The 121,896-nt window shown below is 37.6% G+C and overlaps 1 protein-coding gene across 8 annotated transcripts; it reads left to right on the forward strand.

The window, feature by feature from the left end:
- Positions 1 to 32,628: 32,628 nt before the first annotated feature.
- Positions 32,629 to 120,706, forward strand: LOC113044166 (protocadherin Fat 1-like). Of its 8 annotated transcripts, none has more exons than XM_026203847.1 (29): positions 32,629 to 32,877; positions 36,033 to 39,316; positions 59,388 to 59,702; positions 71,705 to 71,766; positions 79,103 to 79,432; positions 79,957 to 80,167; positions 80,561 to 80,629; positions 81,924 to 82,063; positions 92,266 to 92,541; positions 92,805 to 93,015; positions 93,720 to 97,790; positions 98,456 to 98,652; positions 99,110 to 99,263; positions 102,326 to 102,559; positions 103,672 to 104,061; positions 104,357 to 104,571; positions 104,951 to 105,088; positions 105,179 to 105,322; positions 106,215 to 106,412; positions 108,628 to 109,450; positions 109,543 to 109,674; positions 109,962 to 110,119; positions 110,704 to 111,160; positions 111,254 to 111,407; positions 112,285 to 112,395; positions 112,964 to 113,610; positions 113,728 to 113,865; positions 118,048 to 118,083; positions 119,023 to 119,696. In XM_026203847.1, exons 2-29 carry the CDS (start codon positions 36,058 to 36,060, stop codon positions 119,694 to 119,696), a joined length of 13,944 nt encoding a protein of 4,647 aa, XP_026059632.1. In that variant the 5' UTR covers positions 32,629 to 32,877; positions 36,033 to 36,057. The 8 variants fall into 8 exon arrangements, with proteins under 8 accessions (XP_026059632.1, XP_026059631.1, XP_026059635.1 ...); XM_026203846.1 differs by lacking the exon at positions 32,629 to 32,877 and adding an exon at positions 34,266 to 34,420; XM_026203850.1 differs by lacking the exons at positions 32,629 to 32,877; positions 80,561 to 80,629 and adding an exon at positions 34,266 to 34,420 and having other exon boundaries at positions 119,023 to 120,706.
- The last annotated feature ends 1,190 nt before the right edge of the window (positions 120,707 to 121,896 follow it).

Here is a 121,896-nt window from a genome sequence, read left to right on the forward strand (position 1 = left end):
TTTTGATAATTGAGAAACACTTTCCTTTGCTGTATTTATTATTCATTATCTCATATAATATTTTATGTTCGCGTGACAAAAACATTTTTAAAGCTTTTTCAAAATCGTGGATAGAGGACTTGTATTTTAGCCAGACACAATGGTTTAAAGTTAAAAATTACGGATTATTTATTTTTATTATTTTTATTTTAATTTTTTACAAATATGCAGCTTTGTGAGTTACTTACATTACTTGTGGGTTATTGTGATGTTTTATCAGCTATTTGGACTCTAATTCTGATGGCACCCATTCACTGCAGAGGATCCATTAGTGAGCAAGTGATGTAAAATTTCCCAAATCTGTTCTGATGAAAAATAACCTCATCTACATCTTGAATGGCTTCAGGGTGAGCACATTTTCACTATTTATTAACTATTCCTTTAAACAAAAGTCACACACAACAAAACATACAACTGTGACAAATCGCAAAAGTCATACAAATCAACAAATGTTTGATTAAAGAAAGCCGTGACAACACTATTATTGCTATTTACATTTAATTTGCAAATACATTACTATAATGCAAATACAGATAATCGTTTTTGACTCCACAACACATGTTACAGTATACAGTCATTTAATCAGGTAAAAAAATGTCACCATAAATGTTGAAACTCTTCAATGTTTGTATTAAAGAAAAGTTTTTCAAATACACTTATTTGGTTAGACAAACTTTAGAAATAAATGTCATAGTACACAAAACAGGCAGTAGCCAGGAAACTACTTGATACAACATAGGTAAAGAGCAGATGAGAATCAAGTCAAAAATGAAGAGAATGGAAGTTGAAGAAAACATCATATGAGGCAACATGCGGTAAAGGCTAGACAATTTATACTTGGGCACAGGTTTATCTTTCATGTCCGCACATGTACACAATTGTTCGCTCACACACCCATGCAAAACTGTGTGGGAAATGTATAATTTAATAATGAAATTCAAATCACTGACACAAAACACCTCTCTTTATATAGTTTTTTTTTAAGAGACACATACACACACCATAGACATTATAAATGAAGATTTCTCTGCTGCACAAAATAGTACGGATATAAAAGATAAAAAGACTGTGGAATGTCTATGGGTTTAGTGAAGCATATGGTTTATGGAAAGAATCTGTTTTAAGGGAAAAAGTGTGCTGGGAAAAGATAAAGCTTTGCACAATGATTTGTAGTTTTCAGATTTTCAGGCCTCTAAAGGTTTTCGGAAACATATTTTCACAACCCTACATAGATATTTTGTTCTACTGTATTCCATTCGGCTCGGGTTGAATCTGTTTTTATTTCAATCCACTGTCTGAGATAAAACCGTGCCGCCTGAGACATTTTGGAGAATTTTTAATCCGTCAGAGCGTGTTCTCTCTTCAGCTTGTTGAATTATCCAGGTACAAAAATACAAAAACAGCTTCAAAATGCATACCATGAAAACAGCACTTTAAGATTAAAGCATATACAAAAAAGCATTAAAGCATTATAGAAAGTTATAGAAAATAATATTTTCTAAGGGCTTTCTTATTGCCTGCCCCTTACTAAAACTTGTTGTCAGGCAATTTCAGTCCACTGAGAGGTCTTTCATGTCATTTGTTTGATGTAATGTTTAGGAGGGCAAAAGGCATTTGAATGTGACAGCTGTGTGTGTAAGAGAGACAGCACAAGAGAGAAAACCCTCATTAGAGCTGTCCACAGCCGTTTGAAGGGGATGGATTGAAGTTCATTCAGAAGGACAGAAGTAAATCCTCAATTAACAGAGGTGGTCTTTAACTTTAACTCGGGGGATCCCCTTCATACTGCAGGACATCACAGAAAGATGCTCACCTCCTCTTCTGTCAGATGCATTCACAGTCTCATGCACTGCACTTCTGGTTTACTCATTATGAGCCGGCTTGCTGGGTGGCTGGATAATTACTGTGCAAATATAAAAGTGATTTGTGCAATTTTTCTTCCCCACAGTTTTACCTAGCCGAGTCTTCATATGCTATGTGACATTTCGGGGCTGGTAAGATGCTCACCAAGTCTATTTAATTGTACAAAATATTGGTACAATTTAAAATAATGTTTCAACTATTCATTTATCACTGTTTGGTGAACATGAATTTTCAGCATTACTTCAGTCTTCAGTGTCACATGATTCTTCAGAATTAATATAATATGCTGACATGGTACTCAAGAAATATATCTTATTATTACCAATGTTGAAAACAGTTGTGCTGCTTCATATTTTTGTGGAAACAAAAATTACATTATGAATAGAACCTTCAAAAGAACAAAACTGATTTTAAATAAAAATCTTTTTTTAACATTATAGACGTCTTTGCTATCATTTGTATTAAAGTTTATTCGTTTTATACAAACACATGCATACACACACTTTTTCTTACTTCTTAAGACTTCAATTTCCTTTGAAACCCTTTGAAATTAATTACTACACCATGATATCATATTGTCAAAAAAAAGAAAATTGTGTTATGTGTGACACTATTTTAATGCATCTCATTGATTAAGCAGAACATAACAAACCCGATTAATCAATATGCTGTTAAGCTTAATTAATCTGTTAATCATTTGTAAGGAGTTCATATTGTATATAAAATGCTTACATTTTCTGAGCTGTCATTACATTTATAATGAAAGTTGCTTTTCTCTGTGCAAACATTCAAAAAGCATGTACTAAAACGACACTGTATTTGCACTTACCTGCTATTGCTAATGAGATTACATTGAATCATATAAGAAGCAGAATATCATAGAGTGGGCTTTTTTTTACTTAAATTGTTAAGCAAATATCCAGAACACCCTAGCAACTGCATTGCAACACACCAACAGCCAATCAGAGCACATCTGTGCTGCAATGCAACCAAAAACAAAATACCATCTCACCATAGCAAACACTCACACTTTTAAAATGTTACACAAGATTCAGCAAAATATATGTGTATGATGTAAGAAATCATGTAGAGCTCACTATGCCTTACAACAGTATAAGGAGAGAATTGGTCTCATGTCTTTCTTGTGACAGATTGAAGCTGGAGGAGGAATGAAATGAAGGAGAGATGAAACACCATAAGCAGCAGATACAGTGATAAATGGAAAAATGAACTCTAAATGATGTGTGGGGGAGTGACAGGTCATTGATAGATGGATTGATTGGGAGAGTGACTGATGGATGCACCGATTGGTGGCAAGGGTTGAAGGCGGGTTGTGCGTCACACTGGAGCACTTAGCAGTGTCATATTACAGATCTATATTGCCAGAGATGAATTTGCTCTCTTTGAGATGAACACAACTGAAGTAGGATATTTTATTGCAATCTCTAAGAGTTTCCAAATTTGTCATTTCTAGTAATAAAAATGTTTAGAAATCAGGATAAAGCATTGCATCGATGTAGAATAGATACAAACAACTATTCAAAAGGGTCAGTCAGAAGAATATTAATATTAAGCAGCATAACCATTTTCAACTGTGACAATAATAAGAAATGTAACCTGAGCACCAAATCAGAATATTAGATGATTTCTAAAGGATTATAAACAATTACATTTTTTAAATATGTATACTTTGCACAAGCTGATTGGTTCATGCTGCATATGCAGCCAATGAGCTCACTGCCTTGCATTCATATGGCTGGCTAGCATTCACTTGACATTCCTACAGGACGCTTTCATAATTTCTCTGAAACCCTCCACCTTCCCCAGCTCCACCTGTATAGATCTGCTATGGGTTATTTTATATGCTATTTGTGCAGCAGTGTGTTTTAAATACTCATGGCACAGTATCGCCATGTGCATTGGCAGTAGCAAGTTCCTGTACTTGCTTGCAGCAACAGCAATAATCTACAACTATAATCCGCAGCAGCAAATCAGCAGCAGCAAATCCACCAAGACTAAATAAATTAACATTGTCATATCCTTCACCAAGCTAAAATCTTCAGAGAGTTGTCATGATTGAACTGTTATCATAAAAATATTGAAATTATACATAAAAAATTTTATTCTGTAAAATTATTTAAATTAAAACAACAAAAATCCTAAAAATAAATTCCTAGTTAGCAGAATATTTTTTCCACATAATTCTCAACAAAAATTCAAATGATACTAAAAAGAAGACATTTAATTGTATTGTGCACATTTAGAATGAGCATAAGGAAGACAAAGGAGTCAGCAAGGAAACTGTTCAAAAAATTAGTTTCCATCTCCCAACAATTCCATCACAGAACACTATAAAACAAAATGACATCGGAAATAACATTGTGATGGTAATTTTCCTGGCTTTCAGTAAAGACAAACAACAATGAAGAATTAATACAGAAAAGAAGAAGAAAAACAAACTAAACGTGCGGAAAGTGCTTTAGGAGAGCTTATTTTTTAAAAGTCCAGACGGGCAAAAGTGCCATACCGTAGTTGCACAATGTTCACTAAAGGCTTTTAGTAACAGCATTCTGTGTAATATGTCTAAAAGAGAGAGAGTGAGTATATGAGTGTCTAATAGTCAAAGAAAAAGAAACAGACATCAAAACAGAGCAGTCACAGGCGTATTGTTTTTAGCTGAAGTTCTAGGTATGTGGTTCAGTCTTGCACAGTATTAATCCTGGCATTGTTATATGAGTTTGTGTGTGTCTTCATAGGTCTGTTGGGGCTGAAAGGCTCTGCGATTGCTTTGGGGGATTATAACAGGCTTTATCAGCAAGATAAAGAGTTCAAAAGAGCAGTCTGCCCTTAGTGCTGCTTGCTCTAATCTCTTATGCATATCAGCTACAGCATTAACACAACTCCTCAGCATTCTAATAGCGTCTTTGAATAAGACAGTAATCCACTCTGTTCCATAATGGTGCAGTATTTCATGACAGATGACCAGGCAGGAGATTGTGATGCCTCCAAGACTGTAAAATGCCTTGCCTTGTGACAAAAAGACAGGCGGTTCTTTGAAATTAGTAATCACTCCGCATTGAACTAATAGGCTTCTCAGGACTGTTTACGAAAAAGTGAAATAAAGGAGATTTTTTAGTTTTTTTAGTTGCCTTTCTAAACTAAATCTCCATTCAATAGAAAATGTTGACTATAGTTATGTGTTTAATAACTAAAGTATGGTATTCCATATTTCTCTTTATGGCTACAATGAATGCTTCATTGTCCAGTTTAAAGACTAGCGGAAACATTGAATGGCCCATCCAATGCTTCTTTGAGATCTTTGTTTAACTCTGACCACTAGCTGAGCGGCCCGTGATCATACTTGCATTAAGACCAATCACCATCCAATCAGCTGCGCATTCAGCTGGCCTCACTCACTCTATGCTCTATTATCTCAGTTAAAGAAGGATTTCTTCCCTGCTAACCCTGGAGGAACAGAAAAAAAAAAGACTTAAATTGCTTTAAAATTACAGTTCTATGAAGTTTTGCAAAAATTTGACCCAAACATTTGCTGTTCGTAGTCACATAATGGTGTGAGTTTAAGAAGAAAACACACATTTATTCTTATAGTCGCAATGAAAGGAAGTATCATCAGATCTTTTCTTCCATAATGTGATCTACATACAAGTGAAAAAGAGTGAAATGACCGGATACGTTCAGCTTGTTGCTTCACTGGATGATTGAGTTCTGAGACATTTTGATGAAAAATTACAAGGTCAAAAATTATAGAAAGACATGCATGGATGAATCATTCCAAATAAGACTGATAACATTCATTTAGAAAATAGATTGAGTGGAATTTCATTTCATGCCAACTTAAAGTAACATAAAGCTTCCTCAATGGCTTATACAGTTTTGCATGGAGTATAGACTTCTGGACTTTACTACATGATTCTTTGGAGATGAAATGAGTTCTTTGATGTTGCATTGCAGGCTCTATTTCGACGAAGTACTCTCAGCGGCCATCTTTGAAATACCCCAGCTATTTTCTTTGTAGGTAATAGGCATACATGTAAAGGACATATCTATGGTGGAAAGATCTTTTGATTCTCTGACAACTATCAAAAAGCAAATTGCCCCTTTTGCTTAAAGGCGGGACTTCCATTCATATATCTGTCATGCTGAGCAATGCAATTTCTCCTGTTCATTTTTCTATGAGTGGTCTGTCTCCACCTCCTTATAATGTGTCTGGCATTGGATTCTAGATGGTTTTCTAAAGAACGAGAGAACAAAAAGTTCCTTGTGGAAGTGAAAAGTGGGAAGTTTTAGTTGCCCTAAAAGTGTTTCTAATCTAAGGAACATTGTGCATTGGAGCCAGGAACTAAGTAGTGCACTTTGTATGGATTTCTGGAGAGGACTGACAAATCTTAAAGCGTGTCTGTAAGCTGTAGATACTGTAGGCAATGGAATATGATCCTAAACACAAATGGAACAGACCAACAGTGAGTTGAAATGTGCATATATTACCTAAAGTGAGCATTTTAACCTCTTTAAACATATGTGTAAACTCATCTGGTTAAAGATTAATGCAAACACGTGTTTTATTGGAACATATAAAATCTGAATGCAAATATGACACATGTCCTATAATGACTGTTAAAAAAAATAAAATATACATATATACAGTAGGTTGTTGTGTCAGGGCTGAAATCTCGGGTCGAAAATATTCTGTGGCAGCAAATCAATCCATTAACATAAAAGTGACAATGAGCTACAGTCAGTCAAAAATACACTGCCACAATAAACTGTTCTTATATCAGCAGTCAGTCAAGCACAGGCATATCTACTCATTGCCAGCACAAGATAAGCCAAAGGAAATGTTATTATACTGGCTAAAAGTGTCCTTAACTTTCCAGTCTTTTTTTCACACATTTGTGTTACTGTTTACACAGCTGAAATGCCAGCAACACCATTAGAAAAGTGCAAGGCACAAACTAACACATTTCGGTTTTCTCAAGTTTGTGTAAATGCACTTGGGGTAAAAAGTAATTTTCTTCTTTCACATGCCTGTTAAAAATATGAGGTCTTGTCTTTTTGCTATTTCCCCATAAATTAGGGCAGTAATGTATGGGGTTTGTTGTAACATGAAAAGCCATTTATTGACTTAAAAATATTTTATCTTCAGTGTGAAATGTACTTTTACTCTTGCTAAATGAACTTGGCACATCTTGGCACATTTTTTCCCTTCGGAACACTGTGTTGATATAGCAACGAGTAAATAAATAAAGTTTTGTCATATGTGTGGGTGGAAATCACGTGTGCTGTCTTCATCTGTGCTCCACTCGCCCCTGTATTTATTTGGGAATTTAAGTATAGACATAAATTAGCATTACATCTGTTGCATTATATCTCTTCAACTATTTGATGGTTCTGTAAAGTACATGTGATTGACTACCACAAATATATTTCAACAAAGATTTTCTAGTTGTCAGATGTTAGTAGATCATGAAAATGCTTAATGTTACGAACTACACCTGTGATTACTCGTTTAGGACACCTGTGTGAACTTGAAATGAACTGACTACATATACTACATACATCATGTCTATGGTACAATGTGAGCCAATGTGATCACCGGTGCCTCCTAAAAAAGAAAAAAAAAATACATGAGTGCATGAGTCTCAAGTAGTGCAAAAGATCAGATCAATCATGCTCTCATGAAGAATAAGGAGCTGTCTGTGAAACTGTGAGACGTTGTAAGATGGAAGAAGTCTTATTTGGATCTCAAAAAGGAATAAATAAGTGCCAGAATCAAGAGACCGTCTGGCCTTTCTAACAACAAGCAATGAGACAAGAAGGGGAATTGTCTGAAAAGTGACCAGGAGACCAGCTTTAACACAAATAGAGTTTGAACTATTTGCCTGAAATGGCAGAAACAGTCTAGACATCAACAATCTTTATAACACTTCACAGATTTGCCTCTGGGAAAGTGGCTAGGGGAAAAAACGCCAGCATTGAGTCACATCAGGATTTGCTGGAAGACATGTGACCAAGCTAAAAAAATTTGGATGAAGAGATTGTGTTCTAAAGAGACAGAAGTTAAGGTCTTTGGCCTGAAAGCAAAGCACTATGTTTAGTGCAAGCCAAATACAGCCCAACACCCAGGTAACACCATCTCTTCTATCAAGCGTGGTGAATGGCAGCATTATGTCCGGGCATTTCTTTTCAGCAGGAGGAAATGGAAAGCTTGTTGGCATGGACAGAGAGCCTTGCAAGAAAAGCCTTGAAGAGAGCATGTTTCAATCAGTCAGAAATCTGCAACCTGGATAAAAATGTATTGTGAAGAGATCATTGAAAGGTACATTATATTGCAAATCATAACTCAAAATAAAATACTATCTATCTATCTATCTATCTATCTATATCTATCTATATATATATATATATATATATATATATATATATATATATATATATATATATATATATATTAGAAGTGATGTTCAATGTCAAATAAAATGTGTATCATCATTGCAATTAGTCACAGACAGTGATTTTATATAATATTTATATAAGTACATTGTATATACACATCCAAATAACATATATACTATATGTAATATTAAAAATAATATTATGATCTTAAACTCAAAATCAAAAGTGAAAGCAGTAGTACTAGTAATAATAATAGTAATAACATTTAAGTTCTTATTAAAAATAAAAGTATTGATTTATTTAAAAAAAAAAAAAAACTTTTGAACAGTAGTGTATATTGTTACACAATATTTGTATTTTGAATAAACACTGTTAATGTTTTATTCGAAGACTGGAGTAATGGCTGATGAAAATTCACCTTCACCATCATATCAGACATACTTTTCTGTAAGCTTTTTAACGATTTGTATTGTAAAAAGCGTTATACAAATAAACTTGAATTGAATTGAATTGAATAATTCAATTTGATTTTAGAGTAAACAGTGTTATTAGTTATATAGCTGTTATATAGATAATAATTCACAATATTGCTGTTGTTACTATATTTGTTCAAATACATACACAGTCACGATGAGCATAACAGCTTTTGAATAAAAAATTTATGAGAATAAATAAAAAAACATGGAATGGTAGTGAATATGTACATTCTAATAGGTTTGTTTTTGATGCAAAATGCATTTTAGTCTATTTAGACCAAAGATTATGATACTAAGAAGCATTGATTTTCAGAGTATGAAAACACATTACCCACATACACACACACCTCATTGTTTAGTAAGAAATGGTCATTGTTCTGCCACAGATACATGGCTTTGTCACCTAAATGGAGCTTTTCTTTTGGAGCTCTAAAGGGACTGACAGGATAATTGTTTTACAAAACAGCTTAAATACCAGATGATCCAATGGTCTTATGTTGGCAGTCTAGAGAACATGAACACTGCTCTGGTGAAGAGCTGGCAGAAGGCCTCTAGCCTCTAAAAAGCTCCACTATATTTACCAGAATGTTCAAATCATAACATGACTGTACCAATATTTCATTGAAGTCTGATGGTAATTATATAATAGCAATAATTATATTTGTGAACATGTCAGTGCTGACAAATATTTGGCAGCATAATAGCTTTGCTCATCAAATGCAGTTAGGCAATCTTTTCCCCCTTATGGAAAGGCTAAACCATAACATTTTAATCATAATATACTTGAACACAATTATATGAAGAGCTAAAGTACCTATGGACTACTTCCATACTCATAAGAAATAAAATCCTCCTATATTTTATAGTGGTGGTCCCTTAGATCATTGTTTTATTGGAAAAATAATTTGTTAATGTCGTTAGCTATCCTACCCCTTTAGTTCAACCATCTGTTTGTTGATAGGGCTGACAGAAATTTGTATTTTTAAAGTGATGTAACCTAATATTAAAAAAGACTTACAAATTAATCTTGGTGAAAGTGAGTGTACAGAAACTAGCTTCATTTCCTAATATTTTTCACCATTGTCACATTTAAATAGAACTAATCAGGTTTTAACTGCATTAAAGATGCTTATTTAATGTCTCTAGTAATTCTGTGACTGATGCATCGTTAGATCAGGCAGCAACTTTTTCATTAGTGGCTGATTAATTTAAAGGACAAGTTCTGGAGCTTGCTATTAGAGACAATTAGAATAGACTATAGAGATGTGTCATTACAGACAATTCATCAGCAGGAAGAGCAAACACAACTGTGCTCTTGCAGTTTAGTTTAGTTTTTCACCAAAACAGAAAATACAGTTTATTTAACAATCAGTTATTTAAACCAATTATTTAACAATCAACCCTCAAAAATTGCACATACGACCTAAGTTTTAAGTTATAATGATAGTTACATTTATAATTTGTAATACTCCGATTTGTTGTTAATATATTTTTGCATTAAATAATGAACACAACAGGTTAATGAATATGCAATTTATTTTATTTATTGACATATAGTACATTTACTAAGGAAATATGGACAGTGAACACTGAGGGCCCTATTTGAACAATCTAATGCAAAATTTAAAGCACACGGCGCAGGTGCACTCAGGGCGTGTCCAAATCTGCTTTTGCTATTTTAACGAAGGAAAAACAATTGTCGCGCCTGGGCGCATGGTCTAAACGGGTTGTCCCTATTCTCTTAATGAGTAATGGGTGTTTTTTGGGCGTAACGTGCAATAAACCAATCAGAGTCTCATATTCCATTCCCTTTAAGGGCCATTTGCTTGTGTGCGAGCAAAAGATAGCCTAATTCTTATACATGCGATGACTATTCATAATGACATGTAGGCATTTTTATATTTAATTAACCTACAAAAAAAATCTTATGCATTGCAATTGCTTTTTTTTGTTTGTTTGTATAATAAGCAGTGTGTATGCACGTTGCGGACCTGCCTATACTAACACACTCTTCAAATAACAAAGAAAAAACATTGTGCCAGACTTTAGACCAGGTTTGAGTTGGTCTATGGCACAGTCTATTTTCAGCTCCTTAAAATATGCACCTGAATACACCTCTTTTTTAGACCAGCACACCCATGGGTGCACAAATAGGCGCAAATGCATTTGCTAATTAAACGACGTGACGCTGGATGGGAAAATGCAAACTGCGCCGGACTGAAACTAGCAAACACACTTGCGCTGCGCCTTGTGACGTAATTACGCCGGATGTATGATAGGGCTCTAAATGTCTGAATTTGTGCAATCTGCCAATTGTGAACGAAATCTAAAAGCCCCAATATCCAATACCTTTTTTTAAGCTCAATTGAATAAAATACTAATAAAAAAAGTCTCTTTTTCATGATGCTATCACAAACCAGACATGTTACAGATAATTTGTTTGTTTGTGAACTCCAATTTTATCTTTTCACACAGAGGCATAAATACAATACCCACATCTGTCAGTTCATCTCAATGTTTCTTTACAGTAGCTAAGTGAGAATAAACAGATATGCCCTAGTTTTGTTTGTTCATCATCACAAATGACATATCATTGCTAACAAGGTCAGTGAACTGAAGCCCAGTGACCCCATCAGCACATGCTGTGAACCACAACAGGCTGCAGAGATTTCCAAGGAAGTGAATGCAAAATTACTAAAGGATTAGTTGATGGAATCCTTAAGGAATGTTTCTGTGGAATCAGAACCAGAATGATTATGTTCGGATTCCCATTGTTATCGACAGAGCCCTTACTGAGGTGCATTTGGGGTGGTCTGCCATCCTAATTAAGGTTTAAACACCCCCCAAAGAGCTGAAACAAACGATTTTTAAAATTTGCATATTAAAAGTTTAAATTAACATTCCAAAAGTGTTTACAGTAACCAGAAAAATTGTGGGCTAACCTGTAATCCATGAATTTGGAAACAGGGACCATGTTGTAGAAAAACAGAATATCACCCAAATGTATTCAAGGGTCTCTTTATGAACTCTTGACCTTCTCACCTCTGTGTTCTGTTTGTCGTCCTGTGGTCAGCTGTGTGAGAGTAAGGTCAGTCCAGTGGACACTGACTGTTTGTAAAAGGGCAGGAAGTGAGGTCAAATTTCCACTGTTCGCATTAACTCAATGTCAATATATGCTAAAGAGTTCAAGTCTGGTGTGCAGAGCTACAGAGAATATTTTGTAGCTGAATTACATTATTGACTGAAATATGCATTCAGGTTTTGAGTACAAACACTGAATAATTCTCACATTTTATTTCTTTGCGTTGCTTAAAAATGTTTCCTGTGCATTTATTAAATACTGCATGTCCAAATCTTTGCATTACATAAACTTGATAATGTGCACCTTGGAGCAAACATGATCATGAAAGAAAAAATGTAAATAATAATACTTTTTTTTTTTTTTTTTTTTAGCATTTTCATCAGCTTCCTATATTGACATTCAGTTATTTAACTTTAATGGCATAGAAATGGACCTATACATTACCATTAAATTGAAATGCATGAACCTAAACATAGGAGCCATATAAAAATTATAATTTTAGAAGTAATTTTCAGATGCCACTTAGAGGCTTATGTTTCATACATTTTGAAATTATTTTATATTTTCATCTTTTTTCTGTTAAGTTGGCTACAGATCTATTGTATTAGCTATTCAATATTCACAGTTCAGTTCCTGACCCAATTTCTCAATGTTGATTCAATTCAAAAGCATTTGCTCATTGGCCTGTTATCTTAGCAACACCGACTAACACTCTGTTATTGGATGCTTAGCCCACTCTTTCTCGTCTACATGTTTGCAGTAAAGAAACCTTCTCCCTCTTTTCTGTTCTGTAGTTCAACCTCTGTATTGGTAACACAAAGGTTCTGTATGATAAACATACAGCCCACAAAGACAATAGTGCAATTTATTTTTCAGTCCACTGTCATGTTTTTCATGTTTATCTTATCAGCCGAGGGAGGATATGTGAGCACTCAGGCAGGTTGTAGCTATGTGTGATGAGGAGGAGTCTATTCCCTGGGCATTTGATGTTGAATTGTCTTCACCCAGCATGCAGTGCCAAAGTCAATCACTTTACATCTTGACAAAACCACCCCCTACCTACTGACTGACCCCTACCTTTCTTCTCGTTGAGGCACTGGCTGATGACCTCCTGACCCAGCACTCAGTACAATGATGCTTTAGCCAATCAGAGATCAGACAGTTGAAACTATCATTGGTATAATGTGTTCCTAAACCTGAAATTCAAGATACACAAATGGCCTACATATTTCACACATATACACGTGCACACACACACACACACACAGAGAGAGAGAGAGAGAGAGAGAGAGAGAGAGAGAGAAAGAGCATTAATATTAGTGCCGTTTTTAAAGGACATTTTAAAATGGACATGAACATCTTGTTCTTTCATTATTTTTTGGAATATCATATCCAATTTTCTGAGAGATTATCTTGTGAGTGATATTTTTATGAAGATTTTAAAATAGAAATTGAAATAGCACTTTTTTCGAGTTGTAGCCTAATTCATTGTACCTGCACCACCCGTTTAATATTAAAATACTCATAAATGATAACTGCTAACCAAATGCAGTCGAATGATGTGCTCACACTAATCAGTTATATCTAATTTGAGCTGTTGCTGTAAACAAACGTTTGTAAGCATATAACGCAACAGAATATTTCATGATATTCCAGTGATGTTCGCACTGTGGAGCCATAAAAGTTCAGGCAGGACATAGAATTCATCATTTACTCACACTCATGTCGTTTCACACTGTGACTTTCTTCTGAGAAAAAAAGACGATAGAATGTCAGAGCTGCTCTGTTGTAAATGTTGAATTTGAATGGTATATATACAGTGTTGGGGAGTGACTACTGTATTTATGTAATGGAATTATGTAACTGACTTACAAAATAAATGTAACTGTAGCCTACATAATTTGTTTTATTGCTGTTACTTAACAGAATAAAATTTAAAAAGGGGGGGGGGGTAGTTACATCTGAATATTTTCACACACATACAGATTGATTGATTTGTTGAGTGCTGAGTACTACTGTAAGGTTTAAAGGAAAGTTCACCCAAGTATGAAAATTAATCCATGTTCTACTCACCCTCGAAGCATCCTCGGTGTATGTGACTTTCTTCTTTCAGAATAATCCAGTCAGAGACTTAAAAAAATGTTCTTGCTCTTCCAAGCCTTTCAATAGGGGTAAACGAGTGTTTGTTGTCAACAGTTCAGAGGACGTGAAATAAAGTGCTCACATCTGTAATAAAACGTCACTCACAAAGCTACGGGGGGTGAATAAAGTCCCCCTGTAGCAAATCTATGTATTTTTGTAATAAATATCCAGATTTCAAACGTAAAAAACACTTTTTTTCTCACTTCTGCTGACTGTGAGGAAACGGAAGACGTGCAGGCAGATTTCGTAGTTCGTCAGCGCTGCGTGGTTAGTGACGAGCGCGGAGAGAGAACAAAACAAAACACTGGTCATGAATTAGAAGCACAAAATGAGGATTTGTAAAGTAAAACGTTGGAGGATTTCGAAGTAAGCCATGCGGAGACTGGTTTTCCTTTGCTAAAGTATGGAGGCTTAGTTTCCTTTGCTCCTACATTTCACAGAGGTGTGACGCATATGTCTTCGCCATCTGGCCGGCGCCTCAGAGCCGCAAACACCAGAACAGCAAGGCACAAGAACAGTTTCTTCCCCCAGGCAATCTACCTCATGAATAGTTAAATGTTCCCTACTTATGCTTATAAACATGCAATATCCTTATATTTATTTGTTAACCCGCCATCCTAGAACATTCCTGCATCTCACTCAATCCTATTCCATTATCATTTATAGCACAATTGTTTATACACTTATTTATTTGCCAATTTGTAAATCTGTTTTTTTTTTTTTTCTGTGTGTTGTTGTCTCTGTGTACTGGAAGCTTATGTCACTAAAAAAATTCCTTGTATGCGTAAGCATACTTGGCAATAAAGCTCTTTCTGATTCTGATTCTGATTCCATCGTCCGCGTCCCACAGTCAGCAGATGTCAGGAAAAAAAAGTGTTTATTACGTTTGACCATGTGAGGGACTATTTATTACAGATGCGATAACTTTATTTCACATCCTCTGAACTGTTAAAACAAACAACCACTTACTTCATTGAAAGGCTTGGAAGAGCAGGAACAATTTTTTATATAACTCTGAGTGTATTATTCTGAAAGAAGAAAATCACATACACCTAGGATGCTTCGAGGGTGAGCAGAACATGGACACATTTTCATTTTTGGGTGAACTAACCCTTTAACCCTGCCTACTTTAATGTTTCAAAATGATTAACAGTTGAAAACATTCATTAGAAATGTAGAAAAGTAATCAAATGTAATCGGTTACATTAATAAAGTAACTGAAACAGTTACACTACTTACAATTTAAATAGGGTACCTTGTAATCTGTAACCTATTACATTTCCAAAGTTACCTTCCCAACACTTCATATTTATTTTAAGGCTGTGCGATTAATTTAACCTTAGTTGATTCTTTACTATTTGATTCTCAGTAAAACCACTGACTTTTTGCATTGAAAAATTGCATTTGGAGCGGAGTGAATGAGACTAAATGATGAATATGTGTGTTTATGTGTGATCAAGCTATGCGTGTTCCAGATGTCTGCCCATTAAATACATCCTATTTATGTAAATGAATTAATATGGGAGTGTATGGATTAAAGGGCTCTTTATTGGTAAATTGCCACTCCATTTTCTTTAAGTATCATTGATTCATCAGAGAAGCAGTGGATTGTGAGTTTTATTGGACACTAAATTGCTGGTTTTTTAAAAAAAGCTGGTGGCAGGACTGTTCCTCAGAGAGCAGCTATGGGATTACTGCCCTGGAGCTGTGGGACTATCAAAACACACACACACACAGAGACAGAATTTATGACAGTTACTTCTGACCTCTGCTCTGTCTTCTCTCAGCCTGAGGTGGCGGAAGTGCCATGCTTATTTACCCTAAGACAGATCACTCCCGCTCATTGATAATGCATCACCTGTGTGTGTGTGTGTGTGTGTTTTTGTATGTGCACCAGGAGACATTAAAAGAAGAGCAAGAGGAAGGCCATCTGGGTGGTCTACCACATCAATCTGACAACAGTGCATTTAACTTCTTCTATATTTAAACACAGACTAACAAATGAAGACCATGACAGTCACATCTTTCTTTCTTTCTCTCTGTCCTCTCTATGTTATTGAACGGTTTGGTTTCTTTTGACTTTCCATGCTGATACAGATGGGGTAGGGGACAAAGTGACTAAAGCCCCTTTCACTTTGAGATCTGTGTGTGCGTTCACACACAACCCATAAAGGTCTCGTAATGAAACGTGACATTAGGATATGACATATAATGTACGAGTCAAAAATCAATTCCCTGAACATGTTTGCGTTCACACAAAAAAGGCAGTCCAACAATTTTCTGGGACCAACGTGCAGTGTGAAAGAGGCTTAAGACTAAAAAAAAGAATACAAAATATTCAGGTCAAGTGTGGATTGTTGACACTTAGGTATTTCTTTAGACTGAGAGAGCACAGCAGGACTGAGAGTACTCAGTGTGTATTTGGAAATAACATGACTTGATAACAATGATTCAGTGAAACAGCATAAGCTAAAAGATGATAGCATTTCAATTCCATGTGATCAGCTACACCCATTACTAACAGGTACATCAAATCAAGCATAAAGCCATTCAATCTCTCACTAGAATGGGGCGTGCTAAAGAGCTCGGTGATTTTTAGTTTGTCATTGTCAAAATGATTTACGGAGTCTGGGGTGGAAGAACTTCCTGATCTCATTGGTATATTTACATGTATATGTTTCTCTATAAGCTGAAATGTACAAAATAGGCATATTAACAGCATCTAAAACATAAAAGCATTTAAATATGCATACAAATTAAAAAATCTTGAAAGATTATTTATGCAAGTTATTTACAATTCAGCTTCCCCGTGCAGTGTCTCCATATATCATATTCCATTTAATTAAAATATCACAAAATTAATATTATTAGGAACAGTGGTCTGAATCTTGTTAACATAATCTGAAAATATTAAAACTTTTAATCCGAGTTTAAAAATCTAAATTCATTTTGATGGCTTTAATACAATCTGCTTGATTTTCATAGAAACTGTGATTTCTTTTTTCTTTTTCTTTTTTTTTCTGAATTAAAGTTCAAAAGATTTTCTTCTTCTTTTTTTTTTTTTTTACTGACACTGCTGAATAAAAGCATGAACAAATATTAATAAAAATGTTACTGACCGCAAACTATTCAGTGGAAGTGTACAAACTAAACCTTAAACTACTCACTAAGAAATACTTGTTTATTGAACTGAACTGCTGTATAAAAGACACCAAAATGATACTGTGATTTCTCAGTTATTGTTTTATAGAAGGCAAAGTGCATATCACTTTCTGATAAAATATAATTGTTTGGAGGTGCTAGCGGACAATTTTTAAATGGGTACAAACTAGAGTAATCTCTGGGAGTGGACTGAGGAGAAAAGACCAGTTCTGAGAAGGCGGCAGTTTTAATTTCAGATTGTTATCAGTTCTGTTGGATGGTGATCATAATAGCCTGCTTTCTCTCTCACACAGAAGACAAAGTGGCCTGAACATGTAAGGGAAGTAATCTAGATTGACCTTGCCCTGTAAATGGATGACCAACAACAGCAGCAAATGAAGCTGTTTGTAGACGATGGGTCTGGAATGACTGGTCCATTTACTATAGTAGTACAAAGCTTCATATTGGTTTGATTTATTTGCTTCTTCATTTGTCTTCATAAGGTCAGTGGCAATTATTGAAGACAAGCTAACAGTAACCTTTATCATTTCCTGCCCCAGATATGCTGCACACACTGTATGTCAATGATAGAATAGTCTGATCCTCAGACGGCATATACCATCACAATCCATTTAGTGGTGATGCATACTGCACACAAAACCGCAATGCATTTTTATGATCTGGCAACCTGTAATCTGACTGGCTGGCGGTAGTCTATTTTATATGCCACTAAATGGCACTACTAATTTATACATTATTTTTGCAACTTATAGAAGTAGTATATACTTTTAATATAGGGTCTATCCACTGTATAGTCAAGAAACCTTTTCTAAATCTTACTTTGCGACATGGCATCATGGGAAAAAGGCTCTTTACCCAAATACTGATCTCAGACACACGCCAGCAGTCAGAGTGACAGGTACAAGGGAAAGAGGAGAGCAGCAAGCCCACTGACCTGCAGACTGGGGTCATGGAATCCTATTACTATCACACAGAGCTAAAGTGAGTATCAGAGCAATGCTGCAGTGGAGGCACATCATGCCAGTCAAGGTATTGTCATCTACACACAACAAAAGGGGTATGTTTGGTATTTAAATGCTCTTTTTAATTGTACCGCCAACAGGCAACCAGGTGAGGCACAGGGCCCACAGCCAATCTAATGTGTCCAGATAGAAATTTGTCTATCTAAAGTATGCATAGTATGTTATATCTGATATCGTAAATATCTGATTGTGATTCATCAGATCAATACATTTTGGTATGTCAAAAGTTAAAAAGACAAATGAAACAAACAAATAAGTACCAACCATATTACATTACATTAAGTGTCAGTGAGCACTTCTCCTTTGCCGAGATAATCCATCCACCTCCTCACAGGGTGGCATATCAAGATGCAGATCCTTGCAACACACACCAATAGGCCTCAGGGTCTCATCATGATATCTCCGTGCATTCAAAATGGCATCAATAAAATGCACCTGTGTTCGTTGTCCATAACATACACCTGCCCATACTACAACCCCACCGCCACCATGGGCCACTCGATCCACAATGTTGACATCAGCAAACCACTCACCCACACAACGCCACACACGCATGTCTGCCATCTGCCCTGTACATTGAAAACCAGGATTCATCCATGAAGACAACACCTCTCCAAAGTGCCAGGCGTCATCGAATATGAGCATTTGCCCACTCAAGTCGGTTACTAAAAACGAACTGCAGTCAGGTCGAGACCCCAAACAAAAATGCATGGATTCGCTGCATTTTACAACTTTTGGACTGTTGAACAAAAACACCCACCCACTGTCATGATTATGCTTGGACAAGCCAGGACAATTTTTAATAAAACTCAGATTGGATTAATCTGAAAGAAGTCATATACATCTAGGATGCATCCAAGGTGAGTAAAACAAAGGTTAATTTTCAGTTTTGGGTGAACTATCCCTGGATTCTCATGAATTCCATGTGCTTCACAAAACACTCAAAAAAAAAAAGAAGTTAAAAAACTGTTACTGGGGCAATACTCTTTCAAAAGACAGACATTTGATTGCTTTATTTACCTATAAAGAGTGCATATAAGTACCTTAATAAAGGTGCATATTGCTTCATCAATGGTCTCAAACTCTGTTTAGCTCTAACCAGCTCCAAATCACACCTGCTTGGAAGTTTCTAGTAATCCTGAAGACCTTGATTAGCTGGATCAGGTGTGTTTGATTAGGGTTGGAGCTAAACTGTGCAGAGCTGTAGCCCTCCAGGAATTTAGCTTGAGACCAATGACCTAAAGTGTATATATTAGTACCATAAAGGTTCTACCCCAGGGACAGCGTTTGTACCTTTTTTCTGAGAATGAATAAATGTTTATTTATTTGTATATTTTTATTTGTGTGTGTGGGTGTGTGTGTGTGTGTGTGTTTATGGAATGGCTTCACATGAACAGTGTTCCAAATCAAACTAAGTTTTATCTCAGTAAAATGTTGCCTTAGAAGTCAGCTGCTATATGTAGACAGCTTAGCTTTGGAACAGAGCCCATAACCTGCCTGTCAACTGACGGTTTCTCTGAGGAGTGACAGACAGCTGATGATTTCTGAGTCAGAATCTACATGTTTTGTTACAGCTCACCTCCAGAAAACAGTAACATCAGCAGAGATTCTGCTGAGACACAGTGACTTTTCCCTCTGCTTCTACTGGGAAATTTACAGCTGCACTGTCATTTACTACTTACTCCCTCTGTCTTTCTCAGAAACTCCTGTAAATAAATACACCGTTCTGTGCCGCTTTGGTCTGGGTTTTATGTCCCTCTGTTGACATTTCCTTTCTTTTAGGAAGCACTCAAAGTTACACCTGAGAGTAGAGCACAGGCAGTAGATTCATCACTGTTATCTGCTGCTGCCTGGAGGAGAAAAACAAAGAGATGTTTTGTCACAAGAACAAAAAAGCCTGCATATGTGTCTCCATATGTCTGTGCGTGTGTCTCACAGAATCTTAATGTGTACAGAATGCAGCCCTAAGAAAGGATTTACTCTCAAAACACAGGGATGCAAATATACAAAGCAGGCAGATATGAAAGTAAAAGAACTGCAGTTGCTAAACTGTATCTTGACGGAAAGGACTGCCCTGGCCCTTGATCAACATGAAGGACGCCTAGGACAGTTGATGAAATTGTCTCTTGTACCAGTGTTGCATCATCACTATAGTTAATCATTTGCATATGTTTTTAATTATTGCCAACTTAAACACTCTATTGATTTTTAGCATTCAAGCGCAAGAGGATATGAAAGAGAATTTGTTCAATTCAGTACTGTACCCAATCACTGTATGATAGACGGTTTCCATATACTGACATTAAAATGCTTTTTCATTCTTTGTTAAGGGATAAAAAGAAGTTTGGAATATCTAAGCAGCAGTATTCTGTTTGCGAACATCTCAGCATCACCCATACATTTGGGAGTGGCATTTAGATGAATATGTAAATATGTGCTGCACGCTTTCCTCTCAATAACTAAATAACTAAAATGACAGTGGTGAGAAAACAGCAGTTTAAAAAGCATCTGATCATAGCAATGTGTACACGTTTTGCACAAGCTCTGCAATTCAACCCTCCAGCGAAATCATGTAATGTTTATTTATACAGCACTTTATTCAATAGATTGTTTTTAAGCAAGCAGATATACATTAAGCATGAAAAACTGTCCATATATATTTCAATACTGTTCTCCAGTGTGTTCATGTTTTTACAAAAGCGTTAACATCAATGAAAGAGGAGCCCCAGAGCACACCTACTCAATTGCCATGGACCAATGGTGGTTCTAAAGAAATTAAACTCTAAGAAACGTCCAGGATTATATTTACAGCAGAAGATACTAAGCATTTGATTACACTGCACACAAATCTGATTTGTTTTCAGATCTGTTTTATAGAGATCATGTCACAAATCCTGAAATCTAATCTCTGTATTAGAAAGTGCAGTCAAATATCCAGTGGTGATCTTAGTCTTAGCATGATGCTACAAGACGTTCACATACAACAGCTTTGACAAGAAAAGACTGAAATCTGCTGAGATGTCTGTCATGAGAAATGTTACCCATTCATGCATAAAATGTGTTCAAACTTACTGATTTGATGATTTGATCACTCATATTATATGTATTGAATATAAATATATAAGAAAAAAAGAATGTAAAGTTGGTAAAATGAGTGTATTTGGACACTTCTTTAGACACTTGTGTGACGTTATATTCATATAATATGCTAAGACAGATACAAAGCATTTCCAAACCATTCTAGTTTGATTACAAAAGGTTCAAAGCCTCTCTCTCGCACTTTCCCACACATCTGTGCCATTTAAAGTGTTAAATACTTTCATCACTTTCATCTCTCCATCTCCTCAATGGCTGTTGCTGTTTTCCTTCTCTGTTTTGGACACATTCTCTGTAAAACCAGAGCCAGGAGGAATTTCGCTTTGTAGAGACATGTTTGAACTCACTCCTGTCCTCTACAGGTCTTTGAATTCATGAGAGCAAGGGACTTTGAACTCCTGTTGGTTAAACACAGCAAAAGGCAAAGCAGGATTAGGACATTTGAGCTCAGGCATTAGAATGATGCATGCAAACAGGCCTTTGGGGAATTTTTTTATCTAATGGCATAAAGAGGGCCCAGCATAGTGTGATAGATTGTAGTAATCTGCTACATCCTCCACAACCAAGCACTGAGAACCGGCCTGCAAGTTTGGGAACTGCACCATGCAAATTATATTTAACACACATTTCGTGGGCCCATTTCTATTACTGGGCACTAAAACTAATGCTGTGGGAGTGTGCAAATACTGCACATGGCACTAGATTCTGAGTGAATGCTCCCCTTAAAGGTGCAATTGGTTTTATGTAATAAAATATATAATAGCTTTATTCATATTTTTAGAAGGGGACTGCAAGGAGATCATCTCATTTTTGAATGACCTGAGGTTAAATATCAAGTGTTCAATGTTACAATGGCAATGACTTAAGTATCACCTCATGCAGGGTTAAAAGGTTTTTCACAGACATGCTAATAGGAATGTAATTATTACGGGACTCTTCCTAAAACCACTTTCCATCAATGCATAATGCATTATTTCTCACTATGTGGCATAGCTGTGCATGAAGTTACAAATCTGCAAAACTCCTTATGACAGTTAAAGTGATTCTCATTTTTAACATCAACGAGTCCTTTTGAACCCGTCCACTTGTGACATGTGTGGTCTGAGTGACCTTTTAAAACATGCAAGTGATGGTCCATCATAAAGCAGACAGTGGTTTGTTACATTGTTGTGATGGAGTGATATTGATTGAGTTCATTTGACAAGGGCATAGCACCGGGAGACTGGAAACCTTGTAAAACCACTGAAGAGGATAGGTAGGATATTTTAATTTCACTCTGTCCTTTTTACACTTTCTCCCCACTCACTCGACCTCAATCACTCTTTTCTTATTGGTACCTTGCTATCCTTGTGTTTCGGACACAGCTCGGTGTCAGAAATAACAGACCTCCTAACATTCTTTGTGTGTTTGTCTTTTATTCAAGCAAATAGCTTTTCTGTTCAGCTGTCAGTCAAACTGCCTTGAAGATCCTGAGAGGACACACCATTTAAGTGCATCAAATCAGAGACAGATATAGAAATACAAAGCACTAGAGATAGTCCTGCTTGGACGGTTTTCTTGTTTGCAGTCCTAAATATAACAATCTATCTTCTGGGAAATGGGAAATAAGTTGGAAATGAACACTGTATCTAAAATATAAAATGAGCATAGCCTACATTTGCTGTCTTTGTTCACAGGTATTTACTCATTTAGAGCACTAAATTCAGTTTGAAGTATGACTGTATGTAATTTAGGTTGAAGAACAAAACGTGAAAGTGTCTTTAAGTAATGTAAACCACAGGCCTTATGTACTTATGGATTGAAAACCACTATTTTAAAAAATATATATTCCCCAACGGGAGAACATGGTAAATTACTCTTCAAGGTTGACCTACAAATTGACATTATAATTAAACAGCTCTTTTTCACCAGTGGTAGAAAAATGCCTTATTACAGAAATAACACATTGATAAAGAGATATTTTTTCTTCTAAAAAATACACACATATATATAACCCCTAAAATATACATCCCAGACATTTTTAACTGTTTATTTTATTTAACTGTTTTTTGTAGAGGATAGTATTTTATCCTTTCATGTCCTTTCATTCACTGAAAAACAGTCACAGACAGCATTCACCTCATTCACAATTGTTAAAAAAAAGGATAAAAAATAAAACTAAATAACAAAAACAAATGTGAAATGTACCATATCTTGTATAATTGTAATGCAAGTGTATTAAGAACACTTGTAAGCAAGATTGTTAAACAAATGATTAAACTTTATATGTTGCATATTTGACAGTTATAAATGAAAAAGGTAAGAAGAATGTAAGATTTTTGTAATAGTACTAAAGATATATACACAATTACCAGATTGATATATTTATAAATCCAATAAATCCAATTTGTTTGAGTTTATCTAACACATTTTAACTATTGCTTGCTTCACAGCTAGCCATATTTTAAACATGTTCATACTTTTAAACTTAATAATAGTGTTGTCGAACGATTAATCGGGATTAATCGCATCCAAAATAAAAGTTTTTGTTTTTGTTTACATATATGTTTTTGGGCCATGTATAATTAGTATGTATACATAAATACACACAAATACAGCATTTATTTTGAAAACATTTACTAAAAAAAAAAAAAAAAAACTTTATTTTGGATGCGGTTAATCAAAATTAATCATTTGACAGCACTACAGTTATTATTATTTATTTATTTTTTACAAGATACAGATTTCTGCTGATTTTATACTGTTAAATAAATCCATATTGATATGATTATTAGAAGAAATATATATGCAACTCGTTGATAAAGTATGCCAAGGTTTTTTTGAGCACCTTTTAATCTATTTATGACTAACACATATGCATTACATTAGATTAATTAGTTTATGATACACTTTCTAATATAAATGGAAAATGCCATTAAAAAAAAATCCTACATTTAAGTCAAAGGATAAATGTTTTTTGAAGGCATATATATATAGCAGTGGAAAACAACATATATTGATCTAAAACTGATCAAAATCTCTGCATATTGAAGAACAGGCGTTTTATGAAAGAAAACATTATGCCAGATCTAATATTGAGCATACAGTCTTTTGATGAGCTGTAGCAACTGACTGGTTCTTATTTGACTCAGTGCGCTGACATACTAATGGCTGCACATTCACGCTGATCTTCACTGCTCCCTGAATCTTCTACAGCAGGAACACTCAAATTACACTGCTCCAGGGCACTTTTAGAAAGCGCAGGGTGATCAGAGCTAGTGAACGAAATGACCTGGTCATCCTGCTAATATTTTTTAAAATGTGCAGTGACCAAACTATGTCTTATAAGAGCCGCTAATGCTGCACCAGTTTTTTGAAAGACTTTTCTTATTCTCCAGTGAAACAAATGCAGTCTTGAAATTCATATGTTGCCTTTTTATAACCATCATCCCTATGCCAACAGCACCGGTGTGACATAATGGCGCAGAGTAAAAGTCGCTAGTGTGATGTTTGCTTGAGAGAGTGTGTTGGTGTGTGTACGTAACAGAAGGACAGGAGCTGTTCAGAGTTGAAGGATTTGAGCCCCAGTGGAAGCTTCTAGAATAGCTGAGAAGCATTTTATCTAAATAGATAAATACTTTGGTCTCTTAAGTGTCCCTGTGTTATTGCCCCTGAAGGTTAGCAAAAGATTTCTGAAAGGAAGAGCAACAGAGAGAGACTGAAGAGAGACTGAAGAAAGGGGTCAAAGGAGAGACACATTAGGAACATTTTACAGGTGACTCTTGGTTAGGAGAGTAAAAGTGATGGACACAGTGGATTGTCATTATTCTGCCATAACAATGCAACTAGTTGAGAGGAATGCAAATGAGAGTAGTGTCAATGTGCATATTCTTCAGAATGTTAACAGGAACCTCAATGTCAAACAAAAAAGACAAAAGTGTCGTCTGGGTCCTCCACAGGGAAGTTGAGTCATCCTTTTTCCTTCTTTTGTATGATCTCAAATACATTAGCTGATTAACTAACAAGACTTAATGCTTTTGCTGTTGTTTATTATGTTGGCTTGTACTTGTGGCAACAATGTAAACAACAGTAAACTTTCTAATGCCATATTTCCATTAAGACGTTTCAATTAAAAATGTGTGCAAAGCAAAACATAAATTTAGTTTTAAATGATACAATACAATCAAAAGGATAGGTCACATCCAAATGAGAAAGAATTTGTAGAGTCATTGTTGAAGTGAAGTCCGTTTTATCAATAATTTTTATTTCAAATTAGCTTCAAAGAAAATGGTGCCTTTTAAAACTCAGGAATCAAGCTTAATTAATTATGATGTTAATATATATAAATATCTTTGTTCTATTGTTTCATTTTTTTCTGTCACTTGTAATTTATTTATTTCGTCCTTATTTTACTACTGTTTATTTTAAGTAATATTATATTTGTTTATTTAAGAGTACATTCTGTTGATTTACTTTTTATTTATTGAAGAGTGTGTTCAATATCATACATACAACTGTATACAGGACAATCATTTTATATAAAAGCAAAACTGACATCAGTTTATTCTGTGGTATATAGAATGATTGTATTTACTTATTTATTTTTAAGAGTGTTTTCAGTAACATATTCGTCTTTGCTGAGGTATATAGAAATTATATTTTTTATTATATTGATACTGACTTATATGCTCATATATTGTTGTGTTTATACACCTCTACTGTGGATGCATACAGTGACAAGAAGCTATTAATCTCCAATACAAAAATAGATCAATAAAAAAAGAAGTAATAATACGTTTTCATAAAAATAGTCAATTCCAATTGTGCACTTCAAGAGCCATATAGCAACTTTGTGGCTTTCATACTTAAGCATCTTCAGACCTGCCACTTCAAGACATGTTGCACCAGGTTTTACACCAGTGACGTCAGTCCCAATTGAATGTGGGAAGTATCCTTGCTGCTCTGGATGTGCCAGGTTTGAATGCACTCAAGTGTGAATGGGATTTGAGAGCTTCTGGGCCTATTTACAGCAAAATAATGAAATAATAACACACAAAGCTATCGTATGACTTTAACAGAACTGGAATTTAGCATGCTTCATGCTTTTTGGAGCATAAAAAAACCACTGGTCACTGCCTGCTTTTGATAGAGTAAATAGCAGAGGCATAAGGGTAGTATGGCATGTACTATTTCCATGGGATGCAAATATCTGAAATGTAGTAACTACCAGTTCTTTAAACATGTCTTAGCAAAACACGATTTGCAGGGAGAATGACACAGAGTTTTTCTACAGAGACTTAGGTAAGATATCGTCAAGCCCTTATTACCATGAATTGGATTGAAAAGTTTCAGACTGCATTTTAAGTTTTATCTAAATTAGCATGAAGAGAATAGCACAGCTTCAGCTGAGGGTAGATGTGCTCAGTCTAGCTCTGGAAAATGGAGCTTATTTCAGTCAAAAGGCGGTATCACTGCTCAGAGATGGAGGATTAGAAACATGTAACCCCAGGGCATTCTGTAAGCCTGATAAATCTTATAGAATATGTTATGATCTTCTTACACAGGCCAAGAGTGCACACATGTGAGGATTTGAGTGGGTGTGATTTTTTGCTCTGTATATTTGTACGAATACTTTTTAAAGTGGCCCATAAATGTTTATTCAAACAATCTTAAAATTATGTTAAAGGAAAATGCCATCGTTTTTCCATATTCCACTATGTTCTTCCCTCAACTTAGATGAGTTGAGACGTTCCTCTCCCATCTCAGTGTGTGCACTCAATCGCTGTAACACGCGGTGCCACTTTGCTAGCATTTAGCTTAGCAGCATTATTCTTATTCAGAATAAACAGTGGCAATTTCATCATTTTTATCTGCTTAGGAAATTGCCTAATTATTTTACTTACTCTTGTAACTACTCATGTAACCGTCTTTAAATAGGGAAAACATAGAAGTGTTCAGTAGCTTCTAAATTCATCCCTGTTTGGATCCTAAGGAATTAATGGTGCTAAGCTAAACGCTAGCATAGCACTGCAGCGATTGAGTGCATGCACTGAGATGGGAGATGTACATATCAAATCATCTATGTTGAGGGAAGAACAGCTGGAGTCTAAACGGTGGCATTTTTCTTTAATATAGCCTATTTGCATTTCACCGTTTCACAAAAATGAGTTTGCAAGTTTGAAAGGGACAGCTACCCAAATCAAAAAATTCTTCTATCATTTACTCACCCTCATTTCACACTAAAACCACGAGCCCTTGGTTAATCTTTAAAAAACAAATATTTTTAATAAAGCCATAGAGTTTTCTGTCCCTCCACTGTCCAGTGCAAAGATGCATTGCACATCCAGGGTTACATTTTATGATTTTTTAATGGATTGATCCTTAAAGAAAGACTCAATGCTTTGATGGATTTTCCTTGACTCTAAACATAACTGAAAAAGTTGAGGGTTCATTTGATTCAGTATAAAGGTCTTATGACATTTAAGTATTAATATTTATTTTAAGTGTGCTGACTTCCTGTGAAAAGTGGTTGGGGGGGGGGGGGCAACTTTCAGAGCTCAGAGTAATAATACCACATTTATATTTTATGGCAGTAACCTTGGCTCAAATTTACTACAATGACCCTAAGACCTTGAAAACACCTTGAATGATTCCCATGTGTTTGTAGGCCATACACGTGGGCTTTGTACAATAATGCTTTGGTGAAACTCAACTCAGATGGGTATGCACAAAAATCCAGGGAGGTCACAGGGACCATAAGATCAATCATGAGTTCAATCCCACAAAATCTTAGACTGGGTATGTTTGCCTCTGATCCATTTCCTGTTCGCTATAAAAGCTTTGAGCTCTTTCCATGGCAGGGGTACGAGGAAATAGGCTCTTTGAGAATGCATCAGAGAAAACAACCAATACACACTTAAGGATAATTAAGAGCATAACTTCAGAGTGACAGACAGACAGTGATGGTTTACAAAGAATCTCCACATGGTTTTAATGTGTGTGTGTGTGTGGAAAACATATGCCTCAAGTACATGACTATACTAATCCAAGCATGCAAATCCAGGCAGGAAATGCTTATTTGGTGTGTAATCCAACACTATTTCCATGAGATTAGGGGCAATGCAGCTGGTGGAGAATAGAGAAAATAAGGGGTAAAACGCATGACAAGGGAAACACAAGCCTTTCAAAATAAGACTCTGACTCACATACCCTTCAGAGAATTTATCCCATAAATGTGCACCAGTTCAGATGCACACTCATATACCTTTACATTTATAAAAAATGTGTAGAGGATTTACTGCAGGGAACCGGAGTGGGTGATTGAGGATACATGCAAAACTGTAGATTTGATTTTTCATTATTATTATTATTATTTATGACATGACAGTGAGTTAGTACATTTCCACATAATTTTACATTTGTGGTCACACATTCTCTTCACACATTCTTTGTCAGAAATTTAGATTTAAAAAAGTATAAAATTAATGCAATAAATATTAAGACAACATAACATGTGACATAAAACTCTACCATACATAAATTATTACAAAATTCAACACAAATAAATTAAAATAAAAATTCCATACCATGGAAGTTAATGGCTACACACATTCTTTAAATATATATATATAGGTCTGAAAAAACATGAGAGAAAATAAAGATAGATTACATTTTCATGTAAACTATTTGGGTAGTTTTTACCGTAGCTTTCTTAGGCTGATGATACACGGGGCAACGTTTTGAGCAATTTTGCTGAGTAATTTTTGTTAATGTTGCCGTCAATCGGCAACCAGGTGCGACACAGGGCCCACGACCGATCTAAAATATCCAGACAGAAATATGTTACCCATTCTCATTAGAGAAGTGTCTAAGCAACATTGCTCAAAAGGTTGTCCCGTGTAGTCTTGTACCATTAAAACTGCAATTACAGTTTGCACAATTCTTTTCTTTTAAACCATATGCACTTTCCCTGACTATTTTCTTCCTGTGGTGTAATATTATGTTTTCACTTTTCATCAGAAATGCTTTCATGCTTACATAAATAATTGTACGTTGACAAGCTGCTGTTACATTAAATGAAACTCAACTCATAGCTGTTTAGTTTACACCCAGCTGTGTGGAAAATACGTGACACTTATTTTTTAAAAACAAACCAGCCTATTCAGATCATAGATACCATTCCTGTCATAAACAGCAAGACAAAAATCACAATATTTCTGAGACATTCATACAGGAAAACATGTAATTTTTGAATATGACAATTACAATCATAATTACAGTGTGTCCGCTGTGGAAAAAGACTTGCAGTGCTGTGAAAACTACTGAGAAAGAGTTGATGTTACAAGGTATTACATCAGTTTTGGACAGGACGCTCACTCACAAGATCTTTTAAATCAAATGATAGAGATAAGAGTAAACATCTCTTTGGTCTGTTTTATAGCTCCTAAAATGATCCTTGTATCTTAATCCCATACCTTGATAATCTGACCTAGATATTCGGAATGACGTCTGTTGTAGTGCTCAACTAGACATTCAGTCCTCATAATGTGAGCATGCATTCTGTGTTGTCTTTGAGGTTGTATCCATGTGTAATTCTCTCTGCAGCATTTATATATTTTGACATGGTCTATTGTCTCACTTTTCTTGCAGTACATCCTAAAAGCCTCTCGCACCATTACCCCCTCTCCGCCGACAGGGTGCTGATGCTCCAAACCAGGACCTGCACACCATGAGTGGCCTGAAGGATGGGATAATGTCCTCAAGTAAATGTTTCAGAAAAGCAGGAACTCAAAACAAAGGTAGATCGCTTCGGTTATAACCAACTAAACAGTCAACACTGCAAGTGCCTGACGTGGCACAATTAGTCATGGGACTAGCTATTCCAGACACTTGAGTTTGTCTCTCTATCCTAAAACAGTTTGCAAATGTTTATATATATATATATATATATATATATATATATATATATATATATATATATATATATATATATATATATATATATATATATATATATATATTTCATAGTCTATTGATTTTCTTATTCAACATGCTCTTCAAAACTGATATTATTAACAATGGAGTAAGTAGTGTGACATAGTAGTGAGCAACATTTATGAGTGAAAGAAAAATGTTAAATGTCAATCAGTTGGATCATGATGCATTCTATATTAGAATATAGGCAGACTATATGTGAAATTACAGAAAGAATGTGTAGATTAAAATATTTTCATTTAGGTATTGATCCACACATGCATCATATGAGCTTTTGCCGGACTATAGCTCTGTAGGAAGTCTAATTTAAGACAATTTAGTACTTGTACCACTGCGAGAACTAGCACAAGTAGCTAAAAATGCTTATAATATTGAGTGAGAAAGAGCTCTCTATTGCTGTAAAAATAAACAAATAAATAAATAAATAAAACATCTTTAAACCTCTAAAATGTGCCATGCTCAGGATGGCAAAACAGCAAATAAAACCAAGTGTAGTAGAGATCATCCATAATCTTCAAGGGTGTATTTAGTGAATAGATATCAAGTATGGGGTGTGGTACTGCAGTGGCAATTATACTGAGACTTTTAGCTTGAAGGATTTATGAAGCTGGCAGTCATTTTTATCTATGTGACTTTTGTGTCACATAAGTGTAACTGCATGTGTCCACTTGTATTTCAAGAGCAACTTCAATTAAAGATTTCTGTTTGTATGTTTTTTCTTTTTTTTTTTTTTTTTTTTTAAATATATAAATCGTTTAGATTACATTTAGTGATCAAATATTGCTGTGATCAAAATCTTTTTGGAATAAAGACACTGATATGAAGAAATTGGTAGAAAGTATGTGTCATACTCAATATCTTTAAAGGGATAGTCCAACTGAAAAAGACATTTCTGTCATTATTTACTCATCATCGTGTCATTAAAAACCTTGCAACCTTTCCATTCATTAATCGTTACTGAAGCGCAGGCCCCCTATCAAAAAAAAAGTGTCAACATAATTAAATCTTTTATATTCCCCATATTTTGAAAGTCAAAGCTCAAAACACACCAGATAGCTAAAATATGGTTCTCAGGTTGTTATATTGTAATCTCAGTTGGCATACAAGGATTTATCAGAAATATACAGAGGCACAATGATTTATTATTATATTATATTATTTATTTACGTATTTATTAATTTTTTACTAGGGCACCTTAGAAGGGAAACAAGTCCAATAGAATTTACAAATGTCCATTTTTATGGGAAGAATAAGTTGGATACAATGGAAGTCAATAGAAACTGTTTGGTTACAAACATTCTTCAAAATATATTATTTTGTGTTCAACAGAAAGAAAGTCATACAGGTAAGGAACAATATAAGGATAGGTTTGATGACAGAATTTTCATTATTTATTTTTGGATGGACTAGCCTATCCCTTCGATCATTGCTGATGGTTATTTGATATTGCACTACATAAACCAATTAGTCTATATCTGTCCCAAAAGCTGAAATGAAAAATCCGCAGAAATCTAAAAGCCCTTCATGACCACTAATATGAAATGTCAAGTTAAAAAAATTGCTGAGACTTTCAGTAGCATTTATTCTGTGCGCATACACACTTGGATGTACCTTCTCCATGCCGACTGTTCTCTCTTAGGGCCAGCACTCAACAAACTCCAGACCAGCAACTGAATGTCTCAGTGCTGGCACCTTCAAAAGCACCAGCCGGCTCTCTCACGTCACCTGATTGGAATCCAATTAAACCTTTATGGGGGGATCAGAGTGATGCAGTGTCTGCATGAGTGTGTAAAGAGGCACAAAGTTGGGGGTGACTGAATGATTTTGCATCTTGATAAATGGTCAGGGAAGGCGTGGGGCAACAAACAAACACACACACACACACACACACACACACACAAGGGACCTGATGTATCTCATTCACAGAGTCCCCGGGGCAAATGTTTTATGAGTCCAAACTTAATGAACATCAGGTGTTCTTATTTAAGCAGCATTCCACGTTTCGGCTATAATAAAGCTTCAAACACAAAGGTCAATAAATTAATTTTATACAATCAAGATGTTTACAATTCTGAGATTGGGCAAAGAACTAAACTATTAAACTGAATAAAGAGTCTAACTGTGGGGCAGGATGCTCTTCTTCATTGATCCTAATGTAATGGATCGCCACTGACAGCTGGAGTCTAAAGTTACAAAGTTCCATTATGCTGATAATTCGATAAACAGCCTTCAATGTCAGTGCGAAACGTCAAAGCGTAAGGTAGAGGTGAGATCACAGACTCAAATGATCGACTCCCCCGGGAGAGCGGTGACGTCACAGCGGCGGAAAGCCAGCCAGGCATCCCGGAGGATCCACGCGCCTCCTCTACTGCTTGAGCGCACGAGCTCTTAGTGAGTGTTGTGGATAGTCTCTGCCGCGTGGAATCCTGCTCACGAGGATTTTTGGATACGTAAGGAAATGTAGGAGCTACTACACCGTGAGCCGGATTTATTACGAGTTTTGACTTAATCTCCATGCGAAGATATGCTCACATACTCTTTTTGCCAACCCATCCTGGAGATCATTTAGACGCAACTTTGGAGCGGAGGCTGTTGCCCGCTGAATCTGGTGAGCCTCTTTCACAATAGCTTTTCAACGAATACAACTACTTTTAGCACAAAATGCATTGTAGAAAAAAGGTAAAACAGCATTACTGCATCTACAACTGTTACTACAACCACTACTCCTTTACTTGTGCTACTTAACCAGCAATAAATATCACTGTTATTAACAACGTCATTATGCATAATAGGCGATTATATGGTCATGCATAGGCAATGGACACAAGGAACTGGATGTAAGCATTATGAAGTGAGTTGCACAGATTGAGGTTTAGAGCGCACAGCCTCGTGGATCGCTCGCCCTCGGGCACAGTAGTGAGACAGCGCCATCATTCGCGAGCAACAGAGTGCATGTGTGTGCTTGGGGCCACGCTTTAAAAAAGATTTTCCGTCTGGCGATACAACTTTTCCCTGGTTTCCATGTGGTATGAAACATTGCTTTAGAATTTTTTTATTTTTTTTTTATTTTTATTTTTTATTTTTATTTTTTTATTAAATAGCTACACCTCAACATGTAAAGAATGTATGGAGTATACCAGCACGGAAAGGGATACGATTCGCAACACAACAGCGAATATTAGCAATAACCAACTTCTTAATTAAGCACATATTGTCTGACGTTCTGAAATAAATAAAGACATTGTGAACCAATAATAGAATAAGAAAAATGACAAGAAGTAGCACAAAAAAGACAATAGAACTAGGATTTCTTGATTTTAGTTTTTCATGGTTCTTATAGCAATAGGCTTAATAATCAAGAAAATGGTAATTAAATGTTACTTTGATTTGAAAAAGATATAGCCTATGGGTTATTCGATTAAAAATTATGCTGACATGGTTTTCTCTTTTTTATGTTTGGTACCGTCTGCAATTACACTGGACGATCGAATCTATAAATGTGAGGTTTTGACACATATTCACCTTTTATAATTATATTCACCTAAGACATAAACAACTTTGTTCACATTAATAATGGCGAAGTTTGAATGAGTTGTGTGTAGCTGTTCATTTGCGAATGCCTTTAACAGAGTAGGCTACCCAGTCGCGTGAGTCGGAAAAAAAACACTGCCATTGATGTATCTTTTTAATTTTTTCTGTTGACTTGGTATGCTACCGAGATACCGTTGTTACTTTGATATCCTTATTGATAGGTAATGTATATGTACCTTGCGTGTAGGACTTTATCATCATGAGGATCTCAAATGCTAAAAGATATTGAGATAATTTATCTGCTTTGTTTTAAAAACGCGTGATTCAGCATATTTCTTCAGTAGAGACAGAGGTTTGGCACATAAAATATAACATCAAAGACTTCTCCCGTCCTACTGTGAGGGGAGAGCGACGGCCGTTTCATCTTCATGCCAATAGGAAGTAGATCCGTGCGCTGGGCAAGGAGCGCGGAGAGATACTAAGAGCGCTTTGTGTGTGTATGCGGATCTGATAGTTCAGTGAGCAGAGAGAGCGACTGAGAGTGTCGGTACCATGCAGAGATTCGGAACTTATAAACTTCATGAAAAGCCGCCAAACAAAGGACGTTAGGACTGAAATAGGTATGTAAGATTTCGAAAGTCTTAAAATTGCGCGAGGGCTTTTTGGACTTGTTCTAGTTTTTGGATATTTCAGAAATGCGTAAAAGTTTCAAGTCAGCTCGCGGTGTTAAGTTGCTGTTGGGAGTCCTTCACTGCTGTCCGTAGTGGAAATAGGGCAGCTTTGAAGTTGACCGTAGCTTGGCAAAGCTGTTGGAATATTCAGTGTGTTCAGTTGCAGTTGAATTATTTAAGATAAGCGGTCTAGAGTGGTCAGCTAATTGTTTTCAAATGGGAACAGTTCATACATCTGGCCAACGCATGTAGGCATCAGTGTGGCGACGTGAAATGAATAGGAACTGACGGACTGGGGGATGGGGATACACTTTAACAACGGAGCAGAAGCCCGTCTTTTGTTACTTTGGTATTTTGTTTCCATTCCATAGGCTAACTTGCCGTATATCTAGGAGAGTTAACACTGAGGTTCTTGTGATGTAAACAATTCATTTAGTAGGTTGTTTAGTATGGTCCTTTGGTGTCGCTGATAAAATTCAGTCATATTTATTTCATTTCTTAACTAAACGTCATTTTAACGACTGTGAGCGTATTGCTGTTTTTTATATGCTGGAGGGCACGAATAGTCGCGAGGAGATTTGGAAATCTCGAGCACGCTCTCGCGGAGTGTGAAGTCCTCTGTTGTAAAAAGCTTTGCACACAAACCCGCTTATTAAATGTTAAATGTTGTATGTTAGGAATTTAAACATTATTGCGTCGTCTTTCGTCGTCAAGCCAGAAGAAAACGTGCGTATTTTAGCAAATGCGAATCGATAAAACGAACGCTGAAAGTTTTCTAGAGATTTGTATAACATGGTTAGCCATGCAAATTGCACGTTCCTGATATGCAGCATAGCAGAAGATAGGATAAACAATATTACGAATACTACAAACCATTATATTATGCCTGATGCATTTATTACCACTAATACATATTATTAAATAGGTAATAAGCATTTATTTATAATGTTTCAGGGAGTTCTGATAAATAATGCAGGTAAAAGCAGAGATAAAAATATTTTTTTTGCGATTGATAAGCTTTTCATATTCATTGACTTACTTGTTAATGTTTTTCTACTTATGTTATGAACACTATTGAATACATAGCTCTGTACACATTGTATTGTTCTTTGCTGAATAAGTTGTATCACAGGCTGTGAGAATAATGTATAATTTATTCAGGAGGCAGTGTAATGTGATTTGATGTGTATACACAAAAGGCACTTCCATCCTCACAGTGTTCACAACAATTCATCATTTGGCCTATCTGCTGTCATGGTGTCTATGGTGAAGTTGGAAATATAGACAAATAGTCAGCGGCTGTGTCTGTGGATGCAGATGCACTAATCATATTTGTTTTGAGTGATGATATGCCTTAAACGGATATTTAAAAGTTGTCTGTCAGTTTCTTATCTGCTTCCACCCATGAATACCTTCTTAATGATAATATAAGTAGTGCTAGATACAAAGTTGTCTAATGAATTACTCAGATCATTTAAATGTGTCCCAAATGTGCTAAATCTATTAAAAGTGGAGCAGTGTTATCTTAACTTTTTCTCTCTTTTTTTTTCTTTCTCTGCAGTTTCGGTGAGGAGTGTGCTGCAATCATGCAGAACCACGTGACTTCACTGCTGGTGGTTCTGCTGCTCCTGTGCAGCTGCATTGGGATCCAAAGCCTCGGCACTGCCCCCGTCCCTCTGTTTACCCAGTCTGTTTACAATGCTACCATTTATGAGAACTCTGCTGCTAAGACCTATGTGGAAAGTCCTGTCAAAATGGGAATCTACATCACAGATCCTACCTGGGAAATACGGTACAAAATCGTGTCGGGAGACAATGAGAACCTGTTCAAAGCTGAGGACTATCAATTGGGAGACTTTAGTTTTTTGCGAATAAGGACCAAAGGAGGTAGCAGTGCCATTCTTAACCGGGAGGTTAGAGACCATTATATTCTCACAGTCAAAGCCATGGAAAAGAATTCAAATGCTGAGGCACGAACACGAGTCAGGATTCAGGTACTGGACACAAATGATCTTCGGCCACTGTTCTCCCCAACCGCTTACAGCATATCTTTACCAGAAAACACAGCTATCCGCACAAGTGTAGCCAAGGTGATGGCGACGGATGCTGATATCGGTACAAACGGAGAATACTACTACAGCTTCAGAGAATGGACGGACATGTTTTCGGTTCACCCCACAAGTGGTGTAGTTACACTAACCGGAAAGCTGGACTACTCTGAGACAAAGCAGTATGAATTAGAGATTTTAGCAGTGGACCGAGGCATGAAACTGTATGGTAGCAGTGGATTTAGCAGCATGGCTAAGTTAACGGTACGAGTGGAGCAGGCCAACGAGCATGCTCCGGTCATCACTGCTGTAACCCTAGCACACTCAGACACTGACAAGGACCCTACTTATGCTGTTGTGACTGTGGAAGACAGTGACCAAGGTGCTAATGGTGAGATAGCTTCTCTCAGTGTGGTTGCGGGCGACCCTCTTCAGCAGTTTAAAGCCATGCGAACAAGTCCAGGGAGTAAGGAATATAAAATCAAAGCGGTTAAACAAGTCGACTGGGATAGTCAGCCCTTTGGATACAATCTAACACTGCAAGCCAAAGACAAAGGAAGTCCACCCCAGTTTTCATCCGCAAAGGTCATCCATGTCATGTCCCCCCACTTTAAAACAGGGCCTCCTAAGTTCAGTCAAACTACTTACAGAGTCAATGTGAGTGAATTTGCACCACTGAACACACCTGTTGTAATGGTAACAGCTGTGCCAAAGTATCCTCAACTTAAGTATGCATTTAGACACAAATTGGATAAAAATCATTTTGCCATCAATGCAGATTCAGGCTTGATTACAACAGCTGGGCCCCTTCATGCAGACTCTGTGAACAGATATGAATTAGAAGTTATGACCAGCGACAAAAAAGCATCCGCAAAAGTAATTATCAATGTGATCGACGTGAACAACAACGGCCCAGAGTTCAAACAGACATCTTACAAAGGAAGCATTGATGAAAATATGCCCATAGGTACTAGTGTACTGACAGTGAAGGCCACTGATTTAGACAGTGGGGAAAATGGATATGTCACTTACAGCATTGCCAATGTGAATCCCCAGCCATTTGTCATTGACTACTTCTCTGGTGTCATCAGTAGTTCAGAGATTTTGAATTATGAACTGATGCCAAGGATTTATACCTTGAAAGTGCGGGCGTCAGATTGGGGTGCCCCTTTTCGACGTGAGGTGGAAACTCAGGTTACAGTCACACTTAACAACTTGAACGACAACAAGCCACTTTTTGAGAATGTGGATTGTGACGTAACTGTGCCAAGAGACCATGGTGTTAGTGAGCATATCACAACTGTGTCTGCTATCGATGCTGATGAGTTGCAGTTGGTGAGGTACAGAATAAAAGCTGGGAATGACTTGAATTTGTTTGAAATAAATCCAAACTCAGGCGTTCTGTCCTTAAAGCAGACTTTGAGTGAGGGTGAGGCAGCAAAAGTGTCCTATCACAGTTTGCAGATCATAGCCAGTGATGGAGAACATGAAACGCAGCCCATGTTTTTGAACATTACTGTCGTTACGGCGCGTAAACCAATCCAAGTGAAATGTGTTGATACTGGAGTTGCCAGCATGCTGGCAGAAAAGCTTCTGCAAGGAAGCAAGATCCACAGCCAAAACGAACCCGAAGACCACTTCCAAGACTTTCACTCTGTGAACCGCGCTGCGCCCCAGTTTGCAGAAACTTTTCCCAGTGTGATTGAGGTCAAGGAAGACTTGCCTGTTGGAGCAAGGATTGTCCATCTTAGTGCCACGGATTCTGACAGCGGTTTTAATGGAAAACTGGTTTATGTTGTCTCTGGGGGTGACGTTGAAAGTCGTTTCGTGGTTGACATGGACAGCGGATGGCTCAAAGTGTACGCACCTCTTGATAGAGAAACAACTGATCACTATACATTGAACATTACTGTGTATGACCTTGGAATACCCCAGAAGTCATCTTCACGTCTGCTGGATGTAAAGATCCTGGATGCTAACGACATCACCCCACAGTTTTTACAGGACACATACTCGGTGGACATCAGCGAGAGCACTCTGGTGGGCACAGAGATCATTCAAGTTGAAGCAAAAGATAAAGATCTTGGTGATAATGGTGTGGTCAGATACTCCATATTGGCAGACACAGATCAATTTGCTATTGATATGGAAACAGGGATCGTTACGGTAAAGAAGCCTCTAGACCGTGAAGTGCAATCCAGTTTTATTCTCAAGATAGCAGCTCGCGACCAGGCCACTGGTGAACCTCAACTTGTCTCGACTGTGCTGCTTAGAATCACACTGGAGGATGTAAACGACAACCCTCCCAAATTTATTCCACCAAATTATCAGGTGAGAGTACGTGAGGATCTGCCCATTGGTACTGTTATAATGTGGCTAGAAGCTCACGACCCAGATGTTGGGCCATCTAGCCAGGTACGATACAGCCTCGCTGACAACGGGGATGGGAAATTTGAAGTAGACAAATTGAGTGGTGCCGTACGAATCGTGCAGAATCTGGATTACGAGAAAAAGCAAGTGTACAGTCTCACAGCAAGGGCAAAGGACAAAGGGAAGCCGATATCTTTGTCCTCAAGTTGTCACATTGAGGTGGAGGTTGTGGACGTAAACGAGAATCTCTACAGGCCATTGTTCCCATCATTTGTGGATAAGGGATTTATCAAGGAGGATGTGCCCACTGGAACATCAGTGATGAAAATCACAGCTCAGGATGAGGATAAAGGAAGAGATGGAGAAATCAGTTACTCCATTCGGGATGGCTCGGGTCTGGGGATCTTTACTATTGATGAAGAAACTGGTAAGTTATCTTCCTTTTCCTTTTATCCGTTCATGACCGGGGCGGGCTAGCGGGGGATGTTTTGTCAGGTCATGAATTATTCAAGAAACAAATCTCCTATGCATAAAAGTGGCCAGTGATATGAACAGTGCAAATGTGAAAGGACTGCTGTATTAGAGGTGTTTTTTTGGGTGTACAGAAGGAGGGGTTCATATTATTTTGTGTGGCATCAGTTGGATACTTCAGTTTTGAGAGAGCTGTTGAAGAGAATCCTGATTCTTTTCATTTTTGCACCGGAGGAGAGAGAACTGATGGGAGGAACAGATGGAGCAGCTGTCTCTCGGACCTGCTGTAGACATTCCACACTAGTTGCCGTGGTATTAAGAGGATTGCTCCCCACCCCGTAGTTCGATGCACACATATTTTTGTACTTGATTCTTTCTCTCTGTCTATTTTTCTTTTTAAATAATCAAATCAAGCTCCGGCTATTTCTCATTTATAGATTATTTTGTTATGTAGGCCATAGGGTACTTAACGTCTATGAATGTGTGCCGCTGAGAGCCAGGGAATGGTGCTTTTTGAAGCAAACACATTTCAAAAGTCAACATCTGGCCTCATTATCTTTATACAAAGAATGTATTAATACCTCTCCCAGCTGCCCTGACCCCTCAAAGCACCTGTGCCAAAAGCTTAAAATAAGCAGACTGGAATTCTGGAAGTCTTTGAAACCGTGCAACTATTGGCCACCCAGTAAAAAATGAAGGCCTTATATACCCAAAGCTCACAAGACTGTGAATATTAAGTGTTTTTCTTGAATTAAAGGGTTACTTAGGGCTGTGATGGTAAATGGACCAACTACCGCTGGTGGCACTTTCAGTTCAGATGTACTGTGTAGACACTCGGCAGACTTGACCTGTTGCGACACAGTGATGTTGCTTCCGGTGTAGACAGGGCTCACTGTTCCACCGCCATGCAAGCGGGTGAATTAACTCTCTTTGAAATAGGAATCGTTCCCACATTTCTTGTTAACATCTACCATTTATCGCTGTCTCGTTTGTATTTGGCCAGTTTGGAGAAAGCCTCACGAAACCTGACAAGCCAGGTGTTTGCGATCACGGGAAATTGAAGACACTTGAACAAACGCAGAAGAGTGACTTGAAAGGAGATGGCTCCAGATCGCCAATGTATTATTTGGTTTCCCAACAAGGCCCATCGTCCAACACAAAATTAATTTGCTGAAAGCAGAATAAACTGTATTTTCCTGTGCTCAAACCTGCCAATCTAAAGGAAACACTGTGTAATTTGCAACTATTACTGTTATTACACTTGCATACAAAACTTTGTATTATGCTTGTTATAGAGTGCATGACCTGCACTACTGCTGGTGGCAACCGACCACCACGGGCGGTGACCATCACAGCCCTAGGGTTACTCCACCCCAAAATGTAGATTTTGTCATTAATTAATTACCCTTATGTTGTTCCAAACCCGTAATTTTCTCCGTTCATCTTTGGAACACAAATGAAATATATTTTTGATGCATGCTGAGAGCTCTCTGACTGTCCCATAGACAGCAACATAAGTAGCACGATCAACGACCAGAAACGTAGCAAGGAGATCTGTAAAATAAACCATGTGACATCAGAGGATCAAACGTAATTTTACAAATCTAAAATAATACTTTTTATATGCAAAGAAAATAAAAATATCAACTTCATTCAAAAATATGTCTCCTCCGAGTCAACGTAGCGCACTCTGTTTGCGTTCAGTGGATACTCTCCAAAATGGCGCTACGTTGACGTAACAGCAGCTCTCTTTGGAATGGAAAGATTAGAAGAGGGATGGGTAGGATGTGTTCAGGTTTGAGGTCACTACATGTGGGACGAATATCTCATTTTAAGGAAGGAGTCATTCTTTAAAGCAAGGCTAGAGGATAGTTATAAAGACCCATTTGTTGTTTTGCACTAAATAGGTATTTCAAGATTGTGGGGTCACCATTGGCCATGGGTGTACCTTTAGTCATGTTTTATGAGAATGAGCACCAAAAGAAAGCCTGAAATACATCTGTGCCATATTTGTTGCTTTGCACTATATTTACAATGTGTTTGTGTTGTCTGCAAATTTTATTCTCTACTTTTGCAGACTCCACAGGGGGGCAAGGAATGTGCAAATTAAATGTTTTCTGTTGTTCATTTCGCCTCAGCCCTACATGTTTGACTCCAGTAGTTCCGTCTTGTAGGAATGTGAGGCTTCCGTCATATATCCCGTCTTCCCATAGATGTATTTTTGTTTGTCTGAGCGGAGCAAAATCTTCCCTCAAAAACCTCAGTTCTGAGAAACACAGTATGAATTAAACTATTACTGACACAATAAAACTCGAACACGATCCGATTAGTGCTTTAAAATAGAACGGTTACTTGAGGTTGTGTGTCTTTTTTGGTGTGATTTGGTCTGCTTTTCCATCTCAGCAGTAAATAGCAAAGCTAGAACTCGGTCTGTAGAACCTCCTGCAGTGTTTACATGTAGAGCCCGACCGATATGGATTTTTGGGGGCCGATGCCGATGCCGATATTAACTCGAAAAGAGCCGATTTATAAGCCGATATTTTGATTTTGAAAATAAACTGGATATTAGACCCATTTCCTATATACTGCACTTACACAACATTCAATAGCAAAATATCTGCCTGTTCTATGTATGTGGGCTGTATAAACCATTTTCCAGAAGAGATTATGTAAAAAAAAAAAAAAGCCTTAGATTATAGTCTCAATGACTAAACAATTGCACATCAAAAGTATATATTTTTTAATGGTCAAAAAAACAGTCTGATTTTAAACATTTAACACTTTTACTTTCTTCCAGTTGAAGCTGGTTTTAACAGTCTGTGTGTGTTCTGTAAATAAATTATAATACTAAAGTTAAAGTATTTGCAGAAGTAGTCCCACACTTTGCTGCTACAGCATTCACCTTTTTCAGCCATCTGTAGGGCAGAAAGAGACAGAGAAAGAATAAGCATGTGTATTAATAATATCACCATGTATCATTACTCGTGTCATCATTAGAATTAGAATGATAATAAACAGGGATCTCCTACATAGGCAAAAATGAGAAATATATATATTTTTTATTTGTCAACCAATAGGTATTACCTATTACCTACTTCTATTTAACAATATTACAACATTTTCCTGTTATGTCTTTAAAGCTGCTTTGAAACAATCTGTAAAAAATAAAAATAAATAAATAAAAAAAAGCGCTTGTTCAGCTCACATTTATTTACATGTCCTATCTGGTTAATCATTTCTGACACACCTACTCGAAGTTGAATGGTTAACGTTAGTGTCATGAACACACCGCTGTCAATTTTGAGAAGAACCACCTTCAATCACGTTAATAGCAAGCATTTAAGGGGCCTGCTAAAAAGGAAGCTATATTAGCGTTAGAATAACATAAGGCTGTAAATATCGAATATTTTAGTAATCGAGTCTATGATAGGCTTTTGTACATTCTGCTGAACAACAGCCTTTAACTGGACTTTTATTTTGACGGGTTGGCGTACATTTACAGTTCTGTGTGTGTGATGTGATGCTGCTTTTACTTAAATCAAACGGTCAAATGCTCATGAAGTGACTGTCAGAGCAGTTCTGGAGATGTTGTTCATGTGTTCACGTGCTTATTTAGTGAGACAGCGGACGCTGAATTCACCGCGAGCTTAATGCGCTTACGTGTGTTTAATGAATGAAGAGGCGCTTCTGCACCATTCATTAACAGAGACACGCAGAACATGCAGGATTCATATTTAAACAGACTATTCCGTCTTAATACTTACAGATATTCGTCAATATCGTGATTTGATGTAAGTGCAATGACCTATTTTTAATGAATTCATTCAATAACATAACAGCTGTTGTTTTTTCGAGGCACGCTGTACATAACTTCTAGTCATTGCCCCCCTGCCACAGTTACCCGGTCATTATGTGGGAAACACTGCAGATATATTTAGAATAAGTTAAACGATAACGTTATAGTTTGACCTCTTATTAACGTTCGCACTCTTCCACTGATAAACATGGTATTAGCTCTGTGGCTAATCTAATATAGCAATGCATTAAGCGGCTGTAAGTGATGTTACAGAATATTTATAAGTGATAATGATAGGACCGTTAGCTAGAACTACCACATCATTGTATATACAGTGTATGAACTAAATCATTTCACATGAAGAACGACAGACTCACCGTCAAAACAGAAAAAAAATCTCCGTGGCTGGCTTGGCTGATCGCTTTCTTCGCTAGTGGATTTCTGGCGCTGTTGTCAACTCTGGAGCTGCAGAGCTCCCTCTGGTGGGTAAACTATGCAACACTCATAACATGAGTAAAGCATGAGACTCCGTTTCTCATGTTCCATCGGCCGTTATAAACGCCGATGCCGATTTAAATGCAATAAGCTCATATCGGCCGATAATATCGGCCGGCCGATATATCGGTCGGGCTCTATTTACATGTGTGATTCTCACAAACATGTCAAGAGCAAAGGGCTATAATGGGCTCTGGTGAGTCCTTAATGCTCAAGTCAGGGACATTCTGCCATGTGTGTGTTTGTAAAGATGACACACACACACAAGCACAGATGCACAATTCATTGTGGTATGCGCTCAATTGATTGGTGTCACCAGAGCTGCTCAAAGAACCTTGTGCCTTTTTACCAAATTCTACCAAATCAACCAAAACATAAATAAACCAATCCATAAATATATTTTTACCTTGAAATGAAAGTCTGGTTTTGCTATTTTTAATGGGATCAGTCAAAAACTTCTTTCAGGAAGCAGCTTATTAAAGGTGGTGCAAAGGAAGCTCAAATTTTGAGCAGCTCTTAAATTCTGAGCATTGTATGCTCAATTAGGTTTAACCTTTCATTTTAATCCTAACACCTCCTGCTAAAGCACATTTTAAAGGAACACATCTACCAGGCAGTTTTCTCATTTGCGTTCTGAGAATTGTACAGTTCTGTTTTATATTATTAATTTGCTCCGTAATGAAAGCAGCTCAGATTGTTTGCCCAGCTGACCATGCAAGATGTGATATAGCAATTTACACCTCTTGCGAAAGTTTGCAGGGGTCACCTACATTGAGATGCCGAGTAGCCACATTTTTCAGATCATTAAATTTAAGAAAATGCCTCTGTACTTGATAAACAGTAGCCCGCATTGAATTTATTTCAGTATTATTATTATAACCTGTAATATCTGTATCTGTGCAGTTCCTTGTCATTAATACAGTTTACAAAAGGTAATGGGGGAGCAATCAGTTTCTCATCTGCTGTAAAGTTTTCTCGCCGTTCACCGCTCATCCCACCACAGCTGTTTCCTCCAGCGAAAATCTAGCCCTTAACACATATGAATTCCTACTTTAATTATACTTATTTAAATATACTTAATCTAATTATACATACTTTATACATGCACTACTGTGCAAAAGTTTTAGGCACATTAGTATTTTCACCCAAAAGAATGGAGTTCAGCCAGTTATTTATATATTTTGCTGTAGTGTGTCAGTAGAAAATATCAGTTTACATTTCCAAACATTTATTTTGCCATTTATTTTAATAATCATCTAGCAATATTTTTGAATGCACAAGCAGTCTGACAACAGCCGGTGCTCCACAAAGAAATCTGCTTGTGCTTTCAAAAATATCACTAGATGATTATTGAAATTAATGGCAAAATGAATGTTTGGAAATGTAAACTGATATTTTCTACTGACACACTACGGTCATGCACAAAACTGCTTAAAGTCAATGACAGACAGCACTCATTTTAACTAAATATCAGAGTTATTGACAAAAATACAGTAGAAACATTGTGTGTGGTTTTGTATTAAACAATGACCCAGATCATGAAATACATTTATTTGCCTTAGCGTAAGGGAAGCTTGGGAAATGAGAGCATCCAAGGAGTGTGTGAAAGCTATGGATTTATTTAAAATATTTTGTAATGTTCTTTAATGTAATGTTCTTTAATGCTATCCATAGTTTTTTGTGGCTTTTTTTCTCTCTCTAAGTGTCAGTTCAGGCACCGTTTAGGCACCGGTACCATTTAAATATCGAAATGGCACCGGTATCGTAAAAAACCCAATCTATACCCAACCCTAGTTATTATGTAATATCCCAAAGTATAAGCCAAATAACCATCAAACAACTGGATCCACTTTTTGTTAAAATCACAGAGATCACCGTTTCTCAACTATGTGGAAAAAAAACGTTTTTTTTTATTTTTCATCCACATGCTGATGCCATGATCGGTAAAAAGTGTCCCAAATGATATACTCTACATTTTCAGTTATAAAAAGGTGCATCATCCAGACATTTGAAGTGTACTTCTTATTTGGATTTTTCAGTGTGAACAGACTGCTCACACTAGGGCTGCACAATATTGGGAAAAATTTACATTGCGATATTTTATTTTTCTGCGATATGAAATGAAAAAATATTCTTACAAACAAAAATGGGGTGAGCAAACTTACGTTCTCATTTTAAATGATTTAAACATCGACACCATCGTGTCAATTGATTAATATGCGCGAGGGAGAGAGAGCAAGACAGCGCTCGTGTTGTTTGAAGACATTGAGCGTGCAGCCGGGGCTTTGCGCGCGCGCTCTCTCTCAGGCCGGTGACAGGTGCAATATAAATAGGCGTCGAGTCTATTTCTAGCATGCACGTGTTTTCCGCGCCGACACGCGTCTCATGCAGGCAGTCTGCAAGCTCTAACCTGTTAACATGGGAGCCAAATTAAAAACGGACACGCCACGCCCACGCAGCTGAGACGCTTGCGCCACGCATCTAGTGTGTCGCTGGCCGCGCGCTCGCGATCGCGCGCGCTCTTTGGCCCATACTGTTAATGAATAACGGATCAACTACGACAGCCTACATCGCACATCCTGCGATGTGACTATCGTGGATTTGTACATCGCGATATCGATGCTTAAACAACACATCGTGCAGCCCTAGCTCACACTACTATAAAATAGCATGGAGTAGTACGAAAATTGGGACGTACCTACTCAGACATCGGGATACAGACATACCTGCTTGAGCCAGACACCATTAGGTCAGAGAGTGCCCCATAATGCTGAGCATGCAACCATGTCTAATCCCCCTGACTCGCTGCACAAAAATATCTGTTTGTGCATGAAGCAGCATAGAAAGCCAGTGACTTTTTTCCACTCATTCCCCATGTGACTGATGATCAGAAAATGTAGCCTGACTTGTAATACAACAATACTTTCATAAGATAGAACATTTACAACTTCTAGTTAGTTGTTTCAGAGATTGATTATTCACTAGTGAAAGCCAAAATCTTCAAACACTCAAGTCTCTAAATGCATTTTAATTTATGTTCTTGGCCCCTCATTTTATTAACATAACTGTTAACATCTTTCACTCTTTTAAGTCCATATGCTCTGGCAAGCCTTTTTTGAATTCTCTTTGAAGACTCACAACCCCACTATCTTTTTAGTACATTTCAAAATGCACTTTTGTAGTAGCAAGTGCAGCATTTTTGAAAACTCTGTCCACTTCATACTTGCTAATGCAAATGAAGTACTCTGTTCATTAACTATACTTTTAGCACTTTTGGAGAAGAAATATTTGCAGAACAGAATTGCACTTCTAAGAACTGGCTCATAAGTGTCATTAGGTCAGGAATCAGACTGCAGTGGTTGGGCCGTATGTTTTGGCTTTTCCTGAAAAGACCCTGTAAGATTCATTGATTTTAGAATCCAACTACACTGCTCTGCCTGTTTTTAATTTCCCTAAAAAGAACCAGATCATAATTCATTGGTTTACGATTTGAACCTTACTGGTCTTGTTGTATGCTTTGTAGATTCAGTAGTGGTTTTGTGGCTTCACTAAATAGTAATATAGGGCCCTATGATTTCCACCATGCAGAAAATGCGGACAGAATCACAGAATCCAGTCATAGAAACAAATTTAACCATATAACACGGAATTAGAAAAATTTGGGATGTATACATCAAAAGTGGGTCAATACACTTAAATCAAAACATGATATGGACTAGTGTCTGTGAATATTAAGCCCCAAAATACATTTAAATATTAATTCTGCACGTTCTGCATGTCTCTGTGTGAATGAATGGTGCAGACACCATTTTCGTTTAACACACACATACTGAAGTATGCGTGATACTCGTGGAGTTTTCAGCCTCTGCTGTCTAAATATATTGTGTTTGAGTACACCAACACATGAACAAAATATCTACAACTATTCAGAGAATCACTTCATTTGACCATTTCTATCATCATATCATACACAAACAAAAACCTGAAGGATTTTAAAGCAACTCATCAAAATAAAAGTTTGGTGGCAGAAATTTAATGATAGCACTACTGCTAATAATACAGTTTTTATTAAAACATTATTTTTAAAGGTACATTTAACAGATTTTTTTTTTTTAACCAAAATGTATTTATCAGAAAAATAAAACACATTTTGCAGGGCCTTAAAATGTATTTTTTGTTAAACTTTTAATAAATTGCTGTTAAATATTGTAAATTTCATGATTTCAATTAATTAGTCATACTTTTTGATGAATAAAAGTTAATTTAACTATTAAAACAGATGGTCCTATTTTAACGATCTAAACGCAAAGTGTAAAGCGCACGGCGCAGGTGCACTTAGGGCATTTCCAAATCCACTTTTGGTATTTTAAGTACGGAAAAACGGTCCGTGAGCCGGGGCGCATTTCTGGAATGGGTTGTCCCTGTTCTCTTAATATGTAATGGGAATAACGTTCAATAAACCAATCAGAGTGTCATCTTCCATTCCCTTTAAGAGTGAGATGCGCTCATGCCATGGCCGATCGCTATTTACATGGTGGAATTTTTTAGTGGAAAAGCTGAACGCTTTTTAAGTGAAGAAACTGATCTGATCATGTGCAAAGTTAAAGCTTGCAAGCAGATCATCTACAGGACAAGCAGGAATCCACAAAAGCTTCCTGAGGTGAAGAAAGCGTGGGATGAAGTAGCAGTGATTGTGTCCTCGTCTTCTGGCATCAGAAAAATGGCTTTACAATGCCGAAAAAGGTACAATGACGTCAGGAGACGGGGGAAACAAAAGCTCGCTGCTAATAAAAAAAAAGCAGGTGGCCACGTGAGGAGGGCCATCTTCAGCCACCCCAGACCTAACGCCAGCGGAGGACATTGCTGCCTCTACCCTCAGCGCTCCATTTGGCTGAACAATTCGAAAATAAGTAACATTATAAAATACACTGACTTATTAAACATTCAACGAGTGATGTTTTGCTGAAATTATCTGTTAAGTGGCCAGTCAATCTTTCAGTCATCTCCGTTGGATGCAGGCTTTCAAATAGCTCCGTGCGATGAGTCAGTTTTAATATATGTGTGTGTATTGGCATGATTGTTCAATTAATTTGCCAATTTCATTCATCATTATAAGTAATTCTAATACACGCAATGACTAACCATCATTAAATTTGTATATTTATGTAGCCTTCAACATGCACTGTGGAGCCGCCCAGAGGCACATTTTCTACCACATTTACTACCTCGCTCTTTAAGTAACAAAAAAATATTGCGCCATTGACTTTAGACTTTAGACCAGGTTTGAGTTGGTCCATGGCACAGTCTATTTTCAGCTCCTTAAAAGAGCAATGCACCTGAATGCACCTCTTTTTTAGACCAGCACACCTATGGGCACACAAATGGGCGCAAATGCATTTGCTAATTAAACAACGTGGAGCTGGACTGGAAAATGCAAACGCCGCCGGACTGGAACTAGCAAACACACTGCGTCGCATTGCGCTGGGTGTATGATAGGGCCCAGAGTCTAGAAAAATTCAAATGAAAAAAAAAAAGGTCTGAAAAATAACAATAAAAAAATGGAAAAACTATTTTTTTAAAGAATTTTAGAAAAAACGAATTAAATGGATATCACAGGGCCCATACATTATATAGCCTAAGTGATATAGAAAACACTATTAGAGTAGTTTCGTACTAAAAAGTAGTTTTCAACCTATATTAAAAATGTTTCTCTTCTTGCTTGGAAGGTATTGGCTGCTGTTCCTTCAACTAGTGGAACAGCATTTTTTGAAGAAATGAATTAGTTTGATGTACAAAGCACTAGTATGAGAGTGTGCATGTGCTGCTCTTTGTGCTGTATCCCCTATATGCCCTTCCTGTGGGGAGAAAGGTTGGCTGATTCTTTCTGATGCCAGATAACAGAGGAATGTGCAAGCGGCTTTGTCTTCATGTTTGGCTACCTCTCGGTTGGCCTGGGCAGAGATAAGTGGAAAGGGGTTATCTGAATAAAAGTGGTCAGGTGTGAGTTTTTCTTTCTTATAATAATTCTGTTGCCCTATCTGGCTCATTTTGCTCTGGTTTTTTATTTTGCTCTTATGCATGTTGACCAAGTGTCAAAATATTGAGCCTATTGTGTGACTATTCTCTTCTGTTACCCATCTCGCCATCTCATCACCTTTTTCATCTTTTAGGAGTGTGACTACTACTTTTCCTTTTTTTGCAGAGGGTATAAGACTGGCTGACTCCGTGTAGTCTCGGCTTGAGCCGTGTTGCTGGGGCAACCAGATTCTGGAATGCAGGATCAGGAGTTGATTGTAGGGTGCTTAATGAAAAGCACACTTTCCCTCGTTAAAAGTCGACTGCCGTCTCTGACTATCAGGTCCCATTTTTGGGAACTCATGCTCTTGTCATTTTAATGTTCCTCAAATAAAAGCCAGTTGAGTGAAAGAAGACTGGCTCATGCCAAAAATAAACCAGAAGTGGAGTGTTTTTGGTCTTCGAGATGTGCGCTACAGGATTGATGGTTTGACGTTAAGCCAGTATTTCATACTCTAATTCCATATGCCACGGTCCAGCTCTCAGCCATGCCAATTCCCATTACGGTGGGCGATGTTGCAACGCTCGCCGTTCCCCTGTGACGTCACCGATTTTTTTTACATAAATCCAAGGCGAGTGACAGCAGATGTAAACACAGCTCCGGTGGAAGCAGAGTGCGAAACCAGAGACGCTAACCACTGACGCGAGACAAACTGTATGATGCATCTGCTCCCAAAATGTATCTGACTGTGCGTCAAAGTTAACTGACGTTTTAGCATCACACATCCTGGGATTATGAATGTCACACCCACGGCTTTTCCACTCAGAGGTTAGAAATGAGAAATGAAGATGAATGCTTTTTATTTCACTGTTGGGCTTCTGAGCTTGATGGATAATCACAACAGCTTGCCACAAAGGCACAACGAATCATTGCATCATTGAGCGTTCAGCGAAACTGCAGTGCTTTTCGATATAAACTTGCACCTGTTTTGCAAACTACTAACAGCGTATAACTCTATTAGACAAATTGTGTGCATTTTGGCAGCACAGACCAACATTCGAAAAAAAGCATGACAAATCATTGCATCGTCCCATTACAAAGAGGTTGTCTGTTGTACAAAACAGCACCCTGGCTTTAAAACACAGTATCATGAGCTGTTAATATGTAAAAGAACAGTCCCACACTTCTCTCTGAAATGATCTGCTCATATGTTTGTTTAATTAAACTGTAGTCTTTGAAATCTGATAATTGGGCTATATTGTGATTTCGGCTTTAATTTAGTTTTTAGTTTTTTCATGCAGCCCCACGTGTGTTTTGGTGTTAAACTTTTCAAATAGCAGGTAAAAACAGCATTACGGAAAATGTATATTGGCTTTTTTTATGTTTTCTTTGCTGCAATCTGGCTTGCCTTGCTTTAACGCTTTGCACATTTTCAGGTTTGTAGTCATAAGATTGTTCATGTAAACTCCCTCAGAAACAACAAAGTAGAAACATACGCCTTCATTTAGACTGGTTCATTTGTTATGAACGGTCTAATGTAAACCAATATCACAGTGCCTGTGTTTGTTTTGGAATGTCGGTTGCACAGCTTTGCCCCTAGATAACGGTTAGGTATAAATTCGCGTTCGTAATGATATGTAAAGGTGTAATTAGGAGCCTAGTTAAGAGTCAAACATCTGGGGTTGGAACCAAATGACTTTTTTATTCCCTGTGTTTTACTGCCTCGCCAGACTCCTCCCTGCAATATTTTAAACGCCTTTGATCCTCGCCACACAGAAACACTCCAAGGAGAACACATTTATAAATAGAAAAGTGAGAGGGAAAAAAGAAGTGAGGCTTTCAAAATGTCAAGGCAGCACCCCATATGAAACATACTCTGACTTCATAGTCTTATCAGCCTTCCCAAAAGAGGAGAGAAAAGCTCTCCGGCATGAGCTGGGACGCTAATGCGGCAGCCTGGTGATAATGCCAGTGCCGACCATGTCACTGGGCAGCTATTTCATGCTTTGAAAAAATGTTGTTATAACGGAGGACAAACACTCGTTATCAGGAAGGGCTCAGAGATTGGAGTCAATTCATGGGGGAAAGAGCATGCTTGAAGTACAAACATGATATTTAAATAAACAGGCCATGCTCACTGCCAGGCCTCTGCAAAAAAACAAGGTCTTCTGGACAATGGGATCTGTCTGGGCAAGGGTCAAAAGAAGCTCTCAGCTGGAATTAATGGGCTAAAGCAGGCAGGAAAAACTCCCCTGGTTTCTTTGACGAATTTCCTCTTCTTTTTCTTGCTTTTTTTTTTGTGAACAAGCTTAGCCATTTTTTTTCTCAGGATTGCAGTATATATTTTTATGTCATAACTGGTTTGTTTTGCAAATACAGTGATTTCCGATCACCCTCTGCTTTTAAGATGTTGAGATTGGTGTGATATGTAGAGCGAGAGAGCGAGCTATATTAAGTCGGTCAAATCATTGTGTTTCTCCTAAGTATGATTTTTCCCTCCAGCCGGATGTTAGTCAGGTTGATAGTTGCTTTCTTAGCCTGGACGATATAGTGAAGACGCAATGATGCGTAACACGGAAATAGAGGGTTTACTCAAGAGGCTGTGCTGTAATCAGTTGTCCAGGATGCCCTGCAGATAAGATGGCTTTTGTGTGCCAGTGTTTAAGTCATCAAGCACTCGTTCTTTAATTGCTTCCTCAATCCACTATTAGAGGCCGATAACCTTGGCAGTGGCAGTCTCTTTTTTTTTTCTAAACTAGATCTGTGTTGGTTTCCAAGAGAATTTTGGTATAGAATCAATCTTTTCCCACACATGCATTTATTGCTTTTTAAAATGTATAAAGTTCATACAGTACTCTGAATATTTAGGGCTCAACATTAAGGGTGGCCCACTGGACTACATTCATTTTTATGCATTGTAAACTGAAATATATAGTTTTTTTTGTGGTTGCAAATACTACCCATCCACTAAAGTCATTAATGTCAAAAAAAAAAATGATTTGATCATTTATTATATATATATATATATATATATATATATATATTGGCAGTGGCACCAGTAAAAATGTTGGCAGGACAGTTCGAATAAAATAGTGGCCCAAATCCTTCTTCTGAGGCCAGATATTATTCATGGTTTTATGAAGTAATAATTGAGTTAATTTATAGTTCAAGTATTCTTTAAGGCCGCTTGCCTAAAGTGAAAGTAAAGTGGGGTAGAGCCCTATGAAAGCCCCTGAAAAAAGTCTGGGAACCGAGAGCATGATATGATTGAAGTTGGGAAAGGAGGGGTGAGATAGAGTGATGGGAGCTTAGCCGAGGGTTCCCTCATAATACTCCTGGTTCTGACACTGGAATCTCAACTATTTCTCTGGAGTCTCGGGAAAGAAAAAGATTGAGAAAAGGGTAAAGCGGGAGGTGGAGAGAAAAATCGCTGAGAAAGTTTATATAAGCATGTGAGCAAGAGGCCTAAGAAGGCTGAGGAATGCAGGAACCAAGCAAACAGAATTAACCAAGCCAGTTCAAAAAGAAACGGACCACTTTTTAAAGTGCAGACCAGGGGAATACACGTCTTAAGCTGCCCTCACTTATTCTTCTGCTTCCACCACCTCCACTACATATGTAAAGCAGTGTAGAGTCACTCTCTGAAGGTCAGAGAATTGCTCAGAGTTAGTCAGGCTTTGCTTTGATGATATTCACAGCAGTTCTGCGAACATCAACTGTGTTTACAGGAGCTGCGGTCTTCTGGCTTATTACGCATCCTCATCCAAAAAAAAACAACAAAAACAACACCATGATATTGACAGTTTTTTTTAAGGCAACTTGTCTCTTTCTGAAAATGAGTACTAGGGATAAACAGGGTTTTACATATCATAATCCTCTATTTGACAACCCTGGTAATCTTTTTCTGGCTTTCTAATTTGGTGTAATTGGCAGCTTTTTATTCACATACCATTTGTAATTTCTCAAACTGAAACTGTGCCATGTGTTTGAATGTGTGCATAAAAAAGAAGCAAGTTCGACATTTTATAATGTTATTAAATATGGTTTATATTTTAAATAAATACTGTTCTTTTGAACTTTTTATCCTTAAAAAATATATTTTAAGAATACACATTTCTACTTTAAAATTTTAACATTATTGCTGTTTAATACTACATCATTGCAGTTTTGGTGAGCAAATCATCTTTTGAAAACAGCAAAACATCTTACAGACCCCAAACTTTTGAACTATATTGTTTTTAATTGCAGTAATTTAATTGCATTTTAATTGCATCATAGTGGTAGAACAGGCATTCTTTTTTAGAAAAATACATATTCTGATTATTATAGTGTAGCAGTTTACATAATAATTTATAAGATAGTTAATATTTTTTTATGACAGATATTTTTAAGATTTCAAGTGACAGTGAACTGGAAATGACCCAAGCTGGATTGGGTTGTATGACCATCAGCTCACAGCATTTTGGTGAACTCATACCAGGAACTCGAGCCATGTGTCCAACCAGACCCTTCTCTATGACCCCCATTTTGGGAAAGTTGAGAAACAGAAGAGGAAAGGCTACATGGAGGCTGTGCTATTACCCAATCTACTTAACATTCCCATCATCATGGCCCTTGATACTCTCAACCAGCACCAAACTTTAACATGTCAAGTCAAGATCAGAAACCCTTCATGCTTGTGAACTCAGTGTGGAGATGGTGTAGTCATGGTTTTCTCTTGATCTAATCAGTCACTGGGGATGTCGAACCAGTCTGAGAATGAAATTAGCTTCCTTTCTGTCTCTCTTTGCACACACAAATATGCACACACACACACCTATGTGCAAGGTCAGCCATGTTGAGTCAGTGCGAGCAGCTCTTGTTGTTCATTGAAGCACTCAGCTTGCTGTGAAATGTCTCGCTTCGGGGTGAAGAAATGAACAGAAAAAAGAAGTCAGAAAGAAAGACCTGCTGTATTTCCGTCATCATATTCTATAGCTTCGGGGCAGGTTTCACAACTTCCTCAACCACAGTGGAGGGAAAGGTGTGGCAGAATACCTCCGAAACAACTTTTATACACTGAGTGAATCATCACAATTACAGATTGTACGGATTGTGTTTGAATGCGCCAAGACGTTTGTGCGGAATTTCCAAATTCCAATTCTTGTTTGAACTAAACCAGGCTACCTCTGTTGCTAGTTTGTAGATAAAGGATTCAACATTGGGGAAATATTTTGGTAGATATGAAATATAAACTATAAAAATGTTGCACTGAAGATTGTACCAACATTTAAGCTTGAGCTTTAATGCTGATGAATGCCTGAAGCTTTTTTATTACAAAAGCTTCATCTTAGTAAGGTTGGTTAGTATTGTAAAATACTTGTGTTAATGAAATGGAATCCTGTTGGGAATGTTTACTGTTAGGTAAATACACGTCAATTCATATGCAGTTCACTCAACCAGACTTCTAGAAGACAATTGATGGGCAGTTCAGCTGGTAAATCCATGCTATTGGTATATTCATAAGTCAGAGTTCCATTATTTTATTAATTTTATTTTACGATAATATTTAAATATTAAAAAAATGTAAATATGCAATGCTTTGGAGTCCAAACTCTTTTTGAATGTTTTTAATTAGATGGGATTTGTATTATCTAATATTTAATTAGATTATAGGTTAGTTTGAAATGTTTATACTTATAATTTCACACACACACAATTCGTATTAAAATGTATATACATTTTCTTTATAGAATGACAAGAAGTTTTGACACCAGATTTGTCAGTATGAAGAAATGAACTGTAACTATTTAGTTTCTTCATTAGTTCACTTATTAGTTTCATCAGAAATGCTAAAAGTAGACAGTAAATTAGGGATGCACTGAAATTAAAATTCTGGGTCAAAACCGAAAATTCTGGATGCACTTGGCTTAAAACAGAAAACGAAAATGCATTGTATATACATATATATAAATAAAATATTTTTGTGAGACTTTTTGATGTAACTCAGTAATTTGACATAAAATGATACTGAATAATAAAAAATAAAAAAATCTATAAATTTTTTATTGAAAATAGCGCAATAAAATTTGACGTAAAATATATTTAATTCATTATCATTTATTTATTTATATTTTTTGACTAATAATCAAAATAATGTATATTATCAGAGCATGTGAACAAGAGCATAGCGTCATGAGTGGGTAGCGTAAGTTTACCAGTGTGGCCATGTTACAGCACAGTAGCGCTATTGCACATACCACATATACCACATATAGAGATTTCCTGTTGCCGCGTTATCTGACATAGTTTTTCTGGTGAACATGAGCAAGCAGTACATGAGCAGAACGCACATTCATAGAGCGGAATGTTGAGCAGAGCATCACACCAAATTTAATTTTTTTTAGCTTTAATTTTTTTAGGGCAAAATTTCTGTGCATCCCTACAAAAAATATGAAGTGAATTTTAGCTTAGTATGGTCTTTCAGCATCAGGCGTCAGTAGGAGTGTGCTTGTGTGTTGAAGTCATTCTGTTGACTGCTTTTTCAGCAGCGGCCTTTTGAGTTTGGAGGAGCTGCTTTTCTTCTGTGTGTATCCCCCAGTCATCCAAATGAGCACTCAAGCATGGACAGTCGTTTGGCAGAGACAAAGCTCATTTTCTGTCTCACCCTATCTCTCTTCTGCTACCACCTCATTCTCGTCCGCATGTATCGTTATGCTCTTCTGACTCCATTTGACACATTCTCATACCCTGCTAGCCGCTCACAGAAACACACGCTCGTTCGTCTTCGTTATTTCTTTTTCTTCGTTATTTGTCCTTCTCAGCCAAATATCTACAGACATTTATTTTAAATAAATGTCTAAGATTTAAAGTCTTGCACAAACAATTTCTGAACGCACCCTCACTTCAGTACACTTAAACCTCTCCACACGCTAAACAAATCTTTTATAAAGTTCAGTTTAACAACCTTAAAGATGATTTATGACACTGCCAAGACAAGAATTGCAATTACTATTGCTCGTACTTGTGGCAAGGGATTAAAACAAATCCCCGCCTAAGCATTAAAATTATATATGTAACTCATCCCTCATTATTTGTGCTACAACATGAATGATATCTCAAATCAAGTGACTTTTGAGAATGCTATTATCTTTTAAAGTTAAAACCTTTATGGCATGGTAAACATCAGAATCTGATTTTGATCAGAGTTTCTTATAATCACTGAAGTGCCCCTATTATGGGTAATGAAAGGTTCATATTTTTGTTTTGGGTGTCACCAACAACAGGTTGACATGCATGTAAGGTCAAAAAATACTTTCATAGTCTTATAATGTGCATGCGATTGGTTCGATTGGTTTTATTTTAATTTCATCATGCCTGTAACGCCTGATAAAGCAGCTTTTGTGCAGGGCAGCTTTGTGTAAAGCGTTACCGGTTAAACCACTGTTTTTTCCACTCCAAAAGCGCCACCTAGTGGCAATGACTTATTTTGCATTTTCATTCAGACCAACACGGAAAAGAACGCCAACTTGAAACGGCTTGGAATTCGTTTTAAAAACAAATTGCTTCAATGATTCAGACTTTTTCTTTTGAGAGACAATAACTTTATACAATGTGCACTTTCAGATTTAAAACTTTGCAGGATTTTTTCATTCACTTAGAGCTGTGTTACACACTACATGAAAGGTCATTTTCAAAAATCCATAATTTACTTTAAACTTTAAACTTTTTTTCACTTTAAAACGTTTCTTGTTTTCGTTGTTAAAAAACAGTTGTGCTGCTAAGTATTTTTGTTGAAACAGTGACACGTTTTCTTGATTCTGAAGAGAAAGTTCAAAAGAACAGTATTTATTTTAAATCTAAATCTTTTGTAACATTATATGTGTTTTTATTGTCTGTTTATATTTAATGTGTCCTTGCTGAATAAAAGTATTCATTTCTTGAAAAAAAAAAATCTCACTGACTCCAAACTCTTTTGAAAATGTAAAAATCTAGTTAAAAAAACAACAACTAAGTCTTGCTTTTTCTACTTGCCTAGTTTCTTATGCATGTTCTTTCTTTAAGAACTAACTGCAGAGCTTTTACAATGTTGAGTATATAACAGTGCTGATCTATGGGCCACCCTACACCGACAGCCATGGGCAATCTGAAGTGAGCTATCCATTTCCTTTCTCTCACCTCCTATATCGGAGCCTTAAGCTATCCAGCTAAACTCAGGTGTTGCGGATCAATGATGAATGAAAAATAAGGCCAAGAAGGTCAAATAAAACAGCCCAAGCCTGTGAAAAGCAGTTTTTCCTTGTCTGTTTTTAAAGGAGTAAGTCTCTTCTTTCTCACGTGACACCCTTAAGGCTCCATGTAGTCCTGTGAGTTTGCTAAAGCCCAGCAGAGCAAGTTAAGAAGACAAAGAAGCAGAACTGGCTCTATGCACTGTGCAAAAAGATTCTTCTGGAACAAATCGGGTAACTTTGCTGCTTCCTTGTTTCGTATGTCCTTGTGCGACATACTTGTACTTTGCAACTAAACATGAATGCTTGAGTCAGCTTAAGTGAAGTTGGAATGAATGGGGGTATTCTTTAAATGTTTGCAACCTGAATAAACACCAGATCTTAATTTCTGAACCAGCTAGGTATAATCTCAAAGTTCAAGGGCTCAAGTTTAATCGGATCGAGTTTTCAATGACAGGAGCCTCCCTGTTCTGGCAGGAGCAAACTTTGGCCAGGCAGTGTCTATCTAGCTCTCTTTCTTCATTCACACACCCCACCTGCCTGCCCTCAGTAACGATGAGATCACTCGGCTACTGATAACATTACAGGTCTTTTCAGGCAAGCCAATTCTTTATTGCACTTAACCAAGCATACACTTTAGTCAGTATGATACAATAAAATCGAATGAATCATTCTGCAGCATATATAATGCCACACCTTTCTTACACTACCATGCATGGACTGGATAAACTTGGATATCACAGTCCAAGTGCTTCTTTTGCTTTTTTACTCTCTTGCCAGCCATCATATGTGATGGATTCGACTGCTTTTTGTATGCAGGCCTGCTGTTTGTTGACTGACGGCCTCCACCTCTTCTTCCTCCCCCATCTCATTCCTTTATGGCAGTGAAACAGAGAGTTTTGCCCGACTGAATAGGCTGACTGTTGACACAGCTGACAGAAATGCAGCACACATGTGAAACGTCTCTAATGTTTTGTGATTGCTAGGTAGAGCGCTGAACATGTGACTCTGGCTCTAAGCAAGCAAGTTTGATAAAGGCATTCTACACTTAGAGGAGCAATAAGACAATCCATAGGAGGTATTAGGTTCCCACTTGAATCTATCAAAGCCACTTATCTGCTTCTAAGGCTGCCATTATCATAGGCAAAGCATGATGGGTATAGGATGTTGTGGCTGTGAAATGTAGAAATGCTATTTAAAGGTCTACTTTAGGCTTGACACCTACAGAAAGAAACATGCAGTATTTGTGAAGTGGTTTGCACTCATTTGTGATGAAAACTGGGGTTACTTGCATGTAATTAATTTTATTGTTATTATGATAGTAAGTACATGTAACTGGTAACAAGGGGTTCATTTGTTTTATGTAAGTAAATACACAACTAGTGATTAGTTTCTTCATTTTTACTTTTAAATGGCACTCCTAGACATACATAGCATACTTAAGTATAACTAAAGAAAATGCCAGTTGATGTGTCTTAGAGATGACCCTATGGTTTGTTCATGTTCTCTTCAGGTGTGATCCGGACACAGGAACTGCTGGACCATGAGACCGTACCTCACTACTGGCTGACGGTCTATGCTACTGATCGTGGTGTGGTTCCGCTGTCTTCCTTCGTCGAGGTCTACATCGAAGTCCAGGATGTCAACGATAATGCCCCCCAGACCTCCGAACCTGTCTATTATCCATCCGTCATGGAGAACTCACCCAAAGATGTCTCCATCATCCAGATCGAGGCGTTTGACCCAGACACCAAATCTAGTGAAAAGCTGTCCTATAAGATCACTAGCGGGAATCCCCAGGGTTTCTTCAGCATCAACCCCAAGACTGGTAAGTGTTTTGTTTCTCTCTGTTTTCATCTGACTGTCCTTCTAGCAGTTGATTTGAAGGTGCAGAGGTTGACAGGAGTAGACTGAGAGTTTGAATTTATCAAATGTGGGTTCAACTGGACATAAGGCAGATTTATTTTTATTTTAAAAGATTCAGCATACATATTGGGCAACTGCGACACTTGAAACATGTTATATCTCATAAATGTTGTAGAGGACGAATGAATTAATTATACACCATCGTACATTTGGAAAAACCTGAAATTTCATTTTCAGTAGTAACTTTTTTACTTTTATTCAGCAAGGCACTAAAGACATGTATTATAATGATGAATTAACCTTCTATTTCTCAAATAATCTTGAAGAAGTTTCCATAAAATATTAAGCAGATAAAAATATCCAGTCTAATATTAAGGCAGTTGAAAATTCAGTTTTGCCATCTCCGAAATTAAGTACATTAAAATATATCTATATTAAAATGGAAACGGTTATTTTAAATTGCAATAATATTTCACAGTATTTCAGTTTTTTTCTGTATTTTATATCAAATAAATGCGGCCTTGGTGAAGATTTGAAAAACGATTGTCCATATTATAACTAACATCAATTCTGCTAATGATTTGTTCAGCTGACACACAACTCAGTGATTCACTTCCTAGTTAAACATGGTTTGCAGAGCATATTCTGTTCAAAAGAGCCTTTTCATGTCACATTGACCTATATAAGTACAGTGAAAATGGTCCATCAGAGAAGACATCCATCTACAGGATGCATACAAATAGTTTGAGATAGGTTAGCTGTGTCCTAATGCTCTTCTGAGATTCTTTGAGTGCCATCAGTCTCAAACCTCAGTTTTTTATGTAAATCTACTGAAGCATAAGGCTCAGTGAGTAAGTGTACGAAGGCGCATTCAGCTGCTCTTGGATCTGCTCTGTGTTCTTGTTTTCTCACCATGTCTCTCTATCTCTGTCGCTTTCCTCTCTTTCTCACTCTCTTCATGGATCAGTGTGCACGCATATGGGGTTAGTTAAATGGACCCACACTGCATATTTTATACAGCCATGGTTCCTCCTTCTTGTCCTTTTCTTCCTCATAGTGTAGAACTTGATTTCTCAGGCATACCGAGGAGAATAGGCGTAAAAGGTGCAAACAGCAGATCCAGAGGCCCGGCAGCTGTAGAAAACCTTGAAATGATTCACACTTGAAGTTCAGGACTTTTTCTGAAACATGTTAGGTCAGATTACCTAGCGCCTGCAGTATCTCCACCATTGTTGTCTGAACATGTTTTAGTGCTTAGAACAAATAACTGAGGAAGATGGTGATAGCTAGCAGCTACAGTTCCATTGCTCCCACAATGTTTTAGATAAAAAGACATATACAAGCCAAACATTAAGACACACTACCATTCACACGTTTGTGGTCAGTCCGATTTTTTTTAATGTTTTTGTAAAATACCTTGTATGCGCACCAAAATGAAAACAGTAATATTGTAAAATATTATTACAATCAGTCTCATTACTGCCTAAAAGGAACATTTGAGATTATAAATAGATTTAATTTGTAATTTTTATTTCCTGTTGGTACACATCTCTGAGTTAGTATTTGTTAGTATTTGCAACAAAAAAAGCCTACTGAAGCATGTTCAAATTTGTGAACCTGAAAGCAGTCAGTCTGAGAAACTGGCCCTGAAGTTTTATTTGAGTTGAAGGTTTTGGCCAGTCAGTGAAAGCTGGTGGCCAGCCTCTCTCACAGTGTTTTACTGACTTGTGTGGTCTTTTTTCCCCATGCAGTTACATACACCAATGTCAAATAACAAAGTTTATTTTTGCTAGCAGTGACCAATGAGAGTTTTCAGACCACATAAGGGTTTTTCCTCCAGCAGACTGTGTTCTCTCAGTAACGGTTCCACACTTGGATTTGCTCCAGGGAAAGAAAGAAAGGAAAGGGAGGGGGAAAAGAGAGGAAAATTTAGGCTGTCTGGCTTTTTAGTAGAATATTAACCATACCAGGAGTGGTGGATAATGGGTGGGTTGTTAAAGAGCCTATTTGTGTGTGTTACCAAGACTAAGAGATAAGACTCTATTTAAGAAAAAAAAGTGCTCTTGCAACACTTAGTTAGTTTTAAGTCCGGAAGTTCTAAATTCGTAGTGATTAACCGAGATGGTTCACAGAAGTTCCTGAAATATTTTGTCATCTTGCAAGTGCATATCAGATCTCCAGAGGAAGGGCTCTGCAAAGCATAACTGACCTTGTATAACCATATCGGTATGCAATGTAGACAGTACATCTTTTGTCAAAAGCACAGGGTGCTCACCCACCCAAACACTCCAGACTCAGACATAATATAATATAACTGGGAGTAATCAGGGATGGGTCCGTCTCTTCCTAGATAACATACAGTTGCACAGCGTGTACATGTCTGGCAATGAAGACAATTCATTGGAGGAGGTGTTTTCTGTACAGATGTTCCATTTACTTGAGCGATTTCTAAAAAGAAATAAAAATAATAATAATAAAAAACGATAGTGGTTTTCAGTCAGTAAAAAGAATACAATTCAGTCTCAAGGCACTTTTGCTTTTGTTAACTACAACTAAAACTAAAACTATTGTATTTTGCGTTACTTAAGTAAATAAAATAGGATGTCTACGAATAATTAGAATTTTTTAAATAAGAAATGTGGCTTTCGGAACTAATTGAAATAATATTAATAATAATAATAAAAAAGAAAATGATTAAAACAAAAACTGAATGAATTTGTAAAACTAAAATGAAAACTGAAAATGTAAAAATAAAAGCTAATTTAAACTGTTAATAAACACTTGAATAGTATTGAAATACTAAATAGCATTGTCTCAAGGTTGATTGGTTTCGTCTGCTTGAATTTCCTTTAGTGCAGATTTACATTAGCTTATCATGGGTGATGAATGAACAAGATGATGTTCTCCCTGCTTTACTAAGCATTTCACAATAACCAGGAGTATAATCCATTAAATCATAATGACTTGCACTACTGTTTGAGCCCATAGGGGAAATGGGAGATTTCACTTATTAACTCAGAATGAAAATGAGGGGAAAACCACTAAACAGCCTCAGAATGAAAATGAAACATTTCGGTCACTATCTGTTTAGAAATAAGTGAAACATTTAAGTGACTGCCTCTAATAAATGAAAGTTTGTGTCAGATTTCAGTGAGTGTCGTAAAAACAGTGGGAGATACATCTAAACTAAACTCTGAGACGTGTCCCTTAGAATGCGTACTAAATCTTGATACATAAGTACTTGTGTGAAAGAGAAAGGGTGTGCAGACATTAACAATATACTCCAAGTCATTTTAACAATTCATAACTTCTTTGCAACACTTAAAAGCACTTCATGCGCTTCTACGCAATCAAACAATTAACCCGTAACCTTTATCACAGGTTGTAATAACACCATAGCTACCTGCGTTGATTTTATTTGAACAAGGTTTCGTTGAATCTGGAGTTTAATTGTTATCACCGCTGACCTCTATTATTAGTTTTTCTTTTTTTTGCCCAAAGCGTCACGCCTGGCGATAAAGCAGTTAAATACAGCAGGCCAAACCTCAGTAATTACATGCTCAGAAACAGCAGAGCCCTGTGTTGGCGCGTCTACAAAGCTGCCCTGCAAAAAATAGGACCTGTGGGAAGAAGCAGAATAAACTTGTTTGTTGGTTCGCTGGTAGATCGGCGAAGAGCACATCTGCAGCCTTGGAGTTTGATTGTTTATTTCTCAGCTGACATTTTTGTCTGCTTGGTCACAAAAGCACCTTGGATGATATTGATTGGTTGGTGTAGTCGTTTGTGTGTGTGTGTGAGGTAACTAAAGGCTTTGATGAGAGTTTTTTTTTTTTTTTTTTTTTGAGCAACAGTAAACAGGTCTTAGTGCTGCTTTTGTGTTTCATTGAAGGGAACATGTCATGGAAAACAGGATTTTCCTTGATATTTTGGAAAAAAAGAGTTTATTGTACTGTATAGACATACTCGAATGTGCGCAACACAAAGCCTCCACACCAGTACAATAAGAGCATTTCTAGAAAATAAGCTGCAAACAAAAATCAGACAACTATAACCTCTTTATTTGATATATAAGCACATTTACATAATGTGCACAATGCTATTTAATTTAAATTAGTTAATTTATCCATCCATCTGTTGGTTTATCTTATTTATGCCTGTATGTGTTATAGTATGTGGCTGGACGGATGCATGGATGGATAGGTGAAAAAATATGATCTATAATAGGTAATTTATTGAAATGTCTATTTAAGTGTTTACCTCTCTCTATCTTTCATTCTCACACACACACACACACACACACACACACACACACACACACACACATACACATACATACATAGGACTTCAGGTAAAAGACAGTCAGGCAATAAAGAATATGCAGAAAACAGCTGCTTTAAAACCTCATAACATCTGAAGACTGTAATTTTCTCTGACACCTGTGTGCCACAGCCGTCCTCAGCAAAACCCACTAGAATTTTCCTGGGAAGATACCTGGCAGAGAAACAAGGATCCCTACTGAATTACTGTTTTGTCCTAGAGCTGCATTCAGAGATTTGTTCAGTGAGTGTAGCTGAGGATAATGACACGCACTGCAGGTGAACGGATTGTTCCCCTCTTTGAGTCAGCTCATGCAAAAGAGTCTGAGTCTAGTTAACCTGCTCATACTGACCTCAATCCCTGCTGCACAGGTCAGTTAAAGTGATAAAGTGAGTGTGTGGGTGTGAGCCTGCATAAATGTGGTGTGTATGTACGTACACGTGTGTGTTCCTGCATAAGCGTTCATGCATCAGCTTACATGGTTCCTTTGCCACACCATTCTTTCATACCATCATTTTCTCCCTTTCTCTGTATCTTTAAGGTCTTTCCCAGAGGCCTTTGCTTCGTGTGAGGTGTGTGGGTGGTTCGCCAGTCTTTTCCTTTGCCCTCCTGAAATGCTTTCTCTGAATGACTGCACTACGCTTTTTTTGCTCAAGCGAATGTGTAAGAGAGATCCTTTTCATGCTCTACCTGTCGGTGAAGAGAAATTAACCTATCTGCCTGAAAGCTTCTTTCAGCCTGGTTTTCGAAAGCACCCCGCTGAGTTGGACTTCGAATGATGTGATAAAGGAAAAGGTTTTATGTGAGGCGGTGTATTTGCGCAAGTGAACGTGACTACTCATTTCTCAGAGTGAAAGCGAATGTGTGGAGAGACAGGGATCAAATATCAGTGTATGCTTCACGACAAAAGCATTTTCAGCTTAAAGGGATAGTTCACCCAAATTTAAAAAATCTGTCATCATTTACTCAACCTCACGCTACTTCAAACTGGTGTGACTTTTGCTTTTGTGAAACATAAAATGTATTTTGAGAAATATTTCCAAGTTTTTATCCCTACAATGGAAGTCAGTGGGCTGCAATGTTGTTTGGTTTCTAACATTTTGTGTTCTGCAGAAGAAAGTCAGTCATAGAGGTATGGAATGACAGAAGGGTTAATGGATGATTCTAAAATTTTCATTTTTAGCAGAACTATGACTTTAAAAGAACCCGAATATGACAAGTAAAAATTTGACACCTGGTGTATCACATGCTGCTCTTTTGTAGAAATGTTTATTATAATACATATTTATTGTAGTTATATTTGACTGGTTTACATGCCCGATAAAAATAAAAATGTAACCGTGTCAATTTTTTTGTGATATAATTGTAGATAATTTTGTCATTTTAGTCTTTATATTTTAATTTAATTTAATTTTAGTCAGTAAAGCATTTTAATTATACGTAATATGTAAAAAGAAAAAATCTTTTTTCAGTATGTTAAAATTGTTAAACATCATAATGCATTTTTTTTTGTCTTGTCTCACATTAACTATCGTGGACAAAACCTTTTTTGACAAATATTTTTGTCAGTAATTTGGTTGACTAGATTAAAACAGATTCAGTAACTCCATTTAACTTCACGAAAACCATTATTTACTATTATTCGCCATATGGTCACTGTTGTTATTATTACCTAAAACTATTAAAATCATTTTTAGTAATGTGAAATTAACCTGAAATAAAATGTAATAATAAATGGAAAAACTTTAAAAACCTAAAATAATGGATTTTTTTTTTCTTTTTTTTTTAGTTCAAGTTCTGAAATTGCTAAAAGTAAACTGAAAAAGAAATTAAAGCTGTGTAGAAATATTTATATACATAAAACAACAATTAAAACACTAGAAATAAAATGAATTTGAATAAAAAATTTATAAAAATATAAAATAAACTACATGTGTTATAATAGTATATAAATAATAGTAAAATAACACTGCACATGTGGAGTGTTAATTTTGGATCATGAGTATGCTGGTAGTGTGAGTATGGGAATTATTTCTTTAGCTGGGAGGCACAAGCAGAAAGAATTGTGTTCACTACAATGCAGCCGGCTCTTGTTCTGGTATATAAACCACACACACACACACACACACACACACACACACACACACACACACGCACACACATTTCTGGAAATCTCAGATCTCTGGTGTAATACCTGATATCTGCATTAGCTTTCTCTTTGTCCTCTTACCAGAGTAGTTTTAGCTTGCTGTAACTGACAATATCAAGAGCACTGACTGCTGGGAAAGAAATCAGCTCAGGTAATTAGAAGTCTACGAGCCACCTCTGTGCCTTTGAGCTCTACTCTGCTTGTTTAATTGGAGTGAAAGGAGGATATAGCTGCAATGATTCACAAGGCCTCCTTTCCTCTCCTTTCTCCTCCTTTCCACCTTCCTATCAACTTTCAGCATGTTTTTTTTTTTAAGAGGGGAAAAGTGTGGGTTGTTATTCAACAATGCCACACGCTCTTTTCAAAGGGTTCAACCCAAAGTAGGCAAAGCTTGAAAAGAAATGGATACTATGTCCAACGACTTCCTGTCATTTCCTATATTTTAGGCTCCCACAGTTGGCTCGAGGTACAAAAGGTTATTAAGGATGGAAAACTAAAACGAAGTGCAGGAAAAAAAAAAAAAAACACATAAACACACAAATCACTCCCCCTCCCTCTCACTCATTCCTGTGGATAAAGTTGCAGGCTTTTAGAGGCTTGTGAAGCATATCCCCCAGCACACCTGTCCTGCTTGTTTACTGCTAACCTACGGATTTCACACACCAGAAATTTCCCTGATATTCAACCCAGCCAAGCAAACACGAGTCCATGAAAGCATTTGACCTCTGACAGAATCTTTGAATATGTTACACGAACAAATAATAAACAATGTGATTTGTCATCGTAAGAGAAGCTTATTAGAATATTAGTATGCATTTTACCCCTAAGTGCTAGGGTAATCTCTTCTATTCCAGTTAAACATGCAATTAGAAGTAAGCCATTTAAAGGCTGACTTTCACAATGGCTGTTTGATTGAATGACCAGACATGTCAACTTCTGATTGGTTCTCTTTCCAAAAAGGCAGTAAGATTTTTCCATTGATTTTTGGGTTACTATAGAAAAAAAGCTTTTTAGGTTAATGATTCTTAAACATTTTGTTAATCAAGATCATTTTCTTACTTTTGGCTTTTGAAATCCACATATAATCAGAAGTAGTGAAAAGCTGATGCTAGGCTATACACAAACTCCACAATGATCACATGACTTTAACATCACCCCCACTCAGCTTCCAACAACTCTTTCAGTGAAGTTTAAATAGCTAGCAAATGTGCGAGAATAAATGCAATGATACTGGAAAAACAAGCAAATACTAGTGAGTAGATGAGGTTTCCTGTTTGGCGTGATAATTAATTAGTCATTCATGATTCCCTTAAAACCTCTTTAGTCCCATTTAGCCACTTGTTAGTCACTGCCTTTTTCAAGCTTAAACCTTAAAACACACAAGTGGGATATTGTTGATGTATTTTATGTCATTGAAGAAAGTGTGAAAATATCTTGAAGCTTGTGTTAACCGTATACCGTATTACTGGCATTTAACCAAAATAAATAAATAAATAAATCTCATTCAAACAAAGCTGAACAAAAACTCCTGCAATTCTGTTTTTAGGACTCATTTGGTGCTTTCCACTGTATGGTACGACACGATCACTTTTGTGGGTTTTCCACTGGGTACAGAATCTTGTACTTTTTTCAGTACCACCAGCGATGTGGAATGAAAACGTTTTTCAGGATTCAGGTGGAGCAACTATAACGACATGTGAATAATCAATATTCGCCTACTCTAAAGAGTTATAAAACTGCAGTGGAAATGCAAACTGGGCCGTGCCGAGCCCAGCCGAGTCGTACCATGCCGTGGAAAAGTGCCAATCGATAGTTTTTGCAATTTCTTTTGCTGCCACTAGTAACACAAAAGCACTTCATCCTTAAAGGACAGGACAGATACATTTGTGGCAGTGTGCCATACCTTGTGATGTAGAAAAAAAAAATCAATGATGAAGTCTTAATGCCAACATGACCTTGCACACATATGCTCACACAGAGGTTGGGAATGCGGTGATTTAGGGTTAAAAATCCAGGTCGCCCCCATGCATGAGTGAGCATTGAGCTCTGGAATACTCAAATCAAAAATAATGTTTTGAAAGAGACATTATCTGCCAGGGATTTGTCTCTTTATTCTTGTTCATTCTCTCTCTCTCTCTCTCTTTGTGACCCACACTCTAAATGGAGTTAATACACCAAATAGAACGAAAGTCTGAAAGCTCAGTGTTAGTAATCTCAGTCACTCTCAGATAGGAATTTCCTACCATCAGCTGCCCCATTTCCAGGGGCCTTTGGCGGCTAAATGTAGAGACTGAGCTGAAGCCACTCAACAAGACTGATGGGATTTATTCAGATTATTTCTGCTTTGTCCGCCGATGAGTTTGAGAGGATGCCTGGAGACATCGTCATTTAACTGACTACATTTGCATAACATATACTGTACACTCACAACAACACAAAACTTGATTGTTGTTGTTTTATTTTAGTTTTTAACTTATATTTATTTTATTTAGTATTACTTAGCATGACTTAACAATAATGATCTTCAAATTAGCCAGAGTTTTAATACCGGTTTATCCCTAGTAGTTACTGCTGTTGCTTGTGTCATCTCCATTTGTGAACACTGATTAAAAATTCATTACTTTAGGTTACTTTTTAGCTACAGAACGCTGTCAGTGTAGAGGCCTTTTACTGGTCATTTTACACAATTTAACGTGTGTGCATGTTTTTGACTTATCTGAGCACATATTTGTGTGTGCGAGTGTGGCAGTGTCTTTTTGATAGGCTCTATTGAGTGTTCTGCAGGAGGTTAATGGTGTAAGGCTAATGTGAGGCTCTTTCTGAGAGACACAAACCCAGCAAAGACTTCTTTCTCAACCTCAAGTGTTGCCCTTCTCTCTCTGTCTTTCCGCTCTGAAATGGCTGCTATTCACAAACGCAGTCTGTATTAGAATGGGGAGGAGGGTTAGGGTGCATTTGGGAACGTTGCCCAGGTCTGCCTACTGTAGTGCATGTCTTTGTGTGTGCGCTCATTTATCTATGTAGCTGTGGCGTGGACTGTTTTGTGCTTTTTAGTTGGCCTTAAGAGTGTTTTGTATGTACATTCATCTGCGCTGAAGAGAGGTGCATATGCATTTCTGTAAGAGTGTGTGCTTCAACATGTGTGCGAGACCCTTAATGAGGAATGTGGCGTCTCGGTCTCAGATACGAGGTGTTGCATTCCTGCCTGCTAAATGATACCTCTTCTAAAGTACATCAATGGCCTTCCGTCTAAGCGAGGGAGAGTTCATGAGAGCCAGAAAGAGAAAATAGCACTTCTTTTTTTTTTTCTTTTTCCTAAGCTAAAGTGTTTTAGAGGAAAGGGCAAAGTGTCATTTACCCAGACACTTGGATGCTCTTTTTTTCCACTGGTTTCTTTCTGGTTTTATCCTTTCCTTTTCTCCAGAGGCAGTGTGGCGGTGCTATCATTATATGCTAGATTTCACTATGTGTTTTCACTATGTGTTTCAGAGGCTATTTTAGCCAAACGTCACGCGCTTGTGCTCAGCAAAACATGCTTGAGTTGTAAGTACCTCAGACTACGCAGACAGATCAAATAATGAAATCTTTTGGAAAAATTAATTTGCTTTCTCAGAAAAAATTAGGGAAAACATCATCTGATGGCTAATGAAATGAGATTCTTGCAAACAGGACACGGTTCATCCCAGTCCCCACTAGGCTACTTAACTAGCGTTCCTGGGTCAACTAACTTTATCTGGAAAAGTGATGTTGGCTGACCAAGCTATACCATACAGTATTAAAAATAAAGGTTCTTTATGGGCATAGATGGTTCCATGAAGAACCTTCAACATCCACGGACCTTTCTATTGCACTCTATAATGGAGAAATATTTCTAGATAAAAAAAAAAAAAAAATTAGTGACACTAAGAAAAAATGGTCCTTTTAAGAAAAGAACAGAAAGTTTCCAAAATGATTATTCTATTGCATCAATGTACAAAACTTTTTTTTTTTTTAGGAGTGTAAACCAGTCTAAACCAGTATGAAAATATATGGTTTGCTTGGTTAATCCATCTTTTATTCCTTAGTTTGATGATTCTTTCTTTCTTTCTTTCTTTCTTTCTTTCTTTCTTTCTTTCACATTTGCTCTTGCATCTCCAAGCTCCAACGTTCTTGTTTTTCTTTTTCCAAAAATGGCTGAACTGTAATTTTCTTTGGCCATGCTTAGCCCGCAGTTCAGTAGACCACTGTTTTTTTGGCCAGGGAAGAAATGGATTGTGGGTACGAACACAGGCGTCTTTTTAGCAGCATGATCTTAAGGTCCATCCAGCAGCCGTACACCTCAGCATTACACTCACATGCTCGTGTGCAATGATAATTGTCATATCTGCGTATTCTGGACACCAAAACTTCAGGGAAACATTTAAAAGCTGCCTAACTTTGATTAATTTAGAATATCCGCTAAATATTATTACTTTTTAGCTTAACACTGAAAAAAAGTTCTTGTTAATTCCTATAAAACATGTCCCTATTTAAATATCCCTATTTAATGTCTTTTTCCATTCCAGTCAAGTTCTTGGTCTATAAATGTAGCTTTGCCTTTATTATAATGTTTTAACGTGCAGAGTTTTTGATGACTGCCCGCATTCAGAGTTTATTTTCATTCCTATGTATGACTGCAAAAGCATAGGAGAGCTAGAGATGGTTTGCAGCCTAGCACAATTTAGAGCAGGAGCAGGAGGCGAGTTGCGGCTGGGCTATTTCTGCTGCCTGCTTGAGCGCCATTGATGGCTTCTGGTTTCGGAAATCCTTTTTCTGCACGGTCGGCAGGCGTCTCTCGTGTGGCCGGGGCTGGCAACGTCTGCCGTGCTCTCTACCCCATCTAATGTACAATTATACTGACGGAGAAACACAAGTCTGCTTATTATATGCAATCGAGACGCTCTTTACAGAAATGTGTGCTCATTTGCATTGTTGTTCGATCTCTGTCTGCCTGTTTATACTCTCTTCACTGGGTTCGGCATTTAAATTCACTTCTAATTGGATTTCTGTTGTGCTCAGAACTTATTTTCCTGTAATGTAAAGCCCTTGAGAGAAATCTTCTAAAAACCCACCACAGAAGAAGCCACACCCAGAACAGTTTTGGGTAAATGCAGTGACGGTTGCATTGACATTTCCCTCATTATTTCAGTGCTTGAAGGTGTTTATTATCAGCATTGTGTGTTTGGTAGAAGTTAGTTTGTTAGGTGTATGTTGTCTGTTTCCAGGAAGTGTGAGTACGTGTTTTAAGTGTGGTTGTTTGTTCAGCTTTAAAACATTTTTGACACAAGCACAACGCCCTTTCTGCAGTTCTTTGCAGCTGAATATGTGGTATTTAACATTTGTGTGTGTGTGTTTACTTGACAATATTGCAGCCAGAGGCTAAATAAATCGGACAAAACCCCTTTTGAGAATGTCTGGGTACAAGATTTTTAAGATGTTAAGTTTTAATGTGGTTACAAATTGTGTTCGTGTTTTTGCAGGCCTGGTCACCACCACGTCTCGGAAGCTGGACAGAGAACAACAGGATGAACATATTCTGGAGGTAAAACCACCTGAATACATCCACTGACCACAACACTCCTTAAAGCAGACAATCCTAGAAACTCATATTTAGAGAAGTCCTAAAAAGTCACCTTTTTCATCTGTTTTTTTTCTTTTCTTAAGGAATATTCTGGGTTAAAGTTAAGCTATTTGTATAGCTTTGGTGGTACTTTCCTTTCTTTCACCAAAAAAAAAAGAGAGAGAAACAGAGGAAATGCATTATATAAAATGTAAAAACAACTGTATATGCTACCATTTAAAAGTTTGGGGTCTGTAAGATTTTTTAATGTTTTTAAAAAAAGCCTCTTATAACAACCAAGGCTGCATTTATTTGATCAAAAATACAGTTGAAAAAGTAATTTTGCAATTTAAAACAACTTTTGTCTGTTTTAATGTAATTTTACATGTAATTTATTCTTGTAATGACAAAGCTGAATATTCAGCAGCCATTACTCCAGTCATCAGTGTCACATGATTCTTCAGAAATCTTTCTAAATATGCTGATTTGGTGCTTGGGAAACATTTATAAATATTATCAGTGTTGAAAACAGTTCTGCTGCTTAATAATATTTGTGGAAACTGTGATATATATATAGACAATAGAAGATATTTTTTTGTCATTTTTAATCAGTTTAATGCATCCTTACTGAATAAAAGTGTTATTTCTTAAAACATTCTTACTGACCCCATTTTAAAATATAATGTAATTAGAATTTTCTGGTTGAACTTGAGTAAAAGAAAAACTTTTAGCCTTGACTATTTAGACCAAAGGAACAAGCCACCAAACTAAACTGTGCACATGAGCGGACTGCATTCTTCCCCCTCCATTCCTTCTAAAGTGCTTCAGAGGGGATTTAGATATCCGGTGTGTGTGGAGGGTAGGTGTGTGTGTATGCATGTTGGGGTTTGCCTTTGTTCTCTCTCAGTGTACCGTCTCGGGATTAGGCAGGCCAGAACAGGAAGCGTCGCCCTGCCCAGCTAAAGTTTATACTTGTGGATTTTAATTGAGCTGGAAGCTTCTATCACCTTTTCTCTCTCCCTCTCTTTCTCAGTAACTCTTTACCACCGGCTCTCTTCCTTTGGCAAAAACCCAACCGCAGTTTGCTGATGCTTTAAGTTGTGCACAGATTGATGCTCTTTTAATTATATCATAGATTCAAATTCAGTTCAAACCCTGTGGCATCTCATTTAATTTGCACTGGCCTTTATTAGTTCTTTTATGCCCATTTTTGTGACCCTTATTGTATTGTAACTGACAGGAGGGATGCGGACAGGAAATAAAACCAGGGAGGATGGTACACCCTGCAGCATACGCTTAATCCAGTGTCTGTCCTCCCTTTCTCTCTCCATGCCTCAGTGATGTGAGGAGCTCCTCTTGACTTCAAAGCAAAGCCTGCTGACCGATAGAGAGTAGGCTTATAATTAGCTAATGCCAACAATTCAGCTAAATATTAGTAGTGCCAAGATCCCCTCAAGGTTAAATCTGTTCCTCTGGTTTTTAATTAACTAAGGTTTTTTTTTTTTTTACTGTTGAGATTGTAGTTTGGTGGTGCGTGTAGTTTCATTGGACTTGGATGAGCATATATTAGCTGTCTAGAGCTGTAAGGAATGCTTTTTTACCTGACATTGTCTTTTACCCTTTTAATTGCACTTGCAATGGTATCCAGCTCTAACTTTAAACCACATTTATTGTCTCCATGGGTTTAACCTTGCACTTGTCGCTTGAAATTGTCATTCGCTTCCAGTTTTTTTACCTGTACAAATGCAGTCCTTTATGGTGCTTGATAGTTTAATGTTTTAAGGGGTCATATGACGATGCTAAAAATAACATTATTTGGTGTATTTGGTTTAATGCAATGTGTTTATGTGGTTTAAGGTAAAAAAACACATTGTTTTCTACATAGCGTACTTTCCCCTTCTTTCTGAAATACATTAATTTTATAAAGCTCATCGTTCTGAAAAGCGAGGTGTGCTCTGATTGGCCAGCTATCTAGTGCATTGTCATTGGACGAACACCTCAACCATGTAATGGAAATGATATGCCATATTTGGAAACACCAGGTCTCCACGACATGGCAGCAACAGCAACAATACTACAGCAAGAATAAAAGTTATGCCTTCTCTCTTTGTGTTAACATTTGGGCGGTGTTTTGCAAATGTGGGAATCCTTGAACAAGTCATAACTTTTATAAATAATATCTCTTTATTGTTTGGGACTTTTGTCTTTGTTACTTCATGCATCTTACTGTATATATGCATGAACAACATGTAACACTCCAAAGACAGAGGAAAACTTGAAATCACGTCATGTGACCCCTTCCTAACCATCTTTCTCTACTAACTCTCAACTAACCATCTTCCAAGAAGTCTGGTGTTTCGGAACTATTCAGTCTTCCTGTTAAGTCAGCTTAGGATTTCAAGAGGTAGATTGAAAGGTAGCCTGATCAAAAAACAAAAAAAATATTTAACATTCACGATATTCACTCTATTTTTCAACGTGAAAGTAAGATATCCCCCAAGAATGCATAGGATTCTGAATCATTAGCTGCTATAGGTAAATAACTAAAAAGTTCTGTAAACTCTAAAACTATTTGTGTAACAAACCAGTGCATTCATGAAAATATGATACTATGAAATATAATATGAAAATATGAACTTTCCATAGTAAAAGCAAATGACACTGGAAACCTTGATTACTCAAGTTAAAGATTACCCTGTCTGCTCTTAGGTAAAAATTAAAATAGATAGGCTTAGTTATTAGGCTAATCAAAAAAATGGTTAACAATATGCTATGCTAGTGTATTAAGTAACTAGCCTATAAAACATGAGACTGCTAACACAAAGAACATTTGTGAATAGGCCTGTAGCGATAGTCGATAAATCAATCGCGCAATAGAAAAAAAATGAGCTCGATAATATTTTTGGCCGCGATAATTTTTACAATTTTTATTTAAATAATGTAGCATGTCATGATGCGATGTGGGGTTTGTCTGGAGCGCAGCCTGTGAGATTGACCAGCTTTGGAAGCACCTTTCATTTTCTTGTGGATGTTTGCGTCGCAAGTGATATTGCATTGTACTTGCACAACTGCTTTATTTTAATACAGTTTGTTTCAGCATATTTTGCAAGTAACTTCGTTGCCCTTTCTGTAAAAATGGCATTTGGCTCGCTCAACTAAATATGTCTGTAGGCGTGTGGTTGCGTGTGTCAACGCACCCAGTGAGTTCACACAGTAAAAATGTGTTTGGGTGCACCCCATTTTTCAAAAACAACAGGGAATTTCACACCGAAGGAAGCTGATTGAGTTGGTTCTTGTCACATGACCTGGTGCGCTTGCGTCTTTCTGAAAAGCTGAGATGTTTTTTAACTAGATGTGCTGCAGACGCGCCTGGAAAAACGAGCGCATTGTACCGCGTCGCTTCCATTATGAGCGTGCATACCGCATTTGAAATAACGAACTTGAGCACAAAAAAAGACGTGATATGTGAACGGTCCCTTCATCAGTCAAAATGTTTATTTTTGGTTAATGGTTAAACACATAATATAATATAAAAAAATAATCAGTTTTAAGCCACACAAAGTCAACATGTTGTTATTTCTTGCTCTGAAACTGCCATAAAATAAAAGTTTATTGATCTTTGAAAAGGTGTACCTGCGTTATTATTGAATTTATCATTATATTAGTTGAAACTGGTCTTAGAACGAAAATATTATCATTTATCGCGATAATTTCTTGGACAATTTATTGTACAGCAAAATGTGTTATCGTGACAGGCCTATTTGTGAACAAAAAGTTTTGTTTCAAAATCTATAGTTTTGCTTTCTATACTATTGTGTAATAAAACATATCAATGTTCATGATAACAGTTCAGACGGCATTAACCATGAAGCGATTTTGCAGTCATAAAAGATTATTTCTACCAATAAAATCGCTTTCTGGTCCAAGGCGATCTCAACAGGCACACTGAATTGTTCATTACAGCGGCCCTAAATTTATCCTTACATCACTGGCAGTAAAATAATCTGAAAATAAAATTAAAAACTCAGCAGGCTTACTAGAATAGTTGGATATCTAGTCCATAAAAACAGAAAGATCATACTGTGAATTTTGGATACATTTCTCACAACCTGTTTGAAGCAACTGTCTTCTTCTCTGTTTAAACACCTTCTGGGACTGTTATAATCTCATGCTTAATTTGATTACCGTGCCGCTTTAGACCGGCTGAGGGAAAGAATAATAAACAAATGACCATCAATCCAGTCACTGTTCACACGCATTCTTCTGGATCCTGTTTCTCCTTGTTTTTTTTCTCGCACGGCTCCGGTGGCCCACTGTAGTAGTCATGACAACCATAGCAATTTGCGTTTTAGGCCGATGTTTGGTCAAGGGGTCCAGCAGCAGGAAGTTCTTTATTGACATCTTCCCTCCAGGGGTCTTGTCTCACCCAGTCTCACACCCAGGATTCTGGCTGTCTCTCTCCCAGGGGCAGTACAGTCCTGCTGGGCACAGCACCGCATGAGACAGGGGAATGAGCTGGTGCTTGAGGCTCATTGAGGTTAGCTGGAGGTAGCACATGCTTGGGGGGAGGGAGAGGCAGTTTTACTGGGCCAGAGTGGGGGTATTTGAGTGTGTATGTGTATGTGTGAGAGATATATGGGAAAGCGCCCTGCAAACTTTCACACACACTTAAGAGCTGGGAAGGAAGGTGTAAGGTGCAAATGCTCCTAGAAGGGAAAGGGAGGAAAATTCAAGAAAATAAAGAACAGAGAGAGAGAGAGAGATAGAGAGAGAGAGAGAGAGAGAGAGAGAGAGCTACTCTGGAACATGTTGAGGCATGCACAGCACGCCAGAGAGTCTGCCCTGTTGCTCTTTGAACTTATAAAACCAAACAGGAAAATATGTCCACAATTCACTTAAGTTGATTTGCAAAGAAATGAAATTTATTTCTGGGAATACACCCTGAGCTTCTGAAGATGTTGGGCGTTGCTTTCCCTGTTTTCCAGGCATGTGAAATGTGTTACTGCTTTGGCTGCACCAAAAGCTCAAAACAGATTTTTAATGTTTAAAATGCTTGTACCTATTAGTGGTGATTTATTCCACTGACACTTTTGAATCTCACCTAAAGATTTGTTCAGATTTGGTCACTGATTCATTTACAGTACTATCTCCATTTTAGAGACAGACATTTTTTTAATATGCGTTTTATGACTCAATGAAGCATTCAACCAACACGTTTCGTTTTTCGTAACTCTGAACTCTGAACACATCCCCTTCTGTTTGTTCATTCGGTTAGCAGAACCTCTTTAACAAACATGGTTGGCTTGGTTACCAAGTTCATTTAGTTTTTTTTAATGACTGACATGGTAAGACATTCTCAGTGCATAGAAATCAAAGAGAATAGTTCACCTAAAAGATTTTTTCAAAAGCAAAAATTTGTCATGTAAGACGACAAATCGCTCGCTTTTTGCTGAGAAGAGATGTGCTGTAACTTAAAGCAGTCAAGCTCGATTTTCACCATGTGGGCAATTTGACTCGAGCAATCACCACAGAAAAAGTAAAAATCTAGTTAAATAATTGATGTTCAAAGCAGACACTGTATTTTTTATTGAACTGGAAATTTAATTTCAACTGTCTGAATTCTTTCCATTTACTGGAAGTGGTTTTTAAAAAAGCAGTGCATTGCAGGCACACAAACACATGCTCAACTCTGGAGAGTGGACTTTTGGAGCTGACAGAGTCCCTTGTCTTCCTGTTCAATTAAATCTGTTTGGCCAACAGTTGGATGGCACTGGACAGCTTTGAAAAGAAATACACATTATAGGTCTACTTGCTGTTCACACCAAAAGCTGGACTGCTTTTACAGAGTGTTGAACAGATGCGTTTTAATGTCTGTGTTGGCCTGTTTTGTTGTTGTTGTTTTTTTAGTTTTTCTTTTGCCATTGACTGCAGTAGTTTTGTATTTTGCATTCAATGGTACACAAGTCTGCTGAGTTCATTAGCAGGAAAGAGCGTCCATGTCTGCATCTCTGTGTGTGTTTGCATTCATCACCTTATGCACCAGCGTACCATTAAGCCGCCTCAAACGGGCATTTTCCGAGATTATCTGACGATATCCAGAGGAAATTAATGAGCTGGTTAACGGATACCAGCTGAGATTGGACACGGCGTTCTGAGTATGAGTATATGCTCAACAAACCACCAGCGTCTGCTTAATGCTGCTGTCTTCTGCTTGTTTGGAGCAGCTCCTGTACATATAACTGTTCATATTGTTTACAAAAGTGCTTTTCTATTAAAACTGGTGTGCATTTTTGTGAACTTTTGATCTATTCTTTTTTTAACTGAACTAAACTGATCTACCGTCTTTTTGAGGTAATCATTCCTAGGTCTGCAAACAGCACAGTCATATTAGCCGATTGGACCATATTTGAGAAAAATCTAAATCACATTTATTTTGAGGCTATGTAACCTGTCTGGTTATCGCATTCATGATCATATTTTTCATTAGATGTCATAAAAGAGAAATTATCTAGAAAAAAAACCTCATTCCACAATCATACGGAAAAATGCGTAACAGTCTGTTCTCACCCCCGGAAACCCTTCCCGCCTTGCCGCTCGTCTTTGAAAAGATTGCTTGACAGCTAAGCGCATGGGGAATTACTTCAATTTTGTCAGCCAATTGACTTAGATAGGAACACTTGCCCCCGTGTACTGAACAGGAGATTTTTCTTTACCTCTGAACGGCGATTGATTGAAGCTCTCGCTATAATGAAGGTTTTCAATCACTTGTGTCAGATATTCTTGAGTGTGTTCTATTATTGTCCTGTGCACCTAATTGAAAATGTTCATTATGACACCGGCTCTCTTGGGTTTTGGGGTTATTCGACATGAAAGGAAAGAAGAAAACTAGAACTGAGTGAATGAATCTTTCCGCCCCCTCGATTACGGGCTTTTCTATCAGCCCCCTGAAGCTTTCTACCCAGACAAATCAAACTTTTAAGAAGGGATGTGCAAAGGTACGTATTTTCAAAACCAACTAGTCTGGGGTTGTCTGAACAACTAGGCACCTAATTAGTCTAAAGAGTACGCTCTATAATCTGTCTATCTCTCTGTCTATTCATATCCATCTATCGTTTGATGTGGGATGTAGTTTGTAATATTTTGTGACAGTTTTTGAGTGAAAATAGTTTCAAGGAAACAGCGAGACCGAATTGAGCAATATTTTTAAGTAAAAAGACTAGGAAATAATATTTTGTTTTAAAGTATACTCAAATATTCTTATAATTACTAATTTGGAAAAGTTTTAAAATAATTTGCATTCAATATTCTTATGTTACAGATCACCGTATCTGACCAAGGCATTCCGGTTAAGTCCACCACTGTCCGTGTCATCGTCAAAGTCCTGGATGAGAACGACAACAAACCACAGTTTATGGAGAAAGTCTACAAAATCAAATTGCCCGAGCGTGAAAAGCCAGAGAAAGAGCGTGCACTGAGGAGAGATCCTGTGTACCGCGTTATCGCTTCAGATCGAGATGAAGGGCCAAATGCTGAGATTTCCTACAGCATCGAGGATGGAGACGAACAGGGAAAGTTCTTCATTGAGCCCAAAACTGGCATGGTGTCCTTTAAGAAGTTTTCTTCTGCTGGAGATTATGATATCTTAACGGTGAGGATGTTCACTTTTCTATACCACATACTCTGTAAGTTCGTATTTGCTCTTTTTGAAAGATTAGAAATGTGCAAATAGCAAGAAATGAAAAACTCGATGCTTTTTTATTGCGAATGTATTTGCTTACTAGCTTGAGTTTCAGGAGGCTGCTATTATGAGCTCTCAGATTTGACACACACTACATTTTTCCTGAATGTCCCTTTGATTGAAGTTTTACGAGTGTAAAGTCAACTTCCTGCTGGCCCATGTGGCCAGTGACATTTTTTGCCAGACCTCCCATTGTTTCATTGCCTAACATCTGTTGCCTTCCAAAGTCACAGTGACAGGTGTTCTGGTAGCATTCTGTATTTCCCACATTTAGTAGTATCTCTCCCTGATTGGGCTTGAAGTGTGACTTTTGGTATCGCTGACAGATTTGCTCAAATTATTCTTTTCCCCAACCATGAATTCCGAAGCCGTACTGTAATTTACATTGCAGTTGTATTTGATTTAACCTATTCTTTTCAACATTTCTCCACCAGATCAAAGCAGTGGATAATGGTCGACCCCAGAAATCATCCACCTGCCGTCTACACATTGAATGGATCTCCAAACCGAAGCCGAGCGAAGTCCCTCTGGCATTTGACGAGCCATTTTACACCTTTTCTGTCATGGAGAGTGACCCCGTGGCACACATGGTCGGGGTCATCACTATGGAATCTGTGGAAACACCAGTCTGGTTTGAAATAACAGGTACGGTGGAAGTAGATTTTGAAAGTTGTGTTGGCTGGACTTTACATGCTTTACATGCTGTACACATAATTTAATATTTGTCTTTGTTAGTTCATAGATTTTTAACAATCTAAGATGATGAAATCTTCTAATGAATCTCTTTGGAGGAAGTTTCTTTGCATGAAATAACCTCTATCTTTGTGTTTATCTTCTCAATAGAACTGTCATAATATGACTTAATAGTTTGCATCCTCTTCCTGTCCCTTTATCTTTTAACCAAACTTTCACTGACAACTTTTACTTTCTCTCTCTCTCTTCTACTACTTACTTTTGGAATGGTTTGGTCTCCTCTGCTTCTCTCCTCCCGCTTTCCTCCTCTTTTTTGTCCCTTGCTCCTCTTCTTGGCTTTGGAAGAGGACATGGCGGCTAAAGAGCAGTTTTACATCGTTCAGATGGCTTGCGACCTGAACTGCACTGCAGAAGGTATCTGCCGCAGATCTCCTAATTCTACTGTGCGTGGTCATTATGAGATCTGTCATGTGCTTTTGTACTCATGCTGTTGTGACTGTCTCACATTGGTTGCACCAGGTCCCAAGTGTTGTTTCTCTTTCAAGTGCTTATGAGCTGGCAATGAAAGAGTTACATTTAAGTCATTAAAGCTAAATTATTTGTCTCTGTCCACTCTAAGAGATAAATAAAGACTCACTTGTTTTCCTTGCCAGCCTATGCACTTAGTGTTGTTCACTTTGAAGGCCCAGTGCTCTCATTTTCTTTCATGTATGGTGTTTTTATTATCGTTATATTTGTGTTTGGTCATATAATCAGAAAAAAAGAAAGAAAAAAAACATACTGCTGGTGATTCAGTGGCTGCTGGCAAGATAAAAAAGAATGAAAGATGACTTATACATTTGTATATTACGAATTAATGATAGCAAATGCACACACAATTGCAGAAATCAAATGAACAGTGTTTTCATGGAAAATACAGAAAGCATTCATTGGAAATACTGTTGTTGTTTTTAATGCCATGACGTTTCTCTTATCTAAAAAAGCCAAATAAAGATTTTAAATGCTGGTTAAGTCTGTATAGGTCAAAGATGCTGCATATTTATTTGCATATATTGCTATATTTAATCTATTACTTTATTCCAGCTTTTACAATATCTTGAGCGCACCTCTATTATTACGATTTTTTTTATTTATTATTATTATTGAATGTATTTTATGTATTTTGGGGGACATAACTATTAGTTGTCTTTATAGAAATAACTTAAAGAAAGCTTTCTAGTTTTAGTCCTAATTTAAAGAAAAAATGAAAAAAAAAAAAACGTCTGGTTTCTTGAAACGAAAGCTTCAGTAGTCTGACATAGTATTTAAATATTTAGCCCTCTTCACCACCTACTAATATTGTCTAATAATTGCAAATTGCACTATATATATATATATATATATATATTTTTTTTTTTTTTTTTTTTTTTTTTTTTTTAACTACATTATTCAAATATTTTTTCTCATTTTTTTATTGTGGACCCTGTATTATCTTTTGGGTTTTCACACACTAAGGCAGCAGTATGGGAGAATGTATGCCAGTCAGCCATTATAGTAGCATACACAAAAAGTGTGAAACAGTTGCTGCGGATCCACAAACGTGACACTCTGACATTTGCCACCTGTGCCGTTCTCTTTCTCTCGCTCCTGTCTTCAACTGCCTAACTTGTGATGATGGCCGTCTAATTTCCTGTCCATTTTGGTTGTGGTGAAAACCTCCTCTCAACAGGTGGTAATTCTGACAGTCGATTTGAGGTGGGGAAGGCGAGTGGGACAGTGATTGTGGCCCAAGCGCTGGACGCAGAGCAGAAATCCCATTATAACCTGACGGTGGACGCAACAGATGGCAACAGATCTGTCAGCACGCAGGTAATTGAATTGCTAATGAAGTGTTTATGGAAGCAGAGCATTGTGTGTTCACCATAGAGGCCTGGGATTCTTTTTTGAGATCACTATGAGGGGCAAAAATGGCTTGGATTTTTTTGTACATGCATATTTCGCTGGTCGCAAGGAAGGAAAAGCAACCCAAGCATTTGCAACTTTCCAATTTGAGTTTCCTTCTATGGCTACACTGGCACTGTAGGTCCCAAAGGTCTTTCCTGAATAAACTTCAGGATTAAAAAAGGAGCACAACATCTTGCTATTCATTTGGATGAGTCAATCAAAAGTCATTAATCCAAATACATGTTTTGCAATGATTTTTTTGAGGTTTATTTGTAGATCCATTCTGCACAAGCTCTGTGTGTGCCAGGTTATAAGCTGTACTAGGAAAAAGGTTCAAACTAGCGAGCTTTAGGCAGTTTTTTCTGGTCAGATTCAGGTTAGCTATTGTAGACATTTTTTGATGTCTGAAGCGTCCCTAAATGTTCTTCAAAAACCTCACGTCACAACATGCTGGCAGACATTCCTTGGCCTGCCGGACGGAGAGTTTTTGGCTGGGGTTCCTGGAATCTTCCATTGTCTCATTCCTGGAGCGTGTGAGGAGGATGAAGCCGTCTGGCTCTCTGCATTTTCATTTAGGCTTTCTCTGACAGTCTGACTCTTTCTTTAATTCAGTTATATTTGTATCCCATGAGAACATTTACCACACCTTTCAATAATTATGAAGTTGATTGTGTAAGGTTTTCAGGCTTACTGTCAGTTTGTTTCAAACTTTGCATTTGCTTTACTCAGCATATGGCAGAAAGTGTAAAACACATTGCCCCTGGTCGTCTCTACATCATTTTTTGTCATCTCCAAACAGGCTGCACTGTTTATGTGCTGATTTCCTGTTGGATCATGAATAAATCTTTTCATATGGTCCTAAAGAGGTCACTGAAGAGCAGGCTCTCTGGTTGAGGGCCGTATTTGTGCCCTCCCTCTCTCGAACAGAGCCTGCATTGTGACCGGCTCCACAACCCTCCTCCCAGTATATGTTTAGGCAACACTGTCGGAACTCTCTTGTGATCAAGCAGACCACTGTGACCAATGATACCACCGCACACATACATTCCTCTATGCAAAATTAACCGCCACGAATATCCTGAGCCGAAGCCCCCACCATCCAACTCTCCCTCCCTCTTATTGACAAAATTTCCAAACACAAAGACAGTGACACGACACTGTGAGTCTTTGCGCTGCAGCTCTTCAAAGCCTCTCTCGATCAGCCCTGCTTAGCTAAAGCCATTGTTGGGCCCTAAAACCTTTCAAGTCAAATCAGTTACAGTTGTCACATTCACAGGGCACAGAGTGCAGATTTCAGTGCCCTGCATCTGGCTTTGGCCATTTTTGTGGTTGTTGACATTTTTGCGTTGGGTTTATCATGTGGATGTGTAATAACCATTACTGCTTGAGGTTCAGTTGAATTTGTTGACCTTTGAAGACTGAGGCTTTGATGGGAAACATCAGTGTTCTAGATCAGTCAGCTGATCTACTCTTAGTCCCCCACAACAAAAACTGATATAAGATTTTTGTAAACAACAGATGAGCTTTTGGGTGAATATTAAAAAAGTATAGTTTTTGTTTCCTCCATAATCAAAGGGAGAGAATTTATAAGTTTTGCAAAAAAAAAAAAAGAAAAAACATTCAGAAAATGTTATTACAGAATTAAGTTCTGTGACCAGTTCTCACTATTAACTAACTATTAACTCTTACTTTTGCCTATAAACTCCTAATTGGCTGCTAATTAATAGTAAGTAAGCTAGTTGTTAAGTTTAGGAATGAGATAGAACCTTAAGGGATCTAAAGTATGGTCAATGAGACTAAGGCATTAATGTGTGCTTTGTAAGTGCTAATAAACAGCCAAAATGCTAGTAATATGAATGATAATAAGCAACTATTTAATCGAGAGAATTGGTCCTTACAGTGACTGAAAAAGTATTTATTACTATAATGTCTGTAGTTATGTAATAGTATCATTCATAATAAATGAGATATATTTTTGTCAGATTCTTTGACATATTTTCTTTTTGTAAAATCTTAAATATTATTATAATACAAATTTAATTCAGAATATATATATATATATATATATATATATATATATATATATATATATATATATATATATATATATATATATTATTTTTTTTTTTTTTTTGTATTTTATTTTTTGTGGTGAAACATGACCTGATCATTTTGTTCTAACTGATACTATAAATAAAACTCCTATTACGTTTCAGAATTTATTGATTGTTTTAACATTTTCCAGGTGTCTCAGTACTGGTCTAACTATTCCTATAAGCCTCTTTCACACAGTAATACCAGTAAAGTTCTGTAAAATTACCAGAACGACTTTACAGGTAAATTCAAAAATGCGCTGTTCACACAGTCAACGACATTCCGTCTTTTTTCCAGAAAAGCACCATTCACACATCCATTCCAAAATACCGGTAAATTCTGTGACGTAATTAATCTCTAAACAGCTGCGCTTGTATTTTTAAACACGGAGGGTAATACGTGTTCAGTATTTCTGTTTATGGTTTAATTTTTTTTTTAAATTTATTATTCATGTAACTGCTTTTGTTACAGAGACATCGTAATAGATGACTGTTTTGAATAATTATACTCCCCATTAATAAAACACCCGATGCTGTCTGGAGCTGACCAATTTAGTGAAAATCGGATTGAAAGGATTAATAGCACAATGAAGTTGCGATTGTAAATTGCAGTCTGTAAGACGCACTTTGCAGAAAAGGTGCATTCACAAATGTAGCCTGATCCAAATTCATATCAAATAGTCTATCAGCGCAGATAAACATGTTGTGCGTATAAATTGAGTTCAAAATATGTCCCAAAGCACCGGAAAAATTACCATGAATGTGACAGAGGGAAATAGTAAAAATATATTTGAATTATTTACTAATAGACTAGTGTTTTCTGAGTCTGTGCCCCAAGGATGAAGTTGCCTGACTCCTCATTAGATGCGCCTCCTAAACGGATTATGATTGTATTTAGATTTTTTTGTTGTTTGTTTTTATTATTTCGTTAAGTAGTAATTAAAAGCTTTCTATAGATATATTTATCATGTCTGTGAGGCATGTATTCGCTGTGTTTCGGTATTTTGTAAGCTCTCCTGTTCAAGATGAGACGGCAGAAAGCATGTTTGTTTTCTTTATTTTATATTTCTTTATTTTATATTTCTTTGTTATATCATGATCGCGCTGGCACCTATGTCCCAAAAAAAGCGTGCTTTATCTTGCGTTCTCCGCACAAAATATACATATAGCGCGCATCTGGGTTCAACGTTAAAACATCGTTATGCTTGAACTGTTTTATATCTGTAGATTTTATTTTAGACAATTCGTGATGATTTGAGAAGGCTAAACATAGGCTATGTAAACTCTCTCTCTGTGCTGGCCGCTTAAAAAAAAAAAACTTAGCCTATATGCCTGTTTAACGATCAAAAACTGCTCCAAACAGTAGTATGAGCTGTTTTGGGAGAATTGGAAAAAAAGACGTGCTGAACATCCTCAAGTGAGTTGCGGGGCAAACCGAAAGTTGAAGCCGAATGTCAAGCACTCTTCTTCACTGCTCCGACTTCTCGTTTGTGCCCTATCTGTTTTTCCCTATGTAAAAACTAAAATTAAAATTAAGTTGTAAAATTAAGTTGTAAAACTTAAAGTTATTGTTTTTATTATTTATTGTGTTCGGCATGGTGGGCAGCGTGTGATTTCATGCCGTGCCGCGGGTTGAGATCCACGTAGAGCTAGGCCTACAAGATTTGTGGAGTAGCAGAACCCCCAAATAGACGGACAAAAGTCATAATGGGAACAAGAAATACTCCCAATACTACTTCGTTTGTGATGGTCGTTTATTTTTTAGATATTAAGACACAATGTTTTCAGTTTATTGATGACCTGACTTTGTCGGCGACAGTTAACAGTTATTTTATCATATGTTACTGCATCACTAACAGTTTCTCTCAGATGACGACAAATTAGGCTACTTCATCCTACCGGATAATAGGAAGCGCCTTAATTTCACTGTCGCTTCAGTTGGATGGATGACATTTATTTTATTTTCTTAAACATTGGGTGAATGCTTGATGATTGGAAGACGTCTTACGTCACCGCGTTCTGAACTCTTACGTGCTCCTACCGGTAATTTTCCTTCTGCGTTCACACACAGCAGAATTCCGAATTTACTGGTAATGTTACAACTTCTCATACCGTTAAATTTCCTGAACGAATTTACCGGTATTTTTTTAAAAGATCCTGTTCACACATGACCTCTTTATGGAAATTTACCAGTAATTTTCCGGAAACGTCTGTATGTGTGAAAGGGCTTATAGACTAGGAAAGGCAGGTTGTTTTTCTTTTGCAGGCATCTTCACTACATTAGACCACCATGACATGAGTTTTCAGTCTGTTGGCTAATTAGTAATGACAAAAGTCAGTTTATACTCAACACTTTCAAATACCTCTGTAAATGCTAAGGCAGGTGCTAGCAAGAAAACGAGGCAAAACGAACAAATCAGGCAAATATTTGCCCTTAACCCTTTTATATTTAAAAATATTTTAGCTCAGCCCCCAGTGTGAGGTTTGTTTTAGGCAACCGTTATTTTAGATTATAGATTACTGTTTCCATGGCGATGCGTCATGCTTGTATTGTTACAATGCAGCCTGTATAACACATGGATCGCTTTTATTTCATTTTCCTGTTTTATTCAAAATGTTCAGAAACATGCTCACTTTAATATGAAATATCTGATATTCCGATTCTGAAATATGTGCAAGTAAATATATTTGGTATTTTAAACTCTTTTATATCGACCGAGCTGTGGGATTTACAACACGCAAATTCATCCTCTCCTCCTGAAACACGTTACAGTAGGTCACCAGTATACTGGGAGAAGAGCCGTATCAAACTTTATAGTTACCGACACAATCTGTATATGATATCAATAAAAAGATGTCGTCAGATAATATTTGTAAGGATCATTATTGCCGTTTCCATAGACATCAGCATGTATTTTGCAAGCTGTAAATGTATGGTTTTGCTAGTACTTATGTGTATCTACCGTATTTTCCGCACTTTCAGGCGCACTTAAAAGCCTTTAATTTAAAAAAAAAACGACAGTGCACCTTATAATACGAAGCACCTTATATATGGATCAAGGCGCTCTGTCAAAATGTTTACATTCCCTTTAGCACAGCTCCATATAGGTGTGCCCTATATATGAGAACAGTTCTAAAATAGGCCATTCATTGAATGTGCGCCTTATAGTCCAGTGCGGATTATAGTGCGGAAAATACGGTAAATGTCTGAAACCTAAAATAAGCATTATATGGTTGAAAACACTGGATATTTGTTATAATATGACAAGCGCTCAGCGCGTCCGCAAGCAGATAATGCACTGAAAGTTCTAATCATGATCTTATGCTTCAGGAACCAGCCAAGACTGATCACACCAGTGTGATCGTACACGTTAAAGGGTTAAAACGTTAAAGAGATGATTTTAAGCGCACGCCTGCAGGCTTTCATCTGGCCTTACAAAGCAAGAGAAAGATAGATGGGGTAATATAACCTGTTTGAAACTTGTTTCATTTTTAATTTCTTCATTGACCAACTAATGAGTTTGGAGCCTTGTTGTATTTTGATGCAGCTGTTCCAAAACAAGTGCTTCTCAAAGCCAAAGTCAATTTTAGCATGCGATCCAACGAGTATATCTGCAACAATGTCATGCGCCAGTTGTGTTTGAAAGAAAACACAGTCTTGAACAAATTATAGCTGACAAGGAGGGGATTTTATTTATTTGTATGAATTTGTTACCCTTGCAACCCGACTAACACACATTTTTAATCACAAATCTGAATTCAGGCTCTGCTTTTGCCTTTGTATGTCTAGTAACCCTCTCCTGAAGCGATTAGCTCTCTCCTCCTCGTGAAGCCGCATATCTTTGTTTAAATCAAAGTCATGTGTATTCCACATGGGCTTGCCAGACCTTCTCCATGCTCTATTTTCATTGTTTTTGCCATTTATCTCCACACTTTTTTTGTATCTCTCTTTCACCCCAATCTCAACAAAAGCACCACATTTCAGACAGGCAATGAGGGATTATGATTATTTTGGAAGGGAAGAAAAGAATGCAGAGGGGGAGGAAAATGTATGCTGGGTGTAATCCTATTTTAGGCCTTCTGGGAGAATGTGTGGCAACTCGGTGTGTTTGCGACTGTGCCAAAGTCATTTTCCATAAGACATGTCACATACAAAGAAATATGGTGATCTGGGTGAACCGTGCCCATTTCTGCCTGTGATTTCTTTTGAGGGAGCGCTCTTGAGAACAATATCCATCATTTAGTTTTTCCTTAGCCGAAAAAGACTGGATAACTCAAAGCTCTACGTGAAAATCACTGTGCGAATGTGAACTTTTTTTGTTGTTGTTGTAACATTTTCAATTATTTTACTATGACTTTGGTCAATTTAACGCATCCTTGCTGAATAAAAGTATCAGTTTGCTGAAAAAAGTACTGACCCAATAACTGTGTACACCACACGTACCTAAGTCCCTGGCACAATAAAGATGTTAAATCCAATAAATAGTGTGCATGTAATTACATAAGAGAGTTTTCAAGGTATGTGCATGCTTGTGATTCAGTAAAACCCTGCTTGAGACAAACAAGGCATTGAGGCAGCCACGAGGGTCAAGTATTAGAGATCGGCTGAGCAAATTGGATTACAGCTGCAAAACGAAACAATTTTCAAAAAGCCTAAAATGTGACCAATTTGAAAATGCAATTAAAATTACATCTCTTGCTAAAAGTAGCACTTTGGTATGTTCCATGTTGCTGTTGCCCATATATATATATATATGCAAATATATTATTGCATCTGAGATGTTTTAACTCAGTCTATCGGCTGTCCATGTGTGGGAGGTAATGTGTTTGCATGCCTAGTGTAAGTGGTAGGAGTTTATAGCAGGAATTTCTCTTCAATAATAGGCTGCTAGCTTCTGGAATAGCCCCCCTCAGGGATCATCTGATGTATGTGTATATATATACATATCACCTTCACACATACAGAGCTCATTTTCATATAGTGTTACAGTCCTTTCTGCTTTTCTTGCTCTCTTGCTCTTGCTCTTGCTCCTTGTGCCTCACTTCTGTTCCTCATCTTTCTCCGTTTCTGTCTTTCACACGCGCATCCTTCTTCATCTGTCATTCACACTCTCTGATCTTTTGCTTTAATCACTCCCTCACTCACCACTTCCTCTCGAATCCCTCCATCTGTCCTTCTTCTCTGTGTGTGTTAGACATTAGTGAAGCTCCTTTGAGTTTTTTCCCATACATTTACATTACAGCCATGGAGCCTGTCGTGCTGATTCTAAAGCATCATCGAAAGCAGGCAGGATATAAACAAATACAAGCTACTAGCTTCATCTATATACACCGGTGCTTTCAGTTGACTGTCTGTGCTGGCATGAATTACAAAAAAAAAAAGCCAGGCTGCCAGGGCCAGATGGCACGTCTCCAGGGTAAGGTGTGAGAAAGAAGGCAAGAGAAGAGAGAGAAAAAAAGGCAAAGATTTCTCTTCCCTGACCTTTGGCATTCGATAAAACCAAACATGTTCTTCAGGGACAGGGGACGTGCTGATGCTGTCAGGACAAGTGTGAGTGTTGCCCACACTCACACACCCACATGGGCTAATCTTGAGCTGAGAACAAGTGGCAGCTAACAGCTAAGATTTTTAAAAATGTTATTTTTGGCTGTATTTGTCTAACATGGTTGAGAAATATATGTTCCAAAGAGAAATAAGTTTTTGACAGCAATGATGTTTCATGAACAACTATTACAACTATTATATATAAGACATCAAAAATACATTATTCTAATTTTTTATATATATATTTAAGTTTATATATATATATATATATATATATATATATATATTTGTAAGTCGGTCAGATGAAAAAAAAAAAGGTAAAAAAATATATATACTTTTATTTCACAAGGATGCATTAAATTGATCAAAAGTGCCAGTCAAGGCTTTTTCATTGTTTAATATATATATATATATATATATATATATATATATATATATATATATATATATATATATATATATATATATAAAAATCAGCACCAAATCATCATATTAAACCAATTTCTGAAGAATCATGTGACACCGAAAAATTCAGATTTGTCATCATAGAAATAAATTGCATTTGAAAACATTAAAACATGTACAACAGAGTGACCGCACTGAGAAATGCCAGAAGACCTGCTTATTTAAAAGACCTGCTTTTTCTCTAATTGAGCCCTCAGAAATGTATTGAATATTATCAGTCAGGATTATGTGTACATGTATAATACATTAATAAGGTTTTATTGTTTTATATTTATTTGCATATGACACATAGGTGTAGCACAGTCACTCATCTCAAGTTTAGGGTATATGAGAAACTCGGATATTTGTAAATATGATGCAAATGTGATGCAAATAAAGTATAAGGCTTTCTAGATGATGCATATTTTATGGATGCTGCTAGGTAATTCATTCAGTCATAACTCTGTGATATACCAGAACTGTCCCACATATTCTCTCCCCGCCAATCACTTGAAAACATGTGTGACTAGTCTAGTGGGACACATATGTGGCCGATCCATTTGTGAGGATTCTGTTTTCAATCAGTGGATCCACGAAACTGTAAGCTTTTGTTTGTTTTATATAAAACAGCGCCCCCTGATGGCATGCATGTCTAATTTTAACTATACAATCCATTTCACCCTCTTTGTTCTCTATTCTGGCTTTTAGAAAGCATTTCTGATCGTATGAAGACAGATTATTTAAGCACACACTCATTTTACACATCAATTCTAACTGCTTTGGTTGTGTTGAGTGTGAAGCTTCATGTCCACTCACTTATTCTCACCTAAAATATATATTATAAATGTATGAACAGGTGTTTTTTTTTTATTTTTTATCTCAGAATACAACTCATAAATGATATTACCGCATCAGCCTATGCACGAGAAGTGTGTGTTTTGAGAATTGCTAAAGAGTCAAAACACTCATAAGTATGCAGTGGAATAACTTTGGCATTTCACTCACTGTAGGACTTATAAAGCAGATCTTTGTGCATTCACAATACAATAATTTGTAACCAAAGAAAATGTCAACATGCAGTGTTATCAGAGCTCATTTGAATCATGCTGGGTTTTTAACATTCATTGCTGATCATTTGCTGATATTGTCATAAGTAACCAGGCATTTAGATTATTACAGGTTTGATGTGGTTAATATCAAAGCAGCTGTGATACGAGATCTAAACCCCCGAGGTCTAAGATGACAAACATAAGTTCAGTGTCATGAAGTGCATTTTTTTTTTTTTTAATTGACTAGTCTATGTATAGTCTGGTTAACACTTCAGTTAACATTGCACTCAACCATCACAGTCCTCACAAACAAACGGAGACCTGCAGATTATTCATAACCTTACTCACAGCAGGTTATCTGAAGTCAAGGAGTAATTGTCTAGAAATATATTGTTGAAAGCAATTCATTTGTTACAAAAGCAGTGCTTTGATGGCTCTGGCGGCGGAGCTTTAAAGAGAATGAATTTAGACACACAGCTTACCTGTGAGGGTTTACCTGAGCTGACAGGCAGAGAGATGTGAGGTTTTGTCTTTTAATTCATCCTTTTGAAATACTTTGCAGTAACGCATAATTAAATATAGACAAGCTTTCTAGTCAACCTCATTAATCACTAGATGGTTGTTAAACTGGCCTGTCCTTACTGACCTGCTGATCTTTCTCTCTTTTGTAAATTAACAGTTATGTTCCAGAGTTTTACTAAGCAGGTTGTATGTGGGTGTTTTAATGGATCTTTTAAGAGCATTGATACGTTGATTTATTGATTCATTCTCTTGCTCTGTTTTCTTTTCTTTTTATTGTTATTAGCCAGATATTTTATTTGTTAAGTGTATGTTTTTAACCATTCATTATAGAATACCAATCATGTCATCATAGTAATACACTTACAATTTAACCTGAAACGTACTTGCTATAATTATTCATTTACAGAAATTGTCCCACTGTAACTAGATCATTAAACAAGGCCTTATTTGTTTACTTATTGTTTGTTTTTACAGGTTCTTATTAAAGTGATAGACACCAACAATCATCGCCCCCAGTTCTCTAAGTCTAAGTATGAAGTGAATGTCCCTGAAGATACCCTGCCTGACACAGAGGTGTTACAGATTACAGCTACAGACCAGGATGAGAAGAACAAGCTAACCTACACCCTCCTCAGTAGCACTGACCCATTCAGTCTACGCAAGTTCAGACTAGATCCTGGAACTGGCGTGTTGTACACTGCAGAGAGACTAGACCATGAAACCATGCACCAACATACGCTAACCGTCATGGTAAGATCATGTGGTCTGCTACCTGCTTTACAGCATCATTGGTCCAATTGATTTTTATATCTGATTTGAAAATGTTAGCCATTCAGCCACCCTTCACCATAAACTATCCTGCCAGTTTGTTTTCTCTTTAATTCAATCGACACAGAGGTGAATCTCCTGAATGTAAAGTGTTTTATTTGTTTCATATAAGCTCATAACTAAAGTGTTGAAATTACTGGAGAATTGCTCTTTATATACCCCTTCCTCTGCCCTCCACACTGCAGGTACGAGATCAGGACATTCCTGTGAAGCGGAACCTGGTGCGTGTGATTGTAAATGTGCAAGACACCAATGACAATGCACCGTGGTTCTCCGGTTCACCGTATGTGGGTCGTGTGTTTGAGTCTGCTGCAATTGGCTCTGCAGTGCTTCAGGTCTCTGCTCTTGACAAAGACAAAGGGCAGAATGCTGAGATCATCTATAGCATCGAGTCAGGTAATCCATCTGATTGATTTGACTGCTCTCGACTTTTATCAGCTTTGTCCAGGAAACTACATATTGCAGACATATGATGTATGAAATGTCTGAACATGGGAAAGCCAATAGTAATAAGAAACAGACAAAGTATATAAGCTTATCCTGTCTTTAGCTATTTCTTTTAACACGGGATATTGCTAAGAGTTCCACAAGAGTGGCAAATGCTGGCCACTTAGAGTTAAAAATGTGGGAGATATTGAATGTGGCAGCCAAGGGTCCTGCAGTCCACCAAACTGCGAGTTTTGAAAGCAGAATATAGCACAGATATGACGCCAAGTGGCCTTTTGAGAATGCACATATTTGAAATGTCTGAGATTACAGAAGCTAATTGAAATGTACAGTACTATGTGTGTGTGTGTGTGTGAGAGCGAGAGAGAGACAGCAAACATTGTTCAAGTCATACTGACTTGCACTTGAGCATCTGATTAGATGCTTACTGTCTTTGACAAACTCAAATGTTCATTATAGATAAAGCAAAACAAACAAAATGAATGTAAGTTTTAACTTTAAGTAAATGCATCCATGATTTTCTTAAATTAAATTTATTCTTTAAAGCAGTTTGACACCAAATATTTAAATTAACAAGTTCTAAAGAGTTCTGAAATATAAAATCTAATCCTTTTAGCAAGTGTTTGATGTATATTTGTCATATTCCTTCCTAGGAAATGTGGCCAATACATTTGCTATTGATCCTATCCTGGGCACCATCACTGTGGCAAAGGAGCTGGACCGTAGCAGCAAGAACCGATTTGAGCTAACTGTGAAAGCCTCTGACAAAGGCACACCACCACTTAGTGCTACTGCTGCTGTGGACATAACTGTCACTATTTCTGACAATGCCATCCCTAAATTTGAAGAGAATGAGTTTTCTGCTGAAGTCAGCGAAACCGCTCTGCCTGGAGCCTTTGTGAGTCTAGTTAATGCCAACAGCCAATCATCTGTGTTCTATCAGATCAAAGATGGAAATATGAATGGAGCATTTGACATTAACCCCAACTCTGGAGTGGTTGTGACCCATTCAGTTCTGGATTACGAGACTATTCCATCTTACAAACTAACCATTCAGGGAACCAACATGGCAGGTCTGGCTAGTAACACTACTCTACTGATTCACTTGAAGGATGAGAATGATAATGCACCTATATTTATTCAAGATGAGTTCACTGGAATGGTCAGCGAGTCTTCTCCAGTGAACAGTGTAGTCCTCACCAAAGACAGCACACCACTTGTCATCCGTGCTTTAGACACTGACCATGATGCTAACTCTAGACTGGTCTATCAGATTGTTGAGCCATTTGCCCATAATTACTTTGCCATAGACTCTAGTACTGGTGCTATCCGAACCATCAGTGAATTGGATTACGAGCAAAGATCTGTGTTTCGCTTTTCTGTCCAAGTCCACGACATGGGAATCCCCCGTCATTTTGCAGAGAAGGCTGCTAACGTGACTATTGAGATCCTGGACGTCAATGACTGCCCGCCTCAGTTCAACCAAGATCTATATGAAACCACAGTCTTAGTGCCAACTTACAAAGGAGTGGAAGTGATCACAGTCAATGCCACAGATGCAGACTCAGGGCCAAATTCAAGGCTCTTTTACTCTATTGTCGAAGGCAATATTGGAGAGAAGTTTCAAATGGACCCAGTCACAGGGGTTATCACTATTCAAAATGTCACTCAGCTTAGAAGCAGGTATGAGCTCAGAGTAAGGGTGTCTGATGGCAGGTTTTCTAAAACAGCTTTGGTAAAAATAAATGTCAGAGAGAATAAGGATAGTACTTTGAGGTTCACCCAAGAAACATACAAGGCCTCTGTACCAGAAAATTCCCTAGAGAAGAAGACTTTAGCTGTAATAGTTGCAGTGGGAAACCAAGTCAGTGAACCTTTGTTTTATACCATTCTGAACCCTGATAAGAGGTTCACAATAAGCCGTACTTCAGGAGTACTCTCCTCCACAGGCATACCCTTTGATCGAGAAGAGCAAGGCATATTTAACATTGTGGTGGAGGTGACCAGAGAGGACAAGTCAACTGACATATCCCATGTCATTGTAACAGTGGTAATCGAGGATGTCAATGACAACCCGCCGGTGTTTGTCAATTTACCCTATCAGGCACTGGTGCAGGTTGACACAGAAGTGGGTCACATCATCACAAAAGTGACTGCGGTTGATGCAGATGTTGACAGAAATGCTGAGATCAGCTACCATCTGCAGGAGCTAAATGAGTTTGTTCAGATCAGCATGGACGGTGAAATCTCACTAACAAAGAAGCTTGAGAGAGACTCCCTTGACACTGAATTTGTAATCACCATTGTAGCCAGAGATGGAGGTGAACCAGCACTTTCCTCATCTGTTGAAGTGCCAATAATGGTTGTAAACAAAGCAATGCCTGTGTTTGAGAAAGCCTTCTACAGTCTGGAGATCCCAGAGAACATACCATTACTGACACCTGTTGTACATATCCAGGCTAATGACTCTGAAGGCCCTAGAATAGTGTACACAATCACAGAGGGGGACCCTCTAAATCAGTTCTCCATCAACTTCAATACTGGCGTCATTCAGGTTGTAAAGCCTTTGGATTTCGAGACCCACCCAGCCTATAAACTCAGTGTAAGGGCCACCGACTCACTAACCGGTGCCAAAGCTGAAGTCTTTGTTGATGTAATCTTGGAAGACGTTAATGACAACCCACCTGTGTTCCACTGCAAACTGTACAATGCAAGTCTTTCAGAAGCATCAGTGATCGGCACGTCCGTATTACAACTATTAGCTACAGATGCTGATACTGGTAACAACCAAGTGCTCTTTTATCAGATTGTTGAAGATAAAGATAAGAGCTCTAATTACTTTAGCATTGATCGTGACACGGGCACGATCTGGACTACTCAGATGCTTGACCATGAAGAAAAACCTTCACATAAGCTGATAATTAGAGCAGTTGATGGTGGAGTACCTGCCCTTTCCACTGAGGTCATTGTGTTAATTGATGTAACAGATCTTAATGACAACACTCCAGTGTTCTCACAGAATGTCTATGAAGCTACGGTTAGTGAACTGGCACTTCGTGGCCACTTTGTCACCCAGGTTCAGGCTTCTGATGCTGACAACTCAGATAGTGGTAAACTTGAATTCTCAATTATATCTGGAAATGAGGGGCAAAACTTTGCAATGGATCCAAACACTGGGGCTATAGTCATATCAAACCACCGGAAACCCCATATGGAGTCCCTCTACAACATCAATGTGTCTGTATCAGATGGTGTATTCAGAAGTTCAGCTATTGTCAAGGTCAATGTTATTAGTGCCAACTTCCACAATCCTACATTCAACCAGGTGGATTATGTGGTTGAGCTTCTGGAGAACTCACCAGTTGGAACTTTGGTAGCTGACGCTCAAGCAACAGATGAGGACTCTGGTGCATATGGAAGACTCACTTATCATATAGTCAATGACATTGCAAAAGACAAGTTCTCAGTCTCTGAAAATGGAGAGATCTTCACTTTGGAGAGTCTTGACCGAGAGAATGCACTGGAAAAAGTAATTCCAATTTCTTTGATTGCTAAAGATGGTGGTGGCAAAGTTGGCTTCTGCACTGTAAATGTGATCTTAACTGATATCAATGATAATGCCCCGCAGTTCAGAGCTGCTGATTACAGAGTTAATGTTGCTTCTGACCTGCCAAGAGGAACAGCCATTCTTAAGATTGCAGCTTCCGACATGGATGAAGGTAGTAATGCAGACATCACCTATTCTATTGAAGGAGATGCAGACAATGATGAGGAGAATTTCGAAATCCACCAGTTTAGTGGTGTCATTGTAACAAAGGAAAGCCTCATTGGATTGGAGAACCAGCTCTACACATTTATTGTACGAGCAAAAGATGGCGGAAATCCTGCCAAGTCCTCTGTTGTTCCCGTTTATGTCAGAATTCTAGTTCCCGAGGTCCCGGTGCCAAAGTTCATAGAGTCCCACTACAGGTTTGCCATTGATGAAGATCTTCCTATTGGTTCAGAAATAGATGTAATTCAGGCCGAAAGTGATCTGCCAGTCTTTTACAGCCTGGTGAAAGGGAATACTCTTGAGAGCAACCAAGATGAGGTATTTGTGGTTGACCCCAGCTCAGGATCTTTGAAGCTAGAGAAGAAGCTTGACCATGAGAGCACCAAATGGTATCAGCTAACCCTACAAGCACAAAGCGAATATGATGGTAACAAAGTTGTCTCTGCTGTGGACATCAGTATCCAAGTCAAGGATGTCAATGATAATCGACCGCTCTTTGAGTCAAACCCTTATGAAGCCTTCGTTGTGGAGAATCTCCCAGGTGGCACCTCTGTTATACAGGTAAAGGCCACAGACTTGGACTCGGGCACTAATGGCCATGTGGTTTACAATCTTGATCCCAATCAAGAGACAAGAGACATTTCAGAATTGTTTGCCATTAACAGTGAAACTGGATGGATTACCACATTAAAGGAACTTGACCGTGAGAAGAAAAACAAGTATGCGGTTTCAGTCTTAGCCACTGACCGTGGAGACAAAGTCCAGCTGATTGCTAGTACCAAGGTGGATGTCACAGTGGTAGATGTGAATGACAACCCACCAAGGTTCACAGCAGAGATCTATAAGGGCACAGTAAGCGAAGATGACCCACCTGGCGGAGTCATTGCCATTCTTAGCACTACAGACCTGGACACAGAGGAAAGTAACAAGCAAATCAACTACTTTATCACAGGTAAGTCTTATGTTGATTTTGTACTTCTAGTTTAATTTCAGCTGTTACATGCCACCATTGTCATTTCAGTTGTATTTGATGGAATAGTTCAACTTCACATATTTATGATAAAATAATTTATAGTACCAACAATGAATATTTTTTTTGGGAAACCACTTACAGCTAAAGCAAAATATCCTATGATGTGCTATAAAATTGTCAAGAGATTATAAATAGGAAACTGGATAATTTTTCCAATGACACTTTTGAAACAAAGCAAGAATGTTTCAGCTCTGGTGATAATTAATTAACATGAACATTGATGCCAAGCGTGAGATGAGATGAGCACTTTCTGGCAGAGAACGGTCTCATTACATCCACTCGTCTTCGCCTGATCGTAGAGTGATGACAGAAATTGGCATAACAAGTCACACAGCCATTTATTTACATAGACGCTTTATGTTAATATTGTGTAGTCCAAGCAAACAAGAAGTAAAGCTTCATGAATGCCGTGGAGTATATATGGCACAGATATCTCACAATAACTTGTCAAATTTAAGCAGTTTTAAATTGAGCCGTTACTGTAGCTACTGCACTTACAACAGGAAACCACACAGATGAATTGTAATTTTCATCTGCCATTCACATTAGTTTGACTGACGTTTCTCATGTGTGCTTTCTTAAAGGTGGAGACCCGTTGGGGCAGTTTGGCATTGAGCATACTCAAGGCGAGTGGAAGGTCTCGGTGCGGAAGCCTCTCGACAGGGAGGAGAAGGACAATTACTTGCTGAACATTACGGCCACTGACGGGACCTTCACAGCCAAGGCTGTTGTTGAAGTCAAGGTCTTGGATGCCAATGACAACAGCCCAATTTGTGAGAAGGTATGAATGTTAGTTTTGTGTGTATGTGTGTGTGGGAAGTGCATTGCAGCAAAATGTCATGTAGTCTGATTCTGTCAGTTAAGGGGAAGGTGCAGCCTTCCCGCTGTGCATGCTAAATGGGACGAGACTTGGAGAGAAAGAGAGAATGTCAGGAGGGATTTGAAAAGGTCCTTATGTGAAATGCAGCATTTAAGAAACAAAGAGAGTGATTTTGCGCTGTGAAGGGGTTTTGTGAGGGCTAATGTGCTTCTTTTACATATTGTGTTCCTTTTTGAATAATGTTAATTTAATAGAACTCCTGCGGTGAAATTCTTTTAGCGCTTTTTTTCAATTTGGGGTCACAATTACCAACAATCTCCTTTCTCTTTACTTTAATTTCTCTCTTTTTTTTGGCCCTGTCATTGCATTTGTGAAGTCACTTCTACTTTTCACATGCCTCCCTTTCTGGTCTTTACAGACATTCTATATGGAAAGCATTCCAGAGGATTCCCCTGCTGGTAGGCTTATCCTGCAGGTCTCTGCCACAGATGCTGACATCCGTTCCAATGCACAGATCTCCTACGAGCTGCTCGGGGCCGGATCAGAGCACTTTAGCATCGACTCTGAGACAGGTACGCATTAGTATTTAGTATTTGTAAAGATATATATATTTTATATTAGTATATAGTATATAAAATAAAAGTTTCTGTTTACATAATATATGTGTGTAGTGTGTACATATATTATGTGTGTGTGTGTGTGTGTATATATATATATATATATATATATATATATATATATATATATATATAATTCCAAAAATATTTGCTTGTATATTTATATTCATATAATACAATTTACCTTATATAAATTTAAAATATAAACTTTTTTTCTTAGATATATACATGCATGTGTGTGCATTTATATATACGTAATAAATATACACAGTACACACACATGTATTATGTAAACAAAACCTTTATTTTGGATGCAATTAATCGTTTGACAGCATTAATACACACACAAACACTAATGTTGAACAGTTTGCAGTCAGAAAGATTAATTTATGCTGTTCAACACGAAATCATTAAATTGATCAAAACTGACAGTAAAAGCATTTATAATGTTTCAACTGATTTCTATTTAAAATAAATCATTTTCTTTTGAATTTTACATTCATTAAAGAATCCTGAAAGAAGATGTATCACTGTTTCCACAAAATATTGAAAGTATCTATCTACACTGATAATAAGAATTTTTTCTCAGTAATGGCTACTGAACAATTCGGCTTTGCCATTACATTTTAAAATGTATTAAAATAGAAAATCATTATTTCAATGTTTTAATAATATTTTGCTTTATTCACATTAATATTGCTGTTTCTACTAAATATTTAATGAAATAAATGCAAGCTTGATGATCATTCTTTCTAAAACATTGAACGAGCTAAGACCATTGTCTCAACAGCCAGACAAAAATATGCTTCATACAAACAGAACATTTTCAACATCATTTACTTTTGCCCGCAGTCAAATACACATCCCATTTAAAACCATAATGATTTTTAATTCAATTACTTGTATAATTCCAGGGAAGCGTGTACAGCCTTGGGCTTTTATTACAGTTTTTACAGTGAATACCGTGGAATTCTGTTCCCAGTATTGTTCGTCTCATTTTTTTTTACTTGCCTGTTTTATTCACACAAAATATTTAATAAAGCATTTCAAGTGTTGCCCTACTTCAGCTATTAACTCAGATCATCTGTCTCTCAACTGTGTGAATTAAACATCAGTTCCAGGCGGAAAGAGAGCAGAAATCAATAGTGGGTTTGTGACAGCATCACACAGCTACAACACAAAAGCTATTGTAAAGGCGCTACTCACAAGTGTGACGGCAGGGAATTCTGGCTCGCAATCTGAAGGAGCACTACTGTTCTTCTGTGTGGGTTTAATGTGCACAGAGAATTTTTTCCTTTCGTTCCGTCATGGAAAAGAAGAGTTCCATTATTGCAAGTTAGCAATGCCAAGTGTGCTCTCGTGCGAGCCAGCCAGACCCCTGAAAGCTGGCGGCTGCTTTTCTTAGGGTGACTTTCCCTTTGCTTCTTTTCTCAGCTCACTCTCCATGCAGCCCACATGCCGACTGCATTTTATTCTCCTTTGCTATTTCTCTCATTTCTCACTAACCCTCTCCTCTTTAATCTTTTCAAAAAATTTTTAAAGCCGCTCAGCACAAGGATGAATTTAGATTCCCACGAGGGGGAAATTTTGGACACTGCATTCATTTCTCCTTGAGATGCGCTTCAGCTAAGAGGTCGACACCAAACAGCTGGCACACAAAATGGCAGTTTTAAATCAGTTACTGCTCCAATGAAACTTAGCTTATGCTTGCTGAAATTATTATTAGGTCAGATCATTTACAAGATGACTTTCTCGTTCTCTCGCTGTGCTTTTTTTTTTTTTTTTTTTTTGAGGGCGTATTTAGTGTCCTGTTGACTTGACTTGACTAGACTTGACAGATGAGATTGATTAAAGCGGAATTGGATTGTGTCTTGCTCATTAGTGCAGTGCCAGCTGATGTTCAAAGTGATTGATGGGGAGTGAATTTGGGACTTTTTAGAAAGCGACAACTGTAATAAATATACATAAAGAAGCTTTTCAGAAATGAAGAATGAGAGAGCAATAAACTGATTGTGTGTGCGGGATCCTTTGAAGTAGAGTTTACATATAATCACAGAAATTGCTAATTAATTAATGGGTTAGGCCTTGTTCACACGGAACGATTTTAAAATTGTCGGACGATTTTCCAAACCTGAGAGACCCCACACACGGCGATAAAAAATCACGGGTCTAACAGTTTTGGTCATTCAGTGTGTGGTGTACAGCCACACGGCAATATCAACACATCACACACGAACCGATTTGACTCCCGAGCATTCCCAGGTCAGACGGGAAATCTCGCAAAATCCCTCGAGATCAAACGTGACTTCAGAGTAAACAATCATGGAGGACGAAGAGGATGCAATGGCCATAGTTTGTGCTTTGTTTTTAACGGAAATAAAACATAAGAAAAACAAGAAAAGCGATGGTCAAAGAGGTAGAGACAACGCGAGCATGGACTATACTTGCTACATCATGATATGGAGTTAGTTGTTGTTTTATCTCATAGAAATGTTAATACGTACTACACAGATTAATATCCGTTGAAATAAACGTTCATATATTCGTTTCCATGTACTCTGGTGGACTGCAGTTGTGGATGTAGTTATGCCCATCGACTTTATTTGTATTTGTTATATTATATACGCCGGCTGTTTTGATTTTGTTTCCCGGTACTTCCTCACCGCCTCGTCACCTCGCTTTCTGATTGGCTACACGCCACAGTCCACAGGCTGCGTGATTGTTTGTCCTCGGGGGACACCACACACGAGAAGATATCGGGCCAAATAAATCCAACATGTTGGATATCCCGATTTGAGATCGGAGCGGTCCCAACGTTCTTCCGAGCAGAGGAGAGCGGTCTTAACACACCACACATGGCAGGAATATTTGATCAGATTATTTTACGATAATCGAAGCATCCTAAGATTGTCGTAAGGGGTGAATCGGGGCTAAAATTGGCCTAATTATCCTGTTATCTCTTATGACATTCTTGTTAGGACGCAGTGTAAAGTGTTTTTTTTTTTTTTTTTTTTCAGGTGAATTAAAAACTCTGCTCCCTCTTGACCGTGAAGAAGAGGAGGCGCACAAGATGAAGGTGCGTGCTCTGGATGGAGGTGGACGCTATTGTGAAGCAGAAGTTGAAATCACAGTCGAAGATGTCAATGACAACGCTCCACAGTTCACCTCTGACCCATACACCTTCACTGTGTTCGAAAACACAGAGATGAACACACCTGTGGCTCGCCTGTATGCCTCAGACCTGGACACAGGTGAGATCTTCAGTATCCAGATCAATGATATATTTATTTAAAAATATATCAAAATAGAAATTGTGTTTGTATATAGGCCTATAGGTTTCCCTAGATATTCTCCAATTTTGCAACACTATGGCCTGTAAAAATCCACTCTGATTTTCATTTTCATGGATTCCTCTCTTATCATCCTTTGTTCTGCTCTCCATATCCTCAAGCAGAAACATTTTGTGCTCTGTGTACGTTCCTATTTCACTTACTTTAAGTCTTGCCTATCTTTTATTCTTACCTCACACAACCTTCGGATCACCGGTTACTTTTTGAAAGCCCCTAAAGTTGTGAAATACTAGTTCAACTCTATTGGCCACTACTATGACATGCTTTTACCAGCACTTATAGTGGAGGTCTATGAGACTAGCCTACAACTAGCCAGCTGCATCATAGACTTGAAATGAAGCTGCCTTTAAATTGATCGGTAGACTTACATGCATACTGAACTGCCATAAAGCAGCTGCATTCCAGTAATATGGTCTGACCGAAACTTTGTAGAACACAAGAGATTGTGTTAACTGGCTATAATGAGAGAGTGTGTCTTGATAGATAGGATTGTACTAGCAAGCCACAAATGAGGCTTACTCAAAAATGCATTAGAGGGATTAGTGTACTCTATCTTCGTCTTGTTTGTTGTGTGTGTGTTTTCCCCAATATAATAAGTGGCAGTTACTCACTTCTTAATATGCAGCTCAGGACCAGAGGTTTAACAACTGAATCTTGTGTAGGAGGAATTTATAAGTCATTATAGTTAAGCAAATGAGACAAAGACACAGACACACTATAGGTTCTTGCAAATGATTATAACTGCTGGAGGCTTTGCCATTGATTCGAGAGCGTCTTAATCTGCAAATTGTATTGATTTGTTGGCAGTCTCTATGAATTGTTTGTCCTTTCTTATTAAAAAAAGATGACAACAGCAATAGAGGGTGAAAAAATTGCGAGTTTCAGTTGTGCATTAAATGAAGGAAATAATTAACAAATATTACTGATAGAGCAAGTGTTACTGTGAAGTTGTTCAGAAGTTTGGAGTTTGGTGTCTATATTAATGTCATTGTGCTTTGTGTGTGTGTGTTTAGGTTCTAACGCAGAGGTCCTCTATTCCCTGCTGGACTCTGCTGATGGTGTGTTCTCCATCGAGGAGGAGACGGGCGTCGTGCGTCTGGCTCGTCCTCTGGACCGTGAGCTGCAGTCACTCTACACCCTCCGTGCTCGCGTCACTGACCGGGGGAGCCCGCGCCCTCTCTCCTCCCTCACCACTGTCAGTGTTTCCATCCTGGACATCAACGACAACCCTCCAGTGTTTGAGCGGCGCGAGTACACTGCCACCATCGCAGAAGACATTCCGGTGGGCACCCAGGTGCTGCAGGTACACGCAGCCAGCCGAGACACAGAAGCAGGTGCTGAGATCACATACTCCATTATCAATGGAAACGAGAGAGGAGCGTTCCGCGTCGACCCACATACAGGTAAACACAACAGCCTCGACGAACCTGTGGAGATCTCTGCAGTACTGGCTCTCAGTTAGATTTCGAAGGTCTTTAAATCCTGACTTGAGGACCTTTCCTGATCCCGCTCCCCCACCAACCTTATCTCTCTCTTTCAATTTACTTCCTGTCAGCTCTGATCTGTCCTCTCATAACAAAGGTTTCTTTGGTTATTTTAATCATTCTTTATTCATTTCTTAAATTATATGGGAAATAAATGCTTTATTATTTAGATATTTTCATGTTCCTTGACATCTCACTGATGTTTTCTTCCCAGGCGGTGTCTTTGTGATCGAGCCTTTGGACTATGAAACGGCACACGAGTTTTATCTAACAGTGGAGGCTACAGATGGAGGAACGCCACCGCTCAGCGACATGGCCACAGTGAACATTAACCTGACTGATGTGAACGACAACAGCCCCATCTTCAACCAAGATATTTACTCTGCTGTGATCAGCGAAGACGCAGAACTGGGAAAGACCGTGCTCACTGTGAGTCATCAGCTTCTCTCTCTTATTGTGTCCTGCTCGGGTCTCTGTGTTACATCATCTCCTAAAATCAACACAGCCCAATGTCAAACTAAAGCTCGGCTACCCACACCAGTCTTTAATCTGCAGTCTTCTATCTCGCTCTCACTCTGGTCATTTATTAGAGATATTCGTGCCTTATCATGCTGAATATAAATTGTCAGTTTGAGGCTTTGATACCCAGCTCTGTTTCACTTGCGTGTCTTCTGATTTCCCTCGAGAGTCTCAGCCAATAGTTACTGACTCGCGAGGCAAGAAGGGCGAAAGGCGGGGGTGTTGCATACCTGAGTCTGTGGTAATCTTTATCTTAACCAGGTGTGTGTGTGTGTCTCTGTGTATCTAGGTCATGGCTGATGATGCAGATGGTCCATCCAGTAATCAGGTGCGCTTCTCCATCATTGATGGCAATCAAGGCAGTCCTTTCACCATCGACCCCATTAGAGGAGAGGTCAAGGTGGCCCGCCAGCTCGATAGAGAGAAGGTACAGAACACTCAGGTGTCTCGGCAGCAGGTACATTGGCAGTCTGTTCCTGAAACCTAATGATGACGTTTTGTTTTGTTTGTTTTTTAGACTTCAGGTTACACTCTGACTATGATGGCCTCTGACAATGGAAGCCCGGCTCGTTCCAGCAGCGCTACAGTCAACATAGATGTCTCGGACATAAACGATAACCCACCTCTGTTCTCTCAGGCAAACTACAGCATCATTATACAGGTCTGATTCCTCAGAGGAGATGATACAGTCTCCAATGTTCTGGTTTAGAGTCTCTAGACACAAATGCATTGGCGTGTTCACATAGAATATGTTTTTGTATTCAAAATTAACTGCAAAAAGTAACAATTCTTAATATTGATGTGTCCTAACATGTGCCTTTTTATTGTTAAATATTGTATTATCGTAAAATTGTAAAATAGTTTTTCTTAAAAAATTAATTAAACACCTAAGCTTTCAAATCTTTAGCTATTTTGTTTGTTGAATTAGTAAAAAAAAAAAAAAAAAAAAAAAAACTATATATATATATATATATATATATATTATATATATAAGCATGTGAAATTACTTAAACTAAAATGAAAATGAAAACTCAAGATCTAAAAAAATTAAAGCTAATTAAAAATGTATTTAATAAAATCACTGAAATAAGTAAAAAATATATAAATAAACATTATAAAAATGTACATGAATTCACTAATTAATTTATCCTAATTTAAAAATATCAAGCAATAATCTATTCTACTTTTTATGATGCAAAAAATATAAATAGATAAAAAATGTTAAAAAAAAGTCCTAGAAAATAGGAATAAATGACACCCTACATTATTTCCGACAGATTATTGTGTTTCACGCTGAAATTCATCATGAAATTTAAAAGCATTTTGATTACTGTTCCCACATGCCTTTTGAAACATTGCTCTAAGGAAAAATCATTATTAGTCACCATTAATGTCTGTGCTTGCTGGCTCATATTAAATATAATCATAGCTTCTCAATGTGAGCTGTAAAAATTGTTACATGCCAAATTCGCCTTAAGATGTAAAAAGAAAAAGTGTGAATGTTGTAGATCTAAATTATAAAACCTTTAACACGTTCTGCATATGTTGTATAGGAGAACCAGCCAGTCGGTACCAGTGTTCTCCAGCTGACCGTGTCTGACCGTGATGCCTCCCACAATGGACCTCCTTTCACATTTTCTATCATCAGTGGGAACGAGGGCGATGCCTTCCAAATCACTTCTCAGGGCATGCTGGTCTCTGCAGCAACTCTGAGCCGCCAGACCCAAGACTTCTACCTTCTGCAAGCCCAGGTGAGACCTCAGTCTCCCCCACTGAAGCTGTAGGGGTCTTGTTCAGTTATCACTGGAGGTCTGAAGGGATAGATGAATAGTAGAGCTAAGGTGAAGCAGTGCTTGTTCAATACTCCCCGCACAGACCGGGCATGGTCAATAGAGTATGATGAAGGAGCAGCCAAGAAAATCATTACAGCTGTCTCCTCTTCTATGCAATGGGCCACTTTTCAATTTTGATAGTAAATTCAATATCTTTAAGTCTTAAGGCATTTGACTTTTTTAAAGGACAGATGCTGCTATGTATATTTTTGATATATAAAACAGTTTATTATGGTAACAGGGGTCGATGTACTAAATTAGACCTCTAGTCATTGAATTAATACATTATCACAAATGTATATGTATATATCATACATTTTTTAACTTTTTCATTAATGTTTTATCAGGGCTACAGATTGCACCCATTTTATAATTTTTTTAAAATTAATAGGGATTGTGAAATGGGAGGCAAAGTGATAGATACAAGAGGACAGAACAGAAGTAGATAACAAGAGCCAGGCTCAAACTTGTGCAGCTGTCCATTGTTTCAAGAGTAAATCCAGGCCCGAGTGCTCCCTCTACTGACTCTGACTGGACGTTTTGCATGGAAAGGCTGAAAATAATTGCCAAAGTCGTTCTGCCCTCAATACTCAATTACACTTCAAACAGCTGACTTGATAATTTGGCACCATATGTTAGAAGACTTATAATCTATTGTTTTATTTAACAACATTTATGGTGCTTGCTGTTCCATGCTGTGAAGTGAAATATATCATAGGAGGTATAAAAACAAAACTGTGACTCCTTTATGAGTTCTGTCTTAGTTTACTACTCACATACCACGTGACAGCTGCTTTCTTTGCATGTGCTTTGAATGTGTGCGCTCAGAAAAAACACATATGAGAACTTTAAACTAATATGGTTTAAATCGCATAATAGACTTCAGAATCAAACAGTTTTTTTTTTAGCAGAGTATCTGAGTTCCTAGCTGTAAAGGCAACAGTCCTATTCTGGAAAAGGTGGCGGGGAGCTGCAGCTCATTTGCATTTAAAGAAACAAGCACAAAGACATGTTTCAGAATGATATAATAAATTATCTGTGGGGTATTTTGAACTGAAACTTCACAGATATATTCATTGGATACATGAGACTTATATTAAGTATTGTAAAAAGTAGGGATGCAACGATCATGATTTTTCATGGCCGATTCCCATTTTTTTACACGCAAACTGACCGATTCCGATTTCCTTTTTTTTTTCTTTAAGCAACAAATAAGAATTTTGGAATTTGGTTTTAAATTAAAAAAACGTCTTTACCAGTGAGTCTAAATAAAAGTATGCTATATAAATAAATTATTCCAAAATGTTACAATTAAATAGTGTTGGTGCGAATAAAACAAGACTCAAAGTGTTTCATTCGTCCAATTAAAAAAAAAAAAAAGCTAATGATTCACATCTATATTTTTTACTTGACCCAATGAAAAATAATTAACTATTGTCTCAAATTAAAAAATATAGATGTGAATCATTGCCCTAAAATGATTTAATTGGATGAATGAAACACTTTTTTTCAGTGTGCTACAGTAGGTGATTTTTAAATCAAATTAAGTCTATGTAATTTTAAGGTAAAATAAAAAATAATCCTAAACAGAACTGATGTTTACTCCTGGCATTTCAAATGTGTATGCAAGTTCTAATTTACAAAAAAAAAAAAAAAAAAAAACATTTCCGAGTTTAGTCCGTTTCATTTCTCATCCAACACGAGAGAAGTTGAGCTGAACATCCCTTCACTGTCTACACCTGTGTAGGGCGCGAACAGTTGCAGTACGCTCGCACAACTTCAGTGAGCGCAGGAAAGGCTCTTATTTTGTGCAGTAGGCTGTTTGCTTCCTGCTATCATTTTATGACATGTAGCTCTGCACGTTCAGTGCTGAACGGCTGCCCGTGTCCTGCGCACAGATTGTCATGATAGCGAATGATTATACATTGGAATATGTGCATGTGGGCACACTTCTGGAAAAACCAGTGAATTTAAGCAAAAACGTCCGGTTCCGATTTATGGCCGGTCAACCGGTGCATCCCTAGTAAAAAGGTGCATAATAAGTCTTCTTGAAATCATGACACCTAAGTATAAAACTAGTGATTTCTAATTGTTGCATTTTTGTATCCCAAATCTCTTGGCTCTTTTGCTCTAGGTAACAGACAGCGGTCGGCCACCATTGGTCTCCACAGCATTTGTCAGTGTACGTTTGATTGAGGAGAGCATCTACCCTCCTGTCATTCTCCCCCTGGACATCTTTATCACCACGGCAACCGACGAATATTCAGGCGGGGTCTTGGGTAAAATCCATGCCACAGATCAGGATGTTTACGACACTCTTACCTACAGCCTCACACCCGATAGTTCCTCTACCTCCGAAAGCTCTGGCCTCTTCTCGGTCTCTCCTGCTGATGGGAAACTTGTAGCCCGTGGCAATCTGGATGCTGGTCAATACGTCCTTAACGTTACAGTGACAGATGGCCGTTTTGCTGCAGCTGCCCGAGTCAATATTCACGTTCGGCAGGCAACAGCACAAGCGCTCGATAACTCCATCGGCGTGCGATTCTCTGCAATAGCACCCGAGGAGTTTATCGGAGATTATTGGCGTAACTTTTTGCGGGCTTTACGGAACATCGCCGGTGTCAGACGCGGAGACGTGCAGTTAGTCAGCTTGCAACCTGCTGCCGATGCCTCCGGCGACCTTGAAGTACTTCTAGCTCTAGAAAGGTCAGGAGGTCCTTTCCAGCCCCAGGAGGTGGTGTACAGGAAGCTGAACGCCTCCGTTGGGGTAATCGAAGAGATGACTGGAGTCCGTATTGTACGAGTTGTGAAGAAACTCTGTGCTGGTTTGGACTGTCCTCTTAGTTACTGCCACGAAACCGTTTCACTGGAGACGGGAGCAGTGTCGGCCTACAGCACGGCTAGGATTAGTTTTGTCACGCCACGTCACATGCGCACTTCCAAATGTCTCTGTGAAGGTAACACTACACTATACAGACACCCAAGTATTTTTAATATATATTTCATTTCCACTCTAGACTGATGATAACCCTTCTATATGTGATTATAGGAGCTGAGTGTCCTGTCCTGAGTAAACTCTGTGATGGAAGCCCCTGTCCTGATGGCATGGAGTGTGTAGAAGACCCCACACACACCAAATACAAATGCATCTGTCCTGAGGGGAAACAGGAAGAGTGCTCAGGTATGAACACACATATTAGTGCAACTCACACTCTATTAAAACACCATATTGACGTCCCATTCTTTTATTAGTGCTACTTGCTTAAAGTATCCATATTACTTGAGTTAAACTTGTCTTGCTGTATTTATAGTACAAAACAATAGATGTATATTAAATAAAGCGACAGTGAGATCAGTGTTATTTTTGTATTGTTCATGAAATGGACATTTTGTTTTGCTGCATTAGGAATGTAGTGTTGGGTGTGAACATTATGATAACAGCACTTATACGTTTGCCCTCTGTTTTAGAGCGTCTGTCACTGACATTCAGCGGAAATGGATATGCACGGTACAGGCTGATGGAGAACGAGAATAAGGAAGAAATGAAGCTGTCCCTCAGACTGAGAACATTTTCCACCCACGCTACAGTCATGTATGCCAAAGGCACAGACTACAGCATACTGGAGGCGAGTGTGTACTCTTAACCCCCTCAATCCTTCCAAAAAAAAGAAGAGAAAACAGAATGAGAGTTATTCTGAGAGGGGAGCTCTTTATCACACCTTGCACTTTGCTGAGGGAAAACCACACAGCTGACAAAAAGAGCAAAGGAGTCTGGGACTGAAATGCATGCATCTCTCTGCTCAGAATACTTTAATATCACACCTGAAGTACTTCACAGAGTCATCTTTTTGGCTGTTTAAAAATAACTAATAAACTGCATACTTAGACATAAATTCTTATAGGCACACATATTTGGCCGTCATAAGTTGACAGTAGTTGACACAGAATATGCCTGCGATGCCCAAAATGTGAAAAAATAAATAAAAATAGCATGCCCAAAAACATGGCATTTGGAGAGACCCTCCTTTATATATTTATACATAAAACATACAACTTAATGGACATGTTTGTGTGAGCTGATATTTTATTTTAGAAATAGAAATATATAATGTCAGTTGGCTAAATGTGGATTTGAGATACTAAATATTTGAATGGACTCCACGTGGCAGGATGAAAAACTAAACTGTGAAAAAATCTGTGTGTGTTCCAGATTGTGAACGGCCGCCTGCAGTACAAGTTTGACTGCGGCAGTGGTCCTGGTGTGGTGTCTGTGCACAGTACCCAGGTCAGTGACGGACAGTGGCACACTGTCTCTCTTGAGGTAGACGGTAACTACGCTAGACTGGTTCTAGATCAGGTCCACGCTGCGTCTGGCACAGCTCCGGGGACTCTCCGCACCCTCAACCTGGACACCAGCATGTACTTCGGGGGTCATGCGCGGCCAGCATCTGGCTCAGGAAGACTTGTGGTAAATGGGCTGCGGGGTTGTCTGGAGGGGATTGTGTTTAATGGGAGGGAGCTGCCGTTATCTCAGGTTCGAGGAGTTCATTCAGTCTTGGAGGAGCTGGTTGAGGCGGCTCCCGGTTGCAGCTTGGCTCCTCCACTCCAGGGCTGCTCCAGTAACCCCTGTACCAACGGAGGCACATGTTCATCACTGCTTAACGGAGGTATGTGTGGCCATTTTTGTTAGGTTTTTGACTGGAGTCATTGCAGTTCAGTCAGATATAAGACTGACTAATATGCTGTATTGTGTGTTGTAGTGTATTTCTGTAAGTGCACCGCTGCATTCATGGGCACACACTGTGAAGTCACTATCAGCCCCTGCGCCTCTAATCCCTGCCTCTATGGAGGCACATGTATCCCACAAGGAGGAGACTTCTACTGCCAGTGCAGAGGACAGTACTCTGGCCAACGGTGAGAACACGTGCACCTGTGACCACAGAAGTTATTCTGACACTGAGCAATATTTCCATTATACCTGTAATCAGATGATGTGAAGTCTCTGTCATTTTTAGTATATGTAGGTACAAATTCAATCCATTATCTTTAGACATGCTTTTTTTTTTAGATATGTCTATAGATTTTTTTTAACCTTCAGGTACTTTTATATTATTTTTGAACATTAATATTTCATCTTTTTTGATAACTTGTGCTATCTTTGTTAAAAAAAAAAAAAAAAAAAAAAAAATGATAGTTTATGCAATGACAATCAAACATTTTTAAGAGTGGTTTAAGTGTCCAGGTATTTTTAGGATAACTTTACACTGTCTGAATAAAGAAATATTTAATCATATCCATTATATGACATTTGTTCCTAATACTTTTAATTCAAATTTAAATTTTACACCGGCCTTATAGCATTTCACCACATTCCTCTCTGTCTCATTATTTTAAAAGTTTGATATTTCATTAATTCAGTTCTTTTTCCATTTTAATGTCATTTTGTACACTCCCTGTGTAGGGCAAATAAAAGTAAGCCCTGTCAATATTTTCATAAATTAAACTTCATTAATATGCATGGTGTGACTCAAACTAAAAAAGAAAACTTCAGAAGTCCATGTGGCATTCTCAGTAATTCCTATTAAATTGGAAATTTAATCAGAAGCTTTGGGAGGCGATGTGATTAATAATCAGATTTAATTCAGTAAGACAGAATCAATTTTCTCTTTGAGAAATTTCTACTGCAATTAAAAACTATCCAAACACAGTTCTTCCTATTTAAAGTTTATCTAAAGCCGTGCATGTGTGAAGTTTCTGAATGACATTTTGGCTCTTTGTAATTCTCTACCAGGTGTCAGCTGGGTCCATATTGCACAGATAACCCGTGTAAGAACAGCGGCAAGTGCATCGATAGCCTGGATGGTCCTGTGTGCGAATGTGAGCTGGGTTTCCAAGGAGACAGGTACATCTTTTGACCCATCGAATAATCCTTGATTGAATAAGTCAAACATATATTAAATTGGCACAATGAAAAGTTTCTTTATGAGATGCTACATCTGTTGAGATGATACCTAGATGAAACTTTTTAAATGAAAAAAAGATATATTTTCTATTCAGCAAGTATATATTAAATTGATTAAAAGTGACAGATTTCCATTTTAAGTAAATTCTGTTCTGTTGAACTTTCTATTCATTGAAGAATCCTGAAAATCCTTTTTTTTTTTTTTTTTTAGAATTAGCATAGAGTGATTTCTCAACTTTCATGGGATAATAGCTGCAAAAAAATCTACTTTGCATTACAGATGTAAATTAAATTTTAAAATATATTCAAATAGAAAACAGTTATTTAAAATTGTTATAATACTTCATAATAGTCCCATTTTTTACTGTTTTTTAGTTAAAATAAACAGCCTTGGCAAGTATAGGAGATGTCTTTCAGAAACGTTACATAAATCTTACTTCAAACTTTTGAAAGTGTGGACTGAATATGCAGCTTTGTATTTATAGTGCGTGCTTTTATGTGTGTTAAGGTGTCTCAGTGATGTAGATGAGTGTCTGAAGAACCCTTGTGGCAATGGTGGTCAGTGCCAGAACACGTATGGCTCCTTCAACTGTAACTGCTCTGTGGGCTACAGTGGGCATCATTGTGAACTCCGTTCTGAGATCCGCAACGAATTTGTCTCCACCTCTTGGAACATCGGCTTGGAGGAAGTCATTGGAATTGTCGTCTTCGTCGCCAGCATCTTCATTCTGGTCCTACTCTTCGTTGTGGTTCGCAAGCGTATTTGCCGGCGCTCAAAGTCCAAATCTGATGATGACGACAAGCTTGGCGTAGGCACAGGAGCCTCGCATGCCTTCCTCCATCGGCCGTACTTTGACTCCAAACTAAACAAGACGTTTTACTCCGACATCCCGCCGCAGGTCCCTGTACGACCCATCTCCTACACTCCCAGCATTCCAAGCGACTCCCGTAACAATCTGGACCGCAATTCGTTTGAAGGCTCAGCCATACCGGAGCACCCAGAATTCAGCACATTCAACCCCGATTCAGTGCACGGGCACAGGAAGACGGTGGCTGTCTGTAGTGTAGCACCTAACCTGCCTCCTCCACCACCCTCCAACTCCGTGTCTGACAGTGACTCCATACAGAAGCCCAGCTGGGATTACGACTACGATGGTATGTACAAAGACCCATCCGGAATCGAAATGTCATGCTTGTGACTTGAAAGACAATTGATTTTATGGGCTCCGAAAGTGAGGGAAAGTTTGTGTGACCGTTTTCTTCTCCTCACAGCTAAAGTAGTGGACTTGGATCCGTGTCTAAGTAAGAAACCGGTAGAGGACAGCGCCTGTCATCCTTACAACACCAGAGGTAGCATGTCTGAGGTCCACTCTCTCAGCTCCTTCCAGTCCGAGTCATGTGACGACAATGGTATGTATGGAATAGAATGCATTTGCTTTTACTCATCTTATAGATGAGCATAACCAACCAGTCAAACTACAGAATATTTGTGAAATACTTCGACATTTATACTGTGTGTTTCTCTGTAAACAAGATAAGAAAGAATAAGAAAAAATATTATTGAAAGAATACTTCTTTAGAAGACAAAAAAGGCTATGTTTGGAATGGAAACACCTAATGTACCTTATATTGTGAAATATCCTGACATTATACAGCAAATGGCGTATATTAATTTAAATTTAAAAAATTTGCGAAGAAACAGTTACTTTAGCTGCACCTACAAACACAAAAATTCAAAAGGATATTTATATTTCTACTACAGTTTGTTCTGGTTCTCCAATCTGATTTTGTACTGGTATCGCTACAGGAACACCCTCCTTCGCAATTTGTATCACTCCTCTTGCCATATTTCTCACAGTAAATGTCATGGCGGACATTCAAATCCACTATAATTTAAAAATAATACTGTTTTTGTGTCACGGAAGGTTTTTTAGGCGATAATGTACTTGTTTAGGCTTCATATATGTGGTTTGTTAATAATAATAGCATCTGTTTGAAATTTGCTTCGACATTTTCTGAGAGTTGAGCTCCAGGGCGTCAGCGGCCATTCAGCGTTCATGAACCCGTCAAGAGCATCCTCAAGTTGGCCAGATCTTCTGTAATTTGCCGCTGGCTCTGATGTCTCTTTAGTAGTTAAACATTAGATATAATTAGTTCTGGGTTATTCTAATGGGCAGTCATTGGTATCATTTATCTATGATGTGTTCCAGAGCAAATAGTTTTGGCTGAGGGCAAAATCTCATCACGTTATATTTTATGTAAATTTAATGCTGTATATTAGAGCGCTTGATTTGTACTTTTGACTGAATTGGCTAGAAACTTAAGATGATGGCTGTTGTTATTGTTTATTATTTAATAAATAATATTTTATATACATAAGTAGTATTTAGTATTGGGAAACAGTGTGTGTTCCTGACAGTGATTTTAGTGACATTGTTCTACAAGAGACTGTTTTACGAGTGAGCAGTAAAGACTTCAGACTGAAAGAGACTGAAATGGAAGTTATTTTAACTTTTAATAACAGCTTGTAAGACAGAGTTAACAAATATGGTGAGTAGTGCTGTCAACAGAACTGCTTGTTCTAAAGTTAAGTTTTTTTGAAATACGCAATTTTTTTAATTTTTACAAAGTCGTGTTGTCAAACTGTTTTATAAACACAATATCACACTCTTAGACGTGAGATATGACTGTAAATCATATATAAAGCCATATCGATATACAGCCAAATTTCTTGTATCGCTCATATATTTCTGAAATGTAAAGCATATCATTTTATGAAAATATTAGTTTTTGTCAAAACGTTATTCTTATGAGGATAACATAGACATTACAGTTGTATTTTCCACCAGTACTATTCTGCACACTATTACATAATCTTCCTCAAGCTTGATTGATGTTTAGTTATCATCTCATAAATAAACCTGTATCTGGTAATATTTGTTTACCGTATTTTTCGGACTATAAGTCGCACCTGAGTATAAGTCGCATCAGTCCAAAATTACGTCATGATGAGGAAAAAAACATATATAAGTCGCATCGGACTATTAGTCACATTTATTTAGAACCAAGAACCAAGAGAGAACATTACAGTCTACAGCCACGAGAGGGCGCTCTATGTCTTCAGTGTAGACTACAGGAGCACTGAGCAGCATAGAGCGCCCTCTCGTGGCTGGAAAAGGTAATGTTTTCTCTTGGTTCATTTCTCTCGGTTCATGTCAAATTAATTTTGATAAATAAGTCACAGGACCAGACAAATTATGAAAAAAAGTGTAACTTATAGTCCGGAAAATACGGTATTCAACATTCTACACACTACTGCACAGTACTTACACAGTGTAGAAACTTCACCAGTATTCTATTCCAAACATAATCTTAATCTCTTGCTTATTCTTTTAGTTGACAGACCCCTGTACGTTTTTTCTTTTTTTCCTTTTTTTTTTTTGTTTGAACATCTGCTAACCCTGTCTCTCTTTATTTTACTGATGTAACCGAGTGTAAAGGGTGATATGTTTTTGGGTCATGTGTTATGTCATTTCTCTCTCTCTTCCTTATCGCTGCACTGGGGCTTCAGCTCCCATTTGGATCAAATCGCACCACAGACACAGAGCAAGGTTTTAAATAAAGGCCTGCTCGTAAGTGAACACTCGCCCACGGTGGAAGGAAGTGATCACTAAAGGCCCTGCAAAATTCTCAATGCATAAAAAGAAGAAAGCTTGTCTTCCCTCTAAGCCCCCTCGTCTTTTTCTTTTGCCATTGCCCAGAGCAACTTCTCATAAGTTTTTCATCATTTCAAGGCAACATCTGAGAATGTGCCATATAGTATCTTCATTAATTCTCTGTGTGAAATTCATATTTTGGATTTTTTCTCTTCTTTTTTTCCTCTTCCTTTCTTTGTGTCTCTTAATGAAGCCAATGGATGGTTGAAGACATCAGCACAGAGTGTAAAAGCAGGGTATGAAAAGTACACATGATGGGTCTCCAGCACACACAAAACAAGGTTTCGGTTGACCCTGATTACTGTGTCTGAAGGCCTTGTCACATGACTTATGACAGAACTGTGTGGAACAAACCGTCAAGCTATAGCATATCCATGCATGCACTATTTTGCGGTCATGTGAAATCTTGTAAGTTTCAGATTTTATTGGCTGATCAAAGCAACAAACGATAGTTGTGTTGAGAAATGTATTGAAACTAGGGATGGGTCAGGATGTTTTATTTTAGCATTATTTATGTTATTTATTAATATCATGAATTAGCTTTTACTTAATTTAAGCAGCATTAGTTTAATCTCTTGGTTTGTCCCATTTAAGCATCAACACTATGACCATTAAAAAAGACTTTTTAAACCTCATCTCAAATCATGTTGTTGCTCTCCAAACAATGAATGCACCACTGCACAATCGTGTCTGAACCTGCTAGATAATTTTTCAAAGGTCATTTGACCTTACATGAGTCATGTGAAGGGGACTGCAGTCATCTAACCATTGACTCTTGACCCTCATTTGACCTTTTCAACCCCTGACCTTGACCTAACAACTCCCCCACTGAATCTCTGATAAACACATTGAATAAATTATTAATATTTTCTTAAGGCCATGTACCCGTTTTTCCCCTAAAGCTTGAACCCTGCTTCTTTCATTTTTCTCCTTCTGCTGGTTTTGGTTTGGGGCCAGAGAGTGTCTTTGTTCTCTTTTATCTTTGAGAATTTTCCTGATCTTTCCTTTCATCGCTCTGTTAATGTGTGTAATCATGAGCACAGCATCAGCCGTCACTCCCACTGTCTTCACCAGAGCTCGACCCAGACGTGTGCCTTACCGACACAAACGAATCCCTCTGCCATTAACCCATCTCTTAGATCACCCCTTGGCAGAAGCCAAAATCCCATAAATCCAATTAGTGTCTGTTGTTCTGACAGTGCCAGTCAATCAGCTCAAATCCATCATCTTTGTCAGATGTCAGAATGCGGTGTCTCATCGTGAGAAACACTTTTGTCTCTGTTTCCTCTCTCCCTTGCAATCTTGCGTTCCAGTGTTTCTTTCCTGTCATGTTTACTTCTGAAAAATTAATGTTAGATTTCTCTTATCTGCCCTTTTACAAGCCTCCCTAGTGACAGTAATCCACCTTGTCAGCTCTGTTGTTGACTCGGTGGAGAAAGAAGGTAGTATTTTGCTGCTTCAGTGCTGATTATTGGGTATCTGTGTCGTTGGTGTTCGGTGGGTCTCCAAAATGCCATTTTCTTCACCTAAATTACATCTACAAAGACAAAAAATGTACAATTACTAATCACATCTTAAGAAATTCGATCAAGTGCCTCATTAGCCAATGAGGTGCCTCATTTGATTTCAGTGGCACATGATTGTTCAGCTAATTTGAGGTGGAAAACTGCAATCTTACCAAGACTGATTTCACCTTCCCACCATGTTTCTGTGCAAGCAAATGGCATGAAGATCATGTCATACTTTCATGGTTCCTACATTTGTATCCACCTTGGCCTGCACTCTTTTTTTCCCCACAGTGTTTTTTGATCTTGTAATATTTGACATTTTCTCTAACTCTCTTTTCTCTGCAATTCTGTTTGCCTTTTATCAAAAGAATCTTTCTCGGCTCATGAACACAAGAACCCAAGAGGTGATTTATTTTTATTTTGTATAATTTGCCTGAAGCCTTTCAATTCGATTTTTTGGTTTAATTTTGGCTTGCTTACACCCTTCAGTATAACACAACTCTGCATGTCCACAAAATCTGTGACGAAAATAGTGTCAAATTAACTCTCCTTTTCAAATCAACTCACTACTTATGGTGTTTAGAAATTAATGGGGTTAGTGCAATTTTTGTCACAGCTTCATGTCATAAAGTTTTTGTGTGTGTGCTTGTGTGTGAGTGTGTTTCCAGTCTAACTTGGTGTCGTTTCCCAAAAATTCCCTCAAAATGGACAAATGGATCTTTGAAAGCATTGACTAACTGATATTGTGAATGTTGTCTTGTAAATCCACAAACAATAGACATATTCAGAGTTAAAAGTACATGTGTGAGGTGTATATTTGTGTGCACTCCTGTAATATTTGCTGTGCTGAATGATCTGTATTGTGTTGGTGTGATACTGACGTTGCATGCTGTTGGTTTTAAATGATTTGGCTGGTATTAACTGAGTGGTTTGAATTCAATACAACTTCAGTTCACAGAATAAATTGCAATTATAATTGTTTAGTATATAAACAAATGCATATTATTCTTAATAAAAATATCTTTATGATGTAACTTAACATTAGTGTAATAAAAGTTATGGCAGAAGCGTTAAAACAGTGGGTTGGTCGCTGGCATAATTTTACCAATTACTTGCTCAACCTCTGTTTTTTTTTTATACTACTAAATATTAGGTTGAAATAGGTTATGAATGCCATTCTCAAAATTAAAACTGACCTCTCTGAAGTTGAATTGACCCCAGCCTTTTTTTCAATGTGTATAACCTAATCTGATCTAATCATAATATATATATATATATTTTTTTATTTTTTATTTTTTTTTTTTTGTGGCACTGTGATATTTATTATTATTTTTGTCTGACAGGCTATCATTGGGACACATCTGACTGGATGCCGAGCGTTCAACTTCCTGGAATCCAGGAGTTTCCTCAGTATGAGGTAGTGGAAGCCCCACCCACCCTTTACACTGACCCCGCCCTGCTGGACACAGACTACTATCCCGGCGGATACGACATCGAAAACGACTTCCCTCCCCCACCCAATGACTTTCCTTCCCACGATGACCTGCCTCCTCCTCCACCCGTGCCGGAGTATGGCGAACGCTACGACACATTGCAGCCCGGCACGCAAGCGTTAAACAGCGCCCCCTCTAGTCCTGGAGGGTCTGGAGTACGCCAACGCCCGCCCTTACCCCAGCTCTACAGCCTCACCCAATTCCTTCCCCACCACCATTACTCGTCAGACCCCGAACCCCAGACCAACCCCACCGACACCATCACATCGTCCTCCACCGGAGGATACCGACGCAGAGGATTCCCGCTGGGCTACGGCTGTGACTTCGATCCCCCTGCTGCCGATAACATGTCGCTGTCGCTCTACACGTCCACAGCGTCCTGCTCGGACATGTCTGCCTGCTGCGAGGAGTCAGAAGTGATGATGAGCGATTACGAGAGCGGTGGAGAGGAGGAGGGAGCGCAGTTTCAGAGGCTCGTCATACCGCCGCTGGACTCTCAACATCAACAGCATACTGAAGTCTGACACTGGATCCACAAAATCAAAAGTGCCTAAAAGAAACCCTGCTAGAGGAGACTTGACTGTGTGTTCAAACCATAACCACACCACATACACGGTACACTAACGTAGTCTTACACTTAAGGTTAATGCCAAACATCCAAACGCACACATTGTATACATCTGTATCTCACTCGAGAGAGAGGATTTGAAAAGACTTGCTTAAACATGACTTCTCTTCGCTAGCTCTTGTGGGCTGTTATTAATAATATTATTATTTAACAGTATTGGGGAGAGCATTAGACTTGGCTGTGCCAAATAATACGTTGATCATCATGCACAAGATCATGTTGAGATGTACAATTTACACAGAAAATATAACTGTTATATTGTCATGGATATTGGGAGAAAAGCATCATTTCAAGCATCAAGGGGATATCTGTATTTGTATAGATATAACCATGCAAATTGATTTTTTTTTATACAAATCCTCATTCATTTGTAATGTAAATTTTCATGTACAGTTTTGATTTCAAGGTTTATTAGGTTTTTGTAGATATGTTATGCTTTTTTTTTTCAAAAAAGAAAGACAGGAAAAAGTAGTGTGCCAACTCAAATGGTGTGTCATTATCAGCCTTACTGTATGTTCATTGACAAGCAAAGAAAAAAACACGAGAATCTTAAAAAAATAATAATAATAAAAAAATGTCAAAGTTGTGAATGTGTGATCGTCACAACACGTTCATTTCTGAAAGGATGTCTACATATTCTTGTGATGTGTTATGTTTTCTTTTTTTCTTTTTTTTTCTTTTTGTTGTTGTTGTTGTTTGTAAATTGTGACTTTGAAACATCTTTATTTTTTGACCATGAAAATGGGACCCAGTATATTTATAGTGCGAGATTATTCACAGACATGTGACTTTTTCAGGGTCTGCGTGTGCGTGAGCAATGCTATGGTCTTGTTTTGTGATTTTTAATAAATACTGCCACTAGCTTAACTGCTTTACTACTGGCAATAAATTATTCTCTAAAATGGGTGATTGTCTCGCATGCATTTATTTACTTTTATACTTGTATACTTCACATTTATAAAGGGAGATCAATGCATCAATGTGTTGATCTGTGATTAGAGCATGCTGTGTTGATTACAATTTAGATGTATTATTCTTGTCAGCAACTGTGACAGCAACAAGAAGGGAAACACACCTCTTTAGAAACCCTTAGTTGTAGTGTATTTAATTTTCTACGGATTTTAACAGCTCCATTATGGCATGAAAATAATTCAATAAAAGCTGTTTAATGTTTTTGAAAGACATTTCTAATGCTCACCACATTTATTTGATCAAAATGATTTACCAAGATTTCCATTTCAAATAAATACTTGTCTTTCCAGAAAATATAACAAATATTAAACAGCAACAACCTTTTTCAAATTGTATAATGATAACCATTATGTAAAATTATTTCTAAAAAAAAAACACAGAAAACCAGAGTAGAACTGTTGCAAAACCAAACAACACAATGCTTCGTTTTCCTAGATGATTCAATGACTGTTCATAAAGTCAATTGCTCATAAAGTCATAAATACTTTTCTAAGGAATTGGTAAAGTGATTCAAATATGATTCGTGAATAAAGATGGTCACTTGTCGCCACCATGTTTTCCATCACTTTGATGCCATAAAAAAATAAATAATGAATGCCCACAGAGCAAAGCTGTTGAATAACACCTGATCTAAAGTTGTTCTGAAACGATTGCATGCAAATTCTCATTTATTGATTTAATTCATAATGCTTTTATCATAGAAGTCTAAACATTTCCTTAAAAGTCTGAAATGTGCATTGTTTTGGGGGGTCATTCTGACAAATACGTTCTGACAAACTGGTCTTCCTGTATTTTTTTTTTCTCTCTCTCTCTTGTGTATAATACTAACATCTATAAAAAGCCTACTGCTTGTTTTGATATACACTTTTGCCTGTTTGAAATAATAATAATGTGCTTTATTGCGCTATCAGTTGACAGACTCGTTGAGTTTGTTGTGCTTAATGACACAAATAGGCTAATAGTAGCTTATGACACTATGATCCTTCAGTATTTTTGGGGGGATTGTGGCAGCTTTACTTGGTCCTGCATGCACATTTATTGATTAGTCATCAACAAGTTTGAAGGGGTAAATGTGGTATTTTTCTTAGTTTTAATTGAATAAAACAGACCAGGACACAAATTCC

This window comes from Carassius auratus, chromosome 26 (assembly GCF_003368295.1).
Source record: "Carassius auratus strain Wakin chromosome 26, ASM336829v1, whole genome shotgun sequence".
NCBI classification, from domain to species: Eukaryota; Metazoa; Chordata; class Actinopteri; order Cypriniformes; family Cyprinidae; genus Carassius; species Carassius auratus.

Excerpts from the sequence above, each read along its gene's own strand:
- LOC113044166 (XM_026203847.1), top strand. The coding sequence starts at position 36,058 with ATGCAGAACCACGTGACTTCACTGCTGGTGGTTCTGCTGCTCCTGTGC. Across the intron at positions 97,791-98,455 it reads AATCAACTACTTTATCACAG|GTGGAGACCCGTTGGGGCAG; the intron begins GTAAGTCTTATG and ends GCTTTCTTAAAG. Across the intron at positions 111,161-111,253 it reads TTCATCACTGCTTAACGGAG|TGTATTTCTGTAAGTGCACC; the intron begins GTATGTGTGGCC and ends TGTGTGTTGTAG.